The following is a 144,179-nucleotide window of genomic DNA, read 5'->3' as shown; positions in this document are numbered from 1 at the left end:
ATAATAATAATAATAATAATAATAAAGCACTTAGCCAGACATTGTTCTAGGGCTTCACCTTAAATGAGCTCATTCAACACTCCATAAAAGACCCCTGCAGGATATATCTTATATTGCTTCTGTGAAATACCAGGCTGTGCACTAAGGTAAGGTGATGTCTTTTGACATGCATTGGTAGACTTTCTTAGCCTGATATGGCTCTGTGGGGACATTCAATTCTATAATTATGAGTCTACACACTGGAGATGAGGGACCTGGCCTTGAGCAGGAAAGTCTGTCTGAGCTGGTCTGACAGTTACAGTGGGAGAAAAATGTTCCTTCCCTCTCAGGAGAAGAAAGATTAAAACTGTCTATGGGCTGGAGTCTTCTTCTGAAAATCATAGCTCTGTGCTCCTTCTACAGCAGTAGCAGCCTTTCTAGATTCCTACAGAATGAATCTCATGGCTAAGTCTAGTCTGCCTCTTTCACAATCGAGATGTGAGAAAGCTGAGATGACTCCCTGCCCTGATATACTAGCCTGGGTCAAGGCTAGAACATAAATAGCAGAAAATGGAATGAGTGAGTGATAACACCCAGCTGGAAACCTGAAACCTGGCACCCTTAGACCTTGTTATTGGTAAATGTTCTTTTTTTAGAAACAGAAGGATTGTTCCAGGGAAACAGTGAGAACTGATAATTGATAACAATTAAGTAGTCATAAGGAGAATGAAATTTAACGAATAAACTCTAAGTCATTTATATGAGGTCTTAATGGGGGTCACAGCCTGTATTTAATAGCAGTGATTTTCCAAAGGCACTTAATAGAAAAGAGGCACTATTGAGAAATTTGATCTCTTTCTCATTCTAACCCTCCAACCCTGTAACCTTAGGACCTCAGCCATAGAATGCACACCCCAAATTGGGTGGCTCAAACTGGCCTGATAGTTCCAATTCCTTCTTCTGTCAATGAGCAATTGCATACTTATACACCCAGCAAAATGCTATGCTTTGAGTTTGGAGAATCAATATCTTGTTCTATGCTCACTCCTAGAGGCTTCATGGGTGGGAATGTATGTGTGTGTGTGTGTGTGTGTGTGTGTGTGTGTGTGTGTGTGTATGTGTACACATGTATGCTTTATTGGTGGTGGTTGGGTTTGAGTTGGGGTAGGGGAAAGGCTAGTTCTCCATATCAGGGGTAAATGTTCAATTTCTTGATTATTAATTTCTCTAAGGGTACAGTTTTCCTTCTTGCTAGCAGTGTTCCTGAAAAATCAACCAATTAATCACATTTTTAAAATGTTAAAATTTATTGATATTGGAGAAGGATGTGAAAGAAAGAGAACACTTTCCTGACTAAACAGAAAAACTCTTTTTAAAGTTTTTGAAAAAGCACTTCCAGTGAATAAGCTATCACAGCTAGGTGGGACATTGTAATACTTACTTTTAAAATTAAGATTACTAATTCAGACATTTGACATAACTAATAAAGAGAGAACTCTGGAGTCAAAATAATGTGGGGCACTCAAGGTAGATTTTAGTTAAAAAAAGAAAAAGGAAAACCTCTATATACCCTGAAAATGTATTTTACTGGAAGGAAGAAACACCGAGCAAATTAATCAAGTAAAAAAAACCTTATAAATGTATTTCCATTTCCTTTATAATACATAACCAGTAACAAACTGTTAAGCAGAGTCTTTCCTGGACCCCTGTGTATACTAAAGATTCACCATCACTTTCTCCTCCCTTCTCTCCTGACTTAAATATATAGTGCAGTACATGGATATTGTCTTTGACTTAATAATTTTTCATTCTCTTCCATTATGTAACATTAGTGCAATTAAAATTCAGCTCCAAGATAGACTCTGATTTACTCTATTCAAACAATGAATACCACTCCCTTTGGTAATGACTGCTTTAAGGACACAGAGCTAAGCCAATCATTTATTTCATGACTCTCCTCTGGAGCCTGTTATTGGCTCAGTGTTGAATTTGTGAGCTCCTTTGAACAATCAGAGGGAGGAAGTTCTATGACTGACATTTTATTTTCCTTTTCATGTGAAAAAGAGAGAATTCAGCTTTATCATTGATAAGTATCTTTCAATTAGGAGACTGGGGAGAAGAAAAGAATCTAGGTCCCTGATGACGTGACTGACTTGTTTGATAAACCTACTGTAACGTCTGCTCTTTACTGGGCATCCATTTACTTGAGCCAGTAAGTTTCCCTACTGGATTTCAGGTACTTGTTTCTTTTTTTTTTTGTTTGTTTGTTTTTTATGTTTATTTATTTTGAGAGAGAAGACAGAGAGAGAGCATGTGTGAGTGGGGTATGGGCAGAGAGAGAAAGGGAGACAAAGAATCTCAAGCAGGCTCCTTCCTCCCTGTCAGCACAGAGCCTGACATGGGGCTTGATCTCACGAACAGTGAGATCATGACCTGAGCTGGGATCAAGAGTCAGATGCTCAACCAACTGAGCCCCCTTGTGCCACTTAGGCACTTGTTTGTAAAAATGTTCTGAGATATAGAGACACTACAAGTCTTTCTTCCTGGTGATGGACATAGTTAATCAAAAGAGAAACTCAAAATTCTTGCCACATTTACACAACTTTTTGCAAAAACCAGATAAATACAAATTAAAATTTTATTTTAATTTAAAATGTAAATCTTTGCACATATAAGATCTTACTCTCAATACCAGAGGATGAGCACAATATCTAGGTTTTCTTTGTGTTCCCAGCACCTACTATAAAAACTGAATAAATGGTACCATCTAAATGGTGTGTCTACCAAATGTAGTTTGAGTAATATGATATTTATTTAAGGTATTTATTATTATTTAAATTAGGATTTATTTATTTATTTTGAGAGAGAGAGCTCAAGTAGGGAGGGGCTGAGAGAGAGGAAGAGAGATTGAGAATCCCAAGTAGGCTCCACACTAGCAGCATGGAGCCGGACTTGGGGCTCAAACCCACGAATTGTGAGATCCTGACCCGAGCTGAAACCAAGAGGTGGACTCTCAACCAACTGAGCCACCCAGGCGCCCCTATAATATTTATTAATATAGCCTGTATTATCTCAGTGGTTTGAAATTATGCAAACTATTCTTTGGAATTATATCCAGTTGCTTGATTTTGAGTACATGGAACTCTCCATGAGCTCACATCTTAGTGAGGGAGACAGATATAAATAACCATTTATGATATAAAGTAATAAACTTAGAAGTAAAATGTTTCCAGGGCCTGGAAGAAGAAGTACCTGGCTCTGACTACAGTGAGGTCTTATCGAGGAAATATTTCCAGAAAACTACATTCTTAAGAGTTGTGTAATAGTTTGCCTGGCAGGCATGAAGACTGGGTGGTAAAGAGAGGGCATTCTAGGCAAAAGAACAAGTATGTGCAACAACACAGTTATGTGGAAAGTAAATCATGGCATGTTTAAGAAAATTTAAGTAATGGAACATTTCTGAAGAGGAAAAGAAAGGAATTGATATTTGTTAAGCAACTGAGTTGTGTTAGGAGCTGACCAAGGTTAACATATATGACCTTACTTAATTCTCACATCAAAGACTTCATAGGTTAGGAACAGGAGGCTCATATAGGCTGGGTGAGTTGGCTGTTTTTATACAGCCAGGAAACAGTGGAGCTAGGATTTAAATCTGGGTTAGTCTGGAGCTTATATTCAGGCCTCTCTCACTAAAATTTGATGTCTGTCTGAATCTTAGGGCACATGGAGGCCACAGTGGGAGATAAAGCTTCAAAGGTAGGGAATGCAGATATGAGGATACTTATACCATATGGAAGTGTTTCATAGGCAGGTGGAAGCACGGGCTGAGATGATTTACCTGGTAGTTAAATATTGGTCAGTTATCATCCTGTTGGTTGTATTTGTCACGTCTGCATAGTCAAAATCACTCAGTGATAACTTTCAGGTGTGAAGGGAGAAGGTCAAACAGAGCTTTAGGGAATGCCAATATCTAAGGAGTATTTATGGAAAAAGAGCCAGAAAAGGAGACTGAAAAGGACTGCCCCTCAAATTAGGAAGAAATCCAGGAAAGGGCAGTGAGCGGAAGCCAACAGAGCTCAACATTTCAACCTAGAGGTGGTAGTTAGGAGTATAGAATCCTTCAGGAGAAGGTAATGGTTAATTAGACTTCAATAATGTTGGTTCCCCCATCCTTATCCCTGTTGTTATCTAGGAAGTGGTGGGTGGGGGTAATTAAAAGGCAGCTTCTCACTCACATTTATAAAAACACTCTTAACAAGAGTGGCCACCCAATGGGAACAAGATATTCCAGGAGACATTGATATTTGGAATCCTATTGCAATCTTAAAGTTGGAAAAGACCTCAGAAGTTGCCTATTCTAACTAGTCACCTAGTCACCACAGAGGAAAAGACCTCAGAAGTCACACACACACACACACACACACACACACACACACACACACACACATTATGTAATGGCTGCATTAGTTGAACCCTTATGCTGATACTTGCCCATCTAAGTATACGGGAGGCTTATTCTTGATTATCATTGAGGTTAAAGGCCTATAACACACCTGAACATAAACATTCTTGTTTACGTTGATCATTTCTTCTTCATAATGTATCAGTAAAAATAACAGCAGTAATTCATATATTTGTATCACCTTTATAATATCTTACAGGTTTCAAAGCACTTTCACACATATTTATGATTTGATTATCTCCATAAACCTGTGAATTAGGCAGAGAAATTAAGTGTTCCACTTTATAGATGAGCAAACAGAGGCTTAGTGAGGTTAATGTAAATTAACCTAAGGTTCCTTAGAAATAGATCAATGAGGCCAAAAGAACAAAATCAGCTCTGATTCCTAGTCTTCTCTTGGTCCCAGTACCATTAGTGGATCATTATATAATGTGCGTGCTGGTATCTCTCTTGTCTTCACTTTTTTTCATGCAAAGCTTATTTGTTCAACTCTGCAATAATGCTTGAAGAGTGCATTCCAGGTTTACTTCTCTTCTGGCTGACTCTTACAATAGAGATGGCCCATGAGCAATGGTTCTTCCCATGTCAGTTACCTGGCATTTGGACCACATTCTCAGACATGCAGTGAAGATTAAGAAATAAGTGTTGCTTATTTTAAAGGAAGTGAGCTCCCTATTATAGCTGGATAAAATGGTGACATGGTTCTATTTTCATAGCATTTAGATAAGAGACTAAAGAGTCATCTGAGTAATTTCACCAGTGTAGAAAGACAGTATGGATATTTCAGGCCTGTTGAGTAAGTTCTTTTGTTTTTGTTCGTGTGCTTGAATTCTCCATATAGTTCTCTGTCCTAATCAATTGATGAGCTGCTGAGTTTGCCCTTCACTGTATGAAGAGGTGCGGCAGAACATGGACATGTTATACTCTACAAAGCAAACAACTTGTAGAGAAAAAAAAAATCATACCTAAAGATAGACGTGACTTTTTATTTCTCTGACTTTTTTCTTCTATAATCTAAGAGCAGTGTTAGAGTTAGATTTCATGTCTTGACATTTACATGCCTGGAGATACAGAGAATTCATAACTTAGAAAAGAGTGCAGGGATGTAACTTCTATGGATAGGGGCCTTCTAATGAACCTATCTCAGTGGATGTACTTGTGGTTTACAAGTGTTTCTGGTGGTTTTCACTATGAGTCCTCTGCCCTGCCCTGTATATATATTTTTCTCTTTAGAGGCACTGCTCAAAGGAAAAAGGAATATATCTGTGACTAGTTTGTGATGTATCCATCTTACACAGAAAGAGATTTGATCTCTCACCGAAGGTCATGTTATTATGCTCGTATCTACCTGGTCTATCATTCACACACACACACACGAGAGAGAGAGAGAGAGAGAGAGAGAGAGAGAGAGAGAGAGAGAGAAAGACAGAGAGAGACAGAGACACACAGAGATTGAATGAGATTCCTGTGTACACCATGAATAAAAGAAGAACTGCTAAGGCCTCTTCTAATTCTCATTGCCTTTATCTTGGCATTTTATGGATGTGTATGATGAACCTCACAGCCTTTAGATAGGAACAAAATACTTCCCTCCATTTTGTTTTATCTCAGACTAACTCATTGTCCTTTCCTTGACTTCCCTCTTCCCTTTTCTTGTAAACTCAGCACCAACAAATGTGATCAGCTTGCCACCCCATTCAAGTTAATCTTTTTTAGTGCCTACCCACAACTTGGTTTTGCTGAGTAGTTAATCTGGATGAGGAAATATCTACAAGGCCACTTGGCAAGACATGCGATTTTCCATTCTTTTTGAAAACTAATGAAAAGGCAATTATTGCCTCACACTGTTCTGAGTATTCCACAAAGAACTGCTCTCTACTTCCTGAACAGAATCATAGGTGTTTGCCTTTTATCCTCAGCCACTCCCTGGCTTCTTGGCCTGATATTCTCTAACACTGAGATAAACATATTTTTGGGTCTTGAAAAGTGGCTGCATTTCTCAGTTGGGAACAACCATTGTACAAGCAGAGAATATTTGTTAAGTGTGTATATGTACCAGAAAATGGAGGATATAGAGGTAGATGAGATAATCCTGTTCTTTGCAAAGAGCTCCCTGTCTAGTAGATGAGACTACTATGTTTTCAAACAAATTTGGTAATTTCAATTTGTGATACTTTCAAATTCAAAGAAGTTCATGCTAAGTATAGACATAGAGGAAAAGAGACTATAACTAGCTTTGGTAGTGCTGGATAGGGAGGACATTCTAGAAGAATTGAGCTCTGAGCTAGATTTTGGAAGATGAGTAGGGATTGTTAGATGAATACTAGGGAGACTGGAAGTGGAGTGGTAGGGAAGGGCATGGAAGGAAATGAGATTTGTAATAAAGGCAAAGGTCAGTTCATTATCGGTTTTGGGGGAACATGACCAGATTTACAGTTAGAAACATTTTGACTCTACATAGCTGATGGATTTGAGTGTAAGTGCTGGGAACAATTAGGTATCTATTTAAACTGAACTGACAAACTACTGCCAAGCAAATTTGGCCTAGCAACTGTTTTTATAAATAAAGTTTTATTGGAACATAGTCACATCTATTTGTTTATGTGTTTATGTGGCTTTCATGCTAGCTGGGCAGAGTTGAGTAGTAGCAGTCCAGACTGTATGGCCCTCAAAGCCAGAAAAATCTTTATAGTAAAAGTTGTCAGTTTAAGGAGTACAAGACTTAAGGTAACAGAAGATGATGTCTTGAACTAAAGCTGGGGTGGTGGGAATAGAGAGGAGTGGGTGAGGCAAGAGCTGTCTAGCAAGAAGTAAGGATAGAATTTGGGGTGGGTGGGATGGAGAGAAGGGCAGAGATATGAGTGACATAGGAGACTGTGAAGATGCCTAGTTTCTGCATTTCCATTTAGTACAATTTTAGCATTGTGTCTTGTGTAAATATACAAAAGAGGCTTTGTCCCCAAGGAACTTCATTCCAGCAGAAGTGACATATATACATAAAAATGTGTGTGTATGTGTGTGTGTGTGTGTGTATTATGTATATTTTATATTAATGTATATTTATATGTATGCTTTACATGTATATTAAAATCTTTAACACAAGGTTGAATGTAATGAAGTCTTGGCATTTCAAGGATATTGTTTATTTTACTTTTTTATTAAAATTTTTTTTAATGTTTTATTTTTATTTTTGAGACAGAGAGAGAGAGAGAGAGAGACAGCACAAGCAGGGGAGGGGCAGAGAGACAGGGAGACACAGAATCCAAAGCAAGCTCCAGGGTCTGAGCTGTCAGCACAGAGCCAGACACGGGGCTTGAACCCACAAACTGTGAGATCATGACCTGAGCCAAAGTCATATGCTTAACCAACTGAGCCTTCCAGGTGCCCCAGAGGGGGATGTTGTTTAGATGAAAAGTTAGTGAAAATTTAAATGAATAGCAATAGTTTTGAAGAATAGAGAGGCTTTAGACACAGGGATGGATAGGATGAAGGGCCTTCTGGAGAAAGAAGAAGCAGGAGCACAGATAAGGATCTGGACAGCAGGTGGGGGAAAAGACAACGTTGTCAATTTTAGGGGCTTGGACTTTAATGGGTAGGCAATGAAAATCTGAGCATTTCAAGCAGAAAAATTATAATACCAGAGCTGTACTTTGGTTACTCTGGCAATGAGATTAGAATCATTGAAGAAGGAAGAGACCACAAAAGAAAAGAAACTAACATTTGTCTTTCAAAGCTTAGCTTTGCTGACCCTCTCTGTAAATATTTGTCTTTCCTTTATGTTTCTATCACACCCAAGGACTCCTTGAATCTGAGCACTTACTATGCTGTGTTGTAATTATTATTTAAAATTTTTTTCCCAATGTTTATTTACTTTTGAGAGACAGAGACAGAGAGACATAGAGACAGAGCGTGAGAGGGGGAGGGTCAGAGAGACAGGCAGACACAGAATCCAAAGCAGGTTCAAGGCTCTGAGCTGTCAGCACTGAGCCTGATGCCAGGCTCGAACTCATGGATCATAACCTGAACCAAAGTCAGAGGCTCAACCGACTGAGCCACCCAGGTGCCCCTCTGTGTTGTTATTATTTCCTTGTCTATAGAACATGAGAGGCTAGAGACTGAGATAGTCTTAAGAGAAAGTATGTGCAGTGGTTAAGACCTATCTGGGTTTGACTTTTATTTTACCATACTCTCTCCATACCTTTGCATCTTCATCTAGAAATAATAACTATAACTGCTTGTACAATCAACAACGATTTTAACTATTTGTTGTGATTATTAAATGAGTTAATGTGTAAAAAGCTCTTAGAACAGTGGCTGGCTAGTAGTGAATAAATGTTATTGATATTATTCCCAGTGCCCAGCCCAGTGTTTGGAAACTAATAAGGGTTTTGTTGAATGTGTGAATTTAAGTGCCTACAATGAACCAGACTGGTTACTTTGAAGTCTACTCACCACACTCCTGCGAGAAAGAGATTATTTCCAATTTTAGGCAAGATGAAAAAGCTCTGGCTGTGAATGATGAGGCCAGGGTGAAGTAGACATAGTAAGTCCTGTTAACAGGGAGTCAGGAGGAGAGGGAGAATCTAAAGAGATGAGAGTAATGATGGATGGCCTTAGCCCTGGAGGAGATGGGACAGGGACAGCATCAAAGGCACAGGTGAAGGTCTTCGACTGCTTTCCAGATACAATGCAGAGGAGACACTACAGATGGTGAATGTAAAGGGAAAGGGAGGGAAGCAAGACTGTTAGCTAAGTAGGAGGTAGGAGGGCTGGAAGAGGGAATCAAAGAACACTCCCAGTTCTTGAGCTGAGGAGACTGGAATGATGTTGCCTTTTGTAGAAATACAAGTGTGTGGATTTGTTTTGTGGGGCATGAATTTGAGGGCTTAGTTTTAGATATGAAGAGTTTGATGCTCCCTAAATGTTAAGCCATGAGTTGCAAATGTGGGCCTGGAGCTTGCATGAAAGGTGGGAGAGGAGAGAAACACATGGAAGTGAGCAGTGAAGTCATAGATGTGACATCAATGAGCAAAGCACAGGGTCAGTCAGTTCCAAAGACTGCTTTTTTTTTTTTTTTTTAATGTTTATTTAGTTTTGAGAGCGTGCAAGCAGGGTAGGGGCAGGGAGAAGGAAACAGAGGATATGAAGCGGGCTCTGAACTGACAGCAGAGAGCCCAATGTGGGGCTCAAACTCAAACTCATGAACAGTGAGATCATGCCCTGAGCCAAAGTCGGATGCTCAACCTACTGAACCTCCTAGGTACCCCAAAGGCTGCTTTTTGACTCAGCCTGGGACTGGCCGCCAGGATTCCACATCCATCCCTAATACATGTTCATGAGCTGATTTGTGACACTGGACTTTCTCGCTGGCCAGTAAAGACAGGGTAAGTGACCAGGATACAGAGAATCCTCTTTCAGGATCTTTCTGCATGAGTGAAAAGCTGTGGCTAGAGACAGGTAAAGCTCTCTAACCAGGGAAAGAGGAGCTAGGAGGAGCAAACATTGGCCTTAAAATGTCAACTTCTTTTCAGCTTTTGGTGCTGGCCACAGAGCCCAGCCTTTCTTGGCTTCAACAGGCACAGAGCTTTAGAAATGAATTGAATCAGTTTCAAACTATCCCCACCCCCACCACCAGAGAATTTGATGCAAGTGAACTTATTTGGTCAGAGAGGGTCATAAACACATCATAAAATCTGACCTTTCCAAGAAGGGATTATCTATAAATAACTGTGGTTATCCCCCAGGGTGCTAGGCATAAGCCTGGTAGAGGGCAGAGAGGAGAGCTATTTCCTCAGAATCCTGGGCATCACTCTGAGAGGTGAAGGCAGAAGGGCTTTGCAGAGGCTCAAGTATAAGCCCCTGCAGTCATACACCCATTTCCCTCTGGCAGGACCATTGCCACTTTGATGGGACTCCCTTCATTTTGCTGAGCAATGGAATGTCGCTACCAGGAAAAGAATGTTAAGATTTCTGTTGCTAAATATTTCACTGGTGAAGCTCCTTTTAAAATATTAATTGTGGCAACGTTGGAAACACATAAAAGAACTGACAATCATGCTTGTTCAGACCACAGAAGATTTAATTTCAAATTGTGGTTTTGAATTGCTTTTTTTTCCTTCTGTCTGTAAGCAATGGATTCATCAAAATCCTTTCTTCTGAATAAAAGAAGAGCCCCTAATGGTGCCCATTCAGTGTCATTAATGTGGAGGAGGTGAGTGATACGAGAGGGGTCTATATTATTTATGATGAGCCCATTTGTGAGCCAAATGAATTTCAACAAGTCCTTCTAGCTGATAGCGAGGATAGAAAAGATATAGAGAGGAGGCAATGGAAACCCATCTGGAGTGGTTGCTAACAGATCCATTCCCTTAGATTTCCAAGATAAGAAAGAGTCTACTCCGTTTTGTGAGGCTTGGCAATGCAGCGATCACCACACGGTTACTTGGTAACCTATAACAAGAAAACATTGTCTTGTTTGCTAGATCAAGGCAGTTCATTTTCTCTTTGTAATTTCTGTCTAGTAATCCTAAATGTATGAAGAATTGGAATCATGGGATCTTGTGGCTAGGAGCTTTGTAAACCTGATGGTGTGAGCTAGACTATCATTTCTTTGAGAGTAGGAACCATGCATCATCTCATACCTTTTTTTTTTTTTAACTCCAACAGTCATAGGGCCTGGAAAAGAGTTGGTGCCTATAAAGATACAAAGAATGTGATGTAGAGCATTCATTCTCAACAGGGGGACTATCACACTCAATGGGGTGAAAATTTCTTAGATATTACAATCTAAATTCTTTAAGGCTCAAAGCAATGAGACAAATCTAGTATGTATTTCATGGAGGTGTGGGAAACAATTAGGAAAAAAAAATGTCTAGAAAGCCTCTGTGGGGGAAGGGAGGCTTTCATTATCATGAAAAAAAGAGTTGAGAAATACAGGTAAAGAGCCCTGTATTTTGGAGTCAGAAGGACCTTTTCAGAGTCTCTACTCACTATCAGTGTAGCTCATCTCCTTAAGCTTCAAGCGTCTTCATCTCTGACACAGTGAATGATGATCATATTATAATAAGGGGAACAACTTTGTTCATTTACGATCTTTATACTCTCCACCTAACGCAGTGGCTAGTACAAAGCAGGCTCTTAATAAGAGTGTGCTGAAGGAATGCATATATGAATAAGTGATTCTGTCTCAAAAGGTTGCTTGATGATTAACTGCAATGATAGCTGCAGAGCCCCTTAGTACTCGGCAATTTTAGGTGCCCATAAGTGACAGTTGTCTTTGCCCCCTCCCCCACTGTCCTGCACACACAGACTTCACAGATGAGGACATGAGAACTAGAAAGGGCAAATAACTTCCCTAATGTCATTGAGCAGGTCTGTAAATCATGCTAAGAATTGAAGCTGGTTCTCTCAGCTCCAATTGAGCCTCATTTAATTATTATTATAATTATTTCCCTAGAATACCTACTGAGTTCTCCATATTCTTAGAAAGAAAGTTCTCGCATCACTGAAGTATAATCAAGCCATATCTAAATTGATTTCAATTGGCACCATCTGGATGCACTGAGTACAAATTCACATGCCTGGAGCAATCATACAAATGTTCTACCCTGCCATTAAGAGGGACCTTGAAGGGGCTTTGGGGAGACATGCTGAGGGGCACACTGACACATGGAACTCTGTCCAGTTTAACATGCAGACAATTCAGATAAGAGGGCTGGTAGGCATAATATAATGATTTGGGAAAGCCAGACATTCAGATGGCAAGAACCTGGGTAAATGAGGATGTACCAACAATACTCCAATGACGGTCTTCCCAGACCCTTCTTCAACACAGTTCATAAACCTTGCATTGTACACCAACATATTCATCCGAGTATCATAAACTCACAACACTCGGGAAGAATTTCAAGCCATCAACTTCAGCAACAATACACATAGTAAGATATAAATGCTCCTTTCTCCTGCTGAAAATCCTGCTTCCTTCTCATTATATATTTTACCACTTAGGAGTACTTTCTGCTCCTAAGTGGTAAAATATAACATATATTTATAATATAATATCTATATTTAAAATATATATATTTATAATATCTATGTATTTAATTTGGGGGGGGCAGAGAGAGAGAGAGAGAGGGAGAGAGAGAGAATCCCAAGCATGCTCCGTGCTGTCAATGTAAAGCCCGATGTGGGCTCAATCTGGAGATTGATCTCATGAGATCATGACCTGAGCCAAAATCAATAGTTGTATGCTTAAGTGACGGAGACACCCAGGTGCCCCTGTTTTTATATTTTTTAAATACATCAATTCTGAGGGCAGAGACTATGTCTTAGGCACTTTGCATACTCAACCTGCTATAGCTTGCATATAGAAGATCCTCAAAAACGCATGTTGAACAAATGAATGCATTTTACAGCTAAATGGAAAAAAGGCAGGTCTAACTTTTATTGATCACCTTTTATGTTCTAGGCACTGTATAATGCACATTACAGGTATTATTTCATTTAACTTTTACAATTGACTCAAGTAATTTGCCCAATGTCAGAAAATTATTAAGTAGCTGAGACTGGAGTCAACCAAGGTTATTTCTGACTCCAAAGACTCTGCTTATTAAGAAAAAAATATTTTTTTTTCAGCAGCCATGAGAATGCACCTCAAAGACCTCCCATTGTAGGGAATGTTACTGCCCAAAGGACCCTGCAGCACTCGCTGAAGACTCAGCTATTGTCTGTTGTGCTCTGACAACTGTCCCCACTTTTACACACAGGCCATGCCTCCCACTGGCAGCTTCCAGCCAGTAACTGAGGGTGTCAGGGATGATAACACGGACTGACTTTAGTTTAAGAACAAAAATTCCTTAGACTGCATGACAAACTAGGGTGTTTCCACCCACCCTTCTGTCACATCCATTTCTCTTTCACTGGGGTCGGACGTGCATCATGATCGGATGGCTCTTGCAACCTTCTCCCCCCTTTTTCCTCATAGGCATTTCCCCTAATAAAATGCCTGCATGTTTAATCCATTCTTGGCGATTGTTTTTTTTAGAGGACCCAAGGAACACAATTCTAAATGTTTTTTTCCATTCCAAGCTATCAAGATTCATAACTTAAGTTAGTTTTCATCATACATTTCCCCCCAGTACTCTTACTATTGGAAGGGAATGCATGTGTGCCCTCCATCCTCGGTGATCTGGGGCTTGCTACAAGGAAGTGACTTATTGGAAACTCATGCTTCATTCCCTAATTACTTATACAGTATTTGTCTTCCCTATAAGATAACAAGCCCTGGAAGTCAGGTCTGTGGCTATCTTGTTCATTAGTATATGCCCATTGCCTAGAATAGTGGCTGGCACATAGTAGAAACTCAATAAATAAAGGCCAGATCAGTGGGAAACAATCCTAACAATTATTTTTTTACTCAATTATGCAGTCACATTTGTTTGATTTTTTAAAAGGAGAAACCTCTTATCCTCAGCAAAATTGAGGTTTAAATGCCATTTTAAATGTAATATTTAACCTTTACTCTTTAGCACATCGGCACAGACATGCCCTGGGGGTAAAAATATCCTTGTTTGAAAGCTAGGAGCTAATTAATTTGCCCAAAAGTCAATGTTAGGAAGAGAACCCAGACTTTTCAACTCCTGGTTCAAGGTGTTTTCCTTCCTATGCACAATGACCTTTTGTATTTACATACTCCTATTACATCCCAATTTGAGAATTTACCATTGTATGCATTCCTATTGTCATTAATTTTATTCAGTTTGTTATTTTTATTTGTATATAGTAATTCAGTTCCCTGCTGACTTAATATAATCTTTGACTACTCTAATTATTACTTTTATTTTGGAATCGTTTGGAAATTTGGGGAGAGAGGACTGTGTCCAATCTTTGACATCATTAGGGGATTTTCTCTTGCTTGTCTCTGAATCTCTGTCTTTTCTCTTCTAAGGATGGAATTCTATTATTAAATTGTGCAGAAATGCCTCTTTGGGATACAAACTGTTTGTGCCAAACAGCGGCATCTATTACCCTCCTTCACCTATGCAGGCCTTAACACATGGAGATGCTCAAAATTTTCTCACCCACTTAACTGAGGTGAGCTCTGTGGAGACAGTTCCATTCTTATAGTTGTAGCTAAAATCCTCCTTGGAGATACACTTGACCCCCTTCCTCTTATAATTCTTATCAAAGGTATCAATAACTCCTGGTGGTTCTACCTTCAAAATGTGATCCAGAAATTGATAAATTCTCACTACCTTCACTGCTGCCTTCTGGAACATGACCTATTTCCAGCCTGCATTACAGCAGTAGCCTCCTGACTGGTCTCCCTACTTAACCCCTATCCCCTTACAGTCTATTCTCAATGCTTTCGAAATGGAAGGCAGTTAGTATCACTCTGCTCCAATCCCCCACTGGCTAAAGAATTCAGAATAAAAGACTTTATTCTGTAGGTGTCCTTAGAGTAACCTCCAAGGTGCTGCTCAATTCTCAGACCCCACTGCATTCTGCTTCAGCCACACTGGAAATGCGAGCCATGTCTAGCCCCTGGTCTTTTGAACATTCTGTTCTCTTTGCTTGAAATGCTCTTTCCTTAGGTATCTGCATGGATTATTCCTTTACTTCCTTCAGGGTTCTCCTCAGATGTCATTATTCCAGAGAAGGCTCCCTTGGCCTCCTATTTAAAATTGCAACCTCTCCCACTCCTGACACTCTTGATCCCTTCCTTTTTTTTTTTCTTTTTTAATTCATAAGCATAAATCCTATGATTACCTGAAATCAATTTTATCTATTTAGGTTTTTGTTTTGTTTTGTTTTGTTTTGTTTTAAATCTCTCTCCTCTCACAGTAATAAAAGCATCATGAGAACAGGACATTTTTTTTTTTCAAGTTTATTTATTTATTTTGAGAGAAGAGAGCAGGGGAGAGGCAGAGAGAAAGGGAGAGAGAGAGAAACCCAAGCAGGCTCCGTGGTGTCAATGCAGAGCCCAATGTGGGGCTTGATCCCTTGAACTGTGAGGTCATGACCTGAGCTGAAATCAAGAGTCAGGCACTTAGCTGACTGAGCCACCCAGGCACTCCAAGAACAGGAAATTTTTGTTTGGTCACTGATGTATCACTGGTGTTTAGAACAGCACCTACCTTCCAGTAGTCATTCAATAAATATTTGTTGAATGAAAGAATGAATATTCGACCTCCTCACTTATCCTTCCAGTTTTACCTTGGATAGGAAACTGTCACCTGCTCTGTGAAGCCTTCCCAGCAAACGTAACTAACCACTTTTCCCTTCCTTTTAAATGGAGCACTTTGGATATACATGTTTTATAGTATTGACCTACCCTATAAATTTTCATGACATTTTTCTTCCTAAACTATGAGCAGACTATGAGGGAAGGGATTATAATTTATTAACACCTGTGCCCCTAGCATTTAGAACAATACTTGGTGCATAACAGTCATTCAATAAATATTTGTTGGTTAAATAAATCAGTGAATGAGTGGCCCAAGAGAAACACTTCTCTCAGCACACATGTTTGCTACTTCAGAATGGTAGCTAGTACACAATTATCATTCATGTTAGTGATAATAACAATGGTGATAACAGAGTCACCCCTGAGAGTGGAATGGGACATCTGTAAAATACCTTGGAAAGTAAGTGTGACTGGATTTTAGACTCTTGGCCTCCATCTCACTAGGGCAAAATATCAGAGGGCTGAAAACCGGGTTTTGGTACTCCTGGCTAAGACAGTTTCTCAGTAAACTGGTAGGCATGTCCTGTGAGGCAAAACTGGAAACCTTGATAAAACAGTTAAGATAAATCAGCCATGGTTTATCAAGGCTGGTCAAATTTAAAGGCATTAACCATATTCCTGAGATTACCTACGTCTGACAAAGAAGACAACTGGAGTAGTATGATTTGATTATTCTGGCAAGATTTTTTTTTTAAATTATTATTTTATTTCTAAAGAGAGGCATTTCTCTAAAGACACAAAGCTTTGGAAAACTATCTTTGGTATTTTTCTATTTATAAAACAAATCTATAGGCCTAGAAAACATATGCAGTGACATATATATTTAATGAATGTTAAAAGTTGCTGTTGCATAATAAAGGCCAGGGAAATGAAGTGTTGAGTATTATGATACCACTGAGGACCTTAGAAGGTCTGGCAGAGTTGTTACTGTCTATGTGGCAAAGGAAATGTCACATGTCTATCTGCCAAAGGTTGGCATAAGGCTGGTGCAGTGTTTGAGCATAAATGAGCTTTTTATGAGAGGGTAAAAAGTACCATTTTGATTTCTGCATTTCAACAAAAGCACATATTTATTTGGTTTTTGCAACCCCAGTAGTTGCTGAGTTTCCCCCAAGAAAAACCAAAATGTTTTCTTATACAAAAGACAATTCCCAAGGTGGGGTGAAGAAACACCAGAAACCAATCAGGAAAGGAATTCTCTATCTTACTGGTACCCTACTTTATCATTTTCTCTTTATTAAATGTTGAGCACAGAAGGTGAAACCATGCCACCTCACTGATGTACGTAATGAAGAGGTCCTGAACACAAAAGGACACGTTGTGATCTGAAAATATTCCACCAAGTTGTGAAAGCAAAGGGTTCTTTGCCAAGGGAATCAGCTATAAATTCAAGAAAATTCTTTGCAGAGTTCAGTGGAGGCATTACATCTGTGTTTTGCAATAGCACAATTTGTGGTGTATGTGTGTTTATATATCTACATCTAGACCATATATAGATCTTTGCTTCTTATATTAAAAAAGGCAAAAGAGCCGAAGCAATACAGCAACAATAAAAATACTTTCCCAGATGGCGTGTCCATCCATGTGGATAAGTGTTACTGAGAACACTGAAGCTTGCCCTGAGCTCTGTGTCCCCCCTGCTGGGTGCCCAGCCCTCCAGTGACCCTCTGCTGTCTCTGGTTGTACCTCCTGCGTGGGATGCTGCCTGTTCACCTTGCAGTCGGCAAGCTTCACTTGCTCCAAACGCGCTGTGCCTTTTCTGGTAGCTGCAAACCAGGTTGGACGGCACGGCGGTTGCTTCTCAGCGGTTACCGTGCTGTGCCTCTGGGTAGCCACCTACCCTGTCACCTTTGGTACTCTGCCCCTTCTGTTGGCCATTTGGCCACCCTTTGACACCTGGCTGAAATTAGTTCCCTGATTAATGAGAAGTATGGCATGGAGGGATGCTAATGAAGTGGCTCAGCAAGTTGCATGCAAATTTTGCACGATATTCTGGCATCACAGTTGCCTTATGAGTTAGCTTCTCGGGAGACACACACACACACACACACACACACACACACACACACACACAAAGATTCTTTTAGGCTTCTTTTCTGAGCTCCCAGACTTCATACACTTTTTCTATTCCCACCATTCTTATCTTTCTGCCTACTATTGCTAATCTTAGTAAAAACTCAGTTGAAAGAACACAATACTCTGCTAAAAGCAAGCTAAACAAGACAAAAAACTACCCATTGTTTACCGGATGCAACCTAACCCTCTACGTCTGGCATTGAATGTTCTGTACTAATAGGACTTATGCAAGTAGCTCCAGTCACTTTTTAATCTCTGTGTCAAATGATGATGACAGTAACAAAAAATACTAATGTGTGGTTTTATTAGGCCTTATTAATTATAAAGAGCATTCACTTTGATGGTCATAACAAGCTCATTCCCATCCCTCACATAAGAAAACCAAGCTTTCAGATATACTCAAGTTTGCAAGCCTTGAGCAGGCCTCAGAGCACTTTGCGTTGAAAATTCAGGAACTCTGGAGGGCATTCATTTGACATTCATTTGTAACATTCAAGGATGTTGAATAATACCCGAGAGACCTGAATTATATTATACAAGACCAAGTTTCTCTATTCTTCTCCCCACTCTTGCTAAAAGATTGAATACTCTCAACGGATTTCTCGGGCTTGTCTCACTGCTTTGGCAATGCAGGCAGACTCTAGGTGTTCCCTAAGCTTTTCCTCACTTACACATCTTAAGAAGATCGTATCTATTGCATGTGGAGGCCCTTGGAGGCTGTGGCATGGTTCTTGTGATTTGGCGTTTGGGGCCAAAAGTAATCCTTTCAAAATAATCCCAACCAGGAGGTGCTATTATTATTTTAGCATTATCTTGCTAGAACCATAAGCAGGAAAGGAGGTGCTTTGGAAATGGACACAGATGCCATTGTCACCTTCTCTGGAGAAGAAAGCAAGCAGTGATGCTATTCTTAAAGCCCTAGCATAATGCGTAGTACATCAGAACCACTCAATAATCATCTGTGGGATGCTGAAACATGTAGAAGCACTGATACATTTTCTCTGTGTATTTAGTGGTGATAAGCAGTTATCACTGCTGTCTAAAAAACCTGTATCATATTTGATGAATCACCTGTAACAGTGCTTTCAGATTCAGAGGTTTCACATTTCCTGGACCCAGACCAAGGGGTACGCTGGGGGCGCTATCACCTTGTCAGTTTCCCTGAACTGTTCGGTGCCACATGGACAAAACAGAATGAAACTACCTAGGGACAGCCGTAGCGCTGCCTCTATGATTTCAGAACTTCTAACCCAACCATGTGGCAAATGGAATCCTTTTACTAGCAATAGAGAGGGACCACTTTCATTAACATCTTCTACATGGCAGGCAGAAGGTAAGCTCCTTACTGGCTTTAGCTCTGATTCTCTCTGAAACCTAGCTGGTTAGGAATGATTATCCCTGACAACAACACTGAGGTCTAGAGAGGTTCAGTAAATTGTTCAAGTTTATAGAACTAGTAAGTGGCAGAACTAGGATTCTAATCAGCTCTGATCGACAACAGTGCTTGGGGGTTCCCTGACCTGTCACTTTGTTTTGTGGTATGGATACAGAGTGATGGAGATGTGTTGCGTATCATGTGCTTGATCTTAACTGCTCTCAAGAGCTCTAAAAGGTGTTACTATTCCCATTTATGGATGAATAAACCGAGGCTTGGAAATCATGAGTAAATTCTAAGTAACTTTCTACTAATGTTTTACTTGGTGATGGTTTCTACACAGCTATAACTTATTTCAGCCATGGTATACTGCTGAGTTTTTAAAACTTGGTTTGTGCATATACATATGGATGTCTTCAGTTATTTGAAGCCTAGACAAAGGGGATCTGCCCAGGGTGGATAAGAGCTTATCAAATAGGAGAAAAAATGAAGTTGGAAGTTGACAGGATCTCTTCTAAAGTATTACCCTCAAAATGTGAGGGTGCATTACTAAATATAAATCAAGAAGTCCTTTATTTTTTGCTTATTTATTTTTAATATGCCTTAGATCTTCTGTATTAGAAAAAAACTGAACAAGATAAGATGTGCGTGCTTCATTAGAAATAGATTTCCAGAATCTAGGATTGAGTACTGAACAAAGCTGGTGCCTGAGAGATAGTTTTCCATAGAAAGGACTCTACCCTGCTTGAATCAGCACTTGAAAAATGGGACTTTCTCATCTAAGGGGTTGGTCATACTGTTGTTATCCAGCTGTTTACAGATGCTTTCATCCATCCAGTAGGAGCTTCACCCTGAGTCATTAAGTTAATGGCTTGACTATCACCTTGTGATTTATCGGTGAAACTGCTCCTCTGAGTGCAAAGTATATCAAAGGGTGGTCAGCTCATATACTGTTGCATAGTGGCAATAATCATGAATAAGACGGATCTTTTAGAAAGTGAGGTTATTGGTAAAATAACAATGCTTGTTCCATTGTAGCACATGCCATGATGTAGTCTCCTGGATGGTGTGGCACAAAATTATTTAAATACAATTTAGCCTTTGTAAACAGAAAATGTGTTAGTGGAAATCCTGAGAGATTACTTGGGATGTTGGATTTTGCTTTATGGCATCTCATGGTCCTTATGCTTTGCATGAATTACCAGGTTGGGGCTTTAGTTTGGGGTTTAAAAAGCAGATCATGTATTTTCTCTTTGCAGTGACATTGGATTACAGATTGACCTCTGAATGTGCCTGAATAAAAAGCAACTCAGAATTTGGGAGGATGGTTGGATTATGATAAAGCTTTCAGGATAACTCCAAGCACCTCTACAGCAGCCAAAGGATTTTCAGGGCCACAGGGGCACAAAGTAACCAGCTCTAATTATTTTATCTCTGGCTTATAGCCTCTGAACAAGCTTAATAATTAAAGTGGTACACCATCAGAGAATTTTTAAGGACTTCCATGTAACTGCTTCCCCTCCCCATCCAAATACCTAAGTGATTCCAGAGAGAAAAAGGGCAATGACCTAAAATGATTTTAAGACTTGAGTATATATAATAACATGCTGGTTGCTTATTTGGAACATAGGAATTAGACTACAGAGCTATAGAGGGATCCATTAGCATGTACTCACTGGTCAAGATTGTAGCATACCCATCCATTCATGGAAAGAGACTCACCCATTTTAAGCCTCCCACAAATACTTTTCTTGGTTTATACAGGTTTTGCCTACATTTACATGCTTTTCTCTTACAAACCACACAGCGTGTCCTGTGGGTCAGGAGAAATATGGAGAATGCAGCACACTTGCTTCCTACTGGAATGTGTGTCTTCTGTCCAGGTTCCCTCAGTTACCGAAGTCTCGCCGTTTCAATTCCTCAGATATAGTAGAAAAGGCTTGCCTGAGAATATAAGCCAGGTTTCTTAAAACCACTTCCAAAGACACCTATAAATCAGGAAGCATTTGAATATATAATAGTTGTTTTAAAATACATTTGCCAAATGGATTTATTATTATTGCCATATTGAGAGTAACCCTCCCTATTGTGGAGAGAAATATAATACTCTAACTTAGCCCAGTTCCATTCAACAGGAGACCCTTTTAACCAACTCTTCTTATTTGGATTCCATGCCGAAGTGTGCTAAGTAGTCTTCTAAAATCACCTCTAATCATTCCCAAGTCTGGTTCTCAAACCCATGTGTAATCCCCTCCTCTTGAGTGTGGGCTGGGCTTAATGGCTGGCTTCTTTTTTTTTTTTTTTTTTAATTTTTTTTTTTTAACGTTTATTTATTTTTGAGACAGAGAGAGACAGAGCATGAATGGGGGAGGGTCAGAGAGAGAGGGAGACACAGAATCTGAAACGGGCTCCAGGCTCTGAGCTGTCAGCACAGAGCCCGACGTGGGGCTCGAACTCACGGACCGTGAGATCATGACCTGAGCCGAAGTCGGACGCTTAACCGACTGAGCCACCCAGGCGCCCCAATGGCTGGCTTCTAACAAACAGAACACTACAACAGTGATCGGGTATCACCTCTGCGATTAGGTTAAAAAGACTGACTTTTTTCTAGCTGGCACTCTCTGGCTAACTTACTCATTCTGAGGAAGTCAGCTGCCATGTTGTGAGCTGCCCCATGGAGAGGTCCATGTGGCCAGGTCCACTTCTATCAAAACACACAGTTGGGTTATATGGGGATGGTAGCTTGTGTGTATTTATTTACATAGCATCAAACTTAATATGCAATATTCTTATTGGTTTGCCTAACCATCCTAGAGTTCCAGGCCTGGGAGTTCTATAAAAACGTCAGTGTGAAAAGGCACCAAGATATAACTTAAACTTGAAATTCCTGAGGATGATTATGATAAGGGGGCTCAGGGTGATGGTAATGGATGGATGTGTCCAGTGCTAAACAGCGAGAAGTGATAAATGACACCGATAAAGGCAATAAAAATGAAAAAGATGAAAGTTTTTTCAACTGGGTGACAAAGGATTATTTTTCAATAAGGAAAAAGACAAAAAGTAGTTGGTAATGTAGAAATTATTGCTAAGGACTAAGCTGTGAAACTTTAGAGTGGGATACAATAAACAAAGTTACAGTGCTGCCTCAAAGTGATTTGGGAGGCAAATGTGGAGTTGACATTATGGGTGATTTTTCTAAATTATCTCTGGGTCTTTGTCTAGAAAATAAGAAAAAAACAAAACAAAACAAGATAGGACCCATAATTCCAGATTAGGATGGTATCCTTGGCAGAATTGTGTGCAAAGCTACTGTTTCTGAGAGTAGGGGAAGAGGAGTGGAGAAGACGGAAGAGGAAAAAATAATAAGGAAAGCTGTAGGTGCCAACACAGACAGCTTTTCTCCCCATTTCTGCCTAGGAGCTGATAAGATCTCTACTTAATGCTGTTAGGCTATTGTTAATGGAAGAGACTGATATATGAATATGATTAGCCTATAACCACATGAGGAAAATACAAGCAAAATAGTGTTTTTAGTATACAGAAAATTTAGGGGCGCCTGGGTGGCGCAGTCGGTTAAGCATCCGACTTCAGCCAGGTCACGATCTCGCGGTCCGGTCCGCGAGTTCGAGCCCCGCGTCAGGCTCTGGGCTGATGGCTCGGAGCCTGGAGCCTGTTTCCGATTCTGTGTCTCCCTCTCTCTCTCTGCCCCTCCCCCGTTCATGCTCTGTCTCTCTCTGTCCCAAAAATAAAAATAAAAAACGTTGAAAAAAAAAAAATTAAAAAAAAAAAAAAAAAAAAAAAGAATACAGAAAATTTTAGGGGTGCCTGGGTGGCTCAGTCGGTTGAGTGTCTGACTTTGGCTTAGGTCACCATCTAGCAGTTTGTGAGTTGAAGCCATGCACTGGGCTTTCTGCTGTCAACACAGAGCCAGTTTTAGAACTTTTGTCTCCCTCTCTCTCCATCCTGCCCCCCCACTCCCACTTGAGATCTCTCTCTCTCAAAGATAAATAAAACATCAAAAAATTTTTCTTTTAGAATACAGAAAATTCTAAAGGCCCTTAAAAATCTTCTTGGTATAGCTCATTTTATTTGTTTTTGGAACCCAAGGAAGAATAAGCAAAAGTTTTATGATTAAGGGAGAATTCAATAGATGAGGACAGTGTACAGTGAGATCCCATAATGCACCATGGTGACGTGATTACTCTTTAATTGTGGCCAAGGTGATGAATGTATTTGTTAGGAATACTTGATTTCAAGTAACAGAGAATATGACTCAATGGCTAAGGCAACAAAGACTTATTGGCTCATGGCATTGTAAAGGCAAAAAGACTGAATAGGTAAGGCTAGATGCAGCAGATCAACTGTAGTTGGCTTCTCTCAGTGTGAGATGGCTGTCAATGCTTCTGGAGGCCATATGTGTCCTTGTTCACATCTTTCAAGAAGGGTATGCCAACAGAAGAGGAAGGATCTTTTTTTTGAGAGTCTCCATCAAGTATCTCCTTACATGTTACTGATCTGCATTGGGTCAGAGTCCTGTGTCTAATTCAATCAGTACAAACATGGGAATAGGGTCTCTTAATTGGCTGAAGCCATTCATATCTGTCTCTGAAGAAAAGAAGGTATCTTATACTTGACCAAACTCAGGATAATGTTATCAGACAGAAAGGAAATGGATACAGGCCATCAACGTCCAGAAGAATCTTCTGTAATAGTAAATGAGCCCTTTCACACTGAGATAGGAAGGTATCTGCAGTCCCCTCAGTTTCTTATATGCAAGTGGAATTAAAGGTATGACCTTTTACTATAAGCTAATAAAGAAAATGGTTCTTTCTCCTATTGAAAAGCCAACATGTTAGCGTACAAAGGTGGGAAGGTACTGTGGGGCCATTGGGTTGGTATTTATTTAGGAAGGCTCCAGTTCCTAAACAAGTGCAAGTACAAATCTGATACATCACTCAAGACTTTAAACTCTTCTGGGCCTCTGATTTCAGGCAGCTTCTGACTTTAAACATTTTCCCTCCTCTGAGATGGGTGGGTATATACAGATAGGTATGGTTTATCTGTTACAAGCCTCTGAGTATGTAAGAACTTAAAACTTTATGCAATTTTTTTGAGCTATGAATAACCCAATGGCTGGTAAAAGGAGCCATAGGCTATTATTTCTTCCTTGAATGATTGAGACAGGGCCATAATTAATCAACAGTCATATAAATGCTGAAAACTGGTAAAGTGGTCTAAACAGAAGGGAAGAAATCCTCCATACCAACCCACAGGTGACCTTCACTAGAGAAAATGGGTTTTATGCCATAAATAAACATAGTAAGTATAATGAACAGGAAGTGGCTCATTGTTAAAAAAAATCATCTGATTATCTCTTGCTGATTATATAAATGCCAGAGAACAATTTTAAGTATTCTAAAGATAACTAGAATAATTCACAAATGCCTTTATACAGAGTAGCAAAGGAGTAGTGTTCATGTTAAAAAAGCATACTGACCTTGCCAAAAGACCTTTATAAATTAATTTATGAGAAAGAGCACAGATTCTGTTATACCATCCAGTCATTGACCAACACGTTAAGCATGAGTTGCTAGCTAATTCTTGATTGCTGAATAAAGACATAAAGAATCCTTTCAGAGGATCTCTTTTGCATTGTTGGTGGGAATGCAAGTTGGTGCAGCCACTCTGGAAAACAGTATGGAGGTTCCTCAAAAAACTAAAAATAGAACTACCCTACAACCCAGCAATTGCACTACTAGGCATTTATCCAAGGGATACAGGTGTGCTGTTTCGAAGGGACACATGCACCGCCATGTTTATAGCAGCACTATCAACAATAGCCAAAGTATGGAAAGAGCCCAAATGTCCATCAATGGATGAATGGATAAAGAAGATGTGGTGTATATACACAATGGAGTATCACTCGGCAATCATAAAGAATGAAATCTTGCCATTTGCAACTATGTGGATGGAACTAGAGGGTATTATGCTAAGTGAAAGTAGTCAGTCAGAGAAAGACAAAAATCCTATGACTTCACTCATATGAGGACTTTAAGAGACAAAACAGATGAACATAAGGGAAGGGAAACAAAAATAATATAAAAACAGGGAGGGGGACAAAACAGAAGAGACTCATAAATATGAAGAACAAACTGAGGGTTACTGGAGGGGTGGTGGGAGGGGGGATGGGCTAAATGGGTAAGGGGCATTGGGGAATCTACTCCCGAAATCATTGTCGCACTATATGCTAACTAATTTGGGGGTAAATTTTTAAAAATAAAAAAAGTAAAATTAGAAAAAAAATTATCCTCCCCCCCCCCCCCAAAAAAAAAGAATCCTTTCATAGGAAACAAAATTAAAATGGAAACATGTCATCAGTGTTATAACCAGTCTTAGGTCCTTCACCATGAGTTCAGATTCTGGAGTTAGATATTGTGAGATCAGATCCTAGTTCTAAGACTTCAGGTCTTGTGGCTTTGGCAAGTCACTGAATGTCTCTAAGCCTTGGTTTACAGACCTGTAACATGGGAATAACAGCATCTACCTCATAGACTTGTGAGAATTAAATGAGGAAATGTTCATGAAGCCCTACACATGATTCTGGGCACGACATAAATGCTCAAAACATGTATCTCTTAAAGGGAGTACTTTTCTCCTTTTTGCTTCTAAGAAATGGCACAAAATGTCATACTTCAGGGATCAATGTTACAGATTAACCAGCTTCTCATGACTCACCTTCACCCACTCAACGAACATATCATCACAGCACTATTTGACCTGGTTTTGTTCCTATGATTCCTCATTGTCCAGCACATAGTTTGACCAATCATAGGCATGTAATGGATACTCATTTGTGCTCTGGTCTGGGTAACTGGTCAGCTGCTCTGGCTTGCTGGGTACTCATGATGATGCACCTGGTCACATTCTGGCTGAGGGGAGGAATGGGTCATTTTAACTTGTATATTTTCCTTTTTACTGCCCAGAGCTTTGACCCTGCCCACATGTATGCCTCAGTCCTCCCGCAGGAGCCAACCCCATCCATCTATCTTCCTATTCATTAACAAATTCTCTTACTGTCTTCAACATAATGTTCCAAACATTGTATTTTTTTTTTGAAGTTTACTTATTTACTTTGAGAGAGAGAGAGAGAGAGAGAGAGACCAAAGAGGGGAGGGGCAGAGAGGGCGAGGGAGAGAGAGAATCCCAAGCAGGCTCCACATGTCAGCAGGTGCCTGATGTGGGACTCTAACTCATGAACCATGAGATCATGACCTGAGCTGAAATCAAGAGCCAAGTGACTGAGCCACCCAGGCACCCCCCCAAACACGGTCTTAGCATAACTGAGAGTGAGTGTCTTTCGACCATTGCTGGAAAATATTTTTATGATTACAGAAAAGAGTAGTCTTTCATTTCTTTCTCACGTTTCAAGCCAGAAATCTTTAGTTGTAGGTGATGAGATTTTTAATTGTATTCTTTTCCCAGTTTCTGCAGTGAAGAAGAAAAAAGCCGACATTTCTGAGTCCCAAAAATGAGACATCATTGTGCTAGGTGCTTTTATATATATTACACAATTTAGTACTACTGATAACCTGAGGGATGTAGCCAAGTATTAATATTTTTATTTCATAATCCAGGAAAATGTGGCTCAGAGAACCTAAATAAATTGTGCAAGGTCACAAGCTAGCAAGAGCCCAGACTGGGACTCCAACAGAGTTCTACAAGGTCTTAAAGTTGTGCTATTTCTAACCTGATTCCCTGCCTCGTCTTCATTATATGCTTTTGATTATTTTCATCTCATCCTCTAGTCATCTTACAGCACAGGTCAAATGTTGCACATTCTTTTATGCCAGTGTTTCTGACTTTGTTTAAAATGTTTTTCTTTTCTGAGAGCAGAGGTTTAACCAGTATTTTAGAAGTAAAATGAATCTTCACCATCCTTAGGGAAAAACTGCAGCAGGCTGTGCAGGTATAGAATTTGGAATGAGACAGACATGATTATCAGCTGTGCATTCCTGGGAACCACACTTAATCATCTTTCTAAGTTTCTTCACCTGTAAAATGGTAATTTTAACACTTGACCCAGAACAGTTGCGAGATGAAGTGAGGTAATGCCTGTGGAGCACTCAGCATGACTGCAAACAGCACGCTCCCTTCTAGACCTACGGTTCTACTCTGAGTGGCACATGGCTAGGTGGAGGCATTCTCCAAATGTCCATGAACCTCACGTGTCAACTCCAGGAAATAAGGAAATAGGTTCGGTATGGGATGAAGAGAGGAGAAATAGTACTCATTCCTGAAGGATGGGCTTTGGTACCTAAGTTTTTCAGTAGCTTCTGAATTGCAGATGCCTTCAAAACTTGAACCTTGGGGTTGCAAATGCACAAAGAATTAATGCAAAGAGGAAACAAATGTCTATAACATTCTAGCAACCTATGAGGCCAACCAGTTTTACCCAGTTCTGGTTTTCTTCATCTGCCAGCTTACCTAGTACTGAGTATGAGCTATAAACTAGCTTATCTACTTTAGTAAAAGATGTTTTGTATGTTTGACCTTTAAAATCACTAATGTCTGTAAAGAAATTTCTTTTTTCTTCCATAATAAACAGCAAAATGCTTCTATATCTCCAACTAAGAACACTGGGAACTGTTTTTGAACAAAGATAAATAAAACAACCTTCTTTATTTAGCATTTGTCTATAGCAAGATAATAGAAAGAGAGAACAGGTACATTTTTTGTTTCTTAACAGTCTGTCCATTTGTCATATGCCTTTCTCAGCCACAAAGTTGGAGGCAGAGTATGAGTTTAGGTAAACAAAAAACAAGTTTTTACCACAAAGATGAATATACTTTCTCCTATTTGTCTAACTCTGGAAAAAGATAAATCTCTTAGCAGGTGGTACTCACATGCCCAGTACATGTAGTCCAGGCATTAAGAAGGAGCATAAATTTCCCGCACAAATGAAACTGATTCCCTGGAATGTACCTCCCTCTCAGCCACAAATCCTGGCTTGGGAAACTCCTACTCAACTTTCAAAACACAGCTGAAATGTCACCTCCCCTTCGGTTCTTCCTCCAGGCCACAGATCAACTTCCATGATGGCAGTTGCTTGGTGGGTTTCTGCTCTCCACCATGAGTGTGTTTCTTTCTAATGCTGCTTCTGTCACACCCCCTGTCCGTGGTTTCTGAAATGGGTGTTACTCCCATCGAATGGTGAACTCTTCAAAGGCAAGGTATTCTATTCAGTCCTCTGTTCCCAGACAATACTAGCCCAAGGATAGTTGTTTAATATACTTCACTGAATAGACAACTGGAATATTCACTGATTTAGTTGTCTCTTCTTTTAGCTTTTGATTCTTTGTTTTACTTATTTAGTTTATTTCATTTATTTGCTCAAGACTCTACTATTTTAGCAGGGCTTTATTGGACAGATCTCTCTGCTTCATGTGATTTGCCTAAGATGGCTCTGCTGGGTCTGGAAGATCCTAGGTGGCCCCGACTGGAATGGAAGACAAGGATGAGGTCTGGGTGTCCCCCTTCCTTCCCATTCTCTGAAGCCTCTTTCCTTGTGACCATTCTCTCTAGTGGGGTAACTGACTTCTTACATGGTGGCTCTGGATTCAAGAAGGTGAAAGTGAAAATTGCCAGGCTTCTTAAGTCCAGAACTCTCACTTTTATCCCCATTCTTTTGTTCAGACAAATCACCAGTCCAGCCCCAATTCAAGAGGAGGGGGAAATCATTAGAAAAGGAATGGAAAGAATTGCTGGTGGCCATCTCTGCATATAATTCACCACATTCTATGTTTGCCACCTCAGACCTAAGAGCTCTGCTGAGGACTAGAACCTACTCCCTTGTCTGTAAATAATTTCCCTGTTACATACTGCATTCTTATGGAAGATTTTAGAAATACTATTTTGCATTATCTGTGTGTGTGTGTGTGTGTGTGGTGTGCATGTGTGAGAGAGAGGGGGCGGGGAGAGATACATACACACAGAGACAGAGAGACAGAGAGATTATGGTTATTTGACTTTTTTCTGAAGACCTATGAGAAGATTTCCAGGTTAGGCTTGTTTCTGAAAGAGAGAATAACAACTGCTTTGATTTAATGACTATTCCCATACTTGTGTATCCTTGGAGTTTTGAAGAGTGGCCAAACTGTAAGAAGTCATATGAAATAAAGTATCCTTTATTGGGCTCCAAAGAGAAGGTTCTCCTTAATAGTAGATAAAAAGGAGCATCTCTAATACTAATTGTGGATATGATGTTATATTCACTTACATTTTATCTTTGCCTTATATACAACTATCTTTTTTCCTCATCGGAGTAGTTATGATACACCCTTCTCTTTTAACGGAAAGCTGCTTTGTGGTTTCTTCTTTTTAAACAGAATGAAAGTTACATAAAATTGAAATGAAAGATAAAAGAAAACAATTGCACAATTACTCAAGGGCCTACTTAAGCTATTTGTTCTGCAAAGCCTTTTACAAAGTGATTTTTTTTAAAGTAAAGGAAGATGCAGGATGAGTAAAGCTCAGCATAGAGCTGAGACAGAGAGGCCCCTATCATCATCTTGCCAACACCTTCATTCTATACATGAGATTTGTCTGTGGAAGATACATATTGCCATATATGAAAAGTCAAGAAAAACTATTACTTAGAGAAATGTGTTAAGATAAAAAATCACAGAAATCCATCTTTGAAATGTTATTTAACTTCATGTATTACCAGTACTCTGGAGAAAAGTGGGAAGAGACATATATATGAAGGCAATTTAAAAAACTCATAATTAAATAAATACCTTAAACAAGAGAGCCTTAAAATTCTGATTCCCCTTACCCTTGAAGTACAAATTGTAATTTGAAAATGTTCACAATTTGTAAAAGGTATTCCATGTTTAAAACCGAGAATGCCATTTATTGATATCAAATATACTGCTCCCATATCAAACAGAACAAGTACGCATGTGTAAACTGGGAGGTCATTACTTCATATGGAACTTACTTGTTCTATCATTCGTTCACTCAATAAATGCTTATTGAGCTCCACTGACATATCGGGTGACATTCCAGTCACTGGGGATACAGCAGTGAACTAAATAATTGCTTTGCTTAAAATGAGAATTTATATTCTAATGGGAGGCTTAGTATTTTCTTATACTGAGATGAAGTCTGAGTGAATGCTATATATTCAATAACTCTGAAATCTCTGACTATAGGTGCTGTTGAAGAGGAAAATACCTCTTAACCACTCTGAATTTCTTTTACACATTTCTCATCAAACTGTAACACTTCCTATTGACCAGCACTTTTTTCTTCAGCATACCAATAATACAAACATTTTGTTGGACTACTTATAAACATTATTATCATCAATATTTATCATTATTCCAGCAACAATACTCCTAATATTAGAAGGATATAAAGAATTATAATGTAACACTGGAAAGAACTCGCAAATCCATGGTGGGCATCCCCACCCCTTTTTTTAAATGTGTTCCTTCTTGGGGTGCCTGGGTGGCTCAGTCAGTTGAGTATCTGACTTCAGCTCAGGTCATGATCTCATGGTTTGAAGTTCAAGCCCCACATTGGGCTCACTGCTGTCAGTGCAGAGCCTCCTTCAGATCCTCTGTCCCCCTCTCTCTCTACCCCTTCTCTGGTCTCTCTCTCTCTCTCTCTCAAATAAACATTAAAAAATGTGTTCCTTCTTTAGGGTCTTTTCAGTTGTTTACTTATACTTTTAGCACAACATTCATTACAACCATCATTGTCTATATACCTGGATCCATCATTAAACAGTGGTCTCCTTGAAAGTAGGACTATGCCCTATTCATTCCTTTGTGTCTATAGCATGAACCTAATGCATTCAGCAATATTATCAATATTAATTGCATAAACATTCAGCAAATGTTTATACAATTAATGTCTTATTTAAGATTTGATTCTATCAAGGATCATTGGACTTTGCAAAAGCCTTGTGAAGCAGGTAGTGTAGGTGTTACTTGCATTTTATAGACAAGAACCTGAAGTCACTGGAGGTTATTTATTACACACTCAAAGCCACAGTGCCTGTGAGGATTGGACAAAGAACTTGAATTTACATCCTATGATCTGAAGTTCAGTGCTCTTATGTCACTAATATATCTATATATTTCATTATCAGGGGTGTGTCTTCACCACCACTCCCCACATTGCTGTTTTTCTTTGCCTACATCTCTTCTACCTGCTTGGCCTTGAATCAGCCCCTCAACACGCACCCTGATTCAGTAGCTATAGGGGAAGGGAGGCCAGGAAAAATAAATTGTTCTGTTATTCTTCTCTAAAAGAGAAGTTTTACTTTTTCTTTGGCTTGCATACCTTTGGTAAGTTTTAAGCAGTAGAGTTACCTAAAACAGTTCCAGGCTAAGAGCATCTCCTTCTAGCTTAAGCTTTGTGGTAGTTTTCATTATGTAAAGATTGAGAAGGGAGGGGATGACCTACTGAGAAGATCACAAGACTGACAACATGGAGGAAGAGAAGAATAGTTATAGGGAGATTAATTAGAGAACAATTATAAGACAGTAACACACACACGTTATGATTGGCTAGATTGACATTAAAATGTACAAAGGGGCGCCTGTGTGGTTCAGTTGGTTAAGCATCCAACTCTTGATTTCGGCTCAGGTCATGATCTCAGGGTTATGGGCTTGAGCCCCACGTCAGCCTCCTGCTGGGCACGGAGCCTACCTAAGTTTCTCTCTCTCCCTTTACCCCTCCCTCTCGTCAAAAAAAAAAAAAAAAAGTGCAGAGAGAAAGGTAATAGAAGAGGAAGGAGATTGACAAAAAAAAAAAAACAGTGCAGGGTGATGTAAAGAGATTTTTGTTTTCATGACTAAGATCATAGTGTACTCCTCAGATCACTGGAGGTTCTGGTTACTGAATCATGGTGGGATCCAGGTATCTGACTTAATGATTCTGAAACTTTTGGAGTGGGGCCCAAGCATCTGTACCATAATGCTGTCTTCAGTGATTCTTATATACATTAAAGTGTGAGAATCTCATAGACAAAAGCAGTGTTTTGCAAAATATAAACCACATGGGGATCTTGTTAGTAAACAGATTCTCCACTCCAGGCCTCTGGAGTGAGGCCCGAGGATGTATTAAACAACCTCCCAGTTGATGCCAATGCTACTGGTCCATGCACCACACTTTGAGTAGCAAGTCACTAGATACTGGGGTAACTTCTGTGATGTTTGTGCTGTGCAAGGTGAAATGGAGAAAGTGGATTTTGAGAAGAGTCACTGATTTATGATAGAATTCTCCTTTGGCAGCTCATCAGGAAAATTTGCTAGAGATTTCAAATTGCTTTTCAATGTTTTTGTGGGTGTGGCTCTCATCTGGACTGGCCAAGAGGCAGCTTGACTCTGCAATTTCAGTTGTAAAATCCTGAGTGGGAAACCAAGGACTCCATGTATTTTTGATGGAGTCTTCCTACCCTGCCTTTTCTAGCTTCAAATGGTTTGGGAAAAAATGTGAGTGAATTCTTTGTGTAGCACATCATCAGGGCTAGTGTCTTAATGCTCATCTGTTTTATTCCTGCCAATTAAAAGCAACAGCTGTCTTGTAGGGATGGTGGTCGTTAGGAAGTGACACAGCTGTGGGATTTAGATGAGATAACAGTTGTCAGCCAAGATAAGGCATCACTGGAATGCAAAATGCCACAAGCCTGATTTATAGCACATATCCAAGGGGGGAAAACTTAAACCAAAATCAACTAAAATAACAGCTCACCCAATAGGGAAAACAAAACAAAATATCAACTCAAAGATGTTTAGCCTCAAAGTTAAGTTTCCTCAGACTATTTTAAAAACAAAGTTTGAACTAAAAATTGACCTAGAGAGATTTCAATTACCTCAGTTGTCTACAGTGCCCAGAGTTATGAATTTGTGTCTAAGATTTAAATATTTATGCAAAATCTGTACTCTTGTTGCTCAATACAATTTGACATTTCCAAATCCCTAGGCCCTATTGTGTGGCAAAAAGAGCAAACTTGCTGAACACAAAAACAATGATCAGTGACTAATATTTGGAAAGTGGGATTGTCATAGTAAAAATAGCATTTAACCAATGCAATAACTCAGCAACCCAATGGACTCTATATAAGTAACTATTTTATTTAATGTGGGAATAGAACCATCATTATACTTGCATATTTCAAAAGGAATGTAACAATAATAATACAATTGATAATTACAATTAAATTGTTATTTAACGTTCGTGATATACATGCAAGATTTTTCAGACTTCCATGTCTTTGTTAACGCTCTTCCTCTTGGAATATATCTTTTTTTTCATCCCTCAACATCTAAATCCTACTCATCTTTCATAAACTGTATTATATAAAAATTCTCCATGAAGTCTTTTAGGATCCTCTCGGCTGAAAATTAACATATTCCTACTGTGAATTCCCATCACAGTTTAGCTGTCCATGTCCTATGCAACCTGTATTTTTCTCTTTGTATTTATAGTTACTTAAGCACATGCTTTATCTTCTTTAATCCATAAGGCCTTTGAAGCCAAGATCCATGTTTGACTCATGTTTGAACCTATTTTGTTCTATTGAATAAGTGTTGAGTAAGAAAAAAAAAATGTTGGTTGAACAAGCACCCTTTAACATTTTGAGAGGGGAGGGAGCATACTTATTAATTTCATTTTGATCAAAGAAAAGAAACTTGAATTTAAGAGAGCTACACAAGAGAGGGGACAGGATGGGAAATCTTGCCCAGTTAGGAAGATCAGACAAATTATCACAGATGATGAATGGGTTGACTACTGTTGTAACCTGGTCATGTATTTGGGTTGAATGCTAAGCTTATGACTTCAGAGTTGCTTAAATTTCCATGAGGGAGAACACTGGGAGAAAGATTTCCACAAAATATTCATTTTACATATGGGGACACAGTATTTATATTGTTACTCCTTCTGTGCCAGTACATAGTACTTATATGACTAGTGTCTAATTTTGCCAGGTTTGTTTGTGATTTGGTTGACCTTGAAAGATGCTAGTATAGCTCCTTGGTAGAAATGGAAGTCATCTAGCTAGAACTGATTTGTTGCCATTCACCAAACTTAAGATAAGCATAGTAATAATATAATATAATATAATATAATATAATATAATATAATATATATGGCAAGGAACATAAAGAATCCATATGTGATTCCAAGGAGAAACAAAGAAGAGTATTTTTGGCTGTGGTGATCAAAGAGGGCTTCATTAACTAATTAACTGGTAGGTAATATTTGAATGCCTATATTTCAAGTCCTATATATCAATCAATATAATCACACAAATAACTATAAGATCACATCTATAACAATAGTTAGTGAGATAATCATTGCATAATGTTTGATATATTACCTAGGACCTACTAAGCAAATGACTAATAAATATCAGCTCTTCTAATGATTAGTTTTTAATATAAAAGAAATATTCTTACAGAAAGTGTTTAAGCAAGGAAATGAAAATTATCAGAGATCATTAAACACTAAACATTCTATATCTTCTGATGTTTAATCTAGGATTAATTTGTTAGAGAACTTGGAGTGAGAAGTGACTAGAATTGGGGAATATGTCCCCTCTCAAATCCATACTACACATGTCATAAATTAGGGCATTTGCAATGGGAAGAGAGAAGTAGAAACGTATGTTAGAAATGTATGGAAATAGAATTCATATAGAATAATTTTTTTAACGTTTTATTTATTTTTGAGACAGAGAGAGACAGAGCATGAACAGGGGAGGGGCAGAGAGAGAGGGACACACAGAATCGGAAGCAGGCTCCAGGCTCTGAGCCATCAGCCCAGAGCCCGACGCGGGGCTCAAACTCACAGACTGCGAGATCGTGACCTGAGCTGAAGTCGGCCACTTAACCGACTGAGCCACCCAGGCGCCCCATAGAATAACTAATTTAAAAGAGAGAAAGTAGATGCAGACGTTTGGAGCATGGGTGACCGTAAAGGTGGGGGTGATACTCAAAGCACTTGGGAAATACAGCATTAGAAGTGGGTTCATGAATTACATTTGAACTTATGAGGTTGAGATGCTGAGATGCCTTGGTGGAGGCTTTCAGAGAGTGGGTAGGACCGGAGATTTGTATTTGGCAATCACTTGCATAGAGTTATAGTGCAAACTGGTGGGATATATGAAATTACGTTTAAAGGACCATAGAAGAAGGACAAAGAAAATTTAAGATTCCCTAATTTGTGGGTGGGGAGAAAACAGATCCGAGAAAGAGAAGGGAGGCCAGAAAGGCAGAAGAACCATGAATGTTTAGGGTGAATGCAGCCATGGGGACAGGGCTTCTAGATCCCAGCAGTTTCACATTTCTGGGGAAGCTCAAAGTGAATGGAAGCCTGGAAAGGCTGTGTAAATTGGGCATAGGAGATCACCAATGACCATCACAACAAGAACAATTTAGAAAAGTTGTATGTCGGGGGCCAGATTATAACACTGAGGAACTGAAGGCAGTGAGCATGGACTGCTATGAAAAGAAGTTGGCTGGCAAAATTAAAGATCAAGGCAATAACATTATTTAGGCTGAGGGAGCAGCATAGGTGAAGAAAATTTTCTTAGAATGTAGGAGACCTGAGCTAGAGCCTACATGTGAGGGCACATAGGTATTTTGCACGCTTTGGTCTATTGTTTGGCTAGATTAAATAATCTGAAATGGTGAATTGATGAGATACAATTGGAGCAGATGCATTCTAATCTGCACTGAACCTGGTATTTTTCTGATTTGTTGTAAAAATTATGTAATTCCATTATTAAATTATTAAAATTGGCTGTGCAATAGCAGACTAGACCTCTAGGGGTGGTCCATTCTACTTGCTGGAAATGGTAGACCTTGGCTAGACAGATAACACTCATGTTGGTCTCCTGGTAGTTGTATGAACAGGATAATAAAGAATTTTAATGTTACATTGGCATACTAGAGTGTCAATCTGATCATACCACTATGAACGGACCCATAGCTATGTGTATTAGAAATTTTGATGTAATGACATACGAATTACTGACTCCCATTTCTGGTTGGAGCTGGAAGCAATATTCTCCAAGGGTAGTAGAAAGTGTATTACATATGATAGAATGTCTGTCTGTCTGCCTGTCTATCTATCTATCTTTCTACCTATGTATCCAACCATCCATCCATCCATCCATCCATCCATCCATCCATCCACACATATATAAAAATTATTAACTATTGAATGCTAATAGGTTTAAGGTATGATAAAAAATGAATTAGAAATATCTGGTATAGTCATCATCCATACTTCCAATATAAAGAAGATTATCCCTTTTTTATAAATGAAGAAACTAGAACTTTAGAAGCACATTGTCCAAGGTCATGCAGTTAATGGGAAATTGCAATTAGGATACAAACCTAGCTCTTTCATACTCTTTCCCCCTTTTGGATGTATAAACAGGGGACAAACACAGGGATGAGGTATATTTTATAAGGGATAGGAGGAAGCTATTATTGGAAATTGTGTCCTGAATTGCATTGAATTCATGGAGCGACCTAGTTTTTCTTCATCTTTTATGGAACTTGTTGTTGCAGAAAGTAGGAGTTGGAACCTCACTTTTGGAAACCGAGGCTAGAGATTTGCTCAGCATCATCTAGACTACTCATGGCTGAGCTGGGACCACAACAAGATCTCCTGTCCCCAAGTCCTCAGTCTACTGTCCCAAGTCTAGCTTAAAATGTATGAAGAAAAATGAATTTATGGACGTCTCAATGATTTGCTTCTATCATTTAAAAGCTTCTTAGCATTCTAGGCAGAGTCTCCTTGTAAACCTCTGGTGCCTTGAACTCATGTGAATTTTGTTATGCTAAAAAATTTTCTCAGTAGAGTTTTGCTTATTACGTTTTGACTGATATTTCATTTTTCTTTTACAAACGGAACAATATAAGGGCTCTAAAGTGTATGATGTAAAAGTAACTGTTAAAATAAAGAATGGAGGCATGTCAAAGCAATTTATATTGGCAATTTAATTGGAAATACTTCCATTAGTATAAAACATTCCACTTGATATGGGTTTTATGTTCCTATTAAATAAGGGGGAGTTAACCTCTACACACTATTATCAGCATATACACATGATGATCGATACTGCAATTTTTTATGCAGTTATATTTTATTAAAGTAGCACAAATGTGATGCTCCTCAGAGTAGTGCATGTTTATCTAGAATAAAGTCTGAAAGGTTCTTAAAGTTTTGGTTTCTTCCAAACACTGGAACTGGCCTGCAATTATATAAGGCACTATTGCTCCTCTCATTGTAGCTAAACTTTAGAAAAAGATGCTGCAGAGATAAAACACCACCTGGGATATTTCTCCCTTAAAGCAGGACAGTAATTGTAACAGGCTTGGCGCTTTTGTGGGTTTATTTTAAACATTCCTAAAAAAAGTCGGGTTTGTAATTTTCCTTCAGATTACAAGCTGACATTTTGGAAAAAAAAAAGTAGCAGGGAATGCAGCACTTCTGCGTGGTGGCAGCTGATAATTACCATAGTGTGAGTGGGGCTAGATATAACCCAGGCATTTTAAGAAACATGGCTGATTACAGTGCTTTAAGAGTAACTTGATTCGGGAATTTTGCTTTGTTAGGCAAATTGAACTGTCTTGCTTCACCGATCTCATCTCACTTCCTATTTTTGCTTTTCAACTAAGAGGCACCTTTCTGTCTTAAATTGCAGGGTTGTTCCTAGGAAGAGCTATGTACAAAACTAAAAAATGAAATGTAGAAATCTTCTAAAGGGAACAGTATGAAACTGATTCTCACCATGTGTAATGCCTCTGGAAAGGTCTACTCTGCAATAACATTTTGCATCATTTAAGATGTTTATCCTCTTTTTTTTCAGAGAAAGTAAGAAATCGTTTTGTGGCTAATGTCAAAATTAGAAAATGTCACACTGGCTGGGCTTTAGATACATGCACACTCAGGGAGCTAGGAGAAAAAATGGGAGAAGGATGGCTTTCCATGAAAGGAAAATGGGAAGACTTCACACATATATTTTCAACTACAACATACACAATTTACTTTTTAAATTAATTGAACAGTTTAGTTGCCCAGTTCTGATTGCTGGCACAAAAATAAATGTGTGTATGGAGTGTGTGTATGTGTGTGTGTCTGTGTGTGTGTGTGTGTGTGTGTGTGTCTAAAAGAGAGAAAGGAAGAGAGAAAGAGACACACACACAGACACCAGTACTTTACCAGGATGTTTCTGAGCACCTATGGTCTGAAATTTGGTTGAAATAAGAGACTCTTAAAAACTGAGAATAAACTGAGGGTTGATGGGGGGTGGGAGGGAGGGGAAAGTGGGTGATGGGCATTTGAGGAGGGCACCTGTTGGGATGAGCACTGGGTGTTGTATGGAAACCAATTTGACAATAAATTTCACATTAAAAAAAAAGAAAATTCAATTTCACAAAAATGTATGTTGCAGTAACTGCTATTGCAATGAAAGATTATTATTCAAAAGTCACAATTTGTATAATAAATAGAAGTCATCATTTGTTCCAAGTAAATACCTATTTCTAAGTATTTAGCCCAAGAAATGTCCTAAATGCCTCTGAAAATGGCTGAAATTACTTGTAATCGGGGACAGATGCAGGTTATTTGGAGTCCAAAGCCCTCTAAGGAAACAGAGTACAAATTTATAATTATAAAATTAGATCAATGGCTCTGCAAAGAGCTTTGAGGGGTGCTGAAGTTGAATTTCATTAGTTTTGTGGTAAATCCATTTCTACTCCGGAAAGGGTCTAGTTTATACAAGACTGAGGTAGAACTATCCACATTGGTTGATCTAGTGTTCTTTTGGAGATCACTACGATATTTAAGGTAGAGCTACCTTTGTATTCATTGGTTACTTTTTTCCAATTCCAACCTTTCATCCCACCATGTCTGCCTTCATTAATTTCTTCCCTCTTACCTACGTAATACAGATACGATCCTGCTTTGTATCTCTACGACTACTTCTCCAAGCCTACTTCTCCAATAAACACTATATATGGTCCTGTGTTAATACAGCATTAAGTGAGTATGATGAGCTGAATTGTGCATCTCCACAATTCAAATTTTGAAGCTTCAACCCCAGGACTTGACTGTATTTGGAGATAGGGTCTTTAAAGGGAGTGATTAAATTAAAAATGAGGCTATTTGGGTGGGCCCTAGTCCACTTAGGTGAACTTGTAAGAAGAGGAAATTTGAACACATAAAAGAAACACCAGGGATGCACAGGTACAGAGGGATGACCATGTGAAGAGCCAGTAGCAAGAGGGTGTCCATCTGCAAGCAAGACAGAGAAGTCTCGGAGGAGATCAGCCCTGCTGGGACCTTGACCTTGGACCTGCAGCCTCCAGAGCTGTCAGAAAATAAATCTGTTGTCAAAGCCACCATGTCTGTGGTATTTTGTTATGGTGGCCTGAGCAGACTAACACGGTTAACTGAAATTTATCAAATTAACTGTCACAAAGCAACACCTTCCTCACCTCAGTGTGCTTGATAAACATAAAAGAAACTAATTATCTATATGCATATCAAATATATTGGTTGAGCGAAATAACAAGTGCTTGCATGCATACACACATGCAACTAGGGTAGGTTTCAATGGGGATTTATGATGAAAAAAAAACTGTCACCCTTACTGTCTTCCCTAGAACAATGTCACTTTAAAGAAGATTGTAGAGATGACATAAAATTGACGTTTACTGATGATCAGATATATACATTCATCAAGGCCTTATACAGTGGAATTTAGAGAAACAAGAGATGACCACCGTTCCCTAAATGTATCAGAGCACTAAAATCATGATGGGCATTTCTTTCTTGATGAAAGTGGTGTCCACAAGGTATAAAGTATGTTTCTTTACAGGCAAAGATCGTACTGTACAGTGGGATGGCTACTTACCACAAGCCCCATCGGCTGCTGCCTGAAATCGTAAAATTCCCTTGAGTGTAAGAACCTACATGGTCAGATCTTTGAAGGAACTCTAGGAAAACTGGTTAATAGAACCCACATCTCATGGAGCAAAGGACTAATCTATGTCAGAAAGCTAATTTACTACTTTGTAATCATTTATAAATTACTATCTTTGTGAGTACGACAATTTAGGAGAACTAATTATGGTCTGTGCAGATTCTTGATGAAAGCACGTGAAGAGCAAAGGGAAATAGTTGTTCTTTAAGGAGAGTTTCATCTATCAGTGCCTTTGGGAAGACTTCTGGAGATATTTCATTTGGACTTGGAAGACTACTTACTCATTTATCTATTGTACTATTCACTTACTTGATAAACATTACTTTCTGAGCCTCTACAAAGGGCCAAGCATTGTGCCAGGCATTAGGAATACAATGGTAAACATAGCCGACGTTAATTCTGTCCGCATGGAACTTGTATTTTAATTGTCGTAGCTTAGCTAGTTAATTGCATTTACTTTTCCCATTGAGTAACATTTCTCCTTAGGTCAGAAGTGATCTTGGGGTGCCTGGGTGGCTCAGTCGGTTGAGCGTCTGACTTCGGCTCAGGTCATGATCTCACGGTCCGTGAGTTCGAGCCCCGCATCGGGCTCTGTGCTGACAGCTCAGAGCCTGGAGCCTGCTTTGGATTCTGTGTCTCAGTCTCTCTCTGCCTCTCCCCACCCATGCTCTGTCTCTCTCTCTCTCTCAAAAATAAACATTCAAAAAAATTTTTAAAAAGCGATCTTTACCTTCAGTAGTGCTTATTTCCATAAATGTCTATGAAAATATTGCATACCTCTAATAAAACCCTTTTTGGAAGAGTGGTTCAAGTTTTCTATAAAACCTAAGGTATCCAAATTCAAGGTTCCTGTGGCTTACAATTTAAATCCCTCAGCATCATAATACAAATCAAAGTGACAGAAAAATGAAACTGAAAAATATCTCCAAATAAACACATTTACTTCCAATTGGTCAAAGTGCAATTAAATATTGAGAGCCAGGTACCCCCCCCCCCCACCCCATGCTGGAAGGGGTCTACTAGGCTAATTCTCTAAAAACAGGGGAAAAAAATCTAATTTCTAGCGGTTTCTATGGATCAATATTTGATTTTGTTTTCTCTTTCTATTGACACCAAATCAAGTGAAATTTTGACTTGCCTGATTCAATGCATATATGTCAAAGATAAATATTCCTCTTCTTATGACTTCCTTAGCTACCTAGCAGCTTACTAAGATTAAATTGTCTGATCTTGATGAGCCACAGACATAGTTCCTGATGTTCACACATGTATGAAATCATTGTCTAGTTTACAATGTTAGAAAAAAAGAAAAGAAAACATCTAATTTCAAGGCACCTTGTATTTTCTGGGTTGATTCTCTACATTTTTATCCAAGGAATGAGTGTGTAAAAGAACTGCCTGAGGTGGAAATGTATGGAGGCAAAGATCTACAGAAGCAACCCTTTATCTAACCATATCACCTCTCAGAAGCCACGACCCCTGTGAATTGCATACAGTGGCTGAATGGCACAATAGCCTGAAGGGAACAAAAACTAGACATCTGAAGAGACTTTCTTGTTTCAAGGATATACCTAACCTACTTTAAAAATATTCCTTTAATGGGGAGTTTAAAGGAAGTTCCTTCCTATTATGAGGTCAGTGACTCCCCAGTTAGATCTTCCCTTTGTCATTTCAGGTGATTTTAAATGGAATATTGTGATACTATCTCTAAAGAGAAGCTTTTTCCTTTGGCTTGCAGATAAATGAGATATTTCAAGAAGAGCAATTCTCTGCTTTTAGATACTGTGCACTTATAATTTCTTATTAGAGGCTGAACTAACATTTAAAAATGCTACCATGATGCATGTAAATAGTATTGGCAAAGCTTTTATGGCTATTAATGCCACTATAAAAAAATGCCTTCATTTTAAGAACTCTAGAGAGGCTTTGTACATCTGCACAGCTCTTGAGTTCCCTGCTTTGTGGGGGAAGAACTGATGGGGAAGATGAGATCATTACTTATCTTCTAACCTGGTTTAAATTTGTGAGAAGCCTGATTAGAAAGTACTTTTCCTTACTGTAGTTCTGTTATCCTCAGTTTTATTACTCTCATAAGTTCATTAGCCACATAATTGACCTTACAAAGATATTTTTTACGTAGTCATTGTTTAATAACATATATTTGGTGCACTGTACCTTTTTTTATTCACTTAGGGGATAAACATTTTATTTTGGTCCTAAATCATTTCATCCTGGTCACGTGTAGACTGAAGACTTACAAAAATACGATCATATCAAGGGCCGTTGGTCTTTCAATTTTTAAAGTTTTTTTTTTTAATACTAGATGTGATTTTTATTTCTCCTCTGGCACAACTGAGTACCTCCTCGACAGTGATTTCACTGTATTTTTTTCTGAGGATTATCAGTGATTTTAAAGGCTATCACCAGGGTTTCATATGGTTCCATACATCTTTGCTGGAAGAGATCAGACTCAAGAAAACATAGCCTTTGGCTCACCTCATTTACCGAATTAGTTTAATGAGATGTCAAAGAATGAGTGCCCGCTCAGGTACAGTTTTACGTTCAGGTCCTTACTGAGGGACAGAAATTCATTCAATATTTGGTCAGACTTAATCTCAACCTTAATCTATCTCTTGAGAGTGGGGAAAGGAACAGGACTATTTGGTTTTCATGTACCTTTTCTGCCTAACTTTCTAAGCAAAATTCAACATGCTATGTATGAGATCATTTGAATACTGTACTTAAGATGATTATTTCCCTCTGTTTATGAATTTTGCACTATTTCTAGGCACTAGAATATATCAATTAAAAAAACACAGCAAAGGTAATTTCCTTGGAGCTTATGTTCTAGTGAAAAAGTTGGGGAGGCTGACAATTAACAACAGATGTGATAAAAAATTAAGTAATGCAGTATGTTATCCTATATCCTATGTAATACAGTATGTGATAAATACAATGGGGAAAAGAAAAAAAGTAGAAGGGGGTTAAGGAGATTGGTATGTTGGAGGAGGTGGTTTGTAATTTTAAATATGCTTTTCAGGTGGATTGCATAGAGAAGGTGACAACTGAGCTTGAAGTAAGTGAGGGAGTGAGTTATGTCAGTATCTAGAGAAAAAGTGTTCCACACAGAGGAAACAGAAACTACAAAAATGCAAAAGTTGTACAGCGCCTGGAGTGTCAGGATATATCGAGGAGGCTAGGGTGATAGTAGCAGAAGGAACAAAGAACAGGCAAGGGCAGGTCACATAGGGCATTAGCCTAGCATTTTCCATTTGCTTCTCTGGATCCATTCTGTTCTCTTTCCACCCTGTTCAGTGCCTCGGCAGACCGACAGGTATGGACTATATCAACAAGTTCTTCTGCCTACCAGCTTCCAGTGGGGGTTAGCCAATGTGAGTTACAGACAGGAAATCTGAGGGTTGGAGAATAGTAAGGTCAGGAAATTTGTTCCCTGGCTTTCCCCTTGCTGAACTTTACCCTTTTATGGAAGGCCAAAGCTCTTGTCAGGAAGTCTCCATGAAGCTACTCCCCTGGGCTCAAGTAATTGGTAACTGTTTTCTCCTCTTCTCCTGCTCCATTAGGACTAAGAATGGTAATAGCTCCCCACTGTTGCTAGCCTCGGGGTAGTGCACTATCTGTAATTGATTCTTTTTTAACCCTCACCCTCACATTTGTAAATAGTTTCTTTATTGATCTCCTCTCTATTACCAGCTTAATTTTGCTACCTATCTTCCTTCCAGGCCTTTGACAACTAAAAAATGTTGTAGTCGTTATAAGGATATTAGCATTTATTCTGAGAGATGTAGACACAGTGACTTTTATTTTAAAAGAATCAGTCTGTCTTATTGAAGAATTTTCTATGAGAGGGCAAATTTGAAGCAATGAGAATATTTATGAGGTTATAATCCAGGTGAGACACATTTCATTTGTATCTAGCTATACAGGCCACTTATTCTCAATCAATACCCAGTCAATCTCAAATACATCTTACAAGCCCTGATATGAAACCATAAACTTTTATCATGGCTTAACGTCCTAGGTGGCTTATAAGAAGCAATTTTTCCATGGCAGTTCTGGTTCTACTGAAGCAAAATCCTGTGCATTACCAGTAATTATATATAGAATAATATAATTATTCTATTAGTGATTATAAATAGAATTTTAAAAATTGAATTAAGTACCCATAGCTTATTAAATGTTATTCCATTTTTCCTTCATAGGTCATTTGCTCTTGCTTTAAGAATCAAATGTATTTTTAAACATATTTTTTATTGTGCTTAGAAATTACTTTATTGTCATAAGAACACTTCATATGAGATCTATCCTTTCAGCAAATTAAGTGTAAAATACATAGTTATTAATATAGGTGCAATGTTGCACAGAAGATCTCTAGAGTTTATTCACCTTGCTCAACAGAAGTTTTATTCCTGCTGATTAGTAGTAACTCTTCATTTTTCCTCTTCCTGGCCCTTGCCAATGATTATTCCACTCCTTGATTTTATAAATTTGACTGTTTTAGATGACTTATGTAAGTGAAATCATATAGCATTTGCCTTTCTGTGACTGGCTTATTTCACTTAGTGTAATGTTCTTAAGTTTTATCCATGTTTTAGCATATTACAGAATTTCCTTCTTGTTTTCAAGGCTAAATAGTATTCCATTGCACGTATATGCCACATTTTCTTTACCCATTCATCTGTCAATGGATATTAGTTTGTTGTTTCCACATCTTGGCTATTGTGAATACTGTTGCAATGAACATGGGAGTGTTGATTCATTTTTCCCACAACATTTTTGAATACCTACTGTTTTTTTTTTGTTTGTTTGTTTTTTTGCAAATGTTACAAAGTTAAGAAGGATGGAATGGCAGTGGGGCTGGGCCAATTTTAACTGAGTACAAACTGACAAGATCTGTGACTGAAAGATACAAGTGTGTGGAGAGGCCGTAGCAAGGAGACCTGTCCTGGCTTGGGGGTAGAGGGTTCCATGGAAGGCTTGTCTTGCAAAGCAATATTTAAGTTTTACAATAAAAAGAACTATGTTCTACCTATAGTCGTAACAAATAATTTCACCAAGAATAGGAGCTCCCCTATACTTAATAAAACAAGAATTCTTTTAGTAAATCTCCCTCTTGGTTTATTTGAACCCAAATGAGGCTACCTACTAGTCTGATCAAACCAAGTGAGGTAAGATATATAACCTACTTGCTGATGGTGGGGTTGTGGCCATGAGGTTAGACTTATGTTATAGCCCCTCTAATAGATTCTGTGTATAATTAGTTATGTACATGACTTATTTCCCCCAAGTAAATTGTGTTGGGTCCTGAGAGAAGCGAACTGAATTTCCACATATTGAGTACAAACGCTGTTCCAGGCACTGCTCCAAGAATTTAAGCGCATTCACTCTTTTCTCGTTCCTTGCAGCCCACATCTGATCTGGTCTGTCAGCACTACCATGAAAAATACACCCCAAATCTGACAACCTCTGCTTTTTCTGCTTTAGTTTAACCCACCACCATCTCAAATTTAGGCTTGTGTAATAGCCTTCTAATTGGTCTTCCTGTTTCTACTCATGTGTTCCCATAATCAGCTCTCCACACGGTGGGCAGACTGAGGTTACACAGTTAATCAGAGCACATCACCCCCCCTATTCGGTGTTCTCCAGTGGTTTCCCTTCACCTTGCCAAGAAAATGGGAACCCTGTACACTGATGGCAGGTCCTGAAGGATCTATCCTTTGACTTTCCACCCATCTATTGCTCTCAGTCTCTTTCATCATGATCTGGCCTGTTGACATTTTTGGTACACTCTAAATTTCACCACCTTGGAACCCTTGCACTTGCTGTCGCTTCTACTTAGCCATACATAGTCTTTACACAGATGATCACATAACTAATTTCTTCCCCTTATTCAGGTTTCCTCCGTTAGTTCTCAGAGAAGCTTTACTCCTCAGCTGATTCAAAATGCCAGTTGTCCCCTCCGTTCCTCACTCTTGCCCAACTTGATTTTTCTTCAGTCTTTGTCACCTGCAATGTAATGCGTGTTTATCTGCATATTTTCCAGGAGGACGGAGACATTTCCTTTCTTTTAAGATCACTCCATTTTTTCAGAACAAAGCATGGTGCCTGGTACATACGCATATTCTACAAATGTTTCCAGAAACACCGACCGACTCATCTTATCTAAGACTCTTTGCCTATGATGATTATCAAAAGCAAGTGCTGGAAGTTCAGAACCACCCCTTAGTATTGTTTGCATCTCTTTCAGTGCCTTGAACACAGTAGACATCTAGAAAATATTTCCTGAATAATAAATGAATATGATCAAGAATATTAAACTCCATCAAATTGCTGTGGAGAGGCAACATGATTTTATATGTGCATGGTCTTTGTGGTTAGACTGGGCTGTTTGAATTTTATATATACCACTTGCTTTGTCAGACCAAGCAAGTAACTTCACATCTCTGAGCCTGGGTTTCCTGACCTGAAAACTGAGTTTCATCATAGGACTACCCTCAGGGAAAATTGTTGTAAGGGTTAAATAAGATGAGGAATGTATACAGTATTGAGTCTGCATGTGTTACCAATAAAATAATCCTCTAGCTTTTGTTAAGTGACCTCTTCTGTCCATTGGGGTTTCCTGGGGCAGAGCAGTTATTTCAGTCATTATTTCCTGCTTGTCTGCTCCTCTACTAGGTTTTAAGCCTCTGAAGGGCAAGGACTCAATTTTATTAATCCTTAAATTCCCAGAACCAATACACTGAAGGTCCTTAATTAATCTGTTTTGAACCGAATAGGACTGAATTAGAAGTGACAGCTCATATTCTATAAGACGAAGGACGCTGTGATACTGATTGGTGTCAATTTCAACAAGTCCTTCATAAGTATTGATAAGGCACAGGCACTTACCTACATGCACACTTGTGAAAAGTTATTAGCAAAATCCATTCTAGACAAGCTGTAAACTTGGGGTCTTACCGTAGTGGTGGTACAGAAGAATAAATGAGAGGGTGTCTGCTGGAGGAGAAACTCCCTTGGTGCAGACCTTGTCCCCTTCCCCTGCCACTACTGGGTTTGCCAAAGCTGACCTCTCAAAGGCTCCAGCTGGATTCCTTACCACTTGTTAGGTATAGCCAGTTGTGTCAGCTGAAGTAGTGGAAATTTCTATTCAGCTTATAAATAGTTGAAGAGCCTGTCTTGGTGAAATGTGAAACGAGCAAATATTCCATTTTCTCCTGGGAGGGTGGATCGGGAATCGGTGTATGATGCTGTCACGTCAGCTGTGTCAGGGCCGTTGTTCGTGAGGACACACAGCTATAAGTTATTCATGGGAACATAACAAACAAAGACTTAGCCTTAGCAAATGATGAGCATTCTTCTCCCGAAGGCTGCTGCTCTCCAGCTAGAAGTGGAAGCATGCGCAGTCACCCTGTCAGAAGTAGGAATGGATCTCACATTTTTTAGGGTTAGTGTACTTCTTTGCAAATACAAAAATGATGTGCTGAGCAATTCAAGGAAACGCCAGGAACTTTATGCTCTCTCTGGGGACATTATGGTGGTGGTGGTGGGGAGCTTCTTTTTTTCTTTTCTAGGGGAAGCAGAGAAGATGCTCTCAGTGGTGATCATGTTTCTAACCTGGTTGAATATCAGGTGTTTTGTTTGTTTGTTTATTTTGGTGTGTGTGTGTGTGTGTGTGTGTGTGTGTGTGCTTTCTTAATATCTTTTCCTCATATATTCAGATCTTTATTCTCTGCTGCCTATCATTAAAAAATCAGAGAGAAGAGAAATTCCTCAGAGTGATATATCATTCTTTTATGTGTGGCTATTATTATTGTTTAAAGAGGATATCATTTCATAGGATGAATGAGGGTTTGTATAAAGGAGTTTTTTTCCTTTTTTGGTCTTTGACTTAGAGGAGCTTGGGAGTATTCACAGTGGACAGTGTAAAAATGTATTGGTTTTGGCATCAGACACAAGTTCAAATTCTAGGTCTTCTCTGAGACCATAGGCAGGTTACCTAATTTCTCTGAGCTCTATCATGGGGGAAATTAAACCCTAGAAGGTCTTACTAAAATATACAGCATGCCCAAAGCATTGTACATTAGGTGTTCAACAAATGTTAATTCCTTTTCTCTTCTAACTTTTCTCAGAAACAATACTGTCCTTCTAATTATTGACTTATTTGAATATTTGTTTTCTGTTTTCTGATAATCCCTCTGGTTATACTCACTGATCTTACGGTACTGTTCAAGCTCTTTAGCACAGCCCTTTTTAGGTGTCTCATGTCCTGCTATAGCCCTCACTCACTGATCATAGTCACGTTCTTTTGGTCCTATCTTCTCCATAACACCTAGCTAACTCATTCTTCAATATATATCTTAACTGTAACTGGCCATGTGCCTTTTCTGAGCCCCGAGATTGACTTCTGTGCTGTCATCCCATCTTGTATAGCTCTTACTATACTGTACTTGATTTTTCTGGATCTTCCACTAGACTCTAAGTTTCAGGTGCTCACCATCGTGACTAGCACATGGTGAGTGATCAATGCATGTGTTGAATGAGCAGATAAATGAAAGACTAAATGTGAACGAGGGATCCCCCAATTTGAAGGTAGTCAAAAATGGAGACTTTTTGTCAGTGCCTAAGGTATGTCTGGACCAATCATTAAAGTTTTACTTCTTTTTTGGTGCAGAAATTTGATAGCTTATGAGTAATTAATTCTGTCATTGTGGGTAAGAATACAGACTTTGGACCTTGATAGCCTAGGTTCAAGTCACAACTCTGCCACTGATTGCCCAGTGGTCTAACATTAGTTACTCAATGTCTCTATAGCCCGGTTTTCTCACTCGTAAAGTGAGGATAATAATAATTCAAATTTTAGGGTTGCTATGAAAATTAAATGAGTTTTTACATGTAATGAGCTTATAACACCTGTAATGAGCTTATACCAGTACATGGCATATTGTAAATACTAAAAATTTAAAAAATGAAAAAAACAATCTTACAATTAAGTGCAAAGGACCAGATATAAACTCTGAATAGGGCAGGGTGCCCACCAATAAGAGGCATTATAAGATCGAAAGCATCTTATTACCCTTCAAAAGCTTACAAAACTGAAGAATTAGCATCTCTATAAAAAGTATTATCACTGCAACTGCTCCTTCTCCCCCTCTTATGTAGAGTGGGTGAGTTTAGTGACAGACTGTTTTGGAAGGAGCTAGAAATATCAGTTTAAGAAATGCTTGGCAACCACTTTAGAATGATTATCTGACTTTGGGAGAAAGGGAGAATACTGAGGTATTCCTCTTACCCAAATTTAGAAATGTCATGGAGGCATAATGAATCATCTCTTACAGGCTTTAAACATATTTTTCCCGTACTAAGCATTGCCTGTTGCCTTCCATTGCTGGCAATTCTGAGCCTCAGGATAACCCACCAAACCCTAAGGAAGCTACTCAGTTCTGTGACTGGTGGGATCTGCCTCAGGTCTAGTTCCTTTACCACACCTGGGTGGACACAGTGCTCAGCTTCTCAGCCTCTCTTCTACTCCGTGAATGGTTTTAAGTCAACAAAGGTAAACGATCTCTCCTTTCAGCCATGAGCTCAGACATGGGCCAATGCAATGCAAGGAAAGAGATTTTGGCGAAAGAACTCAGTCTTTCTCTCCTGCTGGATGTGAACAAAGAAGCATGTTGCTCTAATTGCTGTTGGCAGCCCTTTTTCGGCAAAGCCACCAGCCTGAGGATGAACCAGTGCTGTGACTGGCAGCTTGGAGAGGTGGGAGGAACTGTATCCCTGATGACATGGTTGAGCCCCTATAGTCTGCCCTAACTCTGTACACCCTCTTTCGCATTACACTACATTGCCTTACTGTTTCGTTAATTTAACTTGGGTATCTGTTATTTGCAGCCAAAAAAATTCTAACCAAATGCACTCATGACACTTCCTCCACTCTGCCTTGTAAGGCAGTTATTTATGTCCATGTGGGTGTCCCTATTAGATCGTCCATAACCTAAGGGCTGCCATGCCCCATCCATTTCTTATTTCTTTCAAAACATTTAACATAGTGTCTTACAAATAATCACAATTTCACTACTCATTGATATATAACAATGTCAAAAGCAATATACCCTGATAGCCTCCAGCCTCATTTAACAGCAATGAAGCCCCCATTAAAGAACAGAGTATGCTTTTTTGATCATAAAAGCCAATGCGTGGCAAAAGTGAATAAAAGCATGGTCTTTCAGTATCTTTTTCAGGTGGCCCATGCAATTGTTGGCTATAAAAAAATCTTATTACAAATTAAACCGTTGAATTATGTTTTTATAACACGCAACCACATACACTCCCCCTAGCTTTCCTTCTATCAGGACTAATTTCAGGCAGTCTGTTTATAGAGTGAAGATGAATTTTATTGGTGACAAATGCACTCCTGCATTAACAAATTAAGTGTGCTCTCAAAGGAGAAAAAACAAACTCGGAGAAAATTGGGTTGTCTGCTCTTGAAGACTAAAAAAGGACTTCTTTCCCCAGGGGACATTCAGTATTTTCATAATCACATAGAAAGGAAAACATGTGCCTCTTGGGTATAACATTAAAATAAATTAATTTTGCTGTCTTCTTCATAATGGCTAATGGCAAACTGGGACTGTTTATTTCTAGACTCCTCTTGTTCATAAAATCAGGTTTTTCTATAACCTCCATCTCACTAAAGATGAATAGCTATGTCAACTTATAGGAGATGAAGAATGTAGTCTCTGTTTCTCTATTTTTGGCTTATTATTAACAGGTGAGTGGTCATGAGGAATAACAGGAACCTAAGGCCTCAAGATCCTGACTTCATTTCACTAGAATATCATCTTCTGCTTTTTGCTCTGCTGTTCTTGGGATGTAAAATGTCTTCTATTCCTTAGAAACATCCTGCCTTATGATCAGACTGATGACAGATTTTATCCTTTCCCTCTATTCAGCTCAACTTGTGAATGGTTTTTATCTTTCCTTCCTCCTAACATATACTAACATAAAACATAGGCTTTTCTTCATCTGTTCTTCCACGAGCAGCCTCTATCTGCATACCCATTCTCCTGAAATAGCAGAAATTTCACAGTCATGTGTATTTCCTTCACAGTCTCCAACTCCAGTGTGGAGAGGCACCAAGCCATCACAGAAAGAGGTTACTACATACAGTAGCTTCCAGGAATATGAGATCACCATTAATTTTTTTTTTTTTTTTTTTACTGTGGGATATTATAATACTAAATACTTGACTTTCATGATGTTCAAAGTATTGGAGAGATATGAATGACCTCTGCAACTGACACAGGAGTCATTGAGAGATTCTGAAAAATAGCAGTGTTTCCAGGAATTTCCCCAGCTTAAAATTTTATTTTATAGATATACGTTGTAGTCATTGATGGGAACCTAATATTTTCTCACAAAAGAAATAAGCTTTTGTAAACAAAGAGTTGCCATGTGATCACAAGTAGATTTGCACAAACCTGGGAATATTTTGAGGGTCCGTAGATGTGGGTATTACTTGTGTGCTCTCTTTGATTTTTTTTTTTTCCTATAGTCATTAACAGGGATGGCATTTGGCTATGAATCAATAATATCCAAACCTGTTTTATACATACTTGTATGCTCACTCACTCAGGGTAAATAATTCTTTCTAATGGGTTGATTGCAGAATACCATGTTTTTAAAATGTACTTATTTGCATTAGACTTATTTTAAGGAGTAGCTCTTATTTGCAAGGTAGAATTAAGCCTGAGAAAAATGAGAATAATAATTTTTATAGGCGAGACTGTGAACAAAATACTAAACTGAGCATTCTTTTGAAAATGAATCCCCCTAATATCTGGTGAGTTAGAAATTGGTTGAGCTGCAGCCTAAACAATGGATTCCTTGGTCTTGTCCTACCATGAGGCAGAAGTAAGTGGCCAAATTTGGGAGATGAGAATCATAGCAAAGACACCGCTCTCTGCAGGGACATCCAAGCAAGTATAGAGAGACATGTTACTTAATCCAAAAGAATTCTTCATGTTATGAGGAAACTATTCTTTATAAAAGTGCTAACATGGGGGCGCTTGGGTGGCTGAGTCCATTAAGTGTCCAACTCTTGATTTCAGCTTAGGTCATGATCTCACAGTTTGTGATTTCGAGCCCCACACTAGGCTCTATGCCAACAACACAGAGCCTGCTTGGGATTCTCTCTTCCTCTCTCTCTTTACCCTTCCCCTGCTCTCTCGTCCCTCTCTCTCTGCCCCTCCTCTATTCACGCTCTCTCTCTCTCTCTCTCTGTCTAAAAATAAATAAATAAACTTAAAAAAAATTTGCTAACATGTTTCTGGAAGCCATTTTTTTGACCTTCAGATTAAAATTTAAATCAAGATTAAGAAAAGAAGTTGTCTTTTCACAACACATTCTGCCCCCTAACCTATTCCTGTTAGTTTTAAACATGATTAACCATTTGACATGACTATCCAAATGATAGACTGTTTGTATTAAACACATATTACAATTTATTTTCCTGTATATAATTAGGAATAATCACTGCTGCCAGAGTCTAAAATGACACGTCAATGAGAAATAGAGATAATAGCAGCTGCATGCAAGAAAAGGCGTACAAAACACCTGAAGCTTGTAATTACATCTCCCTCCCCACCCCTTGTATTTGTGTCATGATGCATCTTAGGTAGTATAGACCTTAGGTAGTCATTAAAATCACATGAATATTTTACTAGGGTTTGAGCAAATGCATACGTATCTCATGAGTGCACGGATTTTCAATATTGAAAAGGTTAACAATTTGGAATGCATTTTACCAAAACAAGATTTCTTTTCAGGAAGCTTGAACTATACATCATCTTTATATTTTCATGCATTCAACAGGATATCTGCTCTGTCCTGAATACAGTGCTATTCACTTTGGAGGATACACAAAACAATGAGGCACCACTTTCCTTCAAGAGACTTATAATCTACCCAAGTGGAGAAAACAAGATGAAACAGGTGAAGCAAGAACAAATGATGTCATGCCCATCTATTTTTTCCTAAATTGTATAGTCTAGAGAACATCATTGTTGTAGGAATTTGGAGAGAGATTAGGAGAGACATGGAGAGAATGTAAGTTTGAGCTGAAATCCGATGGCTAAGATTTACATAGGTGTGGAGAGGTGTCACAGACAGTTTCCATGATCCGCACTTTTCATGACTTAGAATTAGTTAGATTGTCTTTTCTATTATCTGAGCTAAATTACATTCTCTCATTTAACCTGCATTCTCTAACATACGCAGATAATTTCATTTAGCTTGAGAGAGAGATGGAAAAGAAACAGGAGGCATGCTCACCAATCTAATCTAGCTGAGCACAGAACATGGATTTATCAGGCTACTAAGAAAAGACCTTTGTTTTTATCTCTATTTTAACTCCATGGCTGTGTTGGCCCTCTGGCTCTAAACTTCCTAACATTTTCTCTACTCAAACCTTAAAATGTTCTACACAGTAGGCCAAATAGCTTTTGGATATTTCAAAGCCTTTTTTTATAGAGTTCCATGCAGGGCAATGTTTGGGAGGTAAGTTTGTCAATTTTACTTTCATTTGACTTGTTGAAAATGAAACTTTAAAAAGCCACAGACCGACTGACTTACGATGTTCTGCTGATTATATTTTAATTCATGTAAAGACAGAGATTTTTGCAAAGATCCATGATCCTTTTATTTTTGATGCTAAGCATTATTTTGCTCTTGTTGGCTGATTATCTATCTGCAAAACAGAAACTGGGCATTTTAAGTCAATGACTTATGCAAAATATCTTCATCCAGTCTTGCCTAATGTTACAGCTAAAGGCCAGGTTTAATTTTAGTGACTTAAAATGCTTTATGACTGATTTGTGCTGACTTGTATAAGGATAATAAATTCCCCGAAGAGGTGTTGAGATCAGGAAATAGTAACCCTGATTTTATCTTTGAGCTATTTGTGGTCTTTGAGGCCTTTTTTGGGCTGTCCTTTGTGAGAAAAATTGCCCCCAGGATCCCTGCCTATCCAGATATCACAGAGTAGTGAGGCCTAAAAAAGGCAGACCCCATGGCTTGGGGGTGCACAAAACTGTTTCTGTGACAGCAGCGGATGCAGGCACACGCTCTTTTCTAGCCTGGTGGAGCTATAATAAAGATCTTCTTGTGGTTCTGTGAGGGTACAGCCAGAGAGAAGTCCTCAGAATTTTAACTGTTGGAGAGCCCTCTCACAGGATCATCTCTGTGCACTGGCACAAGTGTTTCCATGCGTCCCTTGATCTCATAACCATAGCTTATGTCATCCAGATGTACCTTGAGAATCAGATCACAAATATGGTTTTTATTTTAGGCTCCCGTGTAATCCTATCACTGAGACCTTTTGGGATAGCTTGATATCACCACTCACCCATATAAATACTTTTACAGAAAATAACACAATATTGAACAAATTAATTAAATTGTTATTGATTCAAGTCAACAAGTAACATAATACTTACTGCCAAGATATTAAGTATTATGAGCAATACACAGGTGATAAAAGAAAATCCTAACCTCAAAGAGAATGTAAAATCTAGTAAGGGATATTAGGACAAGAATTGAAACACAATGAAAAAGAGAAGAGCTATGTGCTTTGAAGCTATGATAAGGTCCATGAAGAAGGTAGAACTATAGAAGAGAGATACAATAGAAATAGAAATAGAAAGTGTGTGTGTGTGTGTGTGTGTGTGTGTGTGTGTGTGACAGAGAGAGAGAGATAGCTTCTGAGTCAGAAACATCAGAAAAGGCTTTAAAAAGGAGGCAGAACAGGAAACGGAACAGAAAGGGTGAGCAAAGCAAATGTGATCTTCTGGTTTGGCAACTGATTATTATTATTTTGACAGAGAGAGAGAGAGAGAACAAGTGAGAGAGGGGCAGAGAGAGAGAAAGAATCCCCGAAGGGACAGAGACAGAGAGAGAGAGAGAGAGAGAGAGAGAGAGAGAGAGAGAAGTGGGGCTCGAGCTCACCCGACGTGGGACTCAAACTCACAAACCTAGAGATCATGGCCACAGCTGAAGTCAGATACTAACCCATGTGCCTTGAAGCTGGTTTTTAATGTTGTTTTCTTTCTGTTTTTATTTATTTTTGTTTATAAATCTTCATTCCTGAGAATGGTTTCATTAAAAAACAAAACAAACACAAAAACAAACCTAGAAGCACCTGGGTGGCTCAGTCAGTGAAACGTCCGAATTTGGCTCAGGTCATGATCTCATGGTTCATGAGTTCCAGCCCTGCGTCAGGCTCTATGCTGACAGCTCAGAGCCTGGAGCCTGCTTCGGATTCTGTGTCTCCCTTTCTCTATCCCTACCCCACTCATGCACTGTCTCTCTGTCTGTCTGTCTCTCAAAACACACACACACACACACACACACACACACACACACACACACGCACGCACCTAGAAGCCCATAAATGAATGATTATGCTATGGGGTAATAGCATCCACTATTTTGCAGATCATTAAGTACAAAAATGTGATACAGAAGTTAATACTATGAATATTCAGCTATACATGACACTGACCACACTTTAAGAGAGTGACAAAGAGATGTTTGTGTGCATTGCTTATTGGCTTATAATTATAATAGCAACTTGCTACATTGGTTATTGTGATTGAATCCTTTTGTGCTGGAGATGTGTTGCTGTTGACAAACTTGCTCTAGAATGATAGCATTGTAAGTCTTCAAAAATTCCTAAAAGTCATCTTATGTGTCCCTTTCTCTTATATTGTAGATGTCCAAACTAGAGCTAAGCCCAGAGAGAGGCAAAGTTTCATATTGTTAGCAAAACTCAGATGTCAACTCAGTTTGGTAGAGCTTAGTTTCCTAGAACTCATTCCACCATGCATAAAAGAAGACACCTCCTTCATATGGTTTGGCTTAATTGGGTATCTCACAGCTCTGCAAATGTACAGTATTTGCAGCAGTTATAATAATTTAGTATCTTTCTATTTTGACTTATTTTGTTCTTCATAAAATCACTGGGAACAAATACATTTTATTGAACAAATACATTTCTGAAATAACAGTCTCAGTGACATTGTGACATTGGTCTTTATTTCCTGTTAATGGGTCTATATATATATGAAAATAGTTCTGCAAAATGTTGTTAAGATTAAATACATTCTGAAAAGTTCTAGAAAATCTTAGTATTGATATAAGAGGTTATGCTTTAATTCTAAAAGGTCTTTCTATTTGGAGACACACATGTGCACACACAGAGCTTATCAGTACTTTCTTTGGTTATTCAGGTCTAATATTAACTACAATGATACAAGTTAAATAGAATAAATTATACAAGTCATCTCATTTCATAACTTACTACCAATTTTAAGGTAAAACATATTCTCATTTAGTGTTTTATCTACATGTGAGGCCACAAATAAAACTTGTCTCATATTGCACTTTGACTCAGACATACTATGCATCAATAAGTTCACTTGAACCCTGCGACTCCTGGAAAAAAATAATTGCAGATAGTATTCTAGGTTAATGAGTTTAAACGAACTGAACTTCTAAGGCTGTTTTATGACATACTGTGTCAACAGAAGAAGGTCAGTTTGTTGTAAAACAAAAAGTAACACCCTCTTTTATAAAAACTTTTTTATTGAGGTTATCTTAGCTTCTTTAAAAACCTCATAGGTAGTATTATAGGGCATTGAGTTCAGCAAGGAAAGGCACCTGGATAACCATAGTGCTTTGTGGAAACACACTGATTGGAGGTAAATCTACCCTTTGACTCAATAATCAGAATTCTGGTATTTGTCACAGGATGTAATCTAATAAAGAAAACATATGTGCATGGAAAGTGATTTGCTGTGTCATCATTCATAATCATGGATAATTAGAAAAAATAAAGCTCGTATCCAGGAATGTGGCATTAGTTTAGTAACTTATTACACATCCCTTAGCCACATAGGATAATGAAGCTTAAGTGTGCCCTAAATTTTTTTCTCCTTAGCCACATAGGATAATGAAGCTAAGAGTGCCTCTAAATTTTTTCTCAAATATTGTTATTATAGCATTTCAACGAGAAATGTGACAAAAATGTAACAATAACAAGGTAATCTTCAAAATACACATGCCTTTTTTGAATAGAATTATTAGTTTTGATATGCCATGTTACATCAGACTAAATGCATAAACTACTTTGGCTTTGAAATCAAAATGAACAAATAAATGTATTGCTTTGATTTCAAAACTAAACAAAATTAAAGAAATCCAAGCACTGTGTTTTTAAAGAAATGGCCAAATAGCCCCAGTAAAATAATGGTATATAAAGTTGTAAACTGTATCAAAAGCCTAGATTAAAGTATTTACATAATGTTGTAAAATCAGTGTCTTTAAAACATGATCTAATGCATCCTTCAACTCCAGTAATTTCTAATTATATGTCAAGCCTCACTGCCTTCCCGAATCCTCACTGAAACTGGCATTGGCTGCTTTGGAAGGAAGGCAGACACAACTACTGGGACAAAGTTGTCCTCACGTGGCTCTAAATTTCACCTATTTTTTTGGAGTCCATAGCAGACAAAATCCTCTAAAAGCCACAATGCTTCCCACAAGCCACTTGGCAGAAAAAAGTTTTCACGGAAATTCAAAAATTTGTCTTGATAAACCAAGTGCAAAGCCTAGCAATGGGGGTGCTGGGCTTACACCCTGAACCACACTGTGGAGGAATCATGACGCCTTCCGGGCAGCTTTCCTTCCCACATGGAGTTCCAGGACCTTTGAGACCTCTTAGGCCTGATTAAGGGAGCAGATCAGGGAGGGTTTTCAAGGGGGAGCATGAGTATGGATGCCGGAGAGGGTCCTGCTCCCTGTCCCCTGCAATCAAAGCTCTGCCATCAAAGATTAGGACTCCTGGATGGGCTCACTGTTCTGAAAGGAGGGGCTGGTGTCCCGCTTCCTGTCTGGGTTTCTGGAAGGAGACCTCTCCCAGACTCTGTATCTGTGTGGGCCTGCCGCGGTCAATGGAGATGGGAGTGTAGTTCTTCCAACAGGGAAGGTCTGGACTCCCTCTTCAATGCCTCACCCTCAGATCCCCTGCTTACACGCATCTAGGAGATCTGAAACATTGTACCTGAGAGCATCCGAAATGTAGTTGAAAATTACGAGCCTTCTGCCAGGGGTTATCAGGGCGCTGAGAGGGTGGCCCCTTGGCAGAGAGAGACTCAAGTGAGAAAGCCTCAGAGGATCACTGGCTGCAGCAAGTGCGAGGACAACGTGAGAGCAAAGCTCCCCGAGTAGCGCACCACAATGTTTCACTTGGAGACTGGGCCCCGGCGCCACCTGGGAAAATGGATTCCAGATGCAGCAAAAAGAGGCTAACTCATACCTAAGACAGGAAGATGAGGTGTATGGCCTACCCCAGAGGAGGCCTCTCAGACGGGAAGCCTCTGCCCTCCAACCAGGATGCTGTTAAGTCCCGAAAACTTACCTGTGTCCTAAGAGAAAGAAGAAAAACTGCAGATGTGGTGGTGTGGGGAGGGGGGAGGAAAGGTGCAAACTGCTGAGGCTGAATTTGAAAACAGAAGAATCCCTTCCCTACCGTTCACAGAGATGGAGGCTTAAGGCCTAGGTCACTTTTAACTGGAAGAAATAAAGAAGTTTCTTCTTTTTTCTTTTTAAAGATATTATTACTACTACTACTACTACTACTACTACTACTATTATTCTTATTATTGAGAGAGAGAGAGAAAGAGAGAGAGAGAGACAGGGGGAGAGGGAGAGAGACTGGGGGAGAAGGAGAAAGACGAGAGAGAGAGAGACAGGGGGAGAGGGAGTGAATCTCAAGCAGGTTCCACGTCCAGTATGGAGCCATACATGGGGCTCCATCTCATGACTGTGAGATCATGACTTGGGAAGAAATCAAGAGTCAGACAAGTAACCTACAGAGCCACTTAATAGAAATAACAAAGTTTCTATTTCGGCACACCTGTGTTTTTGTGCCTAAAGAAACATATACCTGGTAAAGTTTTGTGTGTGTATGTACGTGTGCATGTGTGTTTACACATATAGACCTCAAAGAGAATGAGATTTTTTTTTTTAGCAATTCTCTGGCCTCAGAAAACACACTGAGGCCTAAATTACAGTGGTTCAAGGCTGGACAGACTAGTGGTAAGGATGGGGGGTGGGGGAGCAGCAGGTACAGAGGCTAGGACAGAAAGTTTGGCAGGATATACAAAGACCTGACCAGTAATCTCAGATTTGCTTTTTAACCCAAGGTTGTAGCTTTGGAAACTAGGGAATTGCTAGCAATTTGTCTAATCTGAGGTAAATCAGGGTTAGTCTGGTGGGGAGGAGAAACCAACTTGTTTAGATCTTTAGGGCTGGGATCTAGGAATTGAGTAGAGTAAAAAAAAAAAAAAAATAGACTACGCACCTTTGCTTTTTGAGGCATATTGCCTCTGGTTATTTTTGCCCTTTGTTTCCTACAAAAGGACACAATTGGTTGCCCCTGGGCATATGCACAGAACTGCTGCCCGCAGCTGGTTAAGAGTAAGAGAAACTTGGTTGCCAGGATGCAAGTGGATGGGGGAGTATGGGGGGGGGGGCAGGGGTGAGAAGTAAGAAGTGCAATTAGCGTGTTGCAGAAAAGTGGAAAATGGGGTTGAATGCATCTGGGTTTAAATCCTGGGACTTCTGTATAACTTACTTTGTGTGACCTGGGCAAGTCAATATCCTCATCTGCAAGATGGACAATCACCCTCAGGCACTAGGGCTTTGTAAGTGCTCTCGGGCACCTCCCTGGTAGCTGCTACGGAAGTGGTGGGTACCTCTGGGAAGAGATATATTCAAATTGGGGGGACTGTTTTTCTATCAACTCTCTTTGTTTTCTGTGTCTTTACCCATTATACAGGTTTCTGTGGCCACTGTAACAAATTACTGCGAATGTGGTGGCTTAAAAAAACCAATTTTACTCTCTCACAGTTCTGGAGGCTGTATGTCTAAAAGCAAGGTGTAGACTGCCTCCAGATGCTCTAGTGGGTAAATCTATCCCTTACCTCTTCTAGTCTCTGGGGGCTGTTGGTATTCCTTGGGTTGTGGTTGCATCTCTCCTGTCTTCACTCCACCTTCTCCTGTGTAGGTCTGAGTCTAATCTCTCTTTTTTCTCTTATAAGGGTATATGTGATTGCATTTAGAGCTCCCAGATAATCCAGCAGAAAACTCATCCTCTTTCGACCCTTATCACATGTATCACCATAGAAGGTAATACAGTTTCCAAGGATTAGGGATGAATATATATTTGGAGGGCTATTTTTTCTGCCTGCCAAACCTGTCTAAATCTTGTGCTATGGTCTGAATGTTTGCATCTCCTCAAAGTTCATATGTTGAAATTCTGATACCTAATGTAATTGTATGAGGAGGTGGGCCTTTGGGAAGTGCTTAGGTTATGAGGGTGGAGACCTCATGAATGGGATTAGTGTTCTTTGAAGGAAGTGTCCAGAAATCACCTCTCTCCTTCCGCGATATGCCCATGTGATGATAAGTGTGGGAGCTGGAAGCAGGCCCCCACTCCACTCTGCTGGCACCCTGATCTCAGATTTCCAGCCTCCAGAACTGAGAGAAATACGTTTCTGTTTGTTTCAGTCGCCCCCTCTGTGGTATTTGTTATAGAAGCCTGAACGGACTAAGACATCTTGTAAGAAAGTTTTGCACAACCTAAAGCCTAACAATGCAAGATTTCAGAAACACATTAGGCTTTGCCTTAGAGTGGGCTGAGGAAAGAGTGGGGGGGGGGGGACAGGGGACCTAGTTGTCAAAATTAAGGAAACGAAAGCCCCAAAGATGAGCACTTGAAATAAAACAGGTGGGAAAATGACAAGAGACTTGTAAGAAAGAGGATATCTTTAAAAAATGCAGTATCACTCACTTTCCCAGATAGACACATTTAGCTCTAAAGTGAATCCCTAGAAATCAAATCCTATTTTGCTACTGATTTCTACTATATAATTGAAACTATGTGTCTGCAGAAAAATCTTCTGTCTTCTTAACTGAAACTTTTTTCCAAGAGACTTACAGCCATGCTCATCACCATAGCATGTTTAGATACTGTTTCAAAACTGACATTAGGAATGTTGCTTACTTTACCCCTCTAAAATTTTTCCGGAATTGTGGGAGTGCTCCCTGACTGGGGAATCATTGAATTGTGTATTGGCAGCTTCTCTGATGATCCTCTACATCTAATATTTAAATATGACTTATATATAGGACATATTTCCAACTGTTTATTATTCTGTTTTTAAAGAGTATAAATGTATATAAATATATATGCTTATACATATATAAATCTATAAATAATTCTATATTTAAAGCTCACTTAAAGTGAAGGAATTATATGCAGTTAGCAAAATGATGCTTTATTTTTTGTGTAGTCATATTTTTGCCTGCAAAGAAATCATCTTACATTTATTCTTTTTTTTTTAAGTTTTATTTATTTATTTTGAGAGAGAAAGAGAGAGAGAAAAAAAATACAGTGGGGGAGGGCAGAGAGAAGAAAAGACAGAATTCCAAGCAGGCTCCACACCATCAGCACAGAGCCCGATGTGGGGCTTGAACTCACAAACTGTGAGATCATGACCTGAGCTTAGATCGAGTCAAATGCTTAACCCATTGTACCACCCAGGCGTCCCCTACATTTTTTCTTAAATTAGAGATTTCTTTCTTTCTAGTCCTAATACCAGCAACAGTTGTGTTTTCCATAGCACTTTTCTGTTTTGTTTTGTTTTAATCTCAGTGACACTGCAGATTGTGTAAATGGTCAGATCTCTGCTTTTATGTTGACCATTAAGTTTACTGCTTGTCTGTAAGACTATAAGGAAATTTTGACATATATTTTTGCAATTCTGCATTTTTCTTTGGCTGCCTTTTATGTTACTCTCATTTTGTCTTTTGCATAAGTCTCCTGTGAATTGAATTATGTACTCCCCCCAACCCCAACAAAGTGCTGAGATCCTAACCCCTGATAGCTATGAATGGCACCCTGTGAATGTAATCAAGTTAAGATGAAGTCATGCTGGATTATCCTCGGCCCTGAACCAAAGACCAGTGTCCTTATAAGAAGAAGGAAATTAGGACATAGAAACATACATGCCAAGAGAAGTCCATCTGATAACATGGGCAGAGATTACAGTGATATGTGTCTAAGCCAAGGAAAAATAAGGATTGCTAGCAACATGAAAAACCAGAAAGAGGCAAGGAAGTATCTGTTCCTAGAGACTTCAGTGAGACATGGCTCAGACTTTGACTTTAGACTTCTAGCATCCAGTAACTATCCAGTACTGTGACAGTTTTTATTGTTTTAAGCCTTCCAGTGTGCAGAGATTTGATACAGCAGCCCTAGAAAACCAGTGCAGATTCTGGTACCAGGCAGCTGGATGCTGCTATAACAGTTACTAAAAAAAAAAAAAAAAAAAAAAAAATGCATAAGTGGCTTTGGAAGTGGAGAAAAAGCCAGATTTCCTTGAAGGAATGGTTGGTAGAAATAGGGATATTAAAGGGAATTGTGTTGAATGCTCCGAAGGAAGTGAAGAGGGTAACAGAGAAAGTTTTATCACCTCAGAAAATACATATATCGTCACAAACAGAATGCTGCTAGAGATCAATGTTAAAGGTGTTTCTGGTGAGACATTAGAAAGAAAGATGAATGTAAGTTTGGAAACTTGAAAAAAAGTGATCCTTGACATGAAAACAGTAGAAATGTGGCTAAATTGTGCTCTGCTGTTGAGTGGAAAGCAGAATTTATGAACATGGATGTTTAGCTGAGGAGACTTCCAAATGAAGTATAGAAGATGTGGCATGGTTTCTCTTCACTGCCTATAGGAAAACTTGAGAGGAAAGACGCAAACTGTGGAAGAAGCTGTTAATCAAAAAGAAGCCAGAACTGGATGATTGCGAACATTCTCAGCTTAGCCAGATTGTGTGTTCCCGAAGCAGAGCCAAGGGTGCTACTGGACAAACTTTGCCTGAAGAGATCAGGTGTATAACTCATGGATCTAATTAACCATCCCAGCAGAAGGCAGGAATAGAGATGGAGTTATCCAGGGAAGGTCTACGGAAAACCCTCACGTCTAATTTTGAAGATCCCCATGATATCCACTGAAGACTGACAAGGTTCTTGAGAATTTTATACCAGCTGAAAAACTGCCAGCCTAGGCTGAAAGGGACAAGGATGAAACAAAGTGGAGGAGGAATGACTGAAGGCAGAACCATGGATGGTGAGGCCATAGAGAGGAGGGGCCATCCTAGAGAGCCCAAGGGACAGAACACTGAGGCACAGAGGATCATTCCCAGGCCTTGAAAACCTGGGATTTGGGATTTGCCTTCCTGTGTTGTGAACTTGTTTTAGACCTGTAATCCTTTTATTCCTTCTATTTGTTTCTCCTTCCAGAATGAGGAGACCAGAATGAGAATGCCTATCCTATACCTGTCCCATCATTGTATTTTGGAAGCAAATAACTTGTCTTCTAGTATGAGAATGGCCTAAGCCTGTTTGGGATATTGAGATGAGCTAAATGAATTTTGAACATGGGAAAGACATGAATTTGGGGGGGGGGTTCAGAGGCAGATTGTAATGGGTTGAATAGTGTGCCCCCAAAATTCGTGCCTACTTGCAATCTGTGATCTTATTCGAAAATAGGGTCTTTGTACATGTAATTAAGTTAAAATAAACTCATACTAGATAAAGGTGGGACCTAAAGCTAACGTGGCTATTGTTCTTATAAGAAGAGGAAAGGAAAGACAGACACAGAGACACAGAGAGGGAAGACCACCATGTGAAGATAGAGGCAGAGATTGTAGAGTTGCATCTACAAGCCAAAGAATGCCAAAGATTGCAGCCAATTACCAGAAAAGTCAAGAAAACATTATTTCCAGAGTCTTCAAAGGGATCATGACTCTAAGACACTTTGATTTTGAATTTCTATCTTCTGCATCTATGACAGAATAAATTTCTGTCTCTCAAGCTACCTAGTTTCTGGTACAGCATTACTGCAGCCTTAGGAAATTAACACAGCATCCATGTAATTGTGTGCATGCGTGTACGTGTGCACGTATGTGTGGTTTACATACGAGAAATGTTATCACTTCAAATTTTTGCCATGTAATTTAATTTTTTAAGTGCAATTGTTAAATAAATAAATATTCCTCTCCTATATTACTCAGATTTTATCTCTACTTTCAAGGTAGTTATTGGGATATATCCTCTTTGGATAAAAATGTAATGAGTTATATTGCTTCTAGGACCATGACCCAAGAGAGACTTTCTTAACCTGTGTATTGTCCTGACTCTGACAACAATAAACTTGATTGCATTTTGCAGGAACCTGCCTCAGAATTCCAAACAAGGCTTGACATGATTAGGGAGCAAGTGACTTCTGGGTATGAAAGACCAGAGATACCCTTTGTGTGGGTGTTTTCATTAAGATGAAGTGCATCTGGGATTTGCTAAGAGTTGGGTCAGGCCAGCACATATCCAGGTTTGTCCCTATATGGCATCTGCCCTATTTCATGTGGTCACATAAAGCCTCTGGGTGAGACAGCAAGCAGATACACTGGAGACATTTCCTAAGACAGAAACAGATGAGTGGCTAAGGCATTCTTCCTCCTCATTTCCATTTTATGCATTTCAGGGTTTGGCAGGGGTGAGCTCCGCTTTCATGTAGATGATAATGCAATGTTGTAAAGGAATCAAATCCAGTAAGATTCTCTCTGAGCTACAGACTGCTTCCTGTTATTTTTTTAAATGTTTTCTTTTATTCTTGAAATCAGACAACAGTGAATCTTAAAAGCAGGGAGGCAGCTTTTAAGTTTGCTATCATTATTCAGATCAATTTGGAACCAAGTCCCACCTCCCATCTCTTCTAATTTTGATGTACATTCTCTGTTGGCCACTGGCCAGAATGGAATTCAGGAAATGATAAATACTCATTTATTCCCAGACAGAGCAGTTAGTGCTGAAATGGGTGTCAGCATTTACAGTTATTAAACCTATTTCATTTTTGAGTGTTTATTAATATCAGCCTGGGTTAATGTTGGTGTCTGTGCTAGAGTTGGGCAACTTTTGTTAGCTTTGGGTACAGGCTTGTTCTTAGTGACTTTCCTGCCCAACAGTCCACATTCACTTTCTTCAACCTTCAGCAATATTTATAATATGAATGTCAAATTAGGCTGAACTAATCTGGTTTAACTCCAGCTGGCCACGACCAGATATCACATAGCTGAGAAACTTCTTATAGCTTGATATGGCAAATACCAGAGAAATCCAGCATATCTTAAAGAAAATATCTTTAGAAGAGAACAGCTTGTTTGTGGTAGTTCTCAAGGAGAAGAGTGCCTCTGATTTTTAAAATTCTGAGTGTCTCTTGGCAAATAGGTTAAATACCACAATGATGTTTTTTTCTTTTCCTTTTTAAATGTAATGACCACTGAAAATATTGTCTTAGCCTATCACTGGACAGTTGGGTTCATCACACATTGAAATTCGTGGAAGAAATTCAAATCAGGATTTTCAATATCTTGCTGTGTTTTCATGCATTTGATACTCTGAACTTGTCTCAAACAGATATCACATAACTGAGAAGCACTTTGCATGCTTGTATTTGACAAGCCTTAAAAGCATCCCAAAGCAAGGCGTTGGCACAAATACACCAAACCGTGGAAAAGCATGGCCAGGCTTGATAATGGTGTCCTACACAGATAGCACCTGCCCCTGCAATCAGGTCCACCACTCTCCAAAGGACACCCTCTCCCCAACAAATATGTCCTTTTATTTGTTAATTTTTAAATTAAGGATTGACTAAAAAAAAAAAAAAAAGAAGAAAGCACAATTACTTTGGTTTGGACAAACATACAGCCATGCAATTAACTTGAAATTACAAAGGTAAAAAGCACACTGACTAAATTATCACTTAATGGTTTGTAATAAAGAGAGATGTTTGCTTGCTTTCAAAACAGAACCCAGAAAAGGGAATGCAAGGTATGCGAGCATGACATGAAAGCACAGAGTGATATTTTGCTGGATTAAGTAAGACAGAGCACTTGAAAAATTAGAGAGGGGATTCGAAACATTATATAAATATACAACTTTTACGTTAAAGACAGTCTCTGTACCTGGAAATGTACAGGTCTTTAATCTAGTAAATTTATGTTTATTAAAAAGAAGATTTGATCCTTTTTCTCAACCATATTTTTTTGCCTTTTGAAAATTACACAGAATTTTTACTGATTCTTTCATTTACTTTAAGCTCAGTGACATCATTAACAAGAAGAGGGGATTTTCATCTAAACTAGAAAAGTAAAAGGGATCAATCCTGGGGCAGTAATGATGGAAACAGAAGAAAAGAGACACTTCATGGTCAAATTTTCATGACCTGTAAATTGCATTTTTTGCCTTTTTGGACAGATGCTTATTATTTTATTTCCAGATAGCACCAGATGTTTGCTGAGATACAATACAGTCCTAAAAATAATTCAATATATTGATTCTCTGACATGCTTGATGTTGTCAGGTATCTGATACCAAGCACGGTACCCAGATGCAGAAACAACTCATAAAATACTGCTTCAACTTTTAAAGATAGAATATTTTCGACAAATAAGTACAGTAGCTTTGGAGTCAGACAACTTGAGTTTGAAACACACTGATAATCAACAGCTGTGATCTGGAGCATTTACTGAACCATAGAAATTTTTAGTTTCCTCATCTGTAAAATTAGGGCAATAGTAAACCTATCACATGAAATTGTTGTGAGGACTAAGTGGAGTAATGCATATAAAGCCTGAAACAATATCAAGCACATTATAATGGCTTGATAAATGTTAGCTAGAATTAGTGTTGTTGTGCCTGCTGAAACACTAATTTTCAAATGAGCCATACAGAGCTTGAATATCATTTGGGAACTGAGCCATGATGCAGATGAAATCACCAAGGATTTGTTTTTGTTATTTGCATGAAAAGGGAAAATGACAGCTATCATTACTCTGTCCATCACATGAGCTAGATGTTTCTGTATTGGCCCTGGGCATACTTGATACCTCCTTGGCTGTACCCCATATTGTAGGGACTGGAAGTCTGAGAACTTTACATTCCCTGGTGTCCTTTGCTAGCGGGGTTCTGAATTTGTATTAAGTTCCATCAATGAAATACAGATGTATACTATTTGGAAGACAGAAGAGAGGCAGAAATAGTGGTGTGTTGACAGGGCTCATACAAGCTCAAAGAAAGCAATTGTGAGCATCTCCCCCCCAACTCTGCATTCAGTGGCCTTAAATTAGCCAAAGTGGGAGTATTTACTCCACAAATTTGGCAAATACTACAGATCAGGCCTTTACTTCTGCCCAGTGTTAGATATTTCTAGCACACCACTGGGTTGAAACGATATTATTAATTTACTAGTATTGGCAGGCAGATAACTGGGCATTAACAGAAGTGAGGTTCTTCAGTAATCTCTGGATGTTCCTCTGCTTATCATCCCTTGTCTCAGTGCTGCAGACATCTGTGAACACTGGGGCAGTTAAGCTGAATTTCTGACAAGGGTTATAGTAGCAATTTTCTGCTTGTCTGAAACCAGAGGTAAACCTGTGCTGTATGCTAGCTTTCTTATGCCTTGCCCTTCCAACAGTTTTGTAAACACCGCATTCTCTTTGTTATTTCTTGTCTAAAATACTTAGAATACTTCCTGTTTTCCTGATGAAACTCTGATAATACATTATGACATGAATATGTAAATGTTGGCATGATTATCTTGGCAAAGCTTATGTCAAGTTGAAAAAGTGAATCAGTGTTTTGAACTATCAGTGGTAACAAACTTTGAGTAGATCTATGAAGATGCCATCACTGACTTTCCTTAATGTGAAGATAAGCTCAATGGAAGAAAGAAAACAAGTGAATGTACACAAAGAATTGTAGGGCATTTAGACTTGAAGACTTTGGCACTTATAGATTTTAGGAAATTTAAAGTCAAAGAACAGAAAAACTGGTTAGCACTTTGAGTGAGGGAGCTTTCTTTTTGCTTCTCTGTAGTCAGAGAGTCAATAGCCTATTACTGTCTTCAAATAAACCTAACTCTTTCTAACAGAGGTGAACTTATATATCAGCAACCAGATTAACACATTAGGAGAATATTTAATGAAAATCTTCTATGTTGAGTTTTATGGTAGTCATCTAGAGGGGTATAAAGATATAAAGCTATAATTTTTGCTTTAAAAATATTATAAAAGAAATACTCAAGTATAATACAAGCTAGAATGTCATGAATTTCTTACCAAAAAAATCAGGTGAAGAACTCTGTGAATACTAATGTGAGGACAGAATGCTTCCAGGTGAGTAACTCAATATTCTTTGTTTAGTTTGCAGGCTGAAGCATGAATCAATTTTAAAGGACTAAGTGGAAATGAATACTGAGGTTGTTCGATGGGATGATAATGTGGTGGAAAAGCTGGCTAAAAATTGAGGGGAAGGAGAGTATTAATTCCATAATTACTTCTTAGTATATACTATGTGCCAAGATAACTCTGCATTGATGGTTAACCTTGCCCTTATGAACTTTGCAGTCCAGTAGATAAGACTGAAAAGTGTAATGGGTTGAAAAGTACCCCAAATTCATGTCCCTAGGAATGTCAGAATGCAACCTTATTAGGAAATAGTGACTTTTAAGATATAATTAGTTAAGGATCTTGAGATGAAATCATCCTGGATTTAGGAGGTCTTTATAAAAAGAGAAGACACAGAGAGACACAGAAAAGAAGGCCACACCATGACCAACACAGAGATTGGAAGCCAAGGAACCCCAGGAACCACCAGAAGCTGAAAGAGGCAAAGAAAGGTTCTCTCTGAGACATTTTGGAAGGAGTGTGGCCCTAATGAAACCTTGATTTTAGTCTTCTGGCCTCGAGAACTGTACATAAATTATTCTTTTTCTTTCTTTCTTTCTTTCTTTCTTTCTTTCTTTCTTTCTTTCTTTCTTTCTTTCTTTCTTTCTTTCTTCCTTTTTCTTTCTTCCTTCCTTCCTTTCTTTCTTTCTTTCTTTCTTTCTTTCTTTCTTTCTTTCTTTCTTTCTTTCTTTCTTTCCTTTTTTTTTAATTCACTGAGTTTGTGGTACTTTGTTGCAACAGCCCTAGGAAACTAATACCATGAAGTAAATAAATAGGTAGAATGCTGTATGGTAAGTGCTTTGGTAGAAGTTAAGTTGCTCTGTAAGAGTGAATAGGAAAGTTGCTAATTTAGAGTAGGTGAGGTAAAGATTAGTTAATACTTTCTTTAAAAAAGAGACATATAAACAAATATGAAATATGAGTAGGAGTTAGCATGGCCAAATCAGTATACAGAGTATTTCAGGTCTTGCATGAAGGTCTTGGTATGAGAGTGGCCTGAAGAGTTTGGGCCATTTTTAACAATATCATTTTGGCTCAGTTATGATGAGTGAATATCAGGGAAACCAAGAGATGAGGCTAGAGAGGTAAATGGGAGCCAGATGATAAAGGAACTTTTAAACCATTCTAAGAAATTTGGACTTTAGTAGCAATGGGAAGCCACTGAATTCATTTAGAAAAAGAAAGAACCTGAAACTTTTGGCATGGATACAATGTGGAGAGTGAACTAGAGGGGGAGGGGGAAAGACTGGCACCAAGGAGATTGGTTGGGAAACTTCTAAGTGATGCAGAGGAGAGATGAGAGTGACCTGGGCTAGGTTTGTGGCAGTAGGCACACAGTGGAGTAGACTTTAATTTGAGATATGTACTGATTGTAACAATAATACTAATAATCACAGTAATTACAGCGATAGGCAAAAACTGTTGAATACTTACTATGTGCTGGATGTCATATTTGCATTATTTTATTTACTTTTCAATAGTCACCATATATATATATGGTGAAAGATAATACATACTGGATGGTGGTGTCATTTGATGGTACAAGGAACCAAGGAGAAGGAGATTTGTGAGGGAAGATTAGATTGTGAATTTAGTTTTAGACATGTTGATTTGGAAGTATCTCTGGGGCCATATGTGAAAATGTCTCGTGGGGAAGGTAAGGGGATAGACAGAGAGTGATAGTGAGAGACAGAGAGAGAGAGAGAAAAGGGAATATGAGAGAGAATAAGCAGGGATAGTGATGTAGACTTGGGAGTCATCAGTGTGAAAATATGAAGTAAAATCCATGGGATTTGTTGGGATTTTTCAGGAGTATGGATAAAATAAATTATTGAGGACAGATTACTAGGAATGTTGAGATTTAAGGGCCTGACAAAGGGAGAGTATCCAAGAATGAGACTACTGAGGAGTGGTAGACAAATGAAGATGCTTGAATATATTTTAGTATTTATGGGAAGAAGACCGTGGAAGTGGGCATGGTGAAAATTTGAGAAAGAGGAAATACAATAGAACAAATGCTTTGGGAGTCCTGGAGAGGATGTTATCCAAAGCATGAACACAGAGATTAGGCTTAAATAGAAAACATCCATTTCAATAAGAAGTACAAAGAAAGAATAGATGGCAGATGAGTCATTTTGGAGGTTTGATAGCAAGAAGTTGGATTCCTTGTATTTTCTCTGGAATGTAAGATACAAGGTTGCTCAATAGATCAGAGGTTTGAGAAGAGTGGAGAAAGTATGGAAACACTGTTGTGCCAAACCTGAGTGCTGACTATGGAAGGTCAGCACTTATGGAACCATGGAACTATGGAACAACTTCTGGGCGTCATCAATTTGCTAGATGCACTGAAATTACAGTGGCAGCAATTTTACAAGTTGGGTCATCTTCTCCAACAATACACAGCAGATTGAGCATTGGGCTAACCACAAATGGTGCTTTGTTAGGTGGGTACCATGAAAGGACAAGCCAACAGACAAGCGAATTGATAATGTTGTCAAGAGAGCGAGCAAAAATAAAAGCAAGAATGATGGGTGAATGGAGAAGTGAGTGGAAAAAAAATAGAAGTCCAGGATCTTGTGTTCTATTTTGGGTCTACCATTAGCTAGTTGGGTCATTTTGGCGACATGTCTTAAACCCTGTGGGTTTTAGCTTTCTTTTCCTATAAAATGAAGAGTTGGACTACATGACCAATCTGTAAGGTTATTCTAACTTGAAAATTGTGTGTCTCTGAATACTACAGGAAGTAGTGAAGGCAGTAAAAAGGGAGTTGAAGGGTCAAAGTAAGCTGTAAAATTTCTCACAGAAGATTTGAGACTCTCAAATGAATGCATTTATTTCAACTGAAAAATCTACATAAAACAAAATGCATTGCTAAGTTTCAGCAAAAACTCAATTTTAATCAGAAGTCTATTTGAACATAAAGAAACTTTGGCAACTCCTTGATTATTCCCTATAGTAAGATAACTGGCACGTTCAGGAATCCACAGTGAGATTTATGAGGACTGGGATATGGCACATCCATGACTGAGGAAGGACATTAATAGAAAATGAAGTTGAAACTGTGGAACCCCTCCCTAACTCAGCTACACCCACGCAAGAAATGACACAACCTTACTTTATGAGTAGATAGTGTGTAATTTATAACTCATTTTTTTCCAGCTGTTCATATCCTAATTTAAAATGGTTAAAATGAGTGAAAAGTCATTTTAAGACTTTTAGGACTAAAAGCCATTTAGGACTAAAGCCTCAGGTTATAAGGAATTTCTCTCCTTTTGTATGGTTTTGTCCAAAATGGGAATAACAGTTTGGAGAAGACTCTGAACGCAGGTATCCCTCTGTTGGGATCTTTAGAACAAATGGTCCCAATTCAAGATTGATACACATGTCAATAGATCTGGTGGTGCATTCGGGGCTGAAACATCCTCCTGTGTAACAGAATGCAACTGACATGACCTCAATATGTTATGACTCACTCCAGGATGACTCCATAAGGAAATAAAATGGAAAAGAAACAAAATTTTCAAGTGTGAAGTTAAAGAAAGATTTTTCTGTGTGAAAGACAGATGATGGCATTATTAATAGTGAAGGGTAAAAGCTGAAACATTTGAACGTTCAGCTAAACATCTCTTAATTTTTCATTTCAGCGTGGATAGAAATAACCACTCGAGGTATTTCCGTAAACTCAGTTTCAACTCCAGCCAGGAATCAAGAGGAAAAAAAAGTCGGGGTGTGGGGGGGGGTGCTTCTCAAGCAGTTTATAAACTAAAAATAAAGATGACAAAAAGTCAGATTCAGACTAAATTGGAAAAGCTGGTGGCTTGGAACAGTAGTTTTATCTCCCTAAGACAGAAATATATAGTCTACGGTAAGAGAACCATAAGTATTTACTGACATATACAGAGAGAAATAACTAGTGCCCAGCCCTCTTCAATACTCATTAACACATGAGCAATTAAATTTTGAAAATCAACATTGATTATTAACGAATCCAAAACAGTCACATTTTCTGATCACTGAGAGCTAGAATCTAAAGGAATTAATGTGTACCACTTGTTATACAATCTCTGTTGAATATCTTCCAGGACTTTGGTGAGCTAAGACAGAAAAATATAGCTCCAGTTCTGCTGAGTTGTTCCCAAGGACTATAATTATATTTTATAGTATTTAGCTCAACCAAATCATTTTTCATTTTAAGTATAATGTAGCAACAATAGCTCAAGACCTTTGAATTTTGCCCCAAATATTACTGTTTTGTCACATATGTCCTAAAGCCCCACCTGTACCACAAAAGAATCCCAATAATATGTTCTGCCTGTATTATAACTCTGGGTAGGGGCTGTCTTGGTAAAATTTCAACCTTAGAAATTATATTTTTTGTCTTTTTTAAGGAAGGCAACCTTTTAGACTAGAAAGAACATTGAGTCTTTAGGATATCTGGCTTTCAGATTTGGCTTTATTTGTATCTGCTGTGTGACCTTGGGGAACTCATAAAACTTCTCTGGGCCTCATTCACTTCTATGTAAAATGAAGGATGGATTTAGACTCTGTGAGATGCCAAAGCTGTTTTCATGATTCCGTGAATATATAGGCAACTTCTAAATGTGGATGATACCTATCAGCATATAACGTAATTTTCTGTTAAACAGATCTAGGAGAAGTTGTAAAAGTCAGAACTACTGGCTTCTGCTTTTGATTTGATTTGATTGTTTTACAAAAAGTATCTCTGACACAGTTTTGGGTGAGTCATTTCAGGGAAGAGTAGGGAGAGCAAATAAAGAGAAAAATTAATTTCAAATGGATGAATGGAGGAATGAAAGAGTCATTAAAAACAAAATTCAGACTTGGAGAAAAGCACTTGTGTGATCTAGATAATCTATGAAATTCTTACAAAAAAATTATAAAGGAATTAAAGATGTAGGGCTTACAAATTTGGTCAAAGAAGTAAGAAAATTAAAAATACCATCTAGAAATTTATTTTCTACTTTGCAATGTATATGCATGAATATATATCTATGTGTGTATATGTGTGTGTAAATGCACAGACCATCTACAATAGGCATAGATAATATATGTGCATATACATAAATACATAAATTTAGTCTCTATAATGTGTACACATACTGTGACAATGGAAAATAAAGACAGGGAATCAAAGACTGCTTTGTACCACACCACCTGAAGCTGAATTACCCATGGTAGAAGATAAGTGGCTTTTTCAGTCTAATCTCCGGATGTCATCAGAGATAGAGCATGGGGTTGGATGTTAAGGTATGGTCATGCTAATTATGCTAATTTGCTTTCTACTGTCCTAGACTTATTGAGAAGGTGTGCTATCTTGCATGACCAGGACTAAGTCTTACTGGGGATATCTCAGTGACTCAGGTGAATAGGGCCTACCCAGCAGAAGAGAACTGTGAATTGGAGATCCTTCAGTTAGTGTCAAAAAAGAGCTTGTGATACATTATTATTTTTTCTGGAGCAAAAGAGAGAGCTATCAGACTAGGTGATCACTGGATCTGGTGACTGCTAGTCACAGCAGCAACAATGTGATGAGTATCTTAAATGTGTAGAATACACGTTATAAACTGTACAATATGGCTGTATTTTAAGCTTCACAACAGCAAGATTAAAAGAACTTGAGGTGGGTTAGTGATTCTGGAAGACTGGTGGTTCTGGGTGGTAATATGGTGTGCCAAGGGTGATGTGGTTGACTGCCATCCAGGTTAAGATGGACTCAAAACCATGAATGACTTTGACCACTTTGATTTTAGTTGAGGGCCCAGGGTTTCTCGACAGCAGTACTTTATACTGTCCAGATGAGAATTGTAGCTTCCACTGGGGACTTTGCTTATAGTGTTTACAACCAGTGATACTGAAACATTCTATTCATTCATTTATTCATTCACTTATTCATTGACTCATTTATCTAACTTTACACCAGACATGATACTAAGGTACTTGATAGCCTGAAAATGTGATTCCTACTCTTTGAGAGTTGAAAAATCAATGAGAGTTTCTGTGTAACTGAATATTAGTTAAATTAAATAAAGGTGTGTGTATATATATACATAAAATATATACTACATTTAATGCAATAATATGACGCATGTAATATTGTATAACGTGTATATGCATATGTATTACATATATATATTATGTATACATATACACACATACACAAAGGGTCATGGATAAACTGACCAATTGAGGGTGCTCTAACTGCACCTGGGGTAAAGGCCTTCAAATAGGTGAGAAAAAGGTTTATTTGAAGGCAGTGAGGAAGTCAGCATGGCTGGAGCAGAGTTTCCAAGCAAAGGGTAGGTATGGAGGAGATAAGGTCAGAGAAGTGTTAGCATAAGAAAGCTTGGTAGGCCTTTGTGAGGACTTTGGCTTCTACCCTGAGTGAAACAGGTAGCCACTGCAAGATTACAGGTGAAGTCAGAATTAACCACTTAATTTAACAGAGTTTCTGTTGGAGACGAGTCTTGAGCTCCAAACCAATGGCCCACACTGATGGTATGCTATGAGGGTAAACCCAAAAATCTTTCTCTATTTATGCCCTCTCAGGTATCACTGAATTTCCTGGGCTCTGAGTTCTAGGATCATGCTTTTGCCTGTGATAATGTTCTCAAGGCTGGGGACTGGCCTGTTAAAATTTTGTGGATGTGCCGTGAAATCTTGTTTCTGGTGGGAGGTTCTATGCCTGCAGTTTGGGCCCCTTTGGTGAAATTTGGGCCATATCCTCCAATATAGCTTCCTAAGAACAAAGGTGATATTCTGATCTCCACTCAAGATACTCCACCTTTATCTACCTCTCAATTAGTTCTAAAGTGGAAAGAAAAGAGGAGTGTTAAAAATCAACACCCAAAACATGCTCCATTTGTCTCCATCTAGTGCCTAGGTGCTCTAGCTGAAGGCTAAGAGACAGGGAAAGTGGCAGAGAGAGAATGAGGGTCTGCAAGAGGAATAATAGTATTTTTAGAGAAGATTATAATTTATTAATTTATCATATTTCAAATTATATTTAAGAATATATTCAACTGGGACAGGGCACCTGAGTGGCTCAGTCAGTTAAGTGTCCGACTCTTGATTTAGGCTCAGGTTATGATCTCATGTTTGTGAGATCAAACCCTGTGTTGGCTTAGGATTCTCTCTCTCCCTCTCTCTCTACCCCTCCCCCGTTTGCTTGTGTGCTCTCTCTCAAAATAAATAAACATTAAAAAAAGAATATAGTTAAGACACTATCCTCTCTACTCCCCTTTCTCGGACCCCAGAGAACTAGGGCAGCAATCAATTAAATATTCCTTAAAGTGCTCTGTTATGATGACAAATGATATCTAGTCAACTAAAATGAAATTGTTAAAGGAAATAAGTAGATGTGGCAAATTGGTGCTGGGTGAATTGGTTTTCAGTGAAATGGTCATTTGGTAGATTGGTCAATTGGCAAACTGGCTTAAAACAAATTGGTGTTTAGCAATTTGGCCTAGAACAAAATGATTAATGGATCCACTGTGTAAGAAGCATGACAAATGTCATCCAGCCTCAGCTTAAACAACCAACATTGAGAAATATATTGCAATACAAGACAATACAAAACAATTAAAAACATTTGTTTTTAAATACTTGCATTATATATGTCTCTTAATTTCCCACTAAAATTTGCACACTAGTCCATATCTGATCCTCAGGAACAACACAGGATTTTTTTCTGGTCTGTTTTCCATATGCAAGCCTATTGGTAGAGGTTAAAAGAGCTATTATGTCTTGCCTACATTCTATCCAGCCTGAACAGCTTGAGTTCCTTGAGTTGTCTCTTTTGTGATTTAACTTTTGTATCCTTTCCCCTTCTTGGTTTCTCTGCCAACATCCTTCTTTCTGAACATCATACAGAATTGAACATAATGCTGGTCTGAGCACTGATAAGAACACGATCATGTCCTTTATTCTGAAACTTATTGTCTCTGTTATTTTGAACAAGTAAACTTTGTGAGGTAATCAGAATGCAAATGTTTTATTTTGTTTTCCAATCTTCCCATGTCCTTTCAAAATATTTCAATAGTGAAAGTTCTTCTCTCCCCTCGGAATAAAAAAAAAATCTGTCAGGTTCCTGAGATTTCTTTTTTTTTTTTTTTTAATTTTTTTTTTAACGTTTATTTATTTTTGAGACAGAGAGAGACAGAGCATGAACAGGGGAGGGGCAGAGAGAGAGGGAGACACAGAATCTGAAACAGGCTGCAGGCTCTGAGTGGTCAGCACAGAGCCCGACGCGGGGCTCGAACTCATAGGCCGTGAGATCATGACCTGAGCCGAAGTCGGATGCTTAACCGACCAAGCCACCCAGGCGCCCCTAGGTTCCTGAGATTTCTATTCATTCTAAGGTAATATAGAGTTATCTGGATAATGTAATTCAACAAATCCCATCTTAATTTGGCAATCAAAATAACAATCTTTAGGTCTTCATTCCAAGTCAAGACTTCCTTCTCTTGACTGTAGGCAAGTGGCTTGCCTTCTGGAAAGTGATGTGGTTGGCTATTTGTCTTCAGCTTACCTCTTTCTCCATCAACCACTTGCTGCTGGTTCTGATCTCTTCAGGGTCTACTGATGGTCAGTAGAATGATGGGGTAGAAAAAGAAGTAAGAGGATAGGATATTTCTCACTTGTTATTTACTCCTGTAAAATGGCTGGATGCTCTCTAGATCTGGAAGATCGTGAAGCTTTACTTTTCTCTCCTGGGTACTTTGGTGGATTCTTAAAGATATTTCCCTATAGGACCATCAGAATACTCATAATTCAAGTGATGTAATCATTTTTTTTTTCAGCTGCTGCTTTAGACCCCAACTTCAGTCTCTGGCTTTCATCATGGCTCATTCCACACAAACCCTTATTGGAGGTCTCTTGTTCATTGAGTGAAGCCCTCTTGGGCAAACTCCCATCTAAAATGGCCACATCTACTCTCTAGGAAACACACACTTACTCTTTACCTTGGTGAAACTCAAGAAATTCAGGCAAATTCCAGGGCAGTGGCATTTCTTTCCTAACTCTGCCCTCAGACCTGTCCCCTGTATATCCTTAGGCTCCTCTGGCACCAGCACATCATCCTTCCCGACACCAGGAGACGCACACGAAGCTCTCTGCAGGTCTGAAGCTCTGGTCTCTGTGCTAAGGAGGAAGTACCCACCTACTGCTGTGAGGCTGGGGGTGGAGATTCAAAGCGCCAAAGCTGCTCTCCCTAAAATATCTCTTCACAAATCTACTCTTAGTTAGTGACTAACTCCTAAACCTTCTTATATCTTTCTTATAGACTCTAGAGCCTTTGAATCCACCCTAGGTCACTAGATTAGAAACTTCTGCTCAGTGGTCCAACAGATCACTTTGGAATCTAACATTGTACATATGGGGTTACCACAGCCAAAACTTCCTGTATGTGCTTCTTTTAAATGCAGTCCAAAATGGGGAGCCTGGGTGGCTCAGTCGGTTAAGCCCCTGACTTTGGCCCAGATCATGACCTCATGGTTTGTGGGTTTGAGCCCTGCATCAGGCTCTGTGCTGACAGCTCAGAGCCTGGAGCCTCTTCAGATTCTGTGTCTCTCTCTCTCTCTGCCCCTCTCTTGCTCACACTCTGTCTCTGTCTCAAAAATAAATAAACATTAAAAAAAATTCAAATGCAGTCCACAATCAAATTAGATTTTGTAGCATTCTTATGACTCTCTATCCTTCCTTGACTTTACTTTTTAGTCTTGTAATTAGGGTGTTCAGAAGACATGATAAAATATTAGAAACAATAGTACAGACTAAGCATGGGTTATATATTTATTAGATACATTAAAAAACCTCCTTTGAGGGGCTTGAGGGCTCACATATCATACACAATCTTCAAAATCATAGCTTTTGGTAGAGCTTGCCAGCTAGAGGAGGTGGAAAGAGAAGTAGGAGAGGGAGCTGAAGGCAAGGAAAGGAACGCAGCTTGTGCAGCAAGAGAATAAACAAGCGAGGAAAGCATCGAGTCCAACCCTGAGACAACCTTCCCTGGGACACCAATTGTTTTCCCAATAAGGTCTATGCATGGCACTAGTGGCATGAGTGGAACAGAGTGGCACTAGTTCTCAGGAAACTTATTCACAAGGAAAGTGAATTCTTGGATTTAATCCCGTGCAAATTATCTTTCTGATCAGATGAGGGTATACTTCTATGTCCATATATAATACAAAAATCTTAAACTGAAATAAAACTCATACCCAGAAGAGAACAAATCCCCAGGAGCCATTTTCCACCAACCTGTTTTTTATCTCCTGGAATTTATTCTCCTCCTTCACCAAGAGATTCCTGTGAAAGTATGACTCAGTTCCTCCAGCAGCTCTTGACAAGAACCTCTGAGACAAATTTCAAAACTCATCTTACATTTTAAGAATGCTTATTCACACAGCATTTTCTGATATACTTTCCAGTGTTCTGGAAAGTCAACTGCTTCTTCATTCCATCCCCCACTCCTCAGATCTTTGTCCTTTATTTTCAGCCTCTCATTATAAAAGCAATGCATATTCATTAAAAAATAAAATACAGACAAGCAAAATCACATAAAGTGTACTCATGATTCAGCCAGAGATATTTATTATGAATGGTTTTCGAAATAGTTTTCTAATATCCTTTTTAGATGCATATGTTATTAATCTATACATAGGAACCACATTTTAAACGCTATATAACTATATTAAACCAACCCAACAGTTCTTGACCACTTGGATTGTGGCATATTTCCTTCCTTACCATAAGTAGGGAAGAGAAGGAATTAGTTTTAAATGAATTATATATAAATAGCAAATGCAGGGTGCCTGAGTGGCTCAGTTGGTTGAGTATCCAGCTCTTGATATCAGCTCAGGTCATGATCTCCTGGTTTGTGTGTATCTGGCTCTTTGCTGGCAGTGTGGAGTCTGCTTGGGATTCTCTCTCTCTGCCCCTCCCTGCTTCATGCGCGCGCTCTCTCTCTCTCTCTCTCTCTCTCTCTCTCTCTCTCAGAATAATTAAATAAACTTTAAAAAATAGCAAATATATGGGTGTCTGTGTGGCTCAGTCAGTTGAGTGTCCGACTTCAGCTCAGGGCATGATCTCATGGTTCATGAGTTTGAGCCCCGTGTCAGGCTCTGTGCTGACAGTGTGGAGCCTGCTTGGGATTCTCTCTCTCCCTCTCTCCCTCTCCCTCCCTCCCTCCCTCCCTCCCTCCCTCTCTCTCTCTCTCTCTCTCCCTCTCCTACCCTCCCATGCTCTCTCTCTCTCAAAATAAATAAATAAACTTAAAAAAATAGCAAATGTATATGGAATAACTTTGAATACTCATTTTGAACAAATTTTCATTTTCACCAGATTCTTGTGTTCTCTCCCATGCCTCTAACTCCTTACCTAAGTTCTGTTTGATTTGTATCTTTCTATACTTATGCTCATTCTTACACATGCATGCACGCATATTTTTTTTCTAAACAAAAAAGTACATACACATATAACACCTCGGAGACTTTCATTTTTCACTTAACAGTATACCTCTAACTCCTGTCCTAAGTTCAGTTTGATTTGTATCTTTCCATACTTATGCTCATTCCTACACATGCACGCACACATATTTTTTTTTCTAAACAAAAAAGTACATACACATATAACACCTTGGTGACTTCCATTTTTCACTTAACAGTATCTCTTAGACATTGTTTCATAGCAATAAAAGTAGACCTCAGTAACCTTTTGAATAGTGGACTGTAAGCTTTGATTTTATCCTTACAAACAATGAAGAACTTAATATTTTACTAAGTTAGTACACCAGATGGACAAACAGATTCTTTGATTGCTTATGGTAAGTAGTCTCTTAGAAATAACAATTTACTTGTAGATTGAGACATTGCAAAATAACTCATTGTGGCTAACAATTACTCAAAAGCAAGATGTACAACATCATCTTATGCACTGATGTTACTATCTACTTCAAGGGCAAATACCCAAGAATTAAAAATATCAAATACTTTTATAAATTGTTTTTTCTATAAGTTAACTTTTGGAGAGTACATTAATGAAAATTACTTTTTTTAAAAAATATTTTTTAATGTTTATTTATTTATTTTTTTTTTTTTTTTAAATTTTTTTTTTTTCAACGTTTTTTATTTATTTTTGGGACAGAGAGAGACAAAGCATGAACGGGGCAGGGGCAGAGAGAGAGGGAGACACAGAATCGGAAACAGGCTCCAGGCTCCGAGCCATCAGCCCAGAGCCTGACGCGGGGCTCGAACTCACGGACCGCGAGATCGTGACCTGGCTGAAGTCGGACGCTTAACCGACTGCGCCACCCAGGCGCCCCAATGTTTATTTATTTTTGAGACAAAGAGAGACAGAGCATGAATAGGGGAGGGGCAGAGAGAGAGGGAGACACAGAATCTGAAACAGGTTCCAGGCTCTGAGCTGTCAGCACAGAGCCCGACTCGGGGCTCGAACTCATGGACCACGAGATCATGACCTGAGCCGAAGTCGGATGCTTAACCAACCGAGCCACCCAGGCGCCCCGAAAATTACTTTTTTTAAAAAAGATATGTATCATTACGTTACATTCTTTTTGGAATAAGACAAAGAGTAAAATTAAATCCATGACAGTATTTAAAGCACTTTAAATTCAAAAATTTTTTAGCTTGGATCTTACATGTGTATGTGCAATCTGTGAATTTTTTGGGAAAAAGCAAAAATCACTGTAGTAATTTACCATTGTTTTTACAGACTGAAAAGAAAAAGCTAAGGAAACAGTTAGTAGACATTCCTTCCTGAGGCTTCATCCAAAACAGCCAGATAATAAAATTCCTGTAGTCTATCTATTTTAAGCAAGATGGCAGAACAGAAGGTATAATAAATTAGCAAGTGGCATAGGAAAAAAAAAACACCTAAAACTTCTGGGCAACATGGGTTTTGTGTGTTTTTTTTTTTTCTTATTTTCTTTTATTTTATTTTACTTTATTTATTTTTTTAGTAGCCACAGCCAACAATTTGCCTAAATCAGTGGTTCTAACCTTGGGATGATTTTGTCTTTCAGAAAACATTCGACAGTGTCTGGAGACATCTAAACATCTAAACTAAAAAGTAGTATTTCCCTATTTTACAGATTAAGAAAACTGAGGCTTAATGAAGCTAAGTAATTTGCCTAAGATAACATGTAGTAGCAGACACAGCAGACAGTGTAGTATGTATATGGTTGCACATTTCTTTTTAAATTTAAAAACAGAAGTATAATGAAACATTTTTTAATTAATTGAAAAAATAGGAATAAAAAGAATGTGCTGTAACTGGGAAGTAAAATTTTATCCTCAAAGTGCTAAAAAAATTATGATTTTTATAATGCTTTTCTGAAAAATGATTATGATTTTATAATTGACGGCATTATGCTAAGTGAAATAATCCAGTCACAGAAAAACAAATACTGCATGAATCCACTTCTATGAGGTACCTTAAAAAGCTAAATTCTTAGAATCAAAGAGTGGAATGATGGTTGCCAGGGGCTGGAGGGAGGGGGATATGAAGAGTTACTAATCAACAGGCATAAAATTTCAGTTAAACAAGATGAATAAGTTCTGGAAATGTACTGTACAACATTGTACCTATAGTCAACAACACTGTATTGTGCACTTAAAAATTTTGTTAGGAGGGCAGATATCATGTTAAGTATTCTTACCATAAAAAAACAAACAAAAACAAAACTGCAGTACATCCATACATAAAACTAAAAAAAAAAAAAAACCCTAAGAAAGCTATTGATACATACAACGACATGGATAAATCACAAATGTATTCTTCTAACTGAAAGAAGCGAGATCAAAAGGCTATAGACTAAGTGATTCCATTTATATGACGTTATGAAAAAAGCAAAACTAGAGAAATGGAGGAATAGATCAGTAGATCCTAGGAGCTCTGGGTGGGGTGTGTGGGGGAAAAGAGCTGACTACAAAAGAAAAGCATGAGAAAAATTTTTTGAGTTGATGGAATGATTATGTATCATGATTTTGGTTGTAGATCCCTCACTCTGTGCATTTGTCAAAACTCAGAATTGTATACCACAAAGAGTAAATTTCATGGTGTCTGACATAAAAAATAAATTTAAAAAGAATTTTTAAGTCTTTAATTTTCTGTCTCTCAGATCCTTACCAGAGTAGTCAGTTATTACAGGTTTGTTAAATTAAAATAATAGATACATGGCACCCCTCCTGCAGCTCAGCGGCTGTTGATGGAATTCATAAATCAAAAATGAGGTGGACATGCAGCTGAGGAGCCTGTCCTTTTTTAAAAAAAAAATTTTCCTTAATGTTTATTTATTTTGAGAGACAGAGACAGAGCATGAGTGGGGGAGGGGCAGAGAGAGAGGGAGACACAGAATCCGAAGCAGTCTCCAGGCTCTGAGCTGTCAGCACAGAAGTTGGATGCTCAACCAACTGAGCCACCCAGGTGCCCCCTGAGGAGACTATCCTCATCAGCCCTCCTTCCACGGAGAGGGTGAGCAAGACATTACTTACTTGTCTACAATGCAAGAGGGAATATAGATAAGTCCAGTAACAGCAATGCTATGTATCAGCTATATAGGCTAAATCAATGAAGCAAATTTGAAGGTAGAGGTTGCATGGGTTTACCTTTGACATCACATCGCTTTTCTTGTACTTTCACAAATTATTCTCATTCATTCATTCATTCATTGAGAGAGCAAGTATATTCTTTTTTTAAAAAAAATTTTTTTAACGTTTATTTATTTTTGAGACAGAGGGAGACAGAGCATGAATGAGGGAGGGCCAGAGAGAGGGAGACACAGAATCTGAAACAGGCTTCAGGCTCTGAGCCGTCAACACAGAGCCCGACGCGGGGCTCGAACTCATGGACCGCGAGATCATGACCTGAGCCGAAGTCGGCCGCTTAACCGACGGAACCACCCAGGCACCCCGCAAGTATATTCTTAAATAAAATATACTCGTTAATAGTTCAATATTTGCTGAAGGAAAAAAAAACTACATTGACAGCATCCAATCTTAGATACCCTTCCATGAAAAGATTTGTAATGCATACAGATTATAAAAGGTCCTAGAAGTAATTGCTTTGTGATTAATTTCCTCTGTGTCTACTTAACAGCCTTACTCCTTTCTTTTGAGACATGTAGGGTGACTTCCTCATTTTGATTGCTAAAATTGAAAGTTAACCACCTCAACTTTCTGCTGATAAAACAAGAAGAAATATATTAGCTTCATCAGGATAAGATAATAATAATAAAAATACTGTATTTTATTTGTATATGTAATACGCAATAAGAAGAATACCATTTTTATTTGGATATACGACATTTCCAGGTATCTTGTTAAAAAAAATTTGTTTAACGTTTATTTATTTCTGAGACAGAGCATGAGTGGAGAAGGGTCAGAGAGCGAGGGAGACACAGAATCCAAAGCAGGCTCCAGGTGTGCTCGCTTCGGCAGCACATATACAAAGCAGGCTCCAGGATCCGAGCTGTCAGCACAGAGCCCGACGTGGGGCTCGAACTCACAGACTGCGAGATCACGACCTGCGCCGAAGTCGGACGCTCAACTGACTGAACCACCCAGGCACCCCCCAGGTATCTTTTTTGAATATGGTAGGCATTCATTCTCTGTGGCTAATGATACTGAATTACCTGGATTGCCTCTAGACAAGGGGTTAATAATTGGTCTTCACTGTTTGGGGAAAATCCAGAGTGTATTCCTTATACACTGGTAACCACAATGTAAACCCTTACATGCCTTGTTTTATACCCATGGCTTCCAGTCAATATGTCCTTCAACTTGCAGACTTGAGTTTATCTGAACATGGAATACAGTAACTACAACTTCTAATAAGCAAGTTGGGCCATGGGTGGAAATAGGCACTACTGGCAAGACTTTTGGCATTAAAATGAAGTAAAAAAAAAAAATGGGATTGGCTACTGTTGGAGCTGGCAGAAACAGAAATGAGAAACCTGCCAAAGAGGTAAGTGTTTTTATAAAACTGTACTAAATAAAAAATTATTCTTGATGTAGTTTTTGTGACTCACTTCATCAAGTTGGTTTTCAAATAAGGTCACTTCCTCTTTCCTTCCCTAATTAATTTCTGAGCAGTGGTCTAGGTGATTTGGGGAAAATTTTCCCACAAAGGCCCAAACTCCCCAGGTTCCTTGCCGAATAATACTTTTAATTTCTTATGGGGATAGAAAAATAATAAAATCAAAACTGTTTCTAAATAAAGGTAAGTCAAAGATATTCTTATCTTTCTATAGGATTTCTGCACAACCACACTGAGGGAGAGACTTTTTTTTTTTTTTTAAACAATCGTGTTTGTTCCCTGTATCCCTCTGTTTCATTGAATTTGGGAGATCTGTGTCTTTGTTAAAAGATTTTCCTGAAACTTTCTCTTCTGCAAGGTCTAGTGGATTAGGCTTTGTGGATGTTTCACCAATAAGCGAAACCATCTGTCCTCTTAGCTTTGATAGAGGTTAAAAAAAGAAGGCAACAGGACACTCTTTTCAACTGCTGTAGTGACAGCTCAGAATTCCTATAGGTTTCCGTGGCACACAGAATCGTGGCCTCATGTCCTAATCCCTAGAAGTCATGACTATGTTATATAGCAAAAAGATTTTGCAGATGTAATGAAGGTAAAGATCTTGAAATGGGGGAATTATCCTGGACTATTCTGGTGGGCCCAGTGTAATCAGAAGGACCCCTAGAAGGAGAAAAGGAATCTGGGAGAGTGAGAGAAGATGTGAGGAAGCAGACAGAGATCAATGTGATTAGTTTGTCTGATGTTGGCCACAAGACAAAGGATGTGAGTGTATCTCGAAGCTGGAAAAGGCAAGGAAATGGATGTTTCCTTAGAGCCTCCAGAAGGAATGCAGCCCTCCTGACACCCTGACTTTAGCCTGAGACACATTTCAGACCTCTGACCTCCAGAATTATAAGAAGATAAATTTATGTGGTTTTAAACCACATAGTTTGTGTTCATTTGTTACAGTAGCAGTGGAAAACGAATCCAGAGGCAGACACCCTCTCTTGTTCACCTGCCACAATGAGTAGGAAACACTGGCTTAGGACTCAGGACTTCTGAAACACTTAAAAGTTTTCCAGTTTCAGACTAAGGTCTCAAAACAGCATGGATAATAGTAAGTATGGTTGGGCATTGCATTAATAAGAAAATAATAGCATGTGTGTACAAGCATTTAACTGGTTTCTGTTTCTTTAGTCCTATAATATTCATTTATTATACTTAGAAGAATCAAAGTTTATATTGGATAGGGAGTGAAGCCTCTTCTAATGTTGTGCAGACAAGCACCCACCTATCCTTAATAACAACAGAAGAACAACATCTCCCCTTTGATCACCACACACTCCAATCGTTCAGAAATCCCCGAAGGTGATCAATGCAAAGAAGGAGAGGCAGTAGGTTGTGCTTCTGTTGGTCGAGATGATGAAAGAACGGTGAGGAGGCTAAGTTCTCTTTTGCCTTTACCGCTGTCTGTTGCATGGTGTCCTGCTGAAGATGTGTCTGTACACATGAACCGATGTTCCCTTCCTTTGATCATGCCTTTGTTGGCACATCTCCCCGCACAAGTCAAATTGGCATGCTATACTTGGAGGTCAAGCTTGTTGCGCATGTATTTCATTGATTATTCTTTAAACACAGCCCCCAGTAAGCTACCATCCAAGGGGCTTTCAGTCTCAGCCATACGTGGTGCTACAACGACGTCTTCCTCACAAATGTCCTACGTGGTGTGCTTAAAGCAATAAATGGTTTCTTCCTGTCCTCCTGATGAATTCTCCTTTTGGGGTCAAAGTCACTGTAGTCCTCACTTATAAATTTCCCTAAATTTAAATCTTGGGACATGTAAGCCAGGATCTGAGTTTCTTGAGAACCATGGGCTTCCTGTGTTCGTAGAACCATTTTCTTCCATAGAGATTGTTTAATGGGTTTTGTTGGGGGAACTCTTAGGGCACTGGGCATTGGATGCCCACTCACCACTCAAGTGATTCTTTTCAGGAGCAAATGATGTCTCCCACAGTGATTCCGACTACCTTTATTTCAGGGAATCGTCATATTACTAAAATGTTTAACCACTGTTTTCTACAGCACTACATTTAATCTCTGCTTTAACAGGAACCTCATATTTATATTGTATTGAAATGTGATTCACAGATCCTTTCCATTAATTCCTATCTTGCCTTTTAAAGCTCTCTGGATGATAGAAGGACTGTATCGCGAATTTTCCTCACACACCCAAAGTGTAAGTTTTCTGTAAGCAAATGTAGTGGTCACCTTTCTTGAAACCATTGTAAGATTCTAAGACAAGATTAGATTCTTCATTATCATGGTCAATGTCCTCTGGGTAAGTGTCAATGTGTTAATTTAGGGCTGAAAATGATAATTTCTTCCCTCCTTCTGAGCTTCATCCTGCTGTCAATGCAGCCCAGGGATGAGTTCATTCCCTTAGCAGCAACTTCTCACTGTTAATTCCTTGAGCTCAGAGTCAAGTAAAATTCTCCTTAAACTTCTACTATTGTGTAGCCCGTGTCTGAGAATTCTCTATTATATTTTCTTATTATCATTTCCTGCTCAGATTCCAATTCTTTCAACAATGTATTGCATATGCTTCTGAGTTACCTTCAGATTTGATTGTGATGCTATCTCTATTGTCATTCAAATATTTGAAAGTTGAAGAGGCCCAAGATACTTCAGGCCTCTCCTCAGCTTGCCATCCCTTAATTTTAGTTAGCATTTATTATGTAACAGTACATATAGATACCCATTGTTGACAAAGAATATTGGTTTAGGAGTCAGAAAATTCTAGGCTCAAACTCATGATTTGCTGTTACTAGTTTTGTGACCTTGGACAAATTGCCTAACTCCAGTTTTCTAGGCCCACACTAGATTTTTGTTCTGGTGTGTGTGCATGTAGGTATATATGTGTGTATGTGTAAATTCATGTGTATATGTATTGTATAAATAAATGTTTTGTGTGTATGTGTGTACACAATGTGTATGCAAGTGACATGTTTAGGTACATATGTGCATGTGTGTATGTCTGTATTATGTGTATAGTTGGGTGTGCACATTTATGCGTATATGTTTGTATATTTGTGCATACTGTGCATGTGTACGCATATTTTTGTATGTGTGTTGTGCTGTCCATGCATGCAAATATGTGTGTGTGTATTCTGAGACAAAGCAGATTGTCAATGCATAGCGGATATTATTATAATTAACAAAGCAAACCAGTTATGACTACAACCATCACACATAATACTTTACTATATCAGGGTAGTGCCTCCCACAGTACCTGGCATAATGAATATTCCCCTGGATCTCTCTGGTAAATGTAGTTCAAAAAGGAAATGAAATAATCCCAGCATGAATTGAACTTCCTGAACCTGTACTCGTCCCTAATGACTACCTCTTTGCTTCCTAAGTATTTACCCACATTTTATACTTTAACATTTTGTTAGGGATCCATCTAATCTCTTTGGCATATAGTTTAAAGAATTTAACTTCTTTCACCTTTTTGAAAATGGAAACATTTATTTGCCCTTTTCCCACCTGCCAGCAAGATGTCTGTTCCCATAATTCTTCAAAGATGACTATTTACAGTTCACTGATGTCATCTGAGCCTTCTTTTGGTTTTATGGAATGGAACCAAAGTCCTTTGAAAGGTACATTTTTTTCAACCTCCTTATCTAGCTTGGACTTTAATTTTCTCCTCCTAATATTTGCTTTCTCTCTTCTAATCTGATAATTAAACTTCTCAACTAATGTATTAGTCAGGACTCTCTTGATTACAATACAAGAAACTCAATTTAAAGTCTCTTAGGATAAAAAGGAATTTCTTGGCTCCCATAACAAGGGATTTAGGGGTAAAGCTTGTTTCAATCATGGCTGGATTCAGGGATTCAGAGGATGTCATCAGGAGGAGATTTCTTGCTATACCTGAGTTTTGATTCCTCTGTGGATGAGCTTTCCACATGGTAGAGAAGATAGCTACTGGGTTTGATCTAAATACCAAAGGAGGAGAAATGCTTTCTCTCTCAGTACCATGTACCAAAACTCATGAGGAGCACCTGACTGGCCTGGTTTGATCACATGTTCAATAGCTGTGGCCAGGGCAGGCCCAGCACTGTGGCCAACAGACCCATTAAAACCTCACGAGGAGGGCTGCAGGGCAGACAAAGAAACAGGCCTGCCACAATACAGAAAAGAGCTAATAAGACTTGCTTTCTGCCTCTTTTCTGAAGACTTCATAGTATTGTCCCCAAACCTTTCTGTTGCTCCCTGCAGAACTTTAGAAAAGCGATTTTCATCTTGCTTGGAAGTTTTCACAAACTTTACTTTATTCCCTTGGTATTAGTATTTATTTGTTTATGGTTACATGTTGGTCCTTCCATTCTTTATAAATGACACCTTTAAAATGTCTCCTTTTTTCTTGAGCTGCCAGAACGGTTTCTTTAGCTGCCTCTCCTTCACTTTCATGATCAGTTTCTCAGAATTGTGTGTTTAAAGGACTAAAGTCCTTTGCTTCCCCAGTCTCTGGTCACAAGATCATGTCCATCTTCTCTTTGAACCTCTGGAAATCTGTCTTCATTTAGTGTAGGCCATATAACTAGATTTTCTCAGGATTCAGAGCATTGGCTATCACAAACTGTAAGATAATACACTGGTTCTCCCCTTCTTCCTCAAGGATTCTATCATTTCCACTTTGCCAACCAATACTCCCCTTGCTTGTCAGAATTAGGTCCTAAGGAGTAATTCCCCTCATTGCTTTTTCTGCCTTCTAAAAGATGAGGTTGTCAGTAAGATGTATCCAGTGCTTTACTTTTGCTGACTGACTTCCTGGAGATGTCTAGATAAGCACAATCCTTCATCACTTCTGCATCTTGCCTTTGTTTCTGTGCCAGATTTGTGATCGATGTCAGGATGTGATGGTCCATTCTTCTCTTCTCTCTGGAATGGCTGTTTTACCAAACCTGGCCTCCACCCTCCCCCGCTTCAACAGTAATACCATTTTGATCCTTTTATCTCTACCCAGATGTTCTTTATCATTCTGCCACCACTGATTTGGAGATTTTGCAAAGGTACATATCTTCTTGACGCAAAATGCTTCCCCCTTTGCACAATGTGGTGCATTCCATAAAAGGTGCCACTTAGGAATCTTATTTTACCAAGATACAATAATGACCAGGAGTGGTGCTGGTTTTCTCAAATGAACACCAAATGGTATGTTTCATATATTGTTATTCAAGCAACTAGGAACCTAAGAGCTATATTCTACTGCCTCCTGGATTACTTTCTCCTGTGAATTACTAGGTATGTGCAACTCTGATCACATACTTAGAGTTGCATCTGGGTGTTCGCCCCTTTGTTTTTCTTTTTCAATTTTTTTCCATTTAAAATCTTCTATAACAGGCTGACAAGTACACCAGTGAACACATTCTACTCTTTAAAAAAACTGATCAAATTTTATTACGACAAATTCAAGGAAATAATTCTCATTGTTTTCTTGTTCTTTTGGGATTGTATACTATCAAATAATACTTAAAAGAAGTGGGCCCATAGATTGGGTTTGCAAATTTTTAGAACTATTTTTGTAATGGAGACCCACAGCATGTTTGAGTTGTGGCCTGTGTTTGGTCTGACTCACTACACCACAACATACTCAAAGCTATCTACATCTATAGAACATGCTCCATGTGGAGACATTAAGAACTCTCCTATCCCTAAGGGCTAAAGCAGGATAACTGGAGAAGTGAAAACTGGCTTAGCAGTCGTAAGGGAAGATCTCTTTTGAAGCATGGCCAGTATCTGCTAGATCTGAAGGCTCACAGAGAGAAAAGCTGCAGATACCCAGGAAGAAGGGCCTCTATCTCTGCCTTCTTCTGCCTCTTTCTCTATCATTTGCTCCCACACTATCCTGCCCCTACCACTACCCCAGTCTCATATATTTCCCTTGCTCTTACTCTGCTCTTTGTGAATCCTGGCCCTACCTTAGGGATAATGGCGGCCTTTATGCCTGCCTTTGGCCTTGCCTCAGCCTCTTCTCTTATCTCAATATCTGCCCTCTCGTTGCAGCCATATTTCCTGGAGATGACGACCTTCTGAATTTGATGTGAGAGTTTTGGAGCAGCATGCCTGAGGATGTCATTGTTCAGTGTGTATCAGTTTCATTTGCGCTTCCTATGGTAAAGATGGAGAAAGGGGATAATGGGCACCAAACATTTATAAAATAATTAAGGGGACTTCAGGCTTCTTTAGTTGACTGTATCCCCTCACGTACAGTTAAAATCCATCTCACAGATCCCACAGGTCATAGAGATAACAGTTTCATGGTAGAAAAACTGGGATTTGCAATGAGTAGGACTCAGCCCATGACTTGGCCAAACCGCCATACCTTGGGTGAGTCACTCACGGTCTTTGAGCCTTTGCTTCCTTCCTTATCTGTAAGACAAGGATGACAATGTCTATTGTGCCAGGTTGGGTGGGCTCTTGGGATAAGCTCCTATTAAAACAAGGTGGGGAGGGGGGCAAAATCAGAATTAGGCAGAGGGCAAAGTCAAACTTTGGGTTGTCCTGAATTGATCTGAAACACCTGGGCCTTTACAAGTATCTTAGTCAGTTTGGGCTGCTCTAACAAAAAATACCATAGACCAGATGGCTTAAAAAACAAAGAGTTATTTCTTACAATTCTAGAAGCTAGGAAGTCCAAGATCAAGGTGCCAGCCGATTTAGTGTCTGGTGAGGGCTCATTTCCTGATCAATCATCAAAGGATCAGACTACAGTTCACACATAAATATATATTAGATGCTAACTATGTACAGGGCTTTGGAAAAATGAATCTTTTCTGCCATAAAGTTATTCCTTGGCATTTTAACCTATAAATAGCAGAATATTTATGGAAATCATTAAGCAGGGTAATTGCTAATACATAATTTTTAATATATTATGACATCATTATAATAACAAAATTTACATATTTTAGTACTTCTTGAAGAACAAAATTAAAAATCATTTTAAATAAAAGCATTCTCCCTAAAGAATATATAAATGGTAGTACAATGACCAAGCTTCAGGAAAAAAATAAAGGAAAATGCCATTTGATATGTTTTATTATCAACTGGAGAGCCAAAAATAAGTCATACGTAATGGAATTTCATTGTATGGCAGTGGAATTTCCCCCAGAGTTTATTAAAGGCTTTAACATAATTTGAACTTCTTAGTGAACTCAACAGGCCTGTCCAAGGCCTTTGTCAGCATTTTAAGTAAATATGCTAATTTCTGAGCTCAACAAAGAAAAATCTTGTTTTCAGTGCATTTCCAATTTAAAACAATCTTTTTACTCTATTGTTTATAAACTATTCAGTGGAACCTAAGTGAATATTTTGATTGGTTGCATTTAAATTTGTATTTCCTGAACAATCTGAGAACACTTTACTTGTTGACTGATCACAGTGAGAAGATTAAATTAGTAGTCCATGAATTAATAAAAGGTGTATTAGATGTTGACACAAAGCTTAGTATAACTCATAACAGTGTTCATCTTGCATTTGCACTGTGTTTTATATTTTAGTAAGGTTAAACCATGTACTCCCTGGTTGCTTTTAAAAAAATGTTGGACCTATCTATGCATACAAATGAGAGCAAAGAATGAGAAAATCCAGAAAATCCATTCCATACCTTTACCTTCAACCTCTCTTTATTTAAAAATCATTTTTTTAATGTTTATTTATTTTTGAGAGAGAGAGACAGAGTGTGAGTGGTGGAGGGGCAGAGAGAGAGGGAGACAGAATCCAAAGCAAGCTCCAGGCTCTGGACTATCAGCACAGAGCCCGATGCGGGGCTTGAACCCACAAACCGTGAGATCATGACCTGGGCTGAAGTCTGGGGCTCAACCGACTGAGCCACCCAGGCGCCCCCACCCTCTCTTTAAAATCCGCAAAGGAATAACACAACATTCTATAATCTTACAACTCAAAGTGTGAACCATGGACCAGCAGAGTTGCATTCTCTAGTTGTTTGTTAGAAATGCAAAATCTCAGGCCCCACTCCAAACCTGCTGAATCAGAACCTGAGTTTTAACAAGATCACCAGGTGATCTGTGTGCATATTAAACTTTGAGAAGCATTATTCTACAAATCTTTTGTTTCTAACAAATTAAAACTAAAATTCCATCTTTTCTTATATTATCCAAATGACTGCTTCCTCCCTTTAGTTGTAGGAAAATTATGAATATAAAGTATTATGAGGCATAAAACTCAATACAGAGATGTGAGTTGTTGAATTTAACTTGTTTGGATGTTGAGTAATTGAGGCATAAAGTTAGGAAACTTCTCTTTAATAAAGTATTCAAGTTTTCCACTGACAAAACGATTAATAAGCCTCACTTTATTTTTGCATCTTTGACTTTCTCCATCAGAATGGTTTCTTAGAATGTTAAATGGAGGATTCAGGAAGCAAGCAGAAAAAAAAAAATTCCCATTGAATACCATTGTTTGACCAATGCTTATATTGAATAACCACCTTATGAACTATTTTCTCATTTCTTCGCATTAGTGAAATTTTGAAACAATGCTTTCTCCCACTAACTTGCAGCGGGTAGGATAAGAGGATTTGCAATCCTGCTCGGTTTATGATTCTCATATTATTGACTTTACTCTGCAGAGAGATGAAATAGTGCCTCAAATGCAGTGGATGTTAAGGTTAAAGCCCCTCTTATGTCATTTAGAGATTGTTTTTAGATTAAGGATCATTTGACCATGAGTTACAGTGGTTGCTTTATTATCTGATCATGGTGCCTCCAATAAGAGGGTGTCCAATGCTTTCAGCACATTACCTGCCTATGTCATTCTAAAGCTTCTGGCTTCAGAAGATCTTTCTGAAGGGTTAGAGAAAGGTAAAGAGCTTAAATAAGCAAGGTATATTTATCAGCAATAAACAGCAGCCCCTGGAAATGTTCTACCCAGCAAATTAATCTATAAAGTAATGGCTCTAACTGTATGAGAATAGAAATGATTTGATACTTTAAAAAGTATTTATTAGTATTATCATGAACAGGTAGCACTCTATCATTGATAAAAAGAGACTTCTACTACAGTCTCATTACAGTCTGTATAAATATGTCAGAAATGATATTTTTACACTAAAACAATTTAACCAGACTAAAACTCCGCATGGTGTATTGTGAAGGGGAAAATCACAGAAAAAAGGGAATACTTAAAACAGCTTAAATAAGATTATATAGATGAATTTATGAAATATTTGAGACTAAAATAAGAACAGTTTTGTAAGACCAAAAGTGTTTTTTTTTTCCCAGGTGGTTCAAGTTGGTTTTACCCAAAACACTACAACCATATGATCAATCAAGGAGATCAAGATTGGTGGCCTGTGATAAGGAGGCAATAGGTAGTAAAATGGAGTTGGATTTGGAGAATCCAGATTTCTTCCAGCTGCAGTTATATTAACAGGTCGGGCAATGTTTAGATTACACACTCACATCTAACCCTCAAATTCCAGGTCGGGCAATGTTTAGATTACACACTCACATCTAACCCTCAAATTCCAGTTGCTAAATAATGAAACTTTTACTTTTCTTTGTAGGAGTCCTCTCCACACACCCCGCCCCCCTTGCCACCCTGTTACCTAACATCATGTATTACCATAAGGGGTGACTATGACATGTTTGTTAATGAGGATGAATTTTTAAGAATATTTTATGAAGTGGTGACCATAACATGACCTCAGATAGGGGAGTAATTGTTACTGTTATTGAATTCTGTGATAAATAAAGCAGCACCAGAGCTTGGGTTGTGCCACCTGAGAGTATGTTCACAGATCACGGATTCTCTTTCTCTCCCTCTCTCTCCAATACAATTGAGAAATACTTGCAGCTCTGGCAAAAAGACAGAAGGCAAAGGTAGATCAAAGAAATATCTAGGTATTGTATTTTCTTAGCCACTGATACGAAATGGGGTATCATAACAGATGGCAGTTGGCTGTCTTACAAAAATAGAAAACTATTTTATATATTTTTTAGTCACCATTCAAAGACAATATATTTAGATGTTTTCCATATCACCAAAGGACTTCTATCTTAACAATGGTGTATAATGGGCTTAGACAACAGGGTTCAAATTATTATAATAAGGTTGTAACACATTCATCTGGGCTGTAAAAGTAAAGACATAAAAATAGATTGGTCTTAATATGTGACTCACCCTCAGGAGGGCAGGTACTTTTACACTAGCGGTAATGGATCTGCTTGGATCCATCTCTACTCTCCTGCCTAGTAGCAGTCCTTGGTGATGTGTTCATGTTCATTGGGAATTTGCGCAGCATTACGAACAGTACTTGGGAAGGCAACGGGTAGTTACAAGACCTATTTTAATAGGTATGGAATGACTGGTGAGATTGTTATAACTGAGGAGAATCTTCAATGCAGATGCCATCTTTATTAAAAAACAGAGACTATAGTGAACATTGTTTTGATAAGTGTGTAAAGCAATATATAGTTGTCACTGCATAATTTTGGAAACTAAAAAAAATGGCTTGTGTAATAACCATATATTATTGGTTGTAAAATATGAGTTAAGTGTAATAACTAACCCAGGTGATCTGTGAGTCTGCCATGAAAGAGATAACCAAGAGTAAGTCTTCCACAAACATTGGTGAGAAGGAGGAGCAAAATTCTAAAAGTACTTAGTGTTGAGTTAAAAAAAAAGATGAAGGGGATATGACATACACGGCAAGGGAGAGAATCCAAATTAAAGTTGATATTTGTTAAAATCAATTATTAAAACTAGGTTGACTTATTAAGCAGAAGCCATTTGTTTACAAAGTGTAAGTACCCCCGTCATTCATGCAGAGTCTCTGGGTAAAGAAGAGATGAAACAGAGCTGTTCCAGGTCTTTCAGACTAGGGTGAGAGTGGAAATCAAGACAGTTTATTCAGAGTCAACATTAGTTGGGCATCATTTTTAGTCCATTTAGAACTCTGGGTAGGAAAAGAATTTTACAAAAGTATGATTAAAAATTGTTTCTGCTCTGAAAGTCCAACTGGGAACAAACCATATGCATACATGTTCTATCTATAGAACAACTACAAACTAGTACAAATAGGTACAATTGGAATTATATTAGGTTAGGTCATTAAGAAGTGAACCTTTGATTATGACTACCAATGATATTTGAAATGACATGTGTGGCCAAGATGCCTCACTGTTCTTCAAATTTTTTGTTTGTTTGTTTATTTATTTTTGAGATAATGTGAGAGACAGAGTGCATGCAGCAAAGGACAGAAAGAGAGGGAGACACAGAATCCGAAGCAGGCTCCAGGCTCTGAGCTGTCAGCACAGAGCCCAATGCGGGGCTCGAACTCACAAACCGTGAGATCATGACCTGAGCCAAAGTCAGACACTTAACTGACTGAACCACTCAGGCACTGCTTCAAAATTTTTTTTAATGTTTATTTATTTTTGATAGAGAGTGACAGAGCATGAGAGGGGGAGGGGCGGAGAGCGAGAGAGGGAAACACAGAATCCTAAGCAGGCTCCAGGCTCTGAGCTGTCAGCACAGAACCTAACGCGGGGCTCGAACCCATGTACTATAAGATCATGACCTGAGCCGAAGTCAGATGCTTAACCAACTGAGTCACCCAGGCACCCCAATTCTGTTTATTTTAAACATTTAAAATAATAATGGATATATTAACATTGTAAAAACACAAATAATAAAAAAGTATTTGAAATAAAAAGAGGAAGTCTCCTTTTGCTTCACCCAACCCTGCTAGGCTGTCCAGAGTAAACACTGTTTCCAGTTTCAAGTGCAACCTCACAGATTTGTACTTTTTGTATTTAGCCATATTTGTCCATGGTTATACTTTCAAAGTTTCAAAGACTATATATATATATATGTATATATATATATATATATATACATATATATATATTATTTTAATATATGAATATATATACATATATATTATTTTAATATATGAATATATATATATTATTTTAATATATGAATATATATATTATTTTAATATATGAATATATATATATATATGTATGTCTGCATTGTATTTTTATACTTAACATACAAAGAGGATTTTCCTTTCTCAACGTTTTTTTTTTTTATTTATTTTATTTTATTTTATTTTTTTTATTTTTGGGACAGAGAGAGACAGAGCATGAACGGGGGAGGTGCAGAGAGAGGGAGACACAGAATCAGAAACAGGCTCCAGGCTCCGAGCCATCAGCCCAGAGCCTGACGCGGGGCTCAAACTCACGGACCGCGAGATCGTGACCTGGCTGAAGTCGGACGCTTAACCGACTGCGCCACCCAGGCGCCCCGAGGATTTTCCTTTCTAATGAAAAACATAATGTTCTTAATATAGTTGATTCATAATTCATTAAGTCATAACATCTTGTAGCATAATTTAATTTTTTAAAATTATAATTAACATTGCCATGGACATCTTGCACATTTATTTATTTATTTATTTAGAGAGAAAGAGAGCACGTGTGCATGGGGGAGGGGCAGAGGAAGAAAGAGAGAGAATCCTAAGCAGCCTCCGTGCTCAGCACAGAGCCTGAGCCTGACACGGGGCTCAATCCCATGACCCTGGGATTATGCCCGGAGCCAAAATCAAGAGTCAGATGCTTATCTGACTGAGCCACCAGGCACCCCAACATGTCTTTGCATATTTGATTATCTCTCTAAAACAGTCATAAATTAAAATCTTTACCATTTCTTGACCTTATAAGTGCAGAAGTCAGAACAGAGAAGGAAATTCCCTATTTATCCTCCATTCTGAGAGTTTGTCTACTGGAAAGCAACATGAGTCAGAAATGTCACAGAACAGCGGTTCCCCAAAGTTTTCATTGAAATCACTTGGGGAATCATTAAAAATACTGATGCTTGGCTTCCACTCACCAAATATTTTGATTTAACTGTGATGGGTGCAACCTGGGATTGGGATTTTAAAAAGCTCTCTAGGTGATTCTAACGTGCAGCAGTTTGGGAACCATTGTCATGGAGCATTTAGCCATTGGAAAATACCCAGACACATGTGACAAGCAGGTCAAATGAAGGTCACTGGGAAGATTTCTAGGCTTGCTATTCAGAAGGAAGATTACTTCTGATATCGAAAACATTGCTGATGCTATTCAGTACTCTTAGTCACCTTGACTTTCAAATAAAATAAATCCAACTAGAAAAATAGGATCAACCTAATGTAATACTGTAATACTCTCAGGCATTAGATTCGTAAAAGCATCTTTCCCCAGTGACTCCTGGAGTGTTTGGAACAAAGCTTTCCCTTTTTGCAAATTGATTTTTGTCTTGGCTGCACTGTTTGCTTGTTTAAGCATTAATGACTTGATTTGGAAAGAAATAGCTTCCTGTATGGCCTGGATTAAGAAGAGCCATCTTTACTCCTGCCAGAAATTGTGTACAAATGCTAGCATGTAAACAGTGCATCCTGTGACATTTTTTTACAGTCAAACAAGTAAGGTGACACACATGGCTTAAGGGCTAACAGAAACATGAGAGCCGTAATGCAGAGTTATAGTCGGAAGTGCTAAATTTCCCCTGGGACCACGAGGAAAGCTTCCTGTTCTTTGTAGATTGGCCTATTATTGGAATACATTTGCCCACAGTTAATCCTCAAAGTAATTAAATGGAAGGAAGTGATTAAATCACTAAGAAAAAAGTAACTGATGCATCTGAGGGTTTCAGGCATCATAAGATTTTCATTATTGTAGGTTAGGGATACACATTAGTTAAGGAGACATCTTCCAGTTAACCTAGGCTATTGAATATTTCTGTGTCTGTGTGTGTGCAAACTGTTGAAATATAAAATAAATGTCTAGTTTGAGTAAGAGCAGGAATTTTTAAAGTCACAGATTCTCTGGTAAAATTATGGCAGATATACATTTTACATCGTGCTCCTGTCAGTTTAGTAAAGCAGGATTATATTATCTCCCCAATTTCTTACAAATAAAAAACATGTTTAATTGATCTGAGCTGAGATTGGAACTCAGAGATCCTAAAACCTCTTCAGTAGATGCTAGTTTTCCCATGCCATTTCCATTTATAGTGAGCTCAGGAAACCTTGTTGTTAATCTTACTATTTTCTTATTTTGAAAACTTGGGCAAATCACTTGGCCTTTCTGAACTTGAGTAAAGTAAAGGGATTGGGCTATATGATTTTTAGGTTCCTTCCGGGTCTAACAAGCTGCAGATTTAAGGAAAAAAACCACAAAAACACAATCAGAAAACATACGTGATATGCTTAAATTTCAAGATACTATTGAAATAAATGAGTGGAAAATAAAAGTTGCATAATAGAATATTTTACATATATATCTGTAACCCTCACAAAATAAGATTGTATATTCCTCAAGAGCTTTGTCCTATGAGCAGGAATACAAAGCAGTATGAACTAGAATCTTCTGAAGATATCTGTTTTCCCATGCTTCTCTGCATTTTTCAATAATTTCATGCATTGAAAATGCATTACATTTTCAGGATTTAATGCATTTAAATGAGGTAGTGCTAAACAGCTACCAAAAACTGTCCTTTTAAAGTAATGGCCCGTATTTATAAATAACTTTAAGACAGATGCACAAAATTAGATAATGAGTCTTGTCTTGGTGGCAAGAAGAAAATAAAGTGCCTGCTCTTCGGAGATAGAGTGCATTAGCTCTTTTAGGCCATCTGTGTTTTGTTAGGAACTTCTCTCCTTTAATCCTCTGAAAAATTAGAATGGTATTCCTAATGTAAAATGATCTGATTGTCCCACAGTCGGCCTGGTCATTTTGGCTGAGTTAAATATCAGGGTAGATTGTTGCATACTTAATTTGGCCATAATGATGGGTGAGATGTGGGTGGACAGAATTGTTTAATTGACTATAATACTGTTAGCTTGGTATGCATATATTTAATTTTAATAAATATTCACTGAGCTCCCACTATGTTCCATATTACACACCAGGGACACCAATAACTGTGACTTTAAAATCTCCATTCTTCAGTAACTAATGGTCGAGAGGCAGATTGGGGGCCAAAAGAAATATATAAACTGTAACTATAATACAATGTTATATTCTCCTAGGATTAAAAATAAATTGTTCTAGAGCAATAGAGGAAGAATTAACTAATTTTAAAAAATTAAGAAAAATATATTTTAGTTTTTTAAGAAGAAACTACATTTGACTGAAGTTATTGGATGAAATAAAATTTTGGACAATTTCACAAAAATAGATTTAAAATCTACCTAAGGACTTGAAGATGTATATATATCAGATGTTTTAATCATCAGTGATGAACAAAAACAAAGGCATGGTGTAAACACGCATGGTATGTAAGGAAAATAAATGGTGAGCAGTCCAAAGGCCTGGACCATAGACAGACCTGATGAATGTGATGAGTAACAGAGTAGACTGAGACAGGAAAGTATGTTGGAGACAGACGTTGAAGGTTCTTGACTTTATTCCTAGAGGAAGTTGTTGAAAAGTATCAGAGTGGAGTGTGCACTGGCTACTATTAGTTCCCCTAAATATTACACAAAGGAGATAAGGCAAGAACTGGCTGATTTTCAAGCAGAGATGGAAAGAAATGGAGAAAACCAGAGGGACTCCCTCAGGCAGCTGCAGTCAGTTGGTAGGCTGCCGCAGCTGTGAAGACTGAATTGACTAGATGTACCTATCCTGGTCTTTCATTCTCAAGAAGACTACTAGATTGGAGCTTTTCAAATCATGGTATACCAAGGTTCCAAGAGGGTGAGAGGAAGCTACAGGGATTCTTGGCACGTTATTTGAAAGTAGTGCCACATTATTTCTGCTGCATTGTATTGGCAGAGGTAATTCAGATAGCAAATCAGACCAGGTTAGAAGGAAAAGAAATAGACACCATCCTTTTGATGAGAGGAGCTTCAAAGGGTTTGTGATTATTTTTTAATCTCCCAAAAAGTCCTGAAAAAGTGCTTGGGATATAGTAAGTGCTCAATAAATGATTGTTGAAGGCATACATGAATGGAGAGAGAGAGTTGTTTAGAGCTCTGAAAAAGAAGGATAAATTATTGGCACAGCTGTGATTGAGAATGGGGAAGGGAACCAATCATGGGTAAGTAAAAGAATTGCTGAGCAGCACTGACAGTCCAGCTGAGCTCGAAAATTATAAATTTGTTTTAGAGCCAATTTTCTCCAACCGCATTTGGTAGCTTGGGAGCAAGCCCACAGAAACAGATGGTTGGGTTGATCCAGGTTAGGGATTGGCACTCTGCAAACTAGAAGTAGTGAGAGATCAAGGCTGCCCAACTTGGTTCTGTGCCTCCACAGCTCTCTGTTCATGCAGGAGCTGATCACTAGCAGTCCACAGAATTCTGTGCATCCCAAATGTCCTTACTTAATTGGTTCATTGTATGACACCAAACCTCCACAATGGATTCTGAAGTAATTCAATTGAAGCAGTGACTTCTGTGATTCAGGCCCAGAGTAAAGCACAGATAGACACACACACACACACACACACACACACACACACACTGAAGTATTCCATTTATTTCCTTGGAAGGTATAATGGGATCCAGGTTTTGAATTCTTTTTTTCTTTCCTTGGCAATTCTCATATACTTTTGGAGCCTCCTATTTCCACCTTCCACCCCTCCCTCTGTCAGTCCAGCCCTCAGGGGAAGCTGTCCTGTTCATACTCATATTACTTTCCTCCAGATCTTGATGGAGTCGATTAATTCCTTTTCTTCCCCTGGCTGACCAGACCTTCCCTTTCATTCTGAATGCACAAGTCTCAGAACTGATCTGGCAGAGTCAAACTTGTTTCCAAAGGTAGGGATGAGGGCGAGAAGTGGAAACATGAGGAGAAGTTGAGCAGATAACCATGAACAGCTAAGAATGCTGACAACTGCAACAACGTCCATATTAATATTTTTTTCTAGGTTTTTATCTGCCAGACTAGTTTTACTTTGCTTCATTATACTTGATATTTTTGACCCATTCTTACTTCCCTCCTCTTCCTTGCTCAAGATGACTTAACAATTTCCCCTTGCTACAGTCCATATCTCTTTTGCCCAGGGCTCCTAGTCTAAGTCAAACCCCTGCCTCCATCCATCCTCCCCAATTCCTAATCAGCAATCCCATACAGGGGAAAACAAGTAAGCTGAGGAATTACAGGTCTAGTGCTTGGATACAAGGCACTGAATCAGAGGAGGTGGGGGACTTTGAGGCTTAAATGATTTTTCAGTGTGGTGGCAGAGTTGCCTAAGATGACGGCTGGAGACTACAGGAAGAGAAAAACTATAAGCCAAGTTCAGTGTCCTCAAAGAATAGAGGGGCACACACTGTATATTAATAGTGGCGGATGGCATAGGTAAGAGAGTAATCTCAAGAGATGGAGGGTTTCAAGGGAGCATTAAAGGTGATGTAACAAGGCATGGTAACATCTGTGGCAAAGGAGAACGTGTGCTTTGCTTCCTTGATATGAGATGCCAAGTGGATACATGGGAGCAGTGCCTCTTCCTCCCCAACCCTGGGGAAGGATTAGAGGGAAGTGATAGAATATGCAAAAAAGTTGAGTTGAATCCAATATTTTGGATAAAAGATTTTCCCCTTAAATTTTAAGTTTCTACAGCTCACAGACAACTGCAGGGCTCCTCAGCCATTGTGCTATCTCTGAGGACAGTACTGGAAATCTCAGAGTGGGTGCTTCTAGGCTACAGACTTCAGGATAACAGTAAGTCAATGTATTACAATTAGTTCTAAGAAAGTTACCATGTCAGGCATTTTGTGATTCTACATGTTATCTTGGAGTTCATTCTTTGATCAAAGAATTACTGACCAGGAACAGAACTGGATGCTGGGGATAGATGGAGAAATAAAATAGGATTCCTGACATTAAGCAATTTGTGGATCTCATTAATGTAAAAGGAAAACAGGTAATTAAAAATAAGCTATAAGTCATATGATGGAAGTAGGGGCACCTTAGTGGCTCAGTCAGCTAAGCGTCGGCTCTTGATTTTGGCTCGGCTTGGGATCTCATGGTTCTTGAGACAGAGCCCCACCTCAGGCTCCATGCTGACAGCCCAGAGCCTACTTGGTATTCTCTCCCTCTCTCTCTGCCCCTCCCCTGCTCATGCGCACGCTCTCTCTCTTTCAAAATAAATAAATAAACTTAAAAAAAAAGTCATATGATAAAGGTAAGCACAGTGTACTAGGGGAACACATGGTGGGGAAGGGGGACTTAACCAGAGTTGGGAGCAGGAGATGGGGTCAAAGAGGATTATAAAGGAAGGAGATATTCAAGTTTTTAAGTGTATGTGTGTGTGTGTGAAGGGAGAAGATGGAAGTCAGGGACAAGAGGGAACACATTAGTCAAATTAACTGTATTTCAACTCTACTTCATCCTGATTAGTCACAGCCTAAATATTTGAATCAAGTTTAACTGAATCTCCAGTGTGACAAGATTTTCCATTCTTGACTTTCATAAGGGAAGTGGAGCCAAGCCCAAGCTCGCATTTTGGCAACTAATGCTGTATAAACTGTACCGCTCCCTGAGCTGACCCTCTCCAGGACCAGGGACTCTTCTGCTAAGGACTTGACTTGATCACGGGGCAGCTCAAAGGCAACCTGTATCAATATACCTCTCTTTGAGCAGGCAGAAAAAGGTTTTCCATTTTATTTGAAAGGATCTTGTGTCTTAAATCTCAGGACTGGCCAGGTTGAGAATTGCCTGATTAATGTGTGAATTATTAAAAAGTCTCACAAACACAAACATAGAAACACCTTACTAACCACACATAGATGCCAAATAATAGCAGCATTGTCTAATGGACATTTTGAGAGAAAATGCAGAGCATTGGAAGAGGCTTGGCTGGTTATGATGCTCCAGTCAATTTAGATTGCTAAGAAGATGATTTATGTGACTTCCACTTATATTACTGAAACTGCAAGACTGTTTTTCTCCTATTTAAACTTCCAGAATGCATTGTGTTGCTTGCAGTGGGCACTGGGCTTGTGCTAGGTTATTTATGGCTCCTGAAAATAGAGAATAGGAGATAGCAAACCTTTTATCTGAGGTTCACTATAATTTGGACAATTGCACAGTAGTTTAAGTTTTCAGTCTATACCATTTGGTGGGACACTAGAGTTGCATCTGTGATATCACAACTACCTAAAAAGAACAGAAGAGGGAAAATGGGTAAGAATTTGATAAGGAGCTAGTTTTTCAGTTAGGATTTTCCTGTTTAAAGATAAAGATATAACATTCAACTTTGGAAAGAAAGTATTTTATCTTCTGCAGGCTTGGTTAGGTGAGGAAGAGAGAATTCTAGTTGAAACTGACAGGCAGAGAGGCAAAGAATTTTAATGAAAAGACTAGGTACTTTAATCTCAAGCAGATATGAGTCAAGACAGTTCTGCCCACTAGAAACTGTTGCAGTAATCATTTCCTCTGGGACTTAAAAAAAATGACTATTGACATTAATTGCTCTTTGAGTACCTGTAAAAGAGTGCCAGCTTCTTAGAAGAGCTGTAATATTGTTAGTTAAGCAAGAAAGAAGCTGTGATATAGCTTATAGGTTTTACTAAAGTCTGTAGTATTTATTCCATCAGCCAATCCATTGTTTAGTGAGCCCCTATTGTGTGCTTTCTTGTTAGGAGCAGAGGATAGAACTATGAATAAGGATAAAGTATTTATTCTCATTAAAATCTGAGGTCAGCAGAAGAGAGATAGCACTCTAACAATGAACTGATTACGACTGTGAACATATACCATAAAGGACAAGTATTGAGAGGTAGGGGAATGTGCAATATGATAAAGGAAGAGTAGGGGGAGTGGCAAGGTTGTGAAGTAAAAGCACCAAGTAAAGATATCTGCACATGTAAAGGGCCTGGGGTACAAAGGCATTTAGCTCTTTGGAAGACTGAATGAAGGCTTATCTGGCTGGAGAAAGGAAAACATGGAGGAGAGTGGCACAAGGTAAGTTTGTAGAGACAAAGAGGGCTAAATCACACTGGGCATCAGGGACTTGACAGGGAAGGGGAGTTTTTGAAAGGCTTTAAGTAGGGGAACAATGTGATAAACAATACAACTTAATGGAATTTTAATAAAGTATACTATTGTGGATTATGGAAGTAATTTTCTTTCACTTTTTTCCTACTGAAGACATACTTTTTCAATTTAATTTTTATTCTACTTTGTTTTGCAGATAGTAAAAAAGATAATTTGTATATAATTGAAAGACCACATTCTTTTTAGCTAAAAGTCACTGTGATGAATATGAATTTATAAATAGCAAATCTTCTGCTGTATTTAGTTATCTGTTATATTGGGATTTAGAAGTGGCAGATCTCTTATCAGTGACCAAATACCAAATACCAGAAATAGAACCGAATAAATTTTTTATCAAAAAAGTGGTATGTAGCTGGGAATAAACGGAGGTGAATATCAAAACACGTCTGCAAATGCCTATAACCTCTCCCCCCCGGCCAAATATGTATCACAGATATTTTAGTTCTATAGGAGAATTAAAATATCCAAAGGTTGATAATGCTACATGAACACCTTACGCAGTTCAATACACATGAGGACTCAATACCATTAGATAAAGAGGTACTAAAGAAATGGGCTTCCTACTCAATTAAACACTGGCAGTTCAAACTCTAATACATATGAAAGGCTCTCTGAGATTTGTTGTCCCAGCTGGTAGTAACCCAAAAGTCCATATTATCTAGGACAGTTTTGTTAGAAGTGATCTCTTGCATGCTAGATACACTGATGCATTTTAGACAACCACATGACTCACTTTTATTTTAATTTCCTCCCTTCTTTTTTTGTCTCATCCTGAAAACCTGAACTCAAGTCCCTGTAACCTCAATTCACAAATTAAATGTCCTATACAATTTGCATCTGTTTTTTTTTTCTCCCTGTGTTTGAAGATAACTCTTTCCTTAGTCTTTCAATCCTTCTAAGCTTAGCCATACAAATTCATGCATGGCTAAGATTATGTTTAAGGGATCAAAAATACCAAAAAGATGAAGACCAGCTCATAGGCTGATAGCATTTTATTCCTGGTTTTCTTATTGCTACTGTTTAAATGTCTTAGAAAATGTCAATCATGCCATGAATCCTAATTTGGGATTGTAAAAGAAGGGGGAAAAGCTATTAATCTATGTTTCATTTTGTGATGGTCCAGGGAAGAAATGTCATTCATGAGGAGCAATAGGCTGGATGATTCCTAAAGCACTAAAATGATAACAATGATGACAGTGATCAAATAGCTACAATTTTAGAAAACTTACTTTATACCACCCCTATGCTAACGTGTTTTACAGACATCTCATTTGATCTTCCCTACAACTGTGTAAGGCTACGTTAATATTTATTCTTACATTGGAGATGAGGAAATTGAAGCTTAGAGAGGTTAAAACAACTTTTCTAAAGTCATTCCATTGTAAGTGAAGAACCAGAATTCTATACTTGTCTAGTCTGACTCAAGTCTATGCTGTGAACACCTACATATCAAGAGGATTAACAGGTGAGGTCACCTATGGCCAAGAAACGTCCCTGGAGGTTACATGAGTGTCTGTACTCTTGGGGCATCTTACCGATCCTATCCTACCCTATTTCATTGTTCTCTGTCCTCTTTCACTGAAGCTGAGCTTTCTATGGTCTGAAAAAACACAATGGTTTACAATAGTTTCCTTGGCAGGGCTGTGGTTTTAGAGCTATAGTGAGCAGAGTATGCAAATAAAACATGAACCATCCTACTGAGACACAAGTCTAAGCAATGCTGCTGCAGAGATCCAACAAAGCAAAATGAATCCTGGCTCTGGCAAGAAATCATATGGACATGTAGGGAAGCAGCTTTTCAACAAAGCTCTTGGGCGGACATAGATGGGGAAACTGTGCCAGCACCCATCCCTCCCAGTGGCAGGCCACAGTCATCCCTTTGGTAGCATATGAAGAAAGGACTTGCATGCATTAGAGGTCATTGCCAGGAAATATTGCATTCAACATGAACAACACATATTTTAAAGTCATCTTTATAAGGAACAGGAACTTTGCCACAGTTTTGGTGTCAGGATCTATTGTTAATTAAACTGATGTCTGTGAAGTGCCTCTCAGTGCCTGAACAAGTCAGGATCTCTGTAATCGAATGCTCATCTTCCCACCAATCAGTGATGGTAAAAGGTAGTTCTTAAGACCGAAAGCTCCCGATTTCAAATTAAGACTACACCTGTGAATGCAACAGGATTCATAGAACAGAACAGAATTAGGAGATAGAATAGGAGAATCACCAAAATATTAGTCCCTTTCCCTTCTCAATAGCTCATGAAGCTCATGACAGCAATTCTGGGGTTTTGGGAGAACTTCTGGCTGACCTTTCTATTTAGTTGGCTTCCACCCTTCCCCCTACTACCAGAAAATTTAAACATAACAACCTGCTTTTGCCTGAATGACCCGGGTAACAACCTACTTTAGCTTGAACTGCTTAGATATTTCAGCTAAAAATGGCTTATTTCCATGAGTCACCTGGATAATTGCCTTACTCTCCTGGCCCACTTAGCGGGGTGGGCCAGCTGTTAAGTGCAAGTGTCACTGACGACCACATTGTTTTCAACTCTACGGAGAGCACTGTGACAGTTCTTTAGTGCCTGGAGAAGTACATCTTAGATTCACTTTCAGCTCTTGAAACTCCTTCTTTTAGACGGATCATGTATGTCATATGACAAAAAAGTTCCCTTCTATCTTTGTAGAACACTGTGTGTGTGTGTGTGTGTGTGTGTGTGTGTGTGTGTGTAGTTTGAAGAAGCAAAAAATCACCAAGTGCTTCTTAAATATTTACTGGTCAAGCACTGTGGAAGATACAAAGAGAGAAAAAAGACAAGATTTCTTCCGCACGATGTGGCTGCTGAGGGAGACTGCTGTATATGAGCCATCAGAAAAGTGCTTCCACGTTTACTGTTGACCTGTGGGAAGTGTATTCAGGGCTAGCTACAAAAGGACATATCAGAGTTGGAGAAAGACAAAGTGGTTGGAGAAATCCCCGGGAGGGCTTAGTTTTGATAACTTGAGGTATAGCTAGATTTGTCTTTCTCTTTTCTTCTTTTTGCAAATGTATTATATTGCTTACTTTTTGCAATATGCAGTCTGTTATCCCAGGATGGCACCACTGAAGAGAACTGTCAGTCTTATTCAGAAGGTAGCTCAGAGTTCATGGTTCTACAAAGGAAAGGCAGCAGACAGCTTTGGCTATAAAAATAGTTGAGGTATTTAGGAAAAAAATCCACTATATACTTTACTTTTATGACTGAGTTTTTCAGATACTTTTAAGAACACAATAAATAGAAAACACACAGAAAAAAAAAAGCCCTGCTTCATGTGGAATGGTCAATGTTGAAAAACTAAATCTTACATGATTTTTCTTGAAAATCCACTTATATATAAAAAGATACTTGTTGCCCTAGCCTCCATTTTAAATTTCAAATGTTATAATCTGTTGTCATGAAATGACAAAGCAAAACAAAGCTATATTTTGTTTTTTGATCCCCCCCTCTGAACCCCAGGATTTAAAAATTAAGTGGTGGGACAAAGGTGGTGGTGGTTGTTGATGTTGTTGTTGTTGTTGTTGTTGTTGTTGTTGTTGTTGAGATTTGCACTTTGATGTAAGAGCCTGCTATTTCTATGCTTAAACAGTTTAAATTCCCTGGCATGGAACTTTTAGGCTTGAGATAAATGTCATGAACATGATTTTGAAGGTCAGGCTGGTGAACCACCAAACATGTCTGACAGCTCCAAACGGGAGTATTTACATCTGGCTCACGGCATCGTGCTCTCTGCTGTGATGAAGTCAGGCTGAGTAAGTGGAGCAGTGTGAACTGAACCTCGAAAGAACTTGGCATTTGACCCCAGAGGCCTTTATGCCTCCTTTTATCCTCTATCCCCTCCTGCCTCCCACCATGGGGGAAGAACAACCATAAAAATCCACTGGCTTTCTGTAGAAACACTTGGCCTGGTTTCCCTGTAATACCTGTTTATACATGAATCAGCCCAAAATTAACTTTGGGGACAGCAGGATATTCCTGACCTTGTGAATTCAAGTATGAAATGCACTAGAATATATGATTAATCAGACTTCTTGCTAAATGGGTTGTTCTATTTAGTTGGATTTCTGGTTATTTAAGAGTGAGTCTATGAGTATATCTTCTTTCAATCTTTGTTATTGAATAGACATTCTAAAATGTATTAGTCAGCTTTCTTGTCATTGGAAACAGGGTTATTGAATGCTACTTGAGCTTTCTTGAAGGTTCTAATCTTACAAAGTCCTTGGATCATCATTCCAAACCGCAGTAATCTAAAAATACTAACATAAATGCAGAAGAAGAACAAAACTAGTTGCCGAAGGGTAGGACTGAGGCAAATGGGATGATATGGCATGAACAGGAAACAGTTTAGTTTTGGTTAACTGAGATTATATTTCAGAGTAATTTTCTGATAACTGACCACAAAGCATTCAATAATGTACCACATTATCATTTAAGCTAGATTTTAATTGAAAACCCTAAAGAACTTGTCTTAGTTTTGCATGACATCACCTCTTTAAAAGAGTAAAATAAATGCTCTTCTGTTTCTAAACTAATTTTGATAAAAGGAAAACACATGCTGGGTGAAAAGAGTCTGGAAAATGGTTATGAAATCATCTTAATGCTATATCCGGGGCATACATATATAGCAATTGCCTAAGAGGTAGAAAATGCCACCATTTTTTAAAGCTACATTTTGTTGAGTGCAGGCAGAAAAGATTAAGGAATCTGCAGTTGGAGTTACCCTCTTGTCATTAACCTTTGGTTTGTAGGCTGAAAGAAGCATTAAAATAAACAAAGCTGCTGAACTATGCTCTTTTAGACAAAAATGGGTAGTGTGAGGGAACAGCAAAATGGATGCAGGCCACTCTTAAGAGATTACTTGTAAATCCAGATATATGTCAGATTATTAGAATAATTAAACTTTCAGTGAAGTAGAGGGAGAAAAAAGGAAGGTTCTGTTTGCATTTCTTGAAGAATAGTATACAACTCTAGGTAGAGTTTTAAATACCATTCAGCAAGGGACCCTAAAGTGTCTACCATGAATGAACACTGTAAAGGAATGTAATTTTTTCTTCACATTGAGATACCTATCTGTGTCTCCTGTAACACAGCCATTCCTTTGGTCTGTTAATTGAAAGAAACAGCCCTACCTCCTTTGAATGGCATGCTTTCTTTAGAGACTCTGAAAAGCATTTGAAGCTACTAAGAATTAGGGCATTCTTTACTTACATCAAGTGCAGATTGGCAATATGGAGTTCATATAGAGATAAAAAAAAATCAGAAGGATAAAGAGAAATAGTATGTCCAAGAGGTCAGAGCACTGGTGTTGGAAAGAGACAGACCTGAGATTAAAAATCAGTTTTGCCACTTTCTCACTGTGTGACCTTGGGCCAGTTCCATTGTTTTAGTGAATTACAGTTTTCTTCCCACATAAAATGGGGTTAACGGAAGTTGTTGTAATGACTAAATTATGTCTATATCGTTATCTGTATATTTGCAGCTCTATGTTTATTTTAAAATAACTGGTACAGTAGAAGTATTCAATATTTCTTTTATTTTTATATGTGTTCTTCTTCAATTGAGGTATAATTGGCAAATAAAACTGCAAGATATTTAAAGTATATAATGTGAGGATCTGACATACTATGCATTGTGGAAAGACTCCCCCCACTGAGCTTCTTAACACATCCATCCCTTCATGTATTTACTTTTTTTTTTTTTTTTTTTGGTGAGAACATTTAAGTTCTACTGTATTAGCAAATATCAATTACATAGTACAGTGTATAGTCACTACCATGTTACACATTAGATCCTTAGACCTTACTCATCTTACAACTGAAAGTTTGTAGCCTTTTACCACCTCTCCCAATTTCTCCAAACATTAGCCCCTGACAATTGCTTTCCTACCCTCTGTTTCCTGAGAGTTTGAGAGAGTTTGATATATTTTTTTTAAGATTCTATATATAGGTGACACATGCAGTATTTACTTTGCCTGGCTTATTTCACTTCGCATAATGCCCTCCAGGTTCATTCATATTGTTGTAAATGGTAGGATTTCCTTCTTTTTTTAAGGTCGAATGACATTCCATTCTACATCGTCTTATTCATTTGTCTGTCCATGGCCACTTAGGTATTTTATGAATAATGCTGCAGTAAACATGGGAGGACAGATTTCTTTCGGATAATGTTTTTTTTTTTTTCTGGATTATTTCTCTTAATTTTAAGATTATAGATTATAACATCTTATACAGATGTGAGAACCAAATTTTCAAAAGACTGGCAAAAGTATATTGATAAATTGTGACATTCTTTCACTCAGTTACTGAGTCATCCATCTGTCCGTGAATATGGCGCATGCTCACTGAGATTGCTACACTTAATCACCACCTTCTCACTCCCAGTCTAATGCTTTGCCACTGTATTCTCAATAATGAAGATTCTCTAAGGATGGGGAAAAAGGAGAAGAAACTTATAAAACAATTTCATTGGAAATAAAAGGTGAAGAATTTTCTTTTAGAAAAGCAGATTCTCATGAGCTAGGAGCCAGTGAGAATAGTTACTTGTTGGGGCTCTTGAGTAGCTCAGTCAGTTGAGTGTCTGGCTCTTGATTTTGGCTCAGGCCATGATCCCAGGGTCATGGGATTGAGCCCTGCAATGGACTCCACGCTGAGCATGGAGCCTGCTTAAGATTCTCTCTCTCTCTCTCTCTCTCTCTCTCTCTCTCTCTCTCTGACCATCTCCCCCACTCATGCTCTCTCTCTAAAACAAAAACAACAAACCTCCCAGTTATTGTTGAGATTTGGATAAAAAGCTCTGAGACTATGTGACATGAAGTCAAGAAAATGTGAATATAAAAACAGCAAGCAGGTTGTGGTCACAAAAGCTTAGGAAGATTAAACCTTATATATATATGGAAGTCCAGAAAAGATGCTACAACTTGTATTCAAGTCATGGATATTGAGTTTGCCCATATCAGTAGTGTTCTATCGGTGGTGTTGGTAGGGGCAAGGGGCACAGTGGTAATAAGAAGTGTAGAAGGAGCAGCAAGAACAGAACACATACAGACAGTGACTTGGAGGAATTTATTATCTAATTGGGATCATAAAACACTTGCAAAAGTAAATCGAGAACATTTTCCAAAGCAACTGGGTAAATACAAATTGATGAAGCATTAGGTGTAGAGGAGGTTAATACCTGGGAGGTAATAAGCTATAGCTCTCACAGTCCATTTGTCCATTTTGTGCTGGAAAAGTCACTGTGGGTTCTGGACTTCATTCAACCCATTTATAAATGGGCAAGAGGTGTCCAGGTTTTATCACTTTTATGGCTTGAGAAATACCTCTCAAGATACTACTTTGAACTGCTACCATTACCACCTGTTTTCTTCCATTCACCTTCAGTTCCCAACAGAGAGGCAAACACACACAGTCATACACACACACACACACACCCTACATTTGAATATTACATGATGACAGAAATAAACAACGTTATCAACCAATAGGTGAATTACTGTAACTGTTATGTTGAATCCTAATGCGAATCACAGATTCCTCAATTTCCCTTTGCTTCTGTTTTGCCACCACATATAGAATAAGCTAAGATATCCTGGTGAGAGTTGCTAATATGGAGCAAAACAGGGGGGAAGGGACACTGATACAGAATTTTCTAGCATTAGTTTTAAAGAGCTGATTTTATTAGAGGCAATGATGAGACTGAACCGCTGTAGATAAAATACAGCATTCTGAGCCATATTTAGCCATTCTTTTAAATATTCAACAAATACAGATTGACATACCCAAATCCCATTTTGCATTATAAGGTGGTAGTTAGGATTAGCAAAACACTTGTGGAGAGATGCCTGCTGCAATGAGTGGAGATGTGAATTGCTCTGAACAATTTCCTTTTGAGATTGCCAGTTCTACTTTGAGACTAGACTTATTAACACAAACATCCAAGCTGTATCTTGGAGGCCCCTTGAGGTTTACCTGTCTGTGGCTATTTATCAGTTATTTAGTCATGAAGTGGTAACACGTCAGGCATACAGAAGAAATTGAGTTGCTTTCCTATTTAGACAAGCAAACTGTTCAATTCTATGGTATGAGAGTTATTTCTCTTGAACTATTTCCTTTAAAATAGTCAGTGAACATGTGGATTATCAATGTTAAAAATGAATTGTGTGTGTGTGTGTGTGTGTGTGTGCGTCTAATTAGTTTTCCCATCATTTCCTACTTTTTTCCTCAGAAACCCTCTCCCACTCACCCCTACTCCCATACCATCACATCACTTTCCTTGGAATAGAAACATAGATCTATAAAAACTCATTTTTTCACCTCTCTCAAAACCTGATCATTCTCCTGCCTGAACCAAATAACCACTTATGTTAGATGCTTTATTAACTAGTTCTATAACTTGGGACTATCAGTCACCTTCTCTTTCCCTTGGTTTTCTTGTTTGTTGATGGGAGAAGATTAGGTAATATTTAAGCTGGTTCAGTACTCTATATCTGCACAAAATGATAAATTTCAAATTCACTCATTTTAATGTGCCATAACCAATGTGGAGTAGACGGCTATGAGAGTGCCCAACATAATATGCCCCTTGGCCTGTCATCACTGTAGCTGATGAGTAGAGAGCAGGTATTCAGTTTCTTTTACCCATTCCTTTGGTCTTCAACCCTGGTTATTTAGAAACGTGATCAGCCTGGACTGTCTTAATTGCAGACTGTATTAAATCTGGAACACCTGTTTGAGTCACCCTGTGGGTAGTGGAATGAGAAGGACTGTTCTTCCAGTGGTTTTAATCTGTGAATTTGGCTGTGCAGACACTATCATTAGAATAGTTATAGAATAAAAAAAAAAAAATCTGTGTCTTCTAACAATATTTAAGTGGGTGACGATGATTTTGAAACTTGTCCAAAGTCACACAGCTGGTAAGTGTAAGACACAGCACTGTCCCTCAGGCCTCTGGTGTTGACACTTTCTGAAGTCTTCAATGACCTCATGATGGAAGTTATCACTCTTCTCTGTGTTCCCAAAGTATTTAATTTTTATTGCTGGCATAGCACTTATGACATTACATTGATTTTTGCATGCTAAGCGCTAGGACGATGCCTGGAACACAGGCTTTACTCAAAAAAATAGTTCGTCATTTGAGTATTTGAATGTGCGTGTATGCGCATGTCTGCCTACCTCAAGGGGCTGTGAGCTCATTAAGGAATGGACGAGATCTCATACACTGTTATTTCTAGGTCTTTAAGCAGTGCTTGATCCTTGGATAGTACTCAACAAATATTTAATTTGTTAAGTACTACAACAAATATTATTTGCTGTACTGAACTAGATTCTTACCAAATTAGTTCAGGGCTGTTTGCATCTCATCACCCCTTACTACAACCTTCCTTTTATTTCAATGTCCTTTCTATGTCTCCCTTCTTTTTCCTCTTCTCCTCTCTCCATCTTCCTTTGTTTTTTCCTCCCCTTTCACTTAATGACACATATTTGCATATATGCATATTTTCCCCACAGCTCTTCTAATTGTTTGTTTCCTGAAGGGTTGGTAAAAATGTCTGTAGACAAATCTCACTGTAGCGAGTTATAAAGTTGCTATGAAGTGAGGTAAGGTAAGCTTTGTGCCCGACTCCCCCGTTTTGCGCATGTATAGTGTTGTTTAGGAGGCAAGGGTCATCGTGCTTACGACCTTGGGCTGACGTGAGGAAGAGCATGGTTGGCTCCTTAATGTCTTCGATATTTAATTCCTGGCTGAGAAAGCAACATTCACAGGAAACATTCAAAACACCAGATGCCATTTATTAGTGATTTAACATCAATGCCCAGGACTACAGTACAAGCATTCCAAAGTCCAGGTCGCCTTCAGATTCATTTTGTGTGAATAGGCCCCATGGACAGTTGTGACTATTTTTTAACTAGTGAGACTGTATTTGATTATGCCTAAAAGCCCAATTATTGTTTTATTAGGACTAAAGGAGCCTGAATTTTTTAATGAACGGTTCTGTCCCATCATTATGCAATTGAATATAGCACCATGGCATGGCTCTCAAGCTTGAAGGAAATCTGAACATATAAAAACTTCATAAACGCTATGCTTCTTTCAGGTTGTCTGGTTTCTTCTTCAGTTCTTAAAACCAGAATTTGTATTTTTCATTTCTCTTTCCCCTGGGCTCAGTCACTTCCCCTACAGGCATTAATTTATTGTTTTTCAAATTATAAATCCATGTGGATTTTTGTCTCACTTATCTTCAGCTTATCTGCTTTTTCTATTCTCTTCTTCCTTTGGACTGCTGCACTGAATATGAAAAATGTTCTGTTCATCTCAGCAGACCCTTTCTTATTACTCAGTCCCAGCTTCTATTTCTCTCTCCCTCAACACCCAACTCTATTTCATAGCTGCATCAATTTAGCAGCTCTGTGAATCTCTATGTTAGAAGGATCTTCTGGAAAGAAAAAGTATATAGGCTACATACTAATTCTAAAAATAACAAGCATTATAATTTTACATAATTTTTACTGCGATGGCTTATGCATTATCTAAGATCACTAACTGTAATTGACTTTCAGTTCTTCCTGTCTTCTCTAATTCATCACACGAATAGTGCTGGAATGATTAACTCATTCATTTACTAGATTCCAATAGTGAACTTTGGTATAATATTGGAAGATTTTGGATTTTGATGATTCATAAATATAAATCAAGATTCTAACAATTGACAAGATGAGATCTATGTAATTAATGACCTACTTTGGCCATACATTCACTTACCCATTTTCAAATCTTTTGGAAGCATTCATTTTGACAGAAATTTCTTTGTCTAGGGGCACCTGGGTGGCTTAGTCCATTAAGCGTCTGACTTTGGCTCAGATCATGATCTCATGGTCTGTTAGTTCAAGCCCCATGTTGGGCTCTGGACTGACAGCTGGGAGCCTAGAGCCTGCTTTGGATTCTGTGTCTCCCTTTAACTCTGCCCCTCCCCCACTAGCTCTCTCTCTCTCTCTCTCTCTTTCTCAAAATAATAAACATTAAAAAAAATAAAATAAATTAAAAAAAAAAGAAATTTCTTTGTCTGGAAGTGAAAAATATTCGACTTGGAAGAGGCCTCAGGAATAACCTAGTCTTAGTTCTTTGCTTTATTGAGAAGGTCCTGAGTGGAAGAATTATATGTATATTTTAAAGTCATCTAGTGGCTTAGTAGCAGAACCATAGTAATTCTCAATTTTGGCTACATTAGAGTTATTTAGAAAGCTTTAAAAAAGCTCATGTTTGAGTTCTGCCTCAGAGATTTTGATTTAATTGATCTGTGGTAGGCCTGGACATTGAGATTAAAAAAAAAAAATCTTTGTACATGAATGTAATTCTAATGGGCAGTAGCCTAGTGGCTCAGAGATCAGGACTGGAAGGCAGAAAGAGCTAAATTACTTATCATACGGAAGCCTCATTTTACTTATATTTAAGATGGGGCAATATGATATATACCATATGGCTTTATAGTGATAGGTGAATGATGTAATTCATCCAGAGGGCTAATCACAGAGACTGGCACATTGCAGCACTAAAGCTTACAGTCATGATACCCAGTGCCCAGCTCACCTGACTCCTAGCCTAGTGTATTGTTGGGTTGCTTTCACAGTTCTTTCTGATCCTTTCCTTTCTGACCTGATGGTTATCTGCTTCCTTTTCTCCATTCCTTGGATTTTTTTCCTATGCTTTTAGAGCTGTGGAGCTAAAATGTGACTAGACTTTCCATTTATGCACAGTGTAAGCTCACGTTAGTTTTCTTAAGATTCTGGTCAGAATCTGGTGCCTAGAGGTACTTTCTCCAGCTTCCAACACCCTGAGATATGCTTGCATGTATATGCATGACTAATTTCCTTTCTGGTGGTAATATATTAGAAATCTTCTTGCATTTCCCTCTGCTCACATGCTTGGACTAAAGCAGGTACTTATGCTTCATGTTCTTTTCACTCTGGAATACCCTCTATTACCATCCTTTATATCATTGCTGATTTGATATCTGTCCTTTTCACTACATGTATGTTCTCCCAGGACAGGGCCAATATTGATTCTGCTCACCATTAGGTTCTTGAGGGCTAGTACAATGCCTATCACATAGGAGATGTGTTAAATATTTGGAAAATGTGAAACAAAGTAAAATGTTAAGAATTGTGGTTGCTTTTTTTTTTTTTTCTTTTGGTAGCAATCTTAACTGGAAGGAAATGAAAAAAAAAAAAAGAATGGAAGATCTTTCTAGTTGTCTTTGGGCCCACAAACGGAGAAGTCCTCATTATTGTGAAAATGTTTGATTAATATGCTCCACAGATCCTAGGTAACTGGTATGCAGGAGACATACAGAGTAACACATACCTCAATTTTATTTCTACTATTACCAAACAGCTTGCTCTACTCAGTGTCATTAAGGAGTCTCCAGTCCTTAACCTCTGTGCATTTCTAAGAGAATCTCTATCCTAAGCAACAGGTAGAAAGTAATGCTATGCTGAAGGTAATACTTAACCACTCTTGGCTCTATCTCTAGGGAGACCTTGATTAGTTAAAGTGTTGTTATTCTCAACTCACTAAAGTAAATGAAGTCCAAATGCTGTGGAGTTAAGTCATATGACTTCAAAAAGGCTTTTGAAATTAATCTTTTGTTTCTGGAGAAAAAGAGACATTTGTCATTTATCAATCTCAAGTTCTAATGCATACCTAGCAAATGAACAGATGATGTTTTGTTTTACTTTATTAAAACTTTGAGAAGGAAATTACAACGTGACAAATTTTAAAGTAAAACAGGCCCAAGAGAAAAACCGCCACAGGATAAAAATATTTCAATTAATGACAAGGGAAATGATTACAGTAATAATCTCACTGGGATTAAAAGAAAAGTTGTTATACGTTAATAAGATACTGTGATATTGGAATGCTTTGGAGCCCTGAGTTGTTTGTGGCAGGGTCTCATTAAGGTGGAGCTGGAAATCTCTGGGTGTTTACCTTTTCTGTTTTCAGAAACAAATATTATTCTTTAGGTTACTACTGGTTAACTAAAAATAAACTATTTTCCAGCATTTGGTGGGTCATGAATATACTTTTGCCCTAGTGAAGAAATGAAGGGAAGAATGTACTTACTTTTGTCTGCAAAACCTTTTTTCCTGTGAAAATATTCATACAACAGAAGCTAGAGGACAGCTGGGGATTTGAGTTCTCTTCTCATGCTGCCAGGATTTCATTAGGTTTAGACTTAACTTTCATTTCCCTTGACTGCTTTTGAGATGTATAAAATTACTTTGAAGACATTCAATGAAAAGGAGGCTTTTTAAAAGATGTATCTAAAATTGGAAGACCATGATCTTCAACTTAGTGAACCCGGGAATATTTTATGGTATGTTTTAGTTGGGACAGGCTAGGTTACGCTGCAGTGACAAACAACCCTCAAATATCACTCACTTAAAGGTTTACTGCTCTCCACTGAGACTTCACTGTGGTCACTGTTCCCACGTTATTGTTGTCCTTAGTGATTCAGCCTCTCCTCTGGAACATTGCCATTTACTGTGGGAGCAGCAAAAGAACATGTGTTGACGTGCACAGTGTCTCTTAAAGCTTCTGCTTGGAAATGACATTCAAAACATCCGTTCACTGGCCAAAGAAAATCACATGGCCACTCTTGAGTTTATCGGAATGAGGCAGTACTATTCTGACAATAACTGACAGAAGTGTGGAAATAAATATTTGTAAATAGCCCTGAGATCTCAATTACCCACAGAGTCTCATTCACTATTGGTTGCAAATTTATGTCATAAATACTTATTAAATTATGTTTATTAGCCTTTAATCTGTGTTAACCAAGAAGGACTGGATTTATAAAAGTGTATATAACACTTGCCTATTTGACCAGCAGGTGGCACCTTGCCAGATTTTTGTCTCCAGGGCAATGATTACCCCTACCTATGGGGCAATCCGAGAAGCGGGGACACAGCAGAGCTATCAACCAGAAAACCCAGGCAAGATGAGCCAGCAGAATTAGTGGATGGTATCTTAATCTAGCCCTAGAAGTGATGCAGAGATTATAGGAAAGATGAATTTCAATTGGTAGAAGAGAATAGGACATTTTATAAAGACTCAAATTGGATGTAATTTTTAATTGCGAAAATCCACAAAAACTCTGACAGTCAGGAAAAGATAAGTCAGATTTATTGAAATATGTGCTAGATTGGGGTTTACTATTTCTCTTAAAAATAGGTATTCCCCTTCCTCATTCATCCCTCCTCATACCACTGTACATTGTTCCCGCTTCTTCTTCAGCAGTCTGCAACCAGTAATCCTGCTTCTATTTTTAGGGTTTTAAATCCTGGCTTCAAAGGTACTCAGGCAGCAGACTGAGAAGCCTGTGGGAGTGTGGAGGATTAGCCTTAGGCAGCTGTATGACAAAGCAGTCTATTCACTCCAGATAAGAGTGAAGGAAGTTGAGATGTATAATTCATTTCACATACATTTCTCTTCTAGACCCCCCCCCCCTTGAATATAAAGGAGAGGAAGTTCCCTCCTCCACACCCCCCACCCACAACCCTGCATTCTACCAGTCTCTTTGATTTCTGCCCTTGGAGAGTAGAGACAGAGCCACTACTGCATACTGTGATCCCTAAATGGGATTGAATTTGGTCCACCGCAAGCAGTTGCATTGCTGGGACTTTGCTTATGCTGTATCATAACCCAGCCACGCCCAGTGATGCATCAGCTATACAGGCCTTGTGTTCACACCTAGTGGGTGGGAGAATGACTTCTGTACCCTCTAGCACCTTGGGAAACATCTTCAATTGCTCAGCACACCACAGTGAAATGACTCAGATGAGACACTTCCACTTTATCAGCAGCTTTCAAATGCCTAACTGTAGTTCTCTGGCTTTCTCCTTTTGGTGTCAAAACGCATGGCATTCTGCTTTGATTGATCGAAAGGCAAGCCCTATATTGGCTGCAAAATTTGCTGTATACCTGATCTAAATTTACACCAATCCTCTGCTGGGATTTCTGCTTTTCCTGGGCACTGATTTGGTAAGGAGGACAAGTGGGCTTAATTATGTACTGTCTATGGGGACTCTGAGTTATGTACCTATACTGAATAATATTGAATCATTCTGTATTTAATTTCTTTAAAGGAGCAAATTAACCGGTATATTAACCTTTTTTGACACTAAAACTTCATCAAGGGAATAGAATAGAACACATTTGTGTGGCCTCAGATAGTGATGGCAGAAAGTAAATTCATTAGTAAACAAAGAGTCAAAGGTGAAGACAATCATGAAAACAAGTGGCCAAACTGTTGTAACATGGCTTATTTGTTGTAATTAAGAGAAGCTTTAAGCTTCAATGTTCTAAAATCCTATATATTCAATCATCACACTTTTCACAGTGTTATAAAAATGTGTTTAGTTATCTTTATCTCTTACTAGATTATAAACTCACAAGGATATACATTTTTATTAATATTTTTATCCTAATTATTATTACTGTATAAGCATCCTCTATAAACATTTGATGAGGGAATACTCCTTCTGAAAAATACTCTTCTGGGACAAGATACACAGTCTCGGATGTACGCTTGGTCTTTGGAGTTTCTGGTTTCTATCTCTGACAATTCCTCAGTATTTCTATTCCTTTAGTTATTATCACTAAAGTTTGGACAACAAGGTCATAAGATTCCCCCTACCCCATACATTTTTTTTTTTTTTTAATTTCAGGAGAAAATCTTAGTCTCCATTGAAGGTAACATCTGAGATAAAAATGTGACCATAATACCAATCTACACAAAATTTCAGTATAATTAGAAATATTTCCAAAAAAGAGAAATATTTCTATACTCCAACAAATGGCCTGCTTATTTGAAACAACTATAATAGTAAAAATAGCTAACATGTATGGACTGTTCCTATTAGTCAGGCACTATTCCACGACTTAACTTATTTAATCCTCAAAACATCCTCATTATATAGATATTGTAATAGCCTTACTTTACAAATGAAGAAACTGAAGTAAGCAAAGTTTAAATAATTCTAAGCAGGTGATTGGCAGGTCAGGAATTAAAATCTAGCAGTGTGAATGCTGATATATTAACAGTGTACTGCCTCCTCGTTATTATATTATTCTACAACAATCAAAGTAACCCAGGTAAGTCTTTGACATTTCGTTATATATTGGTCAACCTTGATTTGCCTTATTAACATTTGAATTTAGATTTTTGAGGGTTAGGATACTGAAATATTAAGTTTGGGCCTAAGGCAAGAACATAGATAGAAACACATGCTACCTTTACAAATTTCTGAAGCAAAGTGGTGGCATTGGGTATGTTTCTGTGTTTCTTTGAACATCATTTCACTGTGAAAATATCAATGTAGCAAGGAAAAGTCCTGATGTATAAATGGAAACATTGGAAATTGAGGATCTACAGTTCAGAACAACTACTTGCTTTGTACCTTGACTTAACTAGTACCTTGACTTAACTAGTAACTCCAGTGCAAGCTTTCTCTATTTTTTGAGCATATTCTTTTTTTCCATGATCAAAATATTTTAGGGCACATATGATAATAACCGAGTTTTCAAATTATCTGTGGGTTAAACAATACAGAACCACATAATTTCTGTAATTTCTAAGAAAAGTTAATTTATGAAGTTCAAAATGATTAGGGGATCAAGAATGTATTTTTCTGGAACTCTGGAGAGAAAACTAGAAGAACTGGGGTGCTGTGGTCAGGATAAAGTGATTTCAATGCAGGGGTATGCTAGGCTGCTTCCTATTTCCAGAGTAGCCACTGGAGAATGTGGTTGAAGTACAGAAAAAATCACTGGAAAGGAGCAGAGATGGTCTCGAAGGGTCTGAAGCTTACCCTAATAGGGGAAGATCCTATTTAAAAAAGAATACAAATTACAGATACAAATGGCAAAATAACTTCCAGGGCTTTGGACAGGGCATATGCAAATAAAGGGGAACACTGAAGCTTCAGCCTTATTAGTTTCAAGGTAAATTCAACGCTGGAGATTAAGAGCTTGGAAATGAGTCATCACTGAGGGTGCCAGAGTTTCTGTCATGGCTCCTGTCCTTGAAGTAGAAAGGCAGCCTGGGAAGCATGTGTCAAAGCCTTCAGTGACTCGGGGAGATGAATGAATGAGAGTTATCTACATAGAATGATCAAGGAAGAGCAAGAGGACAGTGATAGTGAATGTCTAATGTGTGCTCAATATGAGACAGGCAAGATTCTAAGCACTTAATTCACTGAATTTTCATAAGAGTCAGCGAGCAGATACTTTTATTTTACAGATCAGAAATAAGTAGAGAGAAGAGACTTGTCCATGACTACATGGCTAGGAAAAGGCTGAGCAGGACTTTGAACCCCAGCCTTTTCTGGGGCCTGAGTCTACATCTCTAACCACAGTGCATGCCAACCAGAGTATAAACCAAATGGACAAGCCTTGAAGAAAGAATACTAACCATGAAGATCTAGGGGACTAAACTTCTGTAGATTGCAGTGGGAAGCAAGAGGAAAATTATCTTAAAATGCGTTAGAGTGAAAGTTAGTTCTTTGTTAGTTCTCTCTCTGGTTTTCACAACACCTCACAGCACAGACTGGAGCTTACTTATTTGTTTTGACATTGTGAGCACAAAGTTTTTTATTTTATTTTATTTTATTTTATTTTATTTTATTTTATTTTATTTTATTTTATTTTATTTTATTCTATTTTATCTTATCTTATTTTATTTTATTCTATTTATTTTTAACTTGCTTTGCTTTAGTGACAAAAAGGCTGGAGAGACACCTTGAGTGTCCTCAAATGGGTTAATAATTTTTGAGGCATTAGAAGATCTTCTCGTTTTCCTAAGGATATGGATTTTCCCTGGGATATAAATATTATGTGTACAATTAGAAGGACATGTAGGTAGGTCTATCGTTGGGAAAGTAAATATTGATATTTGCCTTCTACATTTTGAGGGAATCTTGAGATAGGGAGATAATCCTGCAGCATCCATATTGGCCATAAATACTATCACATGCATCCTTCTAAGAGGGAGCCAGCCAGAGATTTCATATCCACACACACGCGCGCGCACACACACACACACACACACACACACACTCACTAAAGAGGAACAAGTGATGTGACCACAGAAGCAGATATTGGAGTAAAGCTGCACAAATGAAAGTGCTCACCAGCTGGAAAAAGCTCCTTTCGAACTATAGAAGGAGTACGGTCTCGCTAACAGACACTCTGGTTTTAGACTTCTAGCCTCCAGAACTGTGAGGGAATAAGGTTCAGTTGTTTTAAGCTACCAAGTTTGTAGTAATTTGTTACAGCAGCCATAGGAAATGAAATAAACTATTTCTATCAAAGGGACAGCCGTGGGGGGAGAGTCATTCTCCCAGGATATCTTTGGTGGCCTGTATAGGAACCTGGATCTATGGTGGTTTGTCTTAATCTGTCAAACTGACAGGACTACTTGTCAATAACCTTATCTTCCCAGTTTATAGGCCTACTTGTTCATAGCCTAACTGTGTGGCAAAGAAAGGTGAAGAGAAGTAACTCAATCAGACCCCTGCTCTGACTACTTGAATATGGAAATGAGACCATCCCATTTCAACTGTCATTGTGTGATCTTGGAAAAATCACCTAATTTTTCTATGCTTCCCCAGACCAATTTGGCTTCAGAGTCTGTGCTCTTTCCTGTTATACTATGCTAGGCTCTCTAGTGAGCTTCCTGCCAATATGACAGGTGAAAGCTTAGGTTGGTTAATTAGGAACTAAAGATACATGGTTTATTTGCACTCAAAGTTTATAGAGACATCCATAAATGTCCCATTTGTAATTCTAATTTTGACTTAAGTGGCAAAAACAATTCTTTCAAAAAGATTATTTATGTGTTGGGGGTTGAATGACACTATGAATTTTTTGCTTGGTGCTCTGCCCTGCTTTTCATTTTCCATTACAAATGAATTTTCAGAGATACTCTGCTTTCCTACTTCAATTTCTCTGTAGGTCAGTCAAAGAAATGTATTGAAAAAGCTCCCTTCGCTAGCAATTAACATCAATTTTGACTCAAAATAGTACTTTAATCCGAGACTGAGGCATTGGGATTAAGTTTTAACTTGCCCTACCTGCCACTCAACTGAATACTCTTTCTGAAGGTCACTTAGCCTCCTTTAATAATTTCTGTTTCCATCAGTGTTACAGAACAGAAATTTACTGATCTGTCTGGTGGGCATTTTAGTTTGTGTAAATTGAGATTTGGGAATTCATCGGGATGAAAAAAGATGCTGGCTAAAACTCAAGGCAAACATTTTGCTGATGCTTGAACCTTAGTACCAAAAAAGTTTACACTCCCTGGTTTCCCTAGGGAGTGGGGATTGAGAAAACCACAGAAATTAGCTATTCTTGGAAACACTGCTGCCAGGCAAATGCCATAGCACAAGGGCTGAGAGAAGCTAGCTTCTCCTCCCATAGCCAAAGGGTAAGCTAGCTCTGACTGGAACTGCTTGGTCAGGTTTTAGAATCCTTGGGGCTGATTGAGAGGATGAAGAGGGGGCCAGGAAAAAGAAGATGACCGGAATGGCTCTTTGGATTCAATACCAGAATAGCTGCCCAGTTTAGGTTTCTCTCCAACACTGTTGACTTCCTGGAAGCCCTCCCTGCACTGGATGCTTGAGTATTCTTCTTGTGTACCCCTCTCTACCAGGAAATCCAGAGACCACCCGAAGAAGTATGTCTGTCCTACAGTTTCTACTTGAAATGGACTCTGGTTGTTTGGGATTAAAGATAATTTTTATCTCAGTTCATTTAGGATCTGGGGTAAAAATTGAAGGTTACAATTTACCTGATAATCCTGAAAATATTAAGGCAGTGTAGTGTAATTTTCAAGAAGTACAATGACACCTCTCCTTCAGAGCCCAGGGTGATTGAATGGCCATTTTCATTGTCTTTGTCCTATCTCAGATTGATGTCACAGAGCAAGCTGATGTGCTAAGTTGGACAAACTGCAGTTCACTAGATGCTATATTTGCTATTCAGTGAGTCATACTCAAAGCCCTATGTTCTTTTTTTTAAATGTTTTTCATGTTTATTTATTTTGAGAGAGAGAGAGAGAGAGAGAGCGAGCTTGTGCACACACAGGCTCACACAGGTGGGGGAGGGGTAGAGACAGAGAGAGAGGGAGAGAGAATCCCAAGCAGGCTCTGCTCTGTCACCACAGAGCCCGACTCGGGGATGGATCTTACAAACCATGAGATCATGACCTGAATTGAAATCAAGAGTAGGATACTTAACTGATTGACACCCAGACACCCCAAAAGCCCCATGTTCTTAAATGGCATGAAGAGTGGGGGTCAAAGTAAAAATCATGAACACAAAATGTGCCATTTATGAAAACCTAGAGGGGAACAAAAAGATTGAGTATCTAAGCTCAAGCCTCCTTTGGAGTGGAACTTGTGCAGGGCAGCAGACTATTCCAGAAGGGACATTGATTTTCCCAGGGAAAGGAGTTAAGATGCAAACAGTTGAAAGATTACTCCAGCATATCAGGTATAGCCTTTAGTACCTAATACACAGCAACACACACACACACACACACACACACACACACACACACACACAGCAAATGTACATTATCCTTAGCCATTTATCTTTGAATTACCATTGAATCAACTCTGGTATGTTATGTTTTAGAAATATTTCAATTATGGGGCACCTGAATTAAAAAGTTGATTAAGCAAGCAACTTTGGCTCAGGTCATGATCTCATGACTCGAACCCCATGTCAGTCTCTGTGCTGACAGCTCAGAGCCTGGAGCCTGCTTCAGATTCTGGGTCTCCCTCTCTCTCTCTGCCCCTCTCCCAGGTCTCCCTCTCTCCCTGCTCCTCCCCCACTCATGCTCTGTCTCTCAAAAATGAATAAACAGGGGCGCCTGGGTGGCGCAGTCGGTTGAGCATCCGACTTCAGCCAGGTCACGATCTCGCGGTCCGTGGGTTCGAGCCCCGCGTCGGGCTCTGGGCTGATGGCTCGGAGCCTGGAGCCTGTTTCCGATTCTGTGTCTCCCTCTCTCTCTGCCCCTCCCCCGTTCATGCTCTGTCTCTCTCTGTCCCAAAAATAAATAAAAAACGTTGAAAAAAAAAATTAAAAAAAAAAAATGAATAAACATTAAAAAAAATTTATTTCAATTACATCATAAGGTGATGTCCTTACTTGATATATATTTAGTTTTCCTTTAAGGTACTGTACTGGTTTGGAGCTTCCCTTGATTCCTTTACAAAGGAGACAAATTTTTCAAAGGCTTTCCTGTGGAGCTGTGGTAGATGGGACAATGCTAACATGTTGTTAGATACTAAGTAAGGGTCTGGACCATGGGGATGCAAAAGAGGAAAGGAGATCATTGACAGATACAGCTAACCTGTTAGCCAGGAAAGGTAGGAAAATAGGGGCAAGTGGAACCTTGTAGGAAAAGGAGCCACACCCATGCACCTGAAATTCAGTAGCCCAAGTGGGAAGAAGATCAGAAATAGTTGAATGAATTTATTTTAGATAGTAAGATAGAATTAAATAGTAATGGTAGAATGGATAAGGGTGGAAATATGAATGAGATCACATGTTATATGTATCAGTATGCTGCAGGCAGGCATTGTTGACTATTTAATGCTATGTGAACTTGATGGGATATTACACTAAAAACGTGTGGTATTGCAACCAGTTGGAAGTTAAAAAGAAAAACAATTGTAAGGGAATAATGATTGCTGTTGACAATTTTCTTTTTGAAGTAGAGACACTATAATCAGGTTTATAAAATGAAAGAAGGCATCTGTGCTAACTATTCAGAGGCTTGTGACTTCATAATGTATGATGGGGAAATCTAAAAAAAAAAAATGAAGCATCACAAGCTACTTGCTCTCCATTCTAGGGAATTCCTGAAAAACCAGGTGGCACAAATGACTTGGAAGAGGTGAAAGATTTTTTCATAATCCAAAGAGGAGGAGGAAGGGAATTATGGGAGTAATTACTGAATGGAGATAACTGAAAAATGAGGCTGTCCTTAAGGGTGGGACAGTTGGTTGGTGACTTTTTTATAAGGAAAATTCTTAGGTGATTGCCAATAGCTAACTTTCAGGATGTGAAGTGCTTTATGGGAACCATATACCAACTGGCAGGCAGGGCTTGGGGATATTGCTCTCAGATTTGTCTTAACCCACCCCCACTTACCTAAAGTCTTTCATTGCTCTAGGTCAGGAAGACTTATTTAGAATCCCTGACTATACTTAATCTCTAAAACTGGGTCTTGATGGTTACAGAGAGAGAAGGGGGCAGGAATTCTGGCACCTTCAAGTCTGATAGCTTAAAGAAAGGGAGATGTCTCAGGAGGAACATAAAAAGAGGAGTTAAAGATTGGAAGGACATACTCAGAGCTGAGAATACGCTTGACCCTTTTGCTGCCCATACTGCATGGCTGCCATTTTAATCACTACTTGACTAAATGGTAGAAAGCAATTACAGTAAGTACCCAATTTAATCACTTTGCATCTATACACAGACCCACAGGTCTTCACTTACATATTTCATCACATAAAGTGTCCACAATTCTCTGCCTTGCTGAAATAGATGTTTCCTGCAAGGATTTGTAGGTGATTTTCTGACTTATTTTCTGGTCAGTTAAGCTCAGTGTTTCATATTTCTGCTGTCTGCTTTAAAAAAAAAAAGGGCAAGGCTAGCTTAGGTGTTGTACACCATAGGAAGTTTGTTTTGTCCAATTGGAAAATCAAGACTACATCGTTATGGGGCTAGAAGTTAAGGGGAAATCATTCCCTCCAACTCCCGTCCTTGGTGATCTCAGTCCAGTGAATAAAACCCAAGGTTGGTTGATTATTAAAAACAAACACACAGACAGACAAATATACTTAATCCAGGTTTTTACTGCCCTTATGTTTAGTGACTTCATTTTGTGACTGTACCAGATTGTGCCCTTCTCCCATCCCACATCAAACTAATTTGCAAATTTGCACCATTGGCCCCCATTGGCCCAAAAGAGAAAATAACTGATGACTCAGTATAAACCCATCACAACTCTTAGAAAATATAATTCATAAATGCATTCCTTATTCATATTTAGTAGCATTTTATAGGTAGGAGATCAGCATATTATCTGAGAAAAGATTCATGCCACATTTTATCTAAAAATCTGTTTCATTATTTCACAGTCACACTTCAGTAGGTCAGTCTTAGAATAGCTTCTTCTTGGCCCTTAAAATGACTCCTTTGCTTCTGCTTTATAGAGAATCAGAATGAATTATTCACAGATACCTGTGGGCATTATGAAATAATGGCCTAATTCTTGAATAAAGCCAGTGTTCCCTTCTTAGTCATACCTGCAGGAAGATCATATGCTTATTCTTTTTCCAGAAACACTTCCCAACCTTCTATCCTCCCCATTCATTCAATCCCACCTTTTCATCCTTGGGTTTCAACTGAGATGTAACTTTCTCTGGAAAGATTCCCTTTACTCCTTCCCATACCTTACTACTGAGTCAGTCGATTGTATTTCATCCTGTAAAATTTGTGTTCTTCCTCCCCCATCACACTTACAATACTGCACTGTAATTATCTGATTGCTTATCTGCATCTGTATTTCTAAATTACAAGGGAACAGTTCCCATTTATTCTTCATTCCCCAATCCAATGCTTAAAAAAATAGTTGGCCTAAGGGAATCTTGAACAAATGATAAATATCAATGAGAAATGAGAATATGCCAGATGCTGCTCTAGATTTTTTACAAATATTATCTCATTTAAATGTTACAATAACTCCATGAGTTATAAATCATTAATATTCCCATTTTACAAACAGGGAAAACTTAGGCACAGTGAGGCTTCATAATGTGTCCAAAGTCTCCTAGCTAGTAAATGGTAGAACAGGGTCAGGGCCCCAGAGGAGAAGGTATAGGATAGATAAAAAGTAGCAAGTGTCACTACATATTCAATGGAACACACTATGAATTATTCAAATTATCTAATAATATTTGGAGATCTTGAAAGTCATGTTTGTATGAAAGGCTCATGAATACAGTCTATTTCACAAACTGGATATTTGGACTGGTATTTAGAATTTTATGCATTATCATATACAAATAAAAAGTCCTTCAAATTTATTATTTTGTTTTTCATGCAAGAAAAGCAGATAAACCAAACCATTTCCTCCCTGGTTCAAGCTCCAAATCAGCAGTCATAAACCCTTAAGTGTTAAGTTATGTTATTTTTGAGACTGATGTGACATGTCCTAGATTTCAGAAGTAGATGCTGCGGAAGACCGAATGCATTTTTGAATAAAAATCCATTTATAGGACATAAACATTAAGGCAGGGGGCACAACCATCTGATTAGAATCATATCTGGATTACTGCCACCTAGTGATCTGGGACAACCATCTGCCCCCACATACTCCCTGAAACATACTCATCAGAGTAAATGTTTGCTGTGGCTTCCTCCCCCACCCCCCAAATATCCTAGTGACAAACTGTTCCTGCAACATTTTAAGGCCACCCACCCATGATTAAAAAATAATTTTTTTTTTTTTAAAAGGAAGACAGCCATGTAGGACTGGGAAAGAGAGGAGGGGGAAACAACAGGAAATATCGGTATAAGGCCGACACACCAAACAGTCATGCAAATGACATGGAGAAAAGGAAAGGCAAGATCAAAAGCAGTGGAAATTAAAAATGACTGGTAGTAAGAGAAAAATGGAAAAATTGATACAAAGATAAGCAGCATGAAAAAGAAAAATTTTTAAAGCAAGAAACAGAAGACAATAAAACTTTGAACCATTTGTGAAATTGTGAAATCACCAAACATAAAAGGACAGAGGAAAAACACTAAAAGAGATGAAGCAACAATGGCAGTTGAAAGAAAGTGGATGGACCAAGAGATTAGTCTCCAGGTAGAAGATGTGAAGATTTTTTTTTTAGAATAATAGAGTGCCACATACTTTTTTAAGGATAATCAGGGAGTATAAGGTTGTAATTTTTTTCTATTAAATACAGTCGGGGCTACCCAGTATCCTAGATGCATAACTCATTTCTATTTTTTTTCCTTCTGTGAGATACCAATGTTCTTTATGCTTTTTCCTTGCTTCATTAACATAGTTTTAGCTACCTTTGCTCCCCTGAGATGCTTTTGAACTTGCACCTGGAATTATGTGGGTGTATGTGTCCCACACTGAACATTTCTGTAGGGAATTTTATTATTATAGCATCATTTGTAACCATATTGAGAAGTCACACTTTAAGGATGTATATTTAGGTGATTATTGATATTCAGATAACCACATAATTTAAACCAGGGTTCTCAAGATATAAAACAGTAACAAAAGCAATAGCAACAATAATTATACCTAACATGCATCTCATTTCATGTTTTAAAAAACACTTTAACATATGTTACCTTATTTTATTGCCTGAACAATGGTGTTTGAAAGATAGGGCTAGTATCATCAGTCCATTTGATAGATGTGATATTTGAGCTCTGAAATATATATGAACTTTCCAAAGAGCTGGTGGGTGCCTTGTCATCTGACTCCAACTCTTGCAACATATATGTTTTTAGCACCAATTCTCTTTGAGAGAAGAAAGAGCTGCTTTTTTTGGTTATTGTTGTTCCAAAGTCTAATAATGGAACAGTAAAGAGTTTGAGGATGTTGTAGACAAGGAAGGAGTTGTTACTATCTCCCCTTTTAATGGGAATTCCTTTGTAGAAGGATTGTTTCCTTCTCCCTGAGTGACCTCATATATTTTACCATTTTCTAGGCAGGTGGTGAAGGAATTTATTGAGAAGTCCCTACCTTAAAGGCTTTTCAACTTCTTCTTCTTCCATTTCCAGATTCTGTTGTGCATTGCCATGCTGAGAATATTACTTCCTCTGGTGATATACATGAATGCATCTATAAGTTAAAAAAAAATCAAGGACTTCAATCCTTTTGAATGTCTCATCTGTACCAAGTACTATACAGAGATCCCTAGAGAGCACAGAAAAATACGCAGGATACTGCCCCTGCTTTCAAGAAAACGTCCATTTATAAGTAATAGAATACTCAAATTGTGATTTGGAAACACTCATTCATTTATTTATTCAATAAATAATTATCTGGTGTCAACTTTGTATCAACTCCTATGCCCAGGCACAAGGATACAAGGCAGACACTACCCTGTTCTCATGGGGCTTACAGTTTAGGGAAGTATGACACAGATATTACTTGTGCTCCTATAGTAGGGCAGCTACCCATAACAGTCTATCAACAGTTCAAACTGTTTCTCAGACTTAACTTTTCTCTATTTAAGATAAAAGCAGTCTTATAGCAGCCTCTTTGGTGTACAGTTCTGCAACTTCTACATTTGAAATCTAGGACATTTACTTCTGGTTTTCAAAAAGGAGTATCTTGGCTTCGAACAACTTGTTTTCAACCTGAACTGGAAAAAAAAAATGACCTAGTTCATCAGATCTACCAAAAATGGAAGGGAACAGTGATGTACATTGGTAGGCAAATGTCTGGCCAGTTCAACTTGATTTTCGTGGATTCAATCGTTTTTAGATCTGCAAGATTTAGTCCAGTGTTCAGACTTTGTAGATCAGAAAATGGTAGATGTAGGTGGAAGATAAAGGGAGAGGCAAAAAGATAAATTCGGAGTACTTTTCAGCAATCTAGGCAAGAGAATTAGTGACTCACCTTGGTTATCAGCTATGAAATTTGAGAAAGAGAAGATAGAAATGAAAGATTACAGAGGCAAAATCTGCAGTAATTATATCTGATTGTGAGGAAGAAAAGAGAGAACATGAGACTACTCACATTTTTGAGCTTAGGGCCATTACCAGAAATATGGAACACAGAATGATGACTGTTTTGAGAAGAATTTATAGGTAGATATACATCGCTACATTGCTGAGGGACCTCCAAACTTAAGAATAATATACATAAGTCAGCGGGATGTTCTGACTGAATTCTAAGCAGGGGTTGTGAGGTCAGGGACCCTACTACTCTCTGCCTCATTGAGGTTCATGGGCATTGGTCAATAAGCATGTGGACTTTTGAGGGAGAGAAAAGGAGGACATGATGGAGTCTCCTCTTCAGTCTTGCTGCTGGGACTACGTTTGTTATTGACAGAAAAAGGGCAAGGCAAGCCCATAAATAAAGGTACATGGGAAGAGGATACAGGGGAAGAAGGAAAACCTTCACTACTAATGAAATACTGACTCAGCCCATGTGAAATTGACCCTACAGACTCTCAGAAGTATGGGTGGGTAAAAAGAGCTCTCTTGGGAGCTGGAGATCCTTCAGTAGTAGATGGGACAGAAACTAGGAAATGTAAATTATTATTATTATTATTATTAATGTAACTTTTTGCTGACAATAAGTAGATGAGGCTTGGGAAATCTGGGCTGTACATAACAAGAGCCTCTGAGATTTAAACTATTAAATCTACATGTATTATATCAGACTAGAGATATAAACAGTGGATTTCCTGGGGCCCCTGCATGGTTCAGTCGGTTAAGCAGTTAAAGTGTCTGACCTGCTCAGATCATGATCTCCTGGTTTGTGGGCTTGAGCTTTGCATCGGGCTCTGTGCTGACAGCTCAGAGCCTGGAGCCTGCTTCAGATTCTGTGTCTCCCTCTTTCTCTCTGCCCTTCCCCTGCTCTCTCTTTCTGTCTCTTTCAAAAATAAATGAACATTGGGGCGCCTGGGTGGCGCAGTCGGTTAAGCGTCCGACTTCAGCCAGGTCACGATCTCGCGGTCCGTGAGTTCGAGCCCCGCGTCAGGCTCTGGGCTGATGGCTCAGAGCCTGGGGCCTGTTTCCGATTCTGTGTCTCCCTCTCTCTCTGCCCCTCCCCCGTTCATGCTCTGTCTCTCTCTGTCCCAAAAATAAATTAAAAACGTTGAAAAAAAAAAAAAAAAATAAATGAACATTAACGAAAAAAACCCAATGGGTTCTAACCAATAGGACTGAGGTTTAACTTGACACATCTAAAGACACAATTAAAAAAGAGATTGATTGATCATCTATAGAAGCCTAGAGGGAGGTACCAATAACCTCCATCAATTGAGTGCTTGCTAAATGTGAGGGATTTTGTTAAGTATTTTATATAATTATCTTACTAATCCTTACAACAGTCCCCAAAGGTGGGTAATAGTGTTTTTTTTTTTTTCATATGAGGAAATAGAAGACAGAGAAGAAAAGAAATTTGCTCAAGGTTACTCAGAGCTAAAATTCAAACCCAATTACTATTGAAAACTTTTCAAGAAAGAGGAAGTATAAGTCAATATATTTAAAGTCTTATGGCCCCCTGCTCATGATGGAAGTGGTTAAAGTGGATAAGATAACCAATCCCTAACTGTTCCAAGCTCAAACATTCAAACAAAGTACTGTGAAAGCAAAAGAAAAATAGGTGCATTCCTAACTTTAAAATAATGATAATCTATGGGGCACCTGGGTAGCTCAGTCAGTTGAGCATCCTACTCCTGATTGTGGCTCAGGTCATGATCCCAGAGATGTGGGATTGAGTCCTATGTGGGATTCCATGCTGAGTGTGGAGACTGCTTAAGATTCTCTCTCTTTCCTTCTGGCCCTATTCCTCTCTCTCTCTCCTTCTCTCTAAAAAAAAAAAAAAAAAAAAAAAAAAAAAGAATAAAATAGTTCTAATCTAGGCAGAAGTAAAATACACACATGCAAACCTATGTTAGAATATATAATATTAACATAAGAGTTAAATGAGTGTTACAGATTATAAGCATTATAAGATGCAAAGGCATTAAGGTATTAAGGAGGTCAGGTTTGATTTAGGCTAGGGAGGACAACTTGACATCCCTAATGGAAAGTGCAGCCGACTTGAGGTCAGCTTTTCCAATCACTAGGTGTGTGATCATGAACAGTCACTTTACATTTCCACCTCCACTGCAGTTTCCTCTGCTATAAAATGAGGGCTTTGCATTGGATTCATTAATTCATTCAGAACATCCACTTTAAGTGTCCGCTATAATACACAAGATTAGGAATATCAACTAATTAAGACCTGGTTTTTGTTCTCAAGAAATTTGCTGCCTAGGAGGGGAGATCTAAATGCAAATAAATAAAATTCTTATAAAATGATAATCACTATGATGTAATTATAAACAAAGAACTGAGAGGCACCTAAGCTGCCCACAGGTAAGGAAACACTCTACAGACACCATGTTTGGATGAATGTTGGACCATGTTGCTGGGTGAATCAGGTAATGACAGAACCTTCCACACAGGGAAGAATTGTGTAGATCTTTGCTAATGTCTCTTGCAGCATTAATATTTCATATGTCTCTGTTTCTGCCTTGTTTGGAGAAGGAGGAAGGGTGTGAACAAATGTAGAGTAGGAGTAAGTGTATGAATTAATGAAGAGAAGATAGAAGGAAGTAACTGCCTGGGTTTCTTTAAACCCCTAATATGTGTTCACCGTGAATGCCATGAAGGAGAACACATGAGAACACAGATAATTAAAACCTTTGCCATCTCTATATTTCCCTCATATGCAAGTTCTTAAAGATATTGAAGACTTTCTATAATAGGATTTGTATCCCTTGTTGACATTTAGGGCTCCGATCCAGAGGCAGTATGTGTAGCGCTTAAGAACTTGGGCTTTGGGTCAGATCACTCAAGTTCATATCACAATGTCCCCACTTACTACTTGTAGAATCTTAAAGAAGTTAAACTCTTTTGGGCCTTAGTCTTCTCAACTATAAAATGGAAATAATAACAATAGCTACTTCCTATTGTGCGAATTAAATGGGCTAAATACATAAAGTGCTTTGAACCAGCCTGGCACCCAAAAGCATCAAAGTATTAGCTATTATCACCTGTTATTCTATAGTGTGCCTCTCACTAAGGATAAGGTGAGGCACTGGTAATATGCTTCCTTGGTGAATAACCTCATGGTGCTTCTCTGTCTATGGCCTTCAATGGGGATGGCTTAGAATACATTTATTTAGTCGTGGTACAAAGTATGTTACATTAGGCCCTATGCTAGGCACTGTGGATCATATGAAAAGAAAAATAAGCCTTGAAGTACAGCATTTCCAAACCAAGGCAGCACATTTTAATTATCAAATGTTAAGAGTTCAGAGGGAGCAGACGTTACTTCTGCCTGGAACATCCAGAGAATACTTCTTGGGTGGCACTGGAAGTGTACAACGATAGACATCATTTCAGGGATTTAATTAAGGATTTGCCTCAGCTGGTTTGTGCGTTCTCTTTGCATTCACGAGCTTTTCTGCCTTCCCCCTCGTGCTTGTAGAGCAAAATCTGAGCCAGTGGACCCAGGATGCTGGAGGAGAGTCAATGCTGGGAAAGTATTATGGACCGTGTTAGCAATCAACAGGAAAGATATTTTTAAACAAAAGAAGTTTTCCCAGCTTCCAAGAAAAGAAACAAAAGGCTTTTCTAAAATGAATCCTGGTAGAAACTGTTCTTCTTGTTCTGTGACTTTTATGTCACTTGGACAACAAGTCAGCACTTAGAAATAGTTATTTTCCTGTCGACATCACTGCATGGGTACTTCTCCTTAGAATGACATAACAGTATTTGTGCTCAATCTCAGGCACTGCTCACCCTCCAACGGCAGTGACTTTCAGAAACAATAAAGATGTATCTGCTCGGTCTCGCTCTCTCTTGATTATACTGCAGGCACAACCTGTGTGGGGAAACAATCTCCTGGATCATACTGAAGGTTCGCACAGATGGAACATTAGTGGGAGGAGTTGCCAGCTACTTCCCTGCCAACTTGTTAGTGCTGGAGACATTATCCTCTTGTTTTGCCAGTTTAATAGAGGATCAGTCGTAAAGATTCTCTGTAGGCTCAGCAACATAATTATTATCTATGGTCTCTGCATTAACTGTGAGAAAACATCATGGTCTGAATCTGCCTAATTTCAAATGCCAAGCTGTGCCCACATTCAGCCCACAATCGAACCCGAAAACTCAATAAATCCTCAGCATCGTTACTGCCATCATGGCGGGTGTTAAGTACGTTTGCCCAAGCCATGATGTTGAACCGTTGCTGTACTGCTTCTGTATTTAAGGGTTATTTCCTCTGCTCCCCAGACCCTTTCCAACACCAGTGCCCTTGTAATCTAAAATTATTAAAAAGGTAAAAATCTGTGTCACATTTAGTTCTGGTACTCAGTCCAGAAGTGCCAAGCCCCTGAAAATTTGGAAAACAAACTTCTTAACAGATGGGCTACATAAAGTTTACAACATGTGCAGTGTGGGAGGTAATATGGCTCTGGGCGAGAAACAGAAGACTGGAAATTTAGGAGCTCAGAGTTTTTGAATTTGCTCTTGTTTTTTGCCTGTAGGCATATCACATAAGCTCACAGCCTTCATTTGCCTCACATGACCTGATATCTTAACCTTGTAAGTGATAATAAGAAATCAGGCAGTTTTTCCTAATATGATACAGCATCAAAATGCTTATTGCTTCTACTAGGATTATGTGCAGTTGGCATCAAATTGTTAATAATATGTGGCTGCAGGATCTAGAAAAATTCACAATGTAATTTTATAAAAAAAAAAGATCTTTTTCCTTGAGGGCAGGTATATAACTGATGAGTAATCATCACTGTGGGAAAGGACATTGCTAGCCTTGGACAAATCATGACAAATGATTGGATTGTGATTCCTACTAGAATTTTTTTTTTTTTTTTTTAAGTAGGCTCCATGCTTACTTGGAGCTTGAACTCATGACCCTGAGATCAAGAGTTGAATGTTCTACTGAATGAGCCAGCCAGGCACCCTTAGGTTGTTATTTCTAAAGCTGAGTCTGTGCTGTGCCTTTTACATGGCCTCTGAAAACTGAAGAGATGTTAGAAAAGGTTTAAAAACAAATTATCATGACATGAATTTGCTAATAGTCTGCTAACAAAGGTTCTCAAACATGGATGATCATCAGTTTCATTCAGGGGCCTGCTGATTGGGAATTTCTGGAAATAGAGCTAAGAAACCAGTATTTTGAATAAATGTCTGAAATGATTCCAATGACCAGTCATGCTTGAGATCAGTCACCATTCATAAAAGTATGTGAATCAGTAACAAAGTTTTTGACTACATCGAGGTTGACTGAAATTCCAAAGCCAATGAGAAACACAGGAGTTGTCATTTAAAAGGATGCAGGACTGGCTTAGAAGATGGGAGAGACAGGAATGTCAGGAGTAATCCATGGGTTAGCCTAAGGGGAAGTAGAAAGGAAGTTGCTGAGTCATTGTTGTGATGTGGACTTGAGCAGTGTGTAGAGAAAGGATCTTTTCACAGAGTCTAAAAGTACATGCCACCACTCTGTAGAACTCCTTATATCCTGCTTCTGTTTGTGCACAGTCTCTCCTTTCCAATCCACCTTCTAATATGAATCTATTTATTTATTTTCAATCAATTCGTTAGTTAATTTTGTGTTTTGAGAGAGAGAGAGAGAGAGGCAGAGGGAGAGGGAGAGACAGAAATCTTAAGCAGGCTTCAGGCCCAGTGCTGCATCAGTGCAAGGCTAGATCCCACAACCTTGAGGTCATGACCTGAGCCGAAATCAAGAGACAGAGGCTTAACTGACGTAGGCACCCAGGTGCCCTAATTTTCCAATATGAATTTAGAGTGCTCTCTCAAGAATTAAAATTTGAACCATGACACTGCCTCTTTTAAAACACTCCAGTGGCACTCATTTCTCTCAAGATCAAAGACCAAGCCCTGTCCTGCAGAAGCAGAATTTGACATACTTCTAAAAAAAGTAAAAACAAAACAAAAACAGCATTTGGCATACTTCGGCAGCTGAACTTTGCTCTCTTTCTTATTACTGACCACTTTGTAGGCATGCTGAGTTTTTGTCACTCTTGGGACATACCAAATTCCTTCCCACCTTGAGGTCTCACACATTGTCCTTTTAATGGCAAAATTTCCCTGTTTTCCTCTACCTGTCCCCCACCACTATTCACCTGGCAGATTTCTAGTCATCTCTTATACCACACATGAGAGATCACTTATTCAAGGAGGACTCTTCTGACCATCCAACCTAAATTAGCCCCTCCCCCCCATTATACTGATATAGTACCTTATGTATATATTTTTTAAGTTTATTTATTTATATTGATAGAGACAGAGACAGAACAAGGGGTAGAGAAAGAGAGGCAGAGAGAGAGAGAGAGAGAGAGAGAGAGAGAGAGAGAATCCCAAGCAGGCTCCATGCTGTCAGCACAGAGCCCGACGTGGGGCTCAAACTCACAAAACTGTGAGATCATGACCTGAGCCGAAACCAAGAGTCAAGACACTTAACCAGCTGAGCCACCCAGTCGCCTGGTACCCTATACTTTCTTGATAGCATTGATCATAATTTAGCACTCTTTGTTTACTTGCTTGACTACTTAAATTCTATAGTAGATAGCTTTATAATGGCAGTCTGTTTTGTTCGTCACTATGTATATTATATTACAGTGCCTAGAACGTGGTATGTACTGAAAACAATTGAAGTAATGAATGAGTGCATCAGAGATGTCCACAGACCCAAGAAAATTAAGACAAAGGAAGAAAGATGATTTTCCTTATTAAGTCCTTTAGTGTGCTATGTATACTATGCCACACAACGATCTAATGGTATTGTCCTAAGTGTTATGGGGGACAGAAAGATGAATCACATGGTTGGAAAAGAGAAATATGTAAACAAAGATGTATAATAACTGACAGAATGAAGTGAGTTGTATGACAGAGGCACAATATCCAGAAGGAGTAACTAATTTTGCTTTATAGACCCAGGGAAGATTGGCCAATGGGGGAACGTTTAAACTGGGCCTGAAAGCTATATAAGTAGTAGAATGTAGCGAGCATTGAAGTGTCTGCCTTCAGTTAGAGCCTCCTTGTTAAACCGCTTTCCTCTCTATTCTGTTAGGTGAGATACTTATTAGGGGAAAACAAAACAAAACAAAACAAAGCAAAACAAAATAGGCTTTAGTCCATCGACCATAGTTGATTAGATTTGAATTGATACCCTGATCTAAGATAGTCAATCTCTCTTCCTGAGATGTGTAATTGAGACTTCAAACTTCCTGATGGCTAGTGGTAGATACTGGACCTGTTAAGACGTTAATCTACAGTTGAAGATGACTATACTACTATTTTCCTATGTTCATAGAGAGACACGGAAGGCTGGTCTAGGTGTAAAAAGAAGAGGGAAGAATATGTAAGAGGAAAGCTTGAAAGAAAAAGAAAAAAGAAAAGAGAAGGGACTGACTGCATGGTTTTTATGATTTTCCAGACTCCATTTCTAGTGCCTAGAGAGTCTCCACGTTATTTCCTTGAATAAGCTAGAGTTCATGTGTTTCTGTTATTCCAACCCTAGAGGGCTTTAATGAAGACAGATGAAAAAGTGAGGAAGGAAATTACAAATAGAGGAAAAGCTGATGAGACAATCTGTAGAAGAAGAGAGCACAGGATATGCAGAGACATGATCTACATGTTTTCCTATTCCACTCATCCCATTTTTGAATACCAAGATGAATTAGTTATTGATAGAAATCTGGCGACTTACACTACCAGTTACGGAAAAATAAAACTTGAATGCAAAATAATGTGTGACTTACATTTCCTAGCAGAAATCAGTATTAAAAGGTGGAAAAAGCACTGGAAATGAGGTCATACATGTCAACCGGGTTGTAGTCTTTGCTTTGCCAATGACTAGTTATATAATGCTTGATAAGTTACTTGATGTCTCCAGACTGCAACTGACAAGAGACAAATGTATATAAGGTCTATGGGCCCAACCAACTCAAAAGATGTAACAGCAACCAAAAGCATTTTCATTCTCTGGCAATTTCTAGTTTCTCTGCTTTCTTTTGCACTCTGAAATTGAGTACTTGCCCTGATTTTAGGTCTTGTTTTAGGGGCTGTGACACCAACATGCATAATTCATGGCTCCTTTCCTAGAAGATATCACAGAAAGAAACAAATGGCATGAGAGTCGTAACAGTGAATTACTACACAAAAAGATATTTTTATAAAATATGGACAACATTCCAAGAATTGTTTAGTTTTGCTTGGGATCAGGATGTGTGGTGGGAAAAGACTTTAGGTGGCTTTTCATGCTGAGAACAAGGTGTGGGCATGTGCCATTTATCAGGTTATGCCTCATGGGTCCAAACTCACTCTTCATTGCCTACAACAATGGAGATGGGTTGTTTCATAATTTTTCTTTGCCAGCTGGAAGGATGGTGAGCTTTGTCAGTTGTGGGTGCTGAAGAGACATCGCAAGAAGAAAAGCATTTTGCTTCCTAGTTCCAGGGTGCTTGCTGATCAGGTGCTCTTGACTTTTCCAGCTTTTGGCTCCTGCAGTGCACAACAGCCAGCAGCACTCAGTGGCCATCGGCTGCCCCCAGCAACTCCCTCAGACCATTTCAGAGCAAAGTGCCTCTGATGAGACACCTCCCCATGAATAGTTTTCTTAGTAAGTTCTAGAGAGTGAATTTCCAACCAATTGTTCAGCATGGCAGTGTGGCATCTTCTCTGCCGTCAGTGAGCCATGGCCATGTCCTCTCTTATGAGCTCTAGATCTCCGCCTTGGGAGGTGGTGGGTGTCACTTGCAGGGTCTCAGTCCTGGAGGGGATGGCTGCTCTTTACGCTCCTATTCTTATATTCATTTGAATTCACTTTACTTCTCTCTAGCCAATCCTTTATCATTCCAATCCCGTTATAGTTAATAATTCTTCATATTAAACTTCCCCTGTTCAAATTTCTCTTTCTTGATGGGACCTTTCCTGATACGATGGAGAGCCCCAGAGGGGCTTCAGATCCTGCAGCACATTGAAGAGAGAATGAATAGAGCAGTCCTAGGGAATGTGGCTGGTGAGTAGAAGAGCAGGGCAAGTTACTGGGGAGGTAGCCTGGGGCTGAAGAATGAAGAGGTGTGAATGCCATAGTAAGAATATCAAGCTGAGAGTGACAGGTTTGCTTCTGTGTTACAGGAAAATTAACTGAAAGCAGTGTGGTGGATGAATTATTACAGAGAGCAGAGACTGGAGGCAAGGTGATCCTTTTTTGCGGCGAGGGTGTTATTGCAATCCAGGAAACATGAGAAGGGACTGAATTAGAGCCCTGACAGTGACAGATGGAGAAAGCGGGAAGAATTTAAAGACAGAGCTGACAAAACTTGGTGACCATTGTGATAGGGAGATGGAGAATACTTTTTTTTTTCTTTTTCTTTCTTTTTTTTTTTTTTTTGCTGACGAGATTTTCCAGTTTGGATGACTGAAGCAATGAGGATTCTATCACTGAGATAGTAAGTTAATAGGACCAACAGGTTTGGGGGAACATGAAAGAAATATTTGTTTGTTTGGGGTATGTTGATTTTAAAGAAACTTACCTTTGAGACAAGAAAAAAAAAACAAAAAACAAACAATGCGTATTACTCCCTCTGCTTCAAAGACCCTGAACAATAGGTTCTGTGTTTAGCTGAGTAGTTATCAACCCAATTTCTAAAGGTCTGAAAGATTTAAGTGAGTTTTTTCCCCCTGAAGTAAGCATGCTCCTTGAACAAATTTTTCCCACGTATTTTCTCCTTTGGATTGCTCCAGAGGGTTTTTGGACTTTCTTCTTGAAACATCTCACAGATGATAAACCCCTAAAATATAGAAGGCAGTAAACACTTTACTATTCTTTAACATTTATATTCTAGTAGTGCAGAAAAAAAAAATGAGAGTCCCAATGAATAAAGGGTCAGGACTAATACTCCTTTTCAACTAAATACTCAGGCTTTGGGTTTTTGTCTCACATCACTTCAATAAGCAGGTCTCTGGGATGTATGAATTCTGCCAGATATCTGCATTTCCAGAAGGCTGTGTTTATTCCCTGAGTACTTTGGTAATGATCGGATAAACCGCGGTGGTCTTTAGGGGATCGAAGACCAGGAGCAAAGTGCTCAGAAAGAACAATGTGTGTGCACGGTCTGCGGCAGAGAAGGCTGGAATGTGGCACTCGCTGCATTGACAAATCCTCTTGTGCTGCCAGGGTGCTGGACGAGCTGCCCGTTCCCTGAGGTGGGCGGCTGACAGGCAAGCAAAGAAGCCTTGAAAGACTGGCTTAGGATATTAGCATCAGGCAGCAATGGGACTGCAAGCCAGCAGCTGCCTCTGTGACATACCAGCGTGGGGTGTGTGGAGCTTCAGGAGAATGCCATTTTCTGTGATGCATCAGGAATTTATAAGCACACGTGGCTTGGGGTACATTAACATGATTTAACTTCAGAGAAGTAACTGGTAGTAAGTTTTATGACAATGGCTTAACAATGCTCCACTCCTTCTGTCTCTATTATTTATTTAGCGGCTTAAATTACTTGGCTCTTTAATTCTTACAAAAAGCATACAGGTGCATGTACACACACACAAACTTTGGGGGGGGACTTCCAAACTTTAAAGTGGTAATTATTAAAGACAGGAAAAGATTCACTTTCCTGTAATGAGGTGAGTACAATCCTGATGCGTGCTATCTCTTCTCTGCAAAATACAATGAAAACAAAGGATTTATAATGTGCTTGGGTGCGCTGTTTAAGATGGGAGTGATGTGTTACCAGTCTGATTCCTTTCTGGCTTAGAGCTGTACGTGCAATCAGTTCTGCCTCTGTGTATATATGTGTGACTAAAGGGGGCAATAAAATTTTCTAGTAGCCAAAGCAAAACACTTTAAGACCGTTTTTCTTTAAAAAAAAAAAAAAAAAAAGAGTGCAAAGGGTGGTTTGAGGTAAATTGCACCTTTGCTGTCCCTGCCCCTCTTCTTTAGACCTGAATTGCTGAACGCCACACCTAGAATTCCTGTGAAAGGAATTTAAGGAAGAATTCAAAGTAGGCCCATCTGATGTAGATTGTCAGTTCAAGGAGAGCTACCCCCTTGTTTTATTTTGACAGTTTTGATTTCTTGATCTATAATGATTAAATCCATTTTTGTTATTTCTTCAAACACTTTCTTTTAGAGGACGTTTCTGTGTTGAATGGCGGGTCCCTGGAATCTTTTGCCCCATCCCAATATACTTCAGTTTCTTTGGGGATAACTACCTCATCCTCAATCTGAATAGCTTTTGTGGAATGGTAAATCTAGACACAACCCTCTCCATCCCCTTGGAAATCCAAAGGCCAAGATTTTTCTCTAATTCCCTGATAACACCAATGATGGGAAAAGGATTAAACCTTGCCCAACTGGAAGCTTTCTTTCAGGATTGTGAATATAGAGGAAGGGATCCAGGGGCCAAAAAACCGTTTGACATATTTCCTATCTCACTAGCAACATATAGGGCAGACAATCCCTGAAATGTGATGTTTTATGTCTTTTTCTAAAACTTGTCTCCCAGAACTGGCCAGGTCCCACCCATTTCCAAGTCTGATCTTCTCAGAACTGTCACCTATTTATATTAGTCCAAAGCAACATCTGTATAGTTATCTATTGCTGCATAAGTTACCCTAAAACTAAACAGCTTAAAGTAACAACCCTCGGGGCCCCTGGGTGGCTCAGTTGATTAAACGTCTGACTTTTGAGCTCTGCTCAGGTCATAATCTCACAGTTCGTGCACTGACAGCATGGAGCCTACTTAGGATTCTGTCTCTCCCTCTCTGTCTGCCCTTCCCCTGCTCGTTCTCTCAAAATAAATAAATAAACTTCAAAAAATGTAAAATAGCAACCCTCTATTATCTCTGTATCTGTGGGTCAGGAATCAGAGCAAGTGTATTAGTTTCCGAGGGCTGCCATAACAAAATACTACAAACTGGGTAGCTTAAAACAACAGAAATTTATTATCTCATGGTATTGGAAGCTAGACATCCAAGAACAAGTTGTTGGCAGGGCCATGGTTTATTTAAAACCTTTTCTTCCTTTTTTCCTGGCTTCTGGTGGTTGCTGGCAATCTCTGAGGTTCCTTGGCTTATAGACGAATCACTCCAAGTCTCTGCCCTCATCATCACATGGCTTCTCCCTGTGGGTCTCTGTCTTCACATGACCATCTTTTGGATGAAGGGCCCACCCTACTCCAATGTGATTTTCTCTTAACTAGTTACATCTACAATGATCCTGTTTCCAAATAAGGTCACATTCTGAAATCCTGGGGGTTAGGATTTCAATTTTTTGCAGGGTACACAATTCAACCCATAATAGCAAGCAGTGAGAAAATGAGAGCACACAAGACAGAAGCCACAGGCCTTAGGTAACTTAATCTGAGGACTGAAATCCTATCACCTCAGCTACATTGTACTTACTAGATTCAGGTCAGTAATTTCAACCCCCACCCAGGGAACAGGATTATAGGAGCATGAATACCAGGAGCTGAAGATCACTGGAGGCCATCTCAGAATGTGACTCAATGGTTTTGTTTTTGTTTTCAACTTTTATAAAAATGGCATTTTATTACATACATC

The sequence above is a fragment of the Neofelis nebulosa genome, chromosome 8 (assembly GCF_028018385.1).
Source record: "Neofelis nebulosa isolate mNeoNeb1 chromosome 8, mNeoNeb1.pri, whole genome shotgun sequence".
Lineage (NCBI taxonomy): Eukaryota > Metazoa > Chordata > Mammalia > Carnivora > Felidae > Neofelis > Neofelis nebulosa.
Note: the sequence above shows the minus strand (reverse complement) of the source record.